The sequence below is a fragment of the Sorex araneus genome, chromosome X (assembly GCF_027595985.1).
Source record: "Sorex araneus isolate mSorAra2 chromosome X, mSorAra2.pri, whole genome shotgun sequence".
Classification (NCBI taxonomy): domain Eukaryota; kingdom Metazoa; phylum Chordata; class Mammalia; order Eulipotyphla; family Soricidae; genus Sorex; species Sorex araneus.
The window spans coordinates 107,109,625-107,249,551 of record NC_073313.1 but is presented as its reverse complement, the minus strand read 5'-3'; the positions used below and the strand labels follow the sequence as shown (position 1 = coordinate 107,249,551).

General features: G+C 39.7%; 1 protein-coding gene across 3 annotated transcripts; it reads left to right on the top strand.

Annotated features, from left to right (window-relative positions):
- Positions 1 to 20,456: 20,456 nt before the first annotated feature.
- ACSL4 (acyl-CoA synthetase long chain family member 4) lies at positions 20,457 to 122,636 on the top strand. 3 transcript variants are annotated; one of them, XM_055121934.1, is made up of 16 exons: positions 20,457 to 20,615; positions 62,038 to 62,090; positions 81,684 to 81,920; positions 82,663 to 82,840; positions 84,469 to 84,578; positions 84,700 to 84,838; positions 90,473 to 90,623; positions 91,128 to 91,251; positions 98,310 to 98,381; positions 102,252 to 102,391; positions 103,555 to 103,727; positions 106,597 to 106,671; positions 111,011 to 111,202; positions 113,665 to 113,779; positions 115,386 to 115,543; positions 119,770 to 122,636. In XM_055121934.1, exons 3-16 carry the CDS (start codon positions 81,693 to 81,695, stop codon positions 119,925 to 119,927), a joined length of 2,013 nt encoding a protein of 670 aa, XP_054977909.1. In that variant the 5' UTR covers positions 20,457 to 20,615; positions 62,038 to 62,090; positions 81,684 to 81,692; the 3' UTR covers positions 119,928 to 122,636. The 3 variants fall into 3 exon arrangements, with proteins under 3 accessions (XP_054977909.1, XP_054977908.1, XP_054977907.1); XM_055121933.1 differs by having other exon boundaries at positions 81,681 to 81,920; XM_055121932.1 differs by having other exon boundaries at positions 81,387 to 81,920.
- The last annotated feature ends 17,291 nt before the right edge of the window (positions 122,637 to 139,927 follow it).

Genomic DNA, 139,927 nt, shown 5'->3' with positions numbered 1-139,927 from the left:
TTTAAAAATTCTTCACCGGGGCCCAAAAGTAGAAATTAAAAATTTTTTTAAAGTTCACATTTTGTTCCTACTTCCTTTACTCTTACCTTCTAATCTTTAACATGGACCAATCTTCTCCAGAGCTGAGGTGACTGGTTCCCTTTCAAAACTAGCACCTCAGCTCAAAGGTTTCAGCTCAAATATCTCAGCTAAGCCTTTCCTAATCACCTTATCTAAAGTACACCTTTACGCAAGCAAGTTCTTCCCTCAAAATAATGTTTTGTGTTGTGTGTAGCACTTACTACTGTCTGAAGTTATCTTTTGTTTGTCTTATACATTAGTGAAGATTTCCCTAGGGACAAGGACTACCTCTCTTTAGTTCAGCCTAGGGTTGTATGCCACACATCCAGTCTGGCTCAGAGTCAGCATAAGATAAGAATTCCTGTTGAATTACAGAATAAGTAAGTGCAAAGAAAAGCTTTTAGTTTTCTGGAAATCCTCACCTTACTTTTTTTTTGGTTTGGGAGCCAAATCCAGCTTATTCCTGGTTCTGCACTCACTCTTGGTGGTGGTGAGGAAACCATGCAGGTTTCTAGGGATTGTACCTGGGTCTGCTATGTGCAAGCCAAGCACTTTATTCCCTGTATGATTGCTCCAGACCAGAAATCCTCACTTTTTAAAATCATTTTTTTCAATTGATTGAGGTTTTGTGATTTCCGATACTGTCAATGATGGTTTCCCATTACATAATTCCAACATCACATCCTTCTTCAGTGTACTCACCTCCCTTCCCTAAGGACTTCAGTGCTCTCTTTCAGTTACCCCAGACTCAGTTCTCCCATTTTGTTACCTTTGGGCATATGTTACTGTCTTCTGTGTTTCTTTAAATTGCACAAATGAGTTTTTCCTTCTGACTGACTGACTTCACTCAGCATTACATCCTCTAATTTCATCTATGCTACAGCAAACTGCATGATTTTGTTCTTTCATAGAGCTGCATAGTACACCATTATGTACCACAAGTATTGGTCCAGTCTCAATCCTTAAGAAATGTTTTTGTTGTTGTAAAATTTGTATTTATTTAGAATACTAAGTAAAAATGATGCTGTACAGTGGAAAGGCTCTTCCCTACCTTGAGGCTGACCCAAGTTTGTTTATCAGTGCTTCAGGGTCCCTGAGCACTTTAAAGTGTGGCCCCAACCCTCATCCTTCCCAATAAAGTAAGAAATGCAGATTGGCGGTTCAATTTCAAAATATGGCATCTTGTAAAATAACTGTTTATATAAATTCTATATTATTTAGGAATGCACTATGTAATGTAGACTTTGGAATACCATAAGATATTAGACTAGCTATAGCACATATAAATGAAAGATTCATTCAAATAGAATGCCTTTTTGAAATAATTTTAAGGGATCACAATGATAGTAAAGTAAATAGGGTACTTGCCTTACATGCGGCCCCCATGGATTGGATCCCTGGCATCCCATATGGTCCCCTAAACACTGTCAGGAATAATATGCAGAGCCAGGAATGACCCCTGAGCATTGCCAAGTGTGTTCCAAAACCAAAAGAATATTTTAATAGCTAAAATTTACATTTGGGGGCAGAATACAAGATTAAAACACCTGCCTTGCTTAAACCTCATTGTTTTATTTGCCTTGTGCTATTTGGGGGGTGGAGCACAGAGCTACATCACACTCAACAGATCTTAGGGACTATTGTATACCTCATTGTTGACATTGTAGCCTCAATAATGGTTCAAATATGAGCACCATGTGTTGCCTTTCAGAGCACTGCCAGCTGTGGCCCTTGAGTACTGATTTGGATGTGGGCCCTGAGCCTCATTGAGTGTATCCTTAACAGACACTAATAATAATTAAAATCATATTAGATTTTTCCCACTTGGGAGAAGCAGTAAAACCCTTAGGGACAGATGAAAAATCCACGGTGAAGCTGTGAGGTTTTAGAACTTAAGGCTTCAAGCAGAGATTTATAAAAAGCATTTATTCTTAAAAAATTTAACAAGCTTGCTCTTCAAGCCTGTTTTCCCTTGAACATGGATCTCACTTGTCTCTGTTTTTATGCTGCCTGTATTCTCTCTTGAACACATTTCCCCTCTTTCTCTCCTCTCATACCTTTCTAAGTAAGTTTCAAGGGGAAAAAATAACCTGCATCACCATTTCACCTCCTTTTGGAATTCTGTTCTGAGAGGTAAAGGCTGTGAGCCCACAATGCCTTGCTGAGCTTAGGACTGATTTGATCCAGGACTGGCATTTCGCTGAACACTGGTGGCTGAGGTGGGACAAGCAGAGAAGTAGGCACGCTATTTTTCCCAAGCTGACCTTCCTTGCTCCACTCTTTACTGAGTCACCAGCAACCAAAGGGCTGCCACTCCAGAGAAGTGCTCCCGCAGTTTATGCGGAAGTATGGAGAAGCACCTGAGGTGGTGCTTTCCAGGAAGAAGTCAGGCACTGCTGTGCTGGAGTTTGCCATCTTCAAGGCTGCAGAGCCACCTGTCTGGAATGAAGTTGGCCTGGTTGACAACCCTTTTGCAGATTTCTAGGTTGGAGGGAGAGCCCCAGGATGCAGTGGGTCCCAGATATCCCGGGCCATAGCAGTGGTCAGTTGGCGGTTTTCAAAAGGTACTGTGAGTGCAACTCATGCACAGGGTGCTGAGCAGCAGTAGCTGGTGGCCAGGATGAAGAAATTCCACCCAGAAATCTCTAGCCCCACAGTCATTTTTGTAAATTTTACCAATAAACTTTTAATAATAAGCAATGGGATAGAGTGATAGGATGGTGGCTAGGGCATTTGCCTTGCTTGTGGCCCACCAGGGTCAATCCTTGGCATCACATATGGTCCCCCAAGCACTGTCAGGAGTAATTCTTGAGTGCAGGGACAGGATTAATACCTGAGCACCTCCAGATTTGGCCCCAAACAAAACAACAACAACAACAACAACAACAACAACAACAAACCGAGAAAGTGAGGAGTTTAATTCAATCGTTTAGCCCAACCTGTCATGTATGAGGTCCTCGATTGGATCCCTGACAGCACATACACACATGAATACACACAGAGTGAAAGAAAGAAGAAAATGTGCCAAGAGAAGTGGGCAAGAATAACACTCCAAAAGTCACTCAACTTAACTTTTATTGTTTTGGGAAGAGATATCCTAATCAGTGCTCAGGGACCCCAGAACCACTCCTGACAGTTCTTGATACAGCAGTGCAGGTCACAAAATATGCTACTGCTTGGGCCCAGTTGTGCTGGGCCCAACCAGTGTCACCCCAGGGTGCTATCGGTGCCATTCTGTGCAGGGACGTGTCATCCCAAGGTGCTAATGGTGCCATTCTGTGCAGGGACTTGAACATGGGTCCTTCACATGTCAAACATGTGAGCCAGCCCTTTGAGTTATCTATCTGGCCCATGAACATTAATTGTAACTGCAGGTAACTTTGCCTCCTTAGTTTTATTTTCTGAGAGATTACATACAATTGTGTCTTCTCTGATGCTTTAGCTCTTGCACTTGAAAATATTGTATAATCTTATGTTTCATTCTTTATATACATACTTATGATAATTATATTGAGGTACCATTGAGACAAAAATCACCATTTTAAGCTGAATGTTTCAGTGGCATTTTATATGTTCATAAACATAATGCAACTACCTAGATCCAATATAGTTCCAGAACTCTCAAGTGAAACCCTCCACCCATGAAGCAGAGACTTCTCACTACTCAGCTCTCAGTATCTATGACTCTGCATTCTGACTCCTTGGCTTTGTTTGTTCTAGACATTTCTATGGCATCAGACAATGTCTGACCTTTTGTGTCTTGCTTTTTACCTAAACATACTGTTTTTCAGATTCCTCGTATTATAGCACATATTATTAACTTATTTATTTAATGGCTAAGTAATACTCCATTTCATGGATACACTACATCTTATTTATTCACCCATATTTTTATGGGCATGTAGGTTATTATCATTTTTGGACTATCGTAAAAAATGTCAGTATGAAATGGCCAAAAGACACATGAAAAAATGCTCCACATCCCTAGTCATCAGGGAGATGCAAATCAAAACAACAATGAGATATCATCTCACACCACAGAGGCTGGCACACATTCAAAAGAACAAAAGCAACCAGTGCTGGCGTGGATGTGGGGGAAAAGGAACACTCTTTCACTGTTGGTGGGAATGCCAACTGGTCCACCCTTTCTGGAAAACAATATGGACAGTCCTTCAAAAACTAGAAATTGAGCTTCCATATGACCCTGCAATACCACTTCTGGGAATATATCCCGAGGATGCAAAAAGGCACTATAGAAATGACATCTGTACCTATACATTCATTGCAGCACTGTTCACAATAGCCAAAATCTGGAAACAACCCGAGTGTCCTAAAACAGATGACTGGTTAAAGAAACTTTGGTACATCTACACAATGGAATACTATGCAGCTGTTAGGAGAGATGAAGTCATGAAATTTGCTGATAAATCGATGAACATGGAGAGTATCATGCCAAGTGAAATGAGTCAGAAAAAGAGGGACAGACATAGAAGGACTGCACTCATTTGTGGAGTATAAAATAACATCACATGAGGTCTGACACCCAAGGACAGTAGATACAAGGGCCAGGGGGATTGCCCTATAGCTGGAAGACTGCTTCATGAGCGGAGGGGAGAAGGCAGATGGAATAGAGAAGGGATCACTAAGAAAATGATGGCTGGAGGAACCAGTTGAGATAGGATATGTGTGCCGAAAATGTATAATGGACCAAACATGATGACCTCTCAGTGTCTGTGTTGCAAGCTATAATGCCCAAAATTAGAGAGAGAGTATGGGGAATATTGTCTGCCATAGTGGCAGGGGGAGGGTGAGAAACGGGGGGTATACTGAGGATATTGGTGGTGGGGAATGTGCACTGGTGGAGGGATGGGTGTTTGATCATTTTGAGATTGTAACCCAAAAATGAAAGCTTGTAACTATCTCACAGTGATTCAATAAAATTTTAAAAATAAAAAAATTAGAATATCAGTATCAATATGGAATTGCATTATTTGTTTGCGTATCCATTTTCTATTATTTTAGGCATATAACACCTAGAAGTAAAAGTTCTAGATTTTACTGTAACTCTATATTTAACTTTTGGAGGATTTGCTGCACTACCTCCCATAGCAGCTGCAGCATTTTGCATTCCTTCTAGCATTGCAGGAACATTCCAATTCTGAAACACTGAAACATTTCTCTGTAATACCAGGTCTTGGCAGGCCTTAAAGTTACAGTTAAGTTACAGTAAAGTTACAGTTAAAGCCTTAAAGTTACAGTTCAAAGAAATAGCAGGAATAAAAGTGACAGATGATATAAGGCCTAGAGAGATAGTACAGTCGGTAAGGCTCCGACTTTTCTTTATGACCTACTCTGGTTTGATCTCCAGTACTGCTTATGGTCCCCTGAGTCCTGCCAGAAACGACACCTGAGTGCAGAGCCAGGAGTAAACCCTGAACACCAGCTGGTGTGGCCCAAAACTCAAAAAATAAAGTGACAGATGAGAAACAAGGAAGTCAGTGTTGATAGGGTAATTTAATACTCTCAATTATACTTACCATCCGGTAAGGAGATGGTTTGCTACTTAGAGTTGACCTTATTAGGAAAGATGGACTACATTCAGGTCATTAACAAATGTGTTGAGAAGTTTGCTCTTTTTTTCTAAACAAACTAGGTAAGGGAAAAGGAATCATCTTTCCCCTCAAATTTCCACTTATGGGGTCAGAGCAGTAGTACAATGGGTAGGGTGTTTGCATTGCACGTGGCCAACCCAGGTTTGATTCCCAGCACCCCACTTGGTCCCTAAAGCACTGCCAATTGTGATTCCTAACTGCAGAACCAGGAGTAACCCCCGAGCATCATTAGCTGTGGCCCCAAAATTTTAAAAAAATCCACTTGCTTTTCTCAGATATTCCCCACATAAATTGAGCAGATAATATTTTTCTGTTTTCTTTAGATGCTCCTGACATTTTTTATCCAAGTAATTTATGGATATCCATACGCAGGATTGTTTTGCTTGTTGTTATAAACCTCTGAGAAATTGATATAAGGTGGACAAATATGGCAAAACAGGAAGTTTTGAGTTGAGAGTCAAGAGACTGTGTTCTAGTTCCTAATTCTTAAATTAGTAGTTTGCTCATTGGATAAATTACTTTGAGCTCTTGGACCCAAGTGTTTGCATTTATAAATGGAGAAATGATTGGTCTCTGGATTATCTTTGAAGTCACTCATAGCTAAAAATTCTATTTGAGATGTTCAAGTGGTCTATCCTTTACATTTTTAAGGCAAATGCATATAATGCATTTTTCTTCATGCACAGAAATTAACAGCATTGCTTCAGTTAAAATTTTTATCAATAAAGTACATTAAATAGCAAAACAGGGGCTGGAGCAATAGCACAGTGGGTAGGATGTTTGCCTTGCATGCGACCGACTTGGGTTTGATTCCCAGCATCCCATATGGTCCCCTGTGCATTGCCAGGTGTGACCCAACAAGAAAAAAAACAGTAAAGGGTCCTGGACACAGACTTTGAAGTTCTGAAATCATGGTCTCTACTTGTGTGTTAGTCAAATGACTCTATGTGTTTGTGGTGTGCATGTGATGATCTGCCCTCTGCCCCAAGGTTTCTTAATCTACATTTTGCAATGTGTGTCATAGATATTTGTTTATCAAACTCTGAAACCAGCTCAGACAGGACAAAGCACCATTTCCTTCTCAGGAGCTCAAACATGTCTGATCTGATGAACTTTTCCAGAGTTTCATTCCATAAATCTGCAACCTCAAATGAGAACATTTTAACTTCCACTTTATTGATGATGCATTTAATTCCCTGTAAAAAGGTACACATGCTTTGAATTTTGAAAACATTCCCCCCCTTTCACTCGGAGGACAAGTTATAATAAATGTAAGGTGATTCTGAATCTCCTGCTTTCTCAGGGCAGGCCCTAGAGAGTTTTAGGTCACACTACTACCACTTGACAACTTTAGTCCCCAATGCTGATTTGAGTATACAAATTTATTTTGTGTGTGTAGGGTGAGGGGCACACCCAGCAGTGCCAGGGCACCAAGCAGTGCTGGATCTCTTGCATGCAAAACATGAACTGTAGCCCTTTGAGCATCATAGGATTCAAGTTATTGTTTTAGTTTTCGGGCCATACCCAGAAATGCTCAGAGACTGTTCTTTGTGTGGTGCTTAAGACTCTGAGCAGCTGAGTGTTTTTACTTTATTTATTTATTTATTTATTTATTATGATTAATGGGTAGGACGTTTGTCTTGCACGTGGTCAACCCGAGTTCGATTCCTCCATCCCTCTCAGAGAGCCCCACAAGCTACCGAGTGTATCCTGCCTGCACGGCAGAGCCTGGCAAGCTACCCATGGTGAATTATATATGCCCAAAACAATAACAAGTCTCACAATGGAGACGTTACTGGTGCCTGCTCGAGCAAATTGATGAACAACAGGACGACAGTGCTACAGTGCTACAATTATTTATTTAATTTTTTCCTTTCCACTTTTTTATTAAAGCATTGGGATTTACAAAGTTATGCCCGGTCAAGCTTTATACATACAATATTGCAGCACCCATCCCACACCAGTTTCAACATCCTTCTACCAATGTCCCCATGTTCCATCTCATATGCCGTCCCCCCCAGTCCCCATCCTGCCCTCTTGACAGGCACCTTTCTAAATTTGGTTGTTAAAGTTTGGGTTTCTTGATTTCAATGTTGTTGACTCTATGATTTGGATCTTTGGCTCTATTGTTCCTTACTTAACACCATCTTTGTAACTGACTCCTTTGACATGGCCCCTGTTGCTTCTCACCTGTCTCTTATCCCTTCCCCTCCACTCTTCTCTTCTCCTCATACTCTGGGGTCAAGATTGATCAGGACATCTCCACTTTAAATCATTGCATTCCCTCATCCAGTTATTCTAAATACCTCCTGTAAGTGAAATCATCCTGGGTTTGACCATCTCTGGCTTACTTTGTTTAACATGATACCTTCCACTTCCATCCATGATACCAGGAATAGCATGATTTCATCACTCCTAATAACTGTGTAGTATTCCATTGTGTATATATACCACATTTTTATGATTCTCTTATCTGTTGTTGGACATCTAGGTTGATTCTAAATCTTAGCTATTGTACTGAGTGCTACAATGAATAATGGTTTTCATATATTCTTCTGAATGAATGTTTTTTTTTTTCTGTACAGGGGATAGATACCCCAAAGTGGAAATTTCCAAAGTGGAAATTCTGGGTCATGTGGAAGTTAAATTCTGAGGTTCCTGAGTATCCTCAATACTGTTTTCCATAGGGGTTGGACCAGACAACATTCCAATAAGCAGTGGATGAGAGTTGCTTTTCCACCACATCCCTGCCAACAGAAATGGCTCCCACTATTTTTTATATGTGTCATCCTCACTGACATAATATCTCATTGTTGTTTTGATTTGGATTTCCTTAATAAAAAGTAATTGTGAACATTTTTCATGTGCCTGTGGGTTATCCTTTGGTTTTCCTCAGAGAAGTATCCATTAATTTCCTCTCCCTATTTTTTGACGGGGTTCTTTGGGTTTTTTTATTGCTGTTGATCTTTGTGAGCACTTTATAGATGCTGGATATCAACCCTTTATCTGAATATGCTGAATGAAAATATTTTCTCCCACTCAGCTGTCTTTTAGTTTAGCCCATGTTTCTTTTGCCATACAGAAACATTTAAGCTTGGCATAATCCCATTTGTTTAGTTTTGATTCTGTAGCCTTTGCCAATGATGTCATATCATTGAAGACTCCTTTGAGGTATTGGAGCATTCTGCCAATATTTGCCTCATTGTACTTTATAGGTTCAGATCTGATCTTAAGGTCTTTGATCCACTATGATTTGACTTTTGTGTAAGGTGTGAGACAATTTCTTGCATTTAGTTACTCAAATCTTCCAACACCGTTTGTTGAAAAAGGCTGTTTTTATTCCATTTCATGTTCTCAGCTCCTTTGTAAAAATTAGCTGAGAATATATGTGGGGTTTATCCTTGTATATTCTATTTTGAACCATTGGTCAGAGAGTCTTCCTTTATTCCAATGCCATGCTGTTTTGATCATAATGGTTGTACAGTAAAGATTCAAATTAGGTAGTGAGATGCCTCCCAGTTTCTTATTTTTCAGTATGGCTTTGGCTGTGTGTGGGTTCTTTTATGGTTCCACACAAACTATGATTGACTGGAGGAACTGAGATTCTATTTGTTTTCAGGGGAGAGTTTCAGGCTACACCTAGTGGTGCTCAGGAGTTATTCTTGACTCTGTGCTCAAAAGCCACCCCTGGTGGTACAGGGGGAGAGGAGGAAGGATATGTGGTTCTAGGAATTGAATAGAAATCAAACACGAGCAAGGCAACCACCTTAGGCCCTATATTATGTCCCTGACTATTATTATTATAGCACAGCAAGTAGGGTGTTTGCCTTGCACGCGCCTGACCCGGGTTTGATTCCTCCATCCCTCTCGGAGAGCCCAGCAAGCTACTGAGAGTATCTCACCTGCAAAGCAGAGCCTGGCAAGCTACCTTTGGTGTATTCGATATGCCAAAAACAGTGACAACAAGTCTCACAATGGAGATGTTGCTGGTGCCTGCTCGAACAAATCGTGAACAATGGGACGAGAGTGCTACAGTGCTACTATTATTATTTTTGCTATTGTCATAATTATTACTATATTTGGGGGTCACACCCCACCAATGCTCAGTGTCTAGCCCTGTGCTCAGCAGTGACCCCTGGTGGTGATCAGGGTATAATATGTGTTGCCAGGGATTGAATGCCCTTGTCAGCATTGCAAGGCAAGTGATTATCCATTCATTGCATTATGTCCCTGGTCCCTAGATTTCAACCTGGCGCTCTGGCATGCTATCTCCAGGGCCATGGTAGTATTCAAGTTTAAGAACAACCTTGGAAGCCTTCTGTCTCATGAAGTTACAGCTGTACAGCTTGTTCATTATCTTGAAATAAGAACCTTCATAATAGCATAGTTATCTCAGACTCTCTAGCTAACAGGGTCTTTGCAGTGGTAATTATTTCCCACTTTAGAAGTTTTCTCTTGGTAAAACCTGGTGTAGATAAGATAAAAGCACAATTGTAGTTAACCTTTAGTGAATTTTATCAGGAAATTGATTTGATCTTCAGATTATCTGAAAACCTGTTGCTGCTTTTTTAAAATAGTCCTTGGCTGCTTCTTTTATGCTAGTTTTTAAGTGTGCATGGCATTGTGTTTTTCTTGTGTTCCTGTGTTCAACGTTTTCAATGTTCAGTTTCTTTCTGTGTTCAGTGCTTCTTGTAGGTGCTTTCTGAACATGCAAAAGACTCCTGCAAAATTCTGGGAAGGGCAATAGCAAGGGAAGAGAACAACTAGCCTGAGGGCCTTATAAGGCTGATGAAATCCTTTGCTCTGGCCTTGGAACGTGATGGAACAGATAAACTGCTACTAGTTGGCTGCCGGTGGCCTGTCTGCCTATATTTCATTCCCCCCCCAAAGGATGTTATAATTACACAAATGGTTCTGGCATAAAAGAGATTCATTGCTCCTGGAGTAGAGTGCGGCGTGGGAAGGAGAGAGGTGCTGTGAAGGTGAAGGAGCTTTATATTTATTAATTTGTATATTTGGTTTGGGGCCATACCCAGTAATTTTAAGGTTTACCTCTGCTCTGTGCTCAGGGATCACTCCTGGTGGGCTAAGAAGCTCGAATGGGGAGCTTGTCATCTAAGTCAGGTTAGCCAAATGCAATGCAAGCACTAAGTATCTTCTGAACTATCTCTCTGGCTCTGAAGGAACCACTTAGATCAGTATATTCTGCTCAGCAAAGCTGTCTCTCCCCAACAACCCCCTCCCCAATGGAATATTAAAATACGTACTCTTGCCAAAAAACAAACACGCAAATTAAAATACTATTTTAGTATTTTATTTTAATTGGCAGGAGGCAGCTTTAGGGCTGCACTCAACTGTGCTTATGGCTTATTCCTGGCTCCGTGCTTATGAATAACTCCCTAAGGGGCTCAGAATATCATATGCAGTGTCAGGGATCAAACTGGGGTTTGCCATACACCAGGCAATTCTTTCTTTCTCTCTCTCTCTCTTTCTTTCTTTCTTTCTTTCTTTCTTTCTTTCTTTCTTTCTTTCTTTCTTTCTTTCTTTCTTTCTTTCTTTCTTTCTTTTCTTTCTATCATACCTTGTGATGCTGAGGGGTTAGTATTGGCTCTACACTCAGGAATTACTCCTGATGGGGCTTGGTGGGCCATTTAGGGTGCTGGGGATTGAACCCTGGTTGGCTACATGCAAGGCAAACACCCTACCCTCTGTACTATGACTCTGGTCCTACACCAGGCAAATCCGTTACCCGCGGGAATATCTTTCCAGTTCGATTTTAGTAGCTGAAAAATACTATCTCTACCCTGAATCAAATACAATTTATTTTGGGTGGGTGACTTATTTCAAGAACCTTTTTAAACTTTAAAATTACGCAGATCACCATATGCGTATGTTTTCTTTTTTGCTGATTTTATTTTGGGGCCACACCTAGCTGTGCTCGGGACTTATCCCATACCCATACTCGGGGATCATTCCTGGAGGAGCTCAGGGGACCATATGTGATGCTGGGGATCAAACCCAGGAAGGCTGCTTATAGGCCCAGCACTCTATCTGCTCCACTACTACTCTGGCCCTTGCATTTGTTCTCTTATTTAAGGTCATTTATCAATAAAACTATTCTCCCTATGATCCCGTTGCTCATCGATTTGTTCAAGCGGGCATCAGTAACGTCTCTCATCATGAGACTTATTGTTACTGTTTTTGGCATATTGAATATCATGGGTAGCTTGCTAGGCTCTGCAGTGGGGGCGCGATATTCTCTGTAGCTTGTCGGCTTCTCCGAGAGGGGCGGAGGAATCGAACACAGGTCAACCGCGTGAAAGGCAAACACCTTTACCGCTGTGCTATTACTCCAATAAAACTATTACTACAGATTATTCCTTTCAAATTATTTTGAAAACCCATTATTTTGAAATGTGTTGTGATGATATAAGTCAATTATCTTATCATTTGATTCAACAAATCTACATCTAGGAATAAGAAACTAACCAAGGCCAAAAAGAGTGCACAGTGGGTAAGGCACTTGCCTTCCACAAAGCTGAGTCTGGTTGGATCCCCAGTACAACTCGAGCACTCCCAGAAGTGATCCCTGACCACAGAACCAGGAGTAAACCCTGAACACAGTCAGATGTGGGTCCCAAGCCCAAAACTAACCAGCCAAACAAAAGCAAACAAACTTGGACTTTCTGCATGTAAAACATTTGTTCTAACCCTTTAACATTCTCCATTGCTCCCTGTGGTAAGAATTGTAAAGATTGCTAATGCTAAATATTTTTAAGTATACGAAGAAATTGGCACTTAAACACTATGAGTAGGGGTGTAAATCAGTTTGACCTATTTATTTCTTTTTTATGTTTTGGGTCCCACACCTGGCAATCCTAATGGGATTACTCCTGGCTCTATGCTTAGGAACTACTCTTGGCGGTGCTCCGGGGACCATATGGGATATTGGAGATTGAATCCATGTTGGCAACGTGCAAGGTAAGCACCCTACCTGCTGTACTCTCTCTCCTGTCCTTGAAAGCATTTTGATAAAACCTTTGCTTACTCTAAAAAAAACTGGTGACCTGTCAGATATTACTTGATTTGGCCCTTTTAAGAAAAATTTTGACAATGTCTTAAAAGACTTTCAATCTACATACATTTTGATCGCGTGCCTTTCTCACTTTTTAATTAGACTTGGAATATTGTGAAAAAATAGGGGGGAAGAAGGAGAGAGAGTGAGAGGGAGAACGTGCCTGCCATAGAGACATAGAGGCAGACTGGGGAAGGGGAAATGGTGGGAGTGAAACTGGGGTCATTGGTGGTGGGAAATGTACACTGGTGGATGGATGGGTGTTGCATCATTGTATGACTGAAACCTGATCATGAACAGTTTTGTAAGGGTCTATCTCATTCTGACTCAATTGAAAAAATTAGGGGGGAAATCTGGACTCTTCAGCCATCAGAATAAGGAACATTATCATGGAACTTACAAAATAATTTAAAGAATGTTTTGCGGATACTTTGATAACTATATGTAAACAGTACATGAAATATTTTTAATATATTACTGAATGGATGAAAGAAAATTGTAGGGGTCCAGATCAATAGTACAGCAGGTAGGGCACTTGCCTTGCACAGAGCTGCCAGGGGTTGATTACTGGCATCCCACATGATCCCTGAGCACTCACTGCCAGGAATAATTCCTGAGTGCATAGCCAGAAGAAACCACTGAGCATTGCCTATGTGCCCCCCTAAAAAAATAAAGTTGTAAGACAATATTATAATATATTCTTAACTGGGAAAAGATGAGTATCTGTGACAATTTAAACACAGCAAACATTTGGAAATAGGTAGATAGATAGATATAGATATATAGATATATTTGGATGTATTACAGATATGGACTGGAGTGATAACACAGTGGGTAGGGCATACCCAGGTTTGATTCTTCCATCCCTCTCGGAGAGCTCGGCAAGCTTCTGAGAGAGTATCCTGCCCGCATGTCAGAGCCTGGTGTATTCACCCGTGGTGTATCCGATATGCCAAAAACAGTAACCAAGTCTCCCAATGGAGATGTTACTGGTGCCTGCTTGAGCAAATCGATGAAAAATGGGATGACAGTGCTACAGTGTTATTTCAGGTATATTTCTACATATATTTATATATATATGACTGTACTCAGTTTGTTATAAAATTATGACTTAAGGTTAGAGCACATGATTTTCATATGATAGGCCTTTAGTCAGTTCTAAGCATTGCAAAACAAAACCCTACCCCAGACAGTTCAGTTGTTATCACCATTGGAGCAAGGCCAGATTTTATTTTATTTTTTGCTTTAAATGCAGCTATTTGAACAAGAGGAACGAACAAGTATTTTTTGGTAAATGAAAATAAGAATGAGATAAAAATTTAAAAAGCGGGCTTGCCATATGAAAATTTGCTTCACAATTCCTTTTAGGGATTTTCTAGTCCATTATTGTACAGCCACAACACAAAAGTTTGGACACCTTCACATAGGGACTGAACTGTACTATGACTCAGTAAAGAGACTAGATAGACACAGGGAGGATCCAGTTTATCACCCAAATCTAGATTGTATTGCTATACCCAAATTTTGCCCAATGGCAACAAAATCAGATTTGTTGTACTCTTTTGTAAACAGAATTGAAATGAGCTCATAAAAAGTTGAAGTTAGTTACCTATTCTAAAAGCTGCTTGTATAGATGGTTATGATTAGATACATACCATAGCTAGAAATGAGTCTCAAAAATCTATGAGCTCACCTTTAAGGTATTTGCTTAATTTTTTCCCTATAGGACAAATAGGTATAATATGGTAAGATGCTCCAAAATGAGCCTTTCTCTTTTAGATGGGTTTATGTGTTCAGATAGACTTGTTTGAAAGAAAGGATACTTAATTCAGCTACATACACCATTTCCTCTGAAATAGCAACCATATCTACCTCACAGTGGTATAGTGAGGGTAAAATGAAACAATGTATAATGTTTGGGACTGCAGCCAGCATAGAGTACTCAATAAACGGTAACCATTATCATTCAATCTTGTTGCTAAAGGATTTTCATTGAAATAATACTATCTTGGCCTGATAAGTGTTCCACCTGAAGGAGACGACTTTACTAGGATATTTTATTTTGAAGAAGGTCCACTTTGAATAAATGTTCAAAGCAGAGTAAATAGGTATAATGATGGGGTTTGTTCATTTCACAGAAGGCATTAGCACAGGGTGTGTTTAGAGGACTGAAGGAATGGGGTTAGCTTGGGGGTCAGACAGTGGTTGAATAGATGAAAGTAAAGGTGGTTATAGATTACTTCTCAAGGAATTTAGCCCTTGACTTTAAAGAAAAAATGCTCAATAAGTAGAACCATGTGGAGAAAGACTCAAGTGTGGTACAATAGGACATGCTTTGGCTGGGGCTCCTATTTTCCTCAACTGTAAAATGAGGGGGTCCAAGTAAGTAATTTAATAGTCACCATTTTCTAAACATCATGAGTCAGGAATTTTATAAGCATGATTTTAATTCTCCCTCAAAAGAGCCTTATGCATGAAGTGCCAATATCATGTCTAGTTTGCAGATGAGGGAGCCAAGGCTCTGAAGAGGTTATGTAACTTGGTCTAGAGTCCCATTGTTTTCCATTCTCCTACCCTGCTGTCTCTTAGCTCTAATAGTCAAAGATTTCAAGAAGAATTTTAAAATGTTGTAGTTATATTACTTATCTTTTTTTTAAAAACTGGGGCCACATGTGGTAGTGCTTAGGGCTTACTCCTGGCTCTGCATTCAGAGATCACTATGATGTGCCGGAGGTTGAACCCAGGTCAGACAGGTGCAAGACAAACGCCATACCTGCTGTACTATCACTCTAGTCTCCATATTTTACTCATCATTTTAAATATGGAAGATTATAGCATCTTCATATCTGTGAAAGGGAAAGGAAAATAAAGAGATTTAAAATGTTAGGCTACTGCTGATCTCTCTTTTCTCCTAACGTTACTGGACTAGAATCACTATAGAAAGTAGACAAAATCCATTAAAGAGAAATTTTTGCATATTTTATGATAGATATAACCTATTTACCTCTGGCTTTAGGGATGATATGAATATTTTGTTCCTTCATTTGCTTTTAACAAGTTCAGCCTATATCTTTATTTTCCATTTATTTTCCCTTTCCCTTCCCTTCCCTTTATTGTTTCTTGAATAACCAATGACTGGGATTTCACACACATTGGATTGCAATGCTTACCTAGGTTGTACATTTTGTGCTCATATACACCTTGCTTACAGTACTGGACAGTATAGGGATTGCTCAGGGCCTCACTTTTTTGGTTGTGATCACAGACACTTGGTTGTGGGCACTGGAAACCAAAGACTTTGGTATTGTACCAAGGACCCCAACAGCAGAGTGGAGAGGATAGTACTTAGACATGTGGGCAATTCTAGAGATCAATCTCAGAACCTTGTCAACTTCCCAGTTGCAAAGCAGAACACTATAGTGGAGCTATTGCTGGACTCAACAGGGACGAACTGTATAAAAATGTATGACATTTAAAATTTTTCCCACTTTAAAATATTGTTAAAGCAATATGTAGATTATTTACATAAAATATAGATATAGAGATAGAGAGATAGAGATATATATGTCACTGCATGCGATGCTCAGTGTTTATTCCTGCCTCTGTACTCAAGACCATTCTTGGTGGGGTTCAGGAGAACATATGTAGTGCCAGGATCAAACTCAGGTCAGACATGTGCAAGGGAAGTGCCCTACCTACTGTACTGTAACTCTAGACCCAGAAGATATTATTTAAAGGGGACAGAAGAGGTAGGAGTTTTATGTTTGAGTTTGCAATTGTTTCTGTTTAAGAAAAATATTATTATAGGATAGGTAACATTTACAGTAGTGTTAACATTTTGGGTTTTGATGTCTGTTACTGTACCTCACCACCTCCATATACAATACCCTCAATTGAATGTTAAATCTAGTCCATCTATTCATTTTTTTCCCAACCCCTGCTTGGTAATCTCAGTTTTGTAATCCATGGCCAAGTGTTTATTTGATACTATCTAGTCCCTTGGTTTGTTTCTATATATGACAAATGAGTTATTTGATCTGATATTTGCCTTTCTCCAATGTAATTAGCTTGACACTCTCAACTTCCAGCCATATTGCAGCAAACTGCAAGATTTAATCTTTCTTTATAGCTGTATAGTATTCCATTGTGTGTGTTTGTGTGTGTACACCATAACTTCTTCATCCACTCATCTATCATTGGATATTAGGGGTTGGTTAGATATCCAGGAAATGTGAAAAACACTATAATAAATATAGGTGTGCATGGGGCCGGAGCGATAGCACAGCGGGAGGGCGTTTGCCTTGCATGCGGCCGACCCGGGCTCGATCCCCGGCATCCCATATGGTCCCCCAAGTACCGCCAGGAGTAATTCCTGAGTGCAAAGCCAGGAGTAACCCCTGAGCATCGCCGGGTGTGACCCAAAAAGAAAAAAAAATTAAAAAAAAATATAGGTGTGCATATACATATTTGAATCAATGTTTTCTGTGTTTGTGGGGAGAGGGTAGATGCTGGCACGTGCAATCACTGAGTCCTAATTTTCATAAAAAGGTGCCCAAGTTTTCAAAAAGTGGTTTGAGTTATTATTATGCTCATAGTGAGATCATCTTTTATCTAGGCTCCTGATTTTACCAGTTGTGTCAGGAGTGCCATTGAAGACAATATTTGACTTGGATACAGTGAAAAAAAATTCTTGTGAGTGACAAAACATAACTTTTCCATGTAAATGTTATCACAAAACCCAGCTGCTTCTAGTTAGACCATAGAAGGAGATTACTGTTTTACAAACCTGTTATGTTTAACACACAAAGACGTGTTACACAGTCAATGAAGAACAGTTGCTTTCTGCCATTCCATAAATAACTAATACCAAGAACAGCCTGGCTATCTATTTCGGCTTCTTGTTACAGGAAAGAAAATGGGTAAGGCCTAAGTATCAGTTCCTACTACAGAGATAGCCTACTAAACTCTGGCTTCAACTGGCTTAATTTTCATGCCTTCAATGCTTTTTATGTTTTTTTTTTAAGGGGAGGTTGGTTGCGTCACACATAGCAGGGCTCAGGAATCAATCCTGGATGTGCTGGGGGGTACCATATATGGTTTTGGGGATTGAACTGTGTAACACAAGCCACATGAAACACAAGCATCTTAACTCCTGTACTCTCTTTGGACCCATTTTTTTCAGAGCTGGGGCTCAAAACCGGTGTCTCACAGCTATAATGCAAGTGTTCCATCACCACACCGCATCTCCAGCCCTTAGGTTGTATTTTTACACTATCAGCAGAACCACACATTTTCCTAACTCCTATTTCTGTTTCTCAATGATTTATAATTGGATTGGGAGTTATGAGTAAGACTTATTACTAAGGTAGCCTGATAGAAATGTTAAGTACTCAGTCTGGCAGACTTGAAAAATGTGGTAGGAGACCCAGGCTGTCTGCTACTTGTTACTTGTATGACTGGACAAGTCAGTTAACTGGCATCTGTTTCTCCATCTGCAGAACAGGGATAATAAACCCCTGTACTCCAGATTCATAAACAATATTTTAAATGTTCTTTCTAAAATGTCAGGCAGCTGGTAGGGGCAATTCGCTCCTGGGTAAGTTGTTCTAGAAAATATCTGATGAGACGAAATGAAAAAAAAAGCCTTGTTTTGATCCCAGAAAAAAAGTGAGAAAAGGAAAAGCTAGATATAGTGTGAATGTACTGGGTTTCCTTTTGGGAGATATAGTTCTTTCCTCTTCGTCTTGGGTGTGGTTGTGTGGAGGAAAAGGAGAGGCAGGGTAGAAGATAGAAGGTAGCTAAAATTGTCAACATTAGTCAAGAGACTAAGTGATAAACATCTTAAAAATGCAAGTAATTTCTGATCAGATAAATACATGAATATTATGCATCAGCATATACACATAAGTGCGTATGTATACATAGTTATGCATACAAATGGAACTGATCGCTTCAGGTTTGTTCCTTTTATCTTAAAGACCAAGGATAGTAAGCTGAGGACTCTGTTCAGAAGAAATTACCCAATTAGGTAGATCTGGGTTAAGCCCTTCTAGTTATTGAAATTGACAGAATTAATGTTCAGTTATAGTGCTCCCCAATAGATTGGTTGATGTGCTACATTAGGTTGTAATGTATTTATGCTTCAATTTCACAACTACATGGAAAGTTAGCTGAGGGCAAGCATGATCATTCCTTCAGTCGTTCACATTAACACTCTTATGGACGACAGTGCTCAGTGCACTGTAGGGATGCAGTGAATTATATAGCTGACAAATGATTACTTATTTCTGGTATTACAACAAGATCTCATAAAGTAAACATGACAATTAAATTTGTTTTTGAAGTCCTAAACTTTCTAGGTCAATCTCAAAAAAGGAAGTTACACGGCCACCATGGCAATATTTATAGACATATTATATGTAAGTGGGTGAACCTGTTGGAAATTATATGAGTAACCCCACTTCAGAGTAGTAACATACACAAGCTTGTACTTCTATACTCTCACGTTGTGTGCCTCCAACCACTGAGAGTGCTGCTTGGGGTACTTATTAAAAATTAAGATTCCTAGGCTTCATTCAGACCCAAACCAAAGCATCTGAGGGGTCCTGACTCCAATATCCATCATTTATCAAGCATTTCAATGGTTTGATATTTACTCAAATTTAAGGAGTCTAGGCTGTAGTAAGGTGGTCATGCACACGTACACACTGTTAACTCTGGTAAGTGCAGGAAACTGGAGAATATCAAGTGAAATGAAGTGTTCGTTACTGGCAGGAAAAGGAAGCTAGTTCTCCATTGTGGATCAGGGAACTGAAGAATGTTGCTACTCTGTATCCTTTGGCGATCTATTTTCCACAATGTATCCTGGCTCATTTGCAATTATGTTCTGTCCACTTTAAACTTCAGAGATAGTGGATTAAACTTTTAGTTTTAGAAACAACCTCCTTGAATTGATTAAAAACAGTATTTGAAGGACTAGCTCCAGACTCCTCAAACTGGTCACAGTGACTTTTCCTTACGAGTTGTGAACTCTCGTTATTGCACCATGAGGGAAAAAAGGGAGGCACGAATGAAAATCCGGGATCTTTGTGGTCTCTCGTAAGCGGGCGGCGGGTGCGGGGATGGTCAAGTGTGAGAGACGAAATTCACAGAAGAAGGTGGCTCGCTCTGCCTCGGAGGATCATGATGCAATGGAGTCGGAGGATGTTAAGATCTCTCCCGAAAGGAAGCGTCATGAGGTCGAAGGATGAGTTATCTGTCAAGGGTGGCCAGAAGACACCCCGGAGGGGTCTCGGGCCATGCGGGGCTGGCAGAGGTGGGGGGCGAGGGTCTGTTCTCCACCTTGCGGAAATCCAATCGGATCAAGACCCTCGGGCCAGACGCCGGCCGGGCGCGCAGCCCGGCGGCAGGGGCTCGGCAACAGTAGTCACCACCTGCGGCTAGCCCTCGGGGAGCGGTTACCCGACTCCCCCGCTCCGTGCCCCCCCCGCCGCCTCCCCCCGCCGCCCCCCTCCCGCCCCGCCGGGAGCCCGGGACCCCGCCTCGTCGGCTGACGTCCGGGCGAGCGGGGGCGGGCGTGTGGGTGGGCCGAGCCGTCGGCTGCCCGCGATTCGGCCGGCTGAGCCACACCACCGCGCGCCCCCGCTCCTCCCGCCCCTCCGGGCGCGTCTTTTCCGGGCTCGCGCCTCCGCGCGCCTCGCCCCGCCTCTGCCCGCCGTCCGGGTGCGCGCGCGCCGCTGCGGCTTTTTCTCCGGCGTCCGCGGCGCGCCCCTCCTCGCCTGGCGCTAGCGGGCACGCGGCCCCGGGCTCGCCGCTCCCCGACTCCCGCCGCCGGCCGGCCGCGAAGACGCAGCGGGCGAGCGCCGCAGGTGAGTCAGCCCTGGCCCCGCGGCTCCCCTCCCGCCGCCCCTGCCGAGCGCGATCGCGGGGTCCCCGCGCCCGAAGCGCCCCTGTCCTGCACCTGAGCCAGTCCTCCCGTTCCCGGAACCGGCTCGCCCGCTTTCGGGGGAGCCCTGGCGGGCCAGCCGCCCGCTTGCCCGGGAGCTGGGGAGATCCCCGAGCCGCCGGGATCTGCTTTCCTCGAGACCCTGGCCGGCCTCTGCCTGCCGCCCGCCGGCTCGCCGGGGCCAGAAGCATCCTCCCGAGCGGGCCACCCGTGCTTTGCGGGGACCCTTGGACAGGCGCACATCAAGTGCTCGCCAGACCTCCAAACGACCTTAGGGCGCCCCTAGACCTCAGCTCCATTTTGTGCTTCGCCGGGCACTCACTATTTTTGAGGACTGCCCTGGAAACATCCACCCTTGGAATTTGAGGGATGCCCTGGCTTCGGATCGCCTCTGAGCTTCCCGATCTTTACGGGTGTTAGCAAACAGCTGGGTTCCTGAAGCAGTCGCCTCTTATTTTTTCCTGTTCTTTCTATCGACATCCCTGCTCGCAGTGGTTGCCTTATATTTAGCATTAGCTTCATGCACTTCCTCTTCCTCTCATTTAAGTGCCCTCCAGTAACAAGCGGGGCTGTCGATAGCACTTAGAAAAATCAGAGAATATGATTCATTACTTAACCCCATCAAGGGGTTACATATTTTACATGAGACGTCATTTCGTCTCCTCACTCCAGCATCTCCTTCTGAGACATGTTTTTCACCCGCTTGAAATGAATGTGCCTTTTTTGGGCTCTTTTCACCTTTAAGAAAAGCAGCCGTTGCTGTAAGAAACCTCAGTGAGATGTAGCATGTGGGCAGAGTGGCGTATAAATGAATCCCTTTGAGAAAAATTCAGCCGCCTGCTTCATTGGCTAGTGGTTTAATCAACGCCTCGGTTTCCTCGTCTACAAAATTGACGGATGTTGGACTTGAGCGCAAATAAGGATCCTGCTAGTGTTTTGATTCTAGAACCTCTAAATTAGGAATGTGTTACCGCATAACGGAGATGAAGTCGGTTATAGCCCTATTTCCTGGCACTTGCTTGTCACTTTAGTTTTTCCTCTATTTTGCCTCTAACAAATCGCTTTTGTTTGTTTTTGTTTGGGGCCACACCCAGCGGGGGGATCTGAGGTGATTAGTAGCTCAGTGCTCTGGGGTCACACCTGGCTCTGGGGACCATGCGGTTCCTGGGATGGAACCCTAAAAACAGGCTTTCACATTAAAAGCGTGAGCGCCAGCCGTTAAGCTCCCTCCTCGGTCCTTTAACCGCACATTTTTCTACCAGGAGTCATATGGCCCCTGGGTTTTCCCAGGATAGTCCAAGGGGGCCAGAGGTGAAAAATCACATCCGGGGATGGGGGCATGGCATGACCATAGGGGGTCGGCAGGGGGGGCACAAAAAGGAAACCCGGTTGGAAGAGGGTCACCTTGGTGAAGAGGCTGAGAAGCACTGCAGACTGTATAATGTAGCTTGTTTAAACTGGTCTGGGTGCATACGGCCATATCGATTCACTTACACTACCATCAATGAGCATATGGATCAAATAGTTGAAGGATGTTTTTTTCATTGTAAGATAGCTTCTCTCTGCAATTGAAGCTGCTAAAGTGTAAGATTTGTAAGATTCCTATTAGACCTGTTAGAATTAACACCCTCTCTGCCATTTAGATGGAGGATGAGACATTACACTGTTAGTATATTTATTGTTCTGAAAAGGCAAGTAATTTGACACCTGCGACTCCACTGAAGGTGTAATGCAACAATTAAAAGCTTAAGTAAATTCAGTGAAAGAAATGAAAATATCAAAATAGTTCAGATTTTATAAAAGCGTAGGAGTTCCTGGGATTTGAACTCAGGGTCTCATATATGTGCACCAGCACTGTATCACTGAGTTAGATATACCTGGCCCTGGATTCTAGTGTTTTAGAATTTGTCTTAAGGGTTGGATAGGTGGACAAAGGCAAGTTTGAATCAAGTGAAAAAAAGATATGAACAAAGATTTAAGGGACTTCAGGTCTAGTTCTAGCTCTAGCTATTCATAAAAGCCAGGGTAAATCACTTTATATTCCTTAGTTTTGGCTTCTGTAAAAGCATTGTGATGGTTGGCACTGTGATTCCACAATTTCTCTGCTTCGCATTATACCATCATATATATACATATATGTGCATGTATTTCATTACGACTATTATAAATCTTTATCTTCAAAAGTTTGCATCTACAATTTCTAGTCTATATATACATAATTCTTAACTCACCCTTTGCAAATGAATTACTGGAAGTCTATTAGTTGGGAGCCATTTTACATTATCTGCTATCTTTAACTTCTGCTCACAACAGTGAAATGTGAGAGTGGACTGTGAAATACCACCATTACACAGTGGTATTTCACTGTGTAATAACATAGGTTTTTATTAAACATTCATGACTTTTAGAAAATTGTTAAGAGAAAGACTTGTAATTGGAATCAGCTAGAATCTTTCTATTAATTTTTGATTTTGGGAGGGGTCACCGTCAGCAGTGGTTATTCGCAGTGGTGTTGGTTTGGTGGGAGGGGGACCGTGCAGTGCTGGGGAGCAAAACTAGGTCTCCTGCATGCAAACTAACTATTCCAGACCTTTGAACCATCTCTTGGGCCCCACTTTTTTGGGTCTTGTTTGGCCATGCATTTTACAGAAACCAGGGTCAAGGATGTGGCCCAGAAGTGGGGCACATGTTTCATATGTGTGAGGTGCCCATTTCAATCCTTAGCACTGAAAAAGAAGGATTTTATTTGTTTTCATTATTTCATGTATTTGTACAATTTAGTTACTTATTCATCGATTGTGTATTTCGCGCTATGCCCTTCGATATGATGCTCAAGAAGACAGTTGAAGTCATGGAATTTGCATATAAATGGATCAACATGGAAAGTATCATTTTATGTGAAATGTGTCAGAAAGAGAGGGAGAGACATAGAAAGATTGCACTCATCTGTGGAATATAAAGTAACAGAATGAGGTTTACTCCATGACTTGAAAGCCGGCCTCAAATGCTGGGGGGAAAGGCAGCTCAGATAGAGAAGGGAACACCAAGTAAAGGGTATTTGGAGGAGCAACTTGGGTTGGGAGATTGAAACTGAATGTAGGTTGTAGATGGAACACAATGGCCACTCAATGCCTCTAGTGCAAATTAAAGCACCTAAAAGGAAAGAGAGAACAAAAGGGAATGCTGTGCCACAGAGGCAGGGTAGGGTAGGGGGGAGAGAGTGGGGGTGGTGAAAGGGATACTGGGATCATTGGTGGTGGAGAATGGGCACTGGTGGAGGGATCATTGTATGAAACACAAGCACGAAAGTTTGTAAATCTGTAACTGTACCCCACAGTGATTCACTAATATTTTTTTTAAAAAAGAAGACAATTACAGGGCCAGAGAGGAGTTATGGGGTAAAGGTACTTGTCTTGCATGCTGCTGACGTGGGTTTAATACTTGGCACTACATATGGTTCCCCCAGTCCCACAGGAATAATCCCTAAGCCAGGAGTAAGCCCTGAGCACATCCAGATTTGACCCAAAACCAAACAAACAGAAAAGATAATCCCTTCGCTAGAATTTCATAGCCTGAGATGGTGGCAGTGAAACTTGGAGAGACAGATGGATTCAGTTTTAATTTCTATTAACTGCAACAGTCAAATTAGGGGTATAAGACTAGAGTGATACTACTGTAGCTAAGACATTCATATCCGACAGCATCTCATATGGTCCCTCTCAGCCCATCAGGAGTGATCCCAGAGGGCAGAGACAAGGAGTAAGCCCTGAGCACAGCAAGCTGTGCCTTCCCTCACAAAAAATACACCCAGACCCAATTAGGGATGTAAACAAAATCCCAGAGTAGAGTGGTAAGACTGACAGGGAAGGAGATGATTGTTTTGTAGCCTATGGGCTCTCTCACCCTCCCTCTCTCCCTTCCTCCTTTGCTCCCTCCCTCTATCCCTTTCTGCCTTTCTTTCTCAACACCTCTTGAGGCAGGTGTTCTAGGATCATTTGGATCTTAAATCCTGGACTCCTGCATGCAAAGTCTGTGCTCTATTCCTTTGAGCTATGTCCTTGCCTGGCCTTTATTAAAGGATTTTTTGGGGAAAGGGCAGCACCCAAATCTGAATAGCTGTGTTTAGGGGTTACACTTGGTGCTTGGGGTTTGATTCTAGGGGATCACTCTGATACGTGGAAATGAACCTGGGTTTGGGGATGGGGATGGGGAAGACACCCAGTAGATTCAGCACTTATTCCTGACTCTGTGCTCAGGGATCATTCCTGCAAAGGGCTTCGGAATTGAGATGGGTTCACCTATGTGCAAGTCAAGGCTCTTTTCTGCTCTACTGTCTCTCTAGTTCAACTACTTTTACATATGGTTACAATGGTGTTAACTGTTTGTGGTACTGTTTTTTCACATGTGCCTGCTGGCATTTCTTTAAAAAATCCCTTTTCTCTAGATTACTGAGGCTTTCATGAACACGTTTTTTCCCCCTACTTCTGTATATGATTTCTTTAAATGATTAATTACTTTAAATTTATGGAAATTTTTGTGTGTTTGGGGGCCACACCCTGCAGCACTTGGGGGTTGTTCTCCATAGTGCATAGGGTATCATGCAGCACTGATAATTGAAACCAGGCCTCCTGCATACAAAGCATGTGTTCAGTACATTGAGCTATCTTTATGGCACCATTTCTTTAACTGTTTCTTTTGATATAGTTAAAGGTTATCATACAGTTTTAAGAATGGGGCTGGAGAGATAGTATAGTGAGTAAGGCAATTTTCCTTGTGCATAGCTGACCTAGATTTGATCCTTGGCACCACTTATGGTCCCAGACCCTTCCAAGCTCTGTTGGATGTGGTACCTCCCGAAACAACAACCAAAGAGAAAATTACATGTGTGTATGTGTGTGTGGGTGGGTGGGTTTGGAAACACCCACTGCTGCTCAGGGCATACTCCTGGCTTTGCTCTCAGGAATACTCCTGGAGGTGCACAGGGGATCAAATGGGGTGCCAGAGATCGAACAGATCGAACCCAAGTCAGCTGTGTGCGAGGCAAGTGCCCTACCCACTGCATTATCACTCTAGCCCCAGAAAAACTTTATTATATCACAACGAGTCTGAAGTAGATACAATGTATTCATTTCAATTTCAGTTATCATCAGTTTTACATGCACTCATTTGCATGAATGTATTAGTTTATGCAGTGTCTATGTTATGTGTGAATTCATGTAAGCACCAACATGATCAAGATACAGAACAGGATTATAGCACTTAGTACAATAGCTAGAATACATCAAGAGCTCAAATGACCAGTGAAAGGTTAATGAACAATGAAGCTGTAGTGTATATGAATATAAAGAGTACTATGCAGCTATGAGAAAAATGATAACTTATAGTTTGCTACAACTTAAATGGAACTGGAGTATATTAAGCAAGTAAGTAAGAGGGAAAAGGAAAAACATTGGATGACCTCACATTTGTAGTATATAAACAAAGCAAAACAATAGACAGTATTGAATGATGACAAACCCTTGGCGTTAGATTATAAAACTGAGATGACCTAGCAGGGTGGGAGGATGTGGGGAATAAAGAGACACTAGAAGTAACATAGGGATCTTGGTGGAGGGCTTAGGGCACTTTGGTCGTGGGGAAGAGCAGTAATAGTCTATCAAAAACATAAATGTTAACATTATTATAAATATGTACCTAAACTACAGTGTTGGTTGAGAAGCCGATACGGAACAGTTTTATTCCAGATCTCATATGCTCTTTTAGAGCCACAGCCTTCTTCCCTGACCCCCGACACCCAATGATCTATTTTTCATGTCCATAATTTTATTGTTTCAAGAATTTGATATAAATGAAGTTGTATGCTATATGTAACTGTTAAGGTCAGCTCTTTTCACTCACTATAATTCGCTGGAAATTCATGTAGGAAATGTATCTAGTATCTATAGTTCATTTACTTTTGCGGGTGGTGGGGCTGGAGCAATAGCACTGCAGGTAGGGCATTTGCCTTGCATGCAGCCGACCCGGGTTCGATTCCCAGTATCCCATATGGTCCCCTGAGCACCGCCAGGAGTAATTCCTGAGTGTATGAGCCAGGAGTAACCCCTGTGCATCGCAGGGTGTGACCCAAAAATAATAAAAAGTCCTGTTACTTTTGGGGGTGGTATTTAGGCCATACCTCATGGTGCTCATGGCTTAGTCCTGGCTCTGCTTTCAGAAACCACTCGGAGAAGTGCTTGGGAGACCCTAAGCAGTGCCAGGAATGGAACCAAGGTTTGCTACATGCAAGGACAAGTGCCTTAATCCTGGTACTATCTCTCTGGTCCAAATAGTTAATTTATTTTCATTGCTGATTTGTATTCTATGCTGTATGTGTCCTACACTTTGTTTAGCCATTCACCCATTGAGGGACATCTGCCTGTTTCAGTTTTTTTTTTAAATTTGTGTTTGGGCCATGTGTAATGGTGCTCGGGGCTTACTTTTGGCTTTGTGCTACTGATGGGGCTGGTGGACCACAAAGGGTGCCATGGATTGAACCCTGGTTGGCTGTGTGCAAGGCAATCACCTTACCCGTTGTACTATTACTGTGGCCTCTGTTTCCATTTTTAATGGTTTTGGTGTAAATATAAACTTCCATTTCTCTGGAATAAATGCCTAAGATAGCAGTTGCTAGTTGTTTGGTAGTTGTAGGTTTAATTTTAGAAACTGCTGTTTTTTTCCAGAGTGGTTTACCAATTTATCCACCAACTAGATACAAGATTGCTTCTTATCCTTGCTGCCATTTGGTATATCACTGTTACACATTTTAGCCATTCTGATAATTGTGCAGTGATATCATAGTTTTAATTTGTATGTGCTTATGGCTAATGACATTGAGCATCTCTTCATGTGATTGTTTCCATGTCTTTATTAACAAACTATATGTTTATCTCATTTGTCCATTTTTCCAGTTGGGTGTGTAGACACATACACACACATACAGTTGTTAATCAGTGACCATTAATTTCTGCCATTTGGATATTTTTTAACCACTGGGTTCTGTGAGTTGTCTATATATTTGACACAACCTTTTTTTTTTTTTAATCAGACACATTGTTCCCAGTTTGTGGCTTGAATCGACATCCCTTTGGAAGGGAGTTGCACAAGACAAAAAATAGTCTTCACTTCTGCTGAGTTCCACTTTACCAGTTTCCCCTTTTTAAAATCCTGACTTTGGTGTCAAATGTCTTAGTCATCTGTGCCATTTAATTATATCCCTTGTTCTTTCTGTAAGCACTGTGAGCATATTGTCTGTCATCGATCCCAGAACCAGCTGTAGTCTGTGAACAAGTGGTGTTGATGGTTAAGATGAGTATGAATGCAGACTCAAGCCTCCTCTTACAATATCAAAATGGCTGCTCATCTTTCCTCTCTTAAATATACTATCTGCCTTACTGCACCATCAAATGAAATACTGAAATGAGGGTTTAAAAAAACAAAATAGTTGCATGATGCACCAAGGAGATTTTTGGTTTCACTTTCTAACTTTAAAATACTTGGACAGTGTTTATTTGTTTGTTTTTGAAATCAGGGTTTCTGAAAGTAAGGTATGAGAGAAAGGCAAGTAATGCATATGACACATTTGTGTTCTCGTTTACTGTATTTTGAAAATCTACTTCTGTATTTTGAGTGGTGGAGTTGCAAATCTTGACCATGTATTTAGTAATCTCTTTTCTACCCACCATTATGAGAACAGTTGAAACAGACTGCTGCATTCGACTGAATAGAGTGCATGATTTCCTTTTATAGTAAGCCACTTAATAGGTCGTCCCACTATATTTTAAAATGTGCATTAGCTTTAAGGTAACTTGCAATTTTTTATTTTGTAAAATTACATGTGCTCATAGTATGAGGGAAACTAACAGAAGAATATTTTATTTTGAGAGTAGTCATTGCTGTGTAGGGCTACTGCTGTTAATATTTGGCTTTTTGATGTCACCATATTTGTTCAAATAAGTATACAAATAGGAGAGTATTTTTATTTGGATGTTGAACTTATTAAGGATGGTGTATTTTTCCTATTTGAGAAAAAGCAGTTATTAGCATAAATATGAATAGGTTCAAGAAAACATTGATAATGACCCAATCCTGCCCATCACGTGTTTTTATAAATAAACTTCAGTTGGAACACAGTTAAATCTATTCATTTTGTTATTGTTTGCCTACATTCAAATTACAATGTCAGTATTGAAACAAATTCAGTGTCCCCAAAGATTATTTACTCTCTGGTTCACTATACAAAAAAGTTTGCCCTAAAGGTAAGGCAACTTTAAAAATGATTGAATCTCAGTGTTAAGGAAAATTGAATAAACTTTACCTTGATTCTTATTACCTGTTGTAATTCCAAAGGAGCCAATTGTACACTGTTTGATAACATTCAGTCAACAACGGACCCTTATATGATGTTGAGCTGTATACAATGCCTAGGTGTGTAGTAGGTTGTACTGTTTAGGATTGTGGAAGTAATCAGATGTTGTACGATAGGAAATGTCCTAACAGTGATACCTGGCTTTATTATCTTCGGAAGTGTATTCATTGTCTTCACAAACACCATTTGTGAGACAGTATGGTCTAGGAGCATTGCTAAAGAACTGGTAGAGGGGCCGGAGCGATAGCACAGTGGGTAGGGCGTTTGCCTTGCACGCGGCCGACCCGGGTTCGATCCCCGGCATCCCATATGGTCCCCCAAGCACTGCCAGGAGTAATTCCTGAGTGCAGAGCCATGAGTAACCCCTGAGCATTGCTGGGTGTGACCCAAAAAGCAAAAAAAATAAATAAAAAAAAATAATAAAGAACTGGTAGAGAGTTAGGAAGGTGGCTGTGCTTTGGGTGGCTTACGTCAATGTGGATGTGTTCATTTCTGAGTTTTTTGACCACATCAACAGTACTCCTGAACTCTTCCTGGCTCTGTGATTAGGAGTGACCCCTGACAATGCTCAGGGGACAGTATGTGGTGCTGGGAATTGAACCAGTATTGATTTGATGCAAGGCAAAAGCTTTAACCCCTGTCCTGTCTCTCTGGCCTCAAAAGGAAGACATAATTTTAGTTAATGAATTGACTTTTGGGGGGATGAGGGGCATACCTGGCAGAACTCAGGCTTTACTCCTGGCTCTGTGTTAGGGATCACCCCTGGAGAGCTTGGAGGACCGAATGGGATGCTGGAAATCTCACCCAGGTTAGCCACATGCAAGACAAATGCCCTACTCACTGTACAATTTCTCTAGCCTCTGAATTAACAGGTTTTTTTTTCTTTAACCATCCCCAGCAGTCCAAGTCACTTAATTACTCTGGCTTTGTGCTCAGTGATCACTCCTGGTGGTGTTCAGGGGGTTGTATGTGATGCTAGAAATGGAGCTGGGGTGAGCCATGTCAAGGCAAGCGCCTTAACTTCTGCACTGTCTCTCTGGCCCATGATATAAATTTACAGGTATGGCAGCTGGTCAGACTCAAAAAGAAACCTAAATAGTCCTGATGACCTTAGACTTTATAATGAGCCTAAGTGGCAAGATGCAGGCATAGCAGAACATTTTCTTCTGTCTCCCAAACTGCAATTTAACTTTTCTTTCTTTTAATTTGTTTTTTATTTTAGTTTTGGTCACACCTAGCAATACTCAGGGGTCACTCCCAGAAGTGTTTGGAAGACCATGCAGTGTGTGGGATGGAACCCAGAGCTCCTGCATGCAAATATGTGTGCAGGGCTCTTGAACTATCTTTGTGACCCTACCATTTGATCTTTAAGTATATAGCAGTGTAAGCTTGTTAAGATAGAGGATTGACTGTGAGCTTTCTTACATAAGTTAGAAATTTCTGCTTTAGTTCTCCTTCTCCTTTTCCTCCTCTTCTTTTTCTTCCTCCTCCTCCTCCTCCTCCTCCCCCTTCCTTCTCCTCCTCCTCCTCTTCCTCCTCCTCCTCTTCTTCTTCTTCTTCTTCTTCTTCTTCTTCTTCTTCTTCTTCTTCTTCTTCTTCTTCTTCTTCTTCTTCTTCTTCTTCTTCTTCTTCTTCTTCTTCTTCTTCTTCTTCTTCTTCTTCTTCTTCCTCCTCCTCCTCCTCTTCCTCCTCCTCCTCCTCCTCCTCCTCCTCCTCCTCCTCTGCCTCCTCCTCTGCCTCCTCTACTTCTTCCTCCTCCTCTTCCTCCTTCCTCCTCCTTCTCAGCAACTGGCAGTACTCAGAGGATACTCCTGGCTCTTTGTTCAGGGATCACTCCTGGTTGTGCTTGGGAAACCATTTGTGGTGCTGAGTATTGAATGGGGTTCTGCCACATGTAAGGCAAGAGCCTTGTCTTCTGTACTATCCTCTGGCACCTGATGCTCAATTCTTTTAAATACCATACAACTGAGTTAGGCAGATGTCTAGACACATGGACACAAATGGATCCCTGTGCCCACTGTCAAGCACAAAAGTTAATTTAAGGTATACTCGACAGATCTCAGCCTGCATTGCTGAAACTTCTGCAAAGCATAAGATAACCATAACAATGTTTAAAAGGCAAATTTTGGGGAAATCATTATTCTATATGTAGTATTAGACGCCTAACTTTCCTAACTCTTCTTGAGTTAAGTGATACTTTTCCTTTGTAGGTATATAATGCACTGTGTTGGGTTCAGGTAGGCCAGTTTGCATTGGATGCTCACCAGCAGAACAGATATTTGTATTACAGATGTTATAAGATGCTTATTATTTCATTGACTTCTTGGGGGGAGGGTCACAACTGGTGGTTCTCAGGGCTTACTCTTGACTCTACTCAGGGAGCACTGTTGGTGGGGCTCTGAGGATCTTATGTGGTACCAGGGATTGAACAAGGGTGGACCATGTGCGTGGCAAGAACCATGTTCGCTGTACACTCTCTCCAGTTTTACCTGATTGTTGTAAATATGTAACTGGGTTTCTTGTGTTATAGCTTGATAAAATGAATTATGGGGAGTCAAAGTTCTTACTGATAATTTACACTTAATATGATGTCTGTGATCAGTTTCAAATGATATGTGTGGAGGGTACATAGCACTGTAGCACTATAGCACTGCCGTCCCGTTGTTCATCGATTTGCTCGAGAGGGCACCAGTAACATCTCTATTGTGAGACTTGTTTTTACTGTTTTTGGCATATCAAATACACCACAGGCAGCTTGCCAGGCTCTCTGACAGGGACGGAGGAATCGGACCGGGTCAGCCTCGTGCAAGGTAAACGTCCTACTCTCTGTGCTATTGCTCCAGTCCGGAGTTTTCATATAAAAAATTAAGAGTTGGAGTGCATGTTTTGCTTGCAAGAATCCTAGGTTTGATCCCTGGCACCTTATGATTCCCTGTTGGGAATGGCCCTCTCAAACACCTTTGGCTATGGTCCCAAAAGCAAAAATAAAAGTAGTAAGGAAGAAAGGAAGGAACTTCACCTAGGGAAACTGAGTGACAGCTACATTAGGTTCTTTATAACAAAATGTTGTTTGTTAAAAGAGTTAATTAAAGCAAGTTATGGCCCTTTAAGTGCAGGCAAGACAATGATAAAGTATTTGTCATAGATATTTTAAAATCCAAGATTTCATCACTTGCAGTAACTTTTCAGTATCTTTTAAGTTTGTTAAAGTTACATATTTTCTAAGAATTCAGTTTAAACTCCCCAGCAGTCAGTAAGAAAAGGTCTTGGCCTGATATTGAAAGTTTGATAAGTGGGTGTACTTTAACTACTGATAACATTTAGATAGAAATGAAATGTTTTTTCATGTGCATATTTTTATGTTTGTTCACCTTAAATTGCCTTTATAATTAATTAGTCCACGGTTTCAAATAGCACCCGATAATAGGGCTTCTGCTGTATAATAACCATGATATATAGAGACCATAAAAATCAATAAAAGTCACCCACTAGAAAAAGTAACTGAAGTTTGTGAGTTGACAATACCCAGAAAAAGAAATTACAGTGACAAGTGACAAATTTTTTAAAAAATGCTAAGACACTTAAATTCATTCTAGTGTTAGGAAAGTGAAAACCTTTTTCCACCAAATTCCCTGACCAAATACACTGGCAAACATAAAATAAAACACCCACTATTAGCAAAGAAATGTGCACTGTCATACTTTTCATGAGTGAAGATTGTATAACTTTTTCATAAAAAATGCCACAATCCTGGGGTTACAGCAGGTAGTGTGCTTACCTTGGATGTGACTGGCCCAGGTTCAATCCCTGGCATCTCATGTGATCTGTCAAGCCTGCTAGGAGTGATTGATCCCTCATTGCAGAGCTAGGAGTAAGCCTTGAGCACAGCTGGGTGTAATCCCCCCCAAACAAACACAAAATATGAAAATCCTATTGTTTAAAAATAGACATGCATTTTGACCCAGTAATTGTTAGAAAACCAAGGAAGAATTTGCACATGTACAAAGATGTTTAAGATTTCACTGCAGTGAAACTGGTTATTACAGTAAAAATGAGCAGCATGCAGTCAATACTGGTTTGATTCCAGGACCACAAAGTTGTTTGAGCATTACCTCGTGCAGTCCTGGAAGTCCCCACCCACTACCAGTGTGATCCAGATAGATAATCACCCACACCACAGGGCCCGAACAGCACTTCTGCCTCACATTAAATTGCCAGACTGGTTGACTGTGATCAGCTGGAGTGGTCTGCTGAGCACTAATTGGAGGCCCCCTGAATAATAATAGCAAAATGATATAAAAAGCCCATTTAAGAAAGAGAGGTAGTACAGTGGGTAAGGTGCTTGCCTTGCATGCAGCCAACCCAGGTTTAAACCCTGGTACCACATATATTCCCTTTCAACATTGCCAGAAGTGATTCCTGAGCATTCCTGAGCTCAGACAGGAATAAGTCCCGAACACCACTGGCTGTGGCCTCAAAGCTAAAACAAGCAGGAAACCCCACAAAATGTAAGCAGCAACCTTAATGTTCATCTGTAAGAGAATGCCTAAAATAATAATATGCCATAATGTGGAATATCGCAGGGATATTCAAGGGGGGAATGCTAAGATACTTCTATAAATTGACAGGAGTTCCAGAGTATGCTATTAAAGGGAGTGGCGGAGGATGGAGTTCTAGAACCATATGCCTTGATTTACTTAACTGAATAACAGACAAAGCTACTCACCATGTATATAGATAATAAAAAGTGAATGATTGCTGTACAGCAGAATAGTTACCTTTGGACAAAAGGGAGTGGTTTTAGAGGAAGATTGTATATGGATACTTTTTACTTTTTTAACCGTTTACAAATCTGTAACTTTTCTTGGTGTTTGGGCCACAGCTGGCTCTGCTCATGAATTATTCCTGGTTCTGCACTCAGGGTTCATTTCTGGTGGGGATCATATGGGATGCTGGGGATCAAATCTGGGACAGGCACATGAAAGGCAAGGACTGTACCTTCCTTACTATTTCATTAGCCCCTCTGTAACATTTTTATTTTAATTTTATTTTTAAAAAATATTTATTTTTGGGACCCTCTGCGCCTAAAGACTTTGATTCCAGAGATGTAACACATTCGGGCATCCAGCGCAGCATCCGATAGCAATGCACTGGGACTGCGAACTGGGCTACAACTCTGTGCTGCCGGGGGTGGATTTTTTCCCCCCCACCCTGTCTTCCTGCACGGAAAGCAGTGGCCTGGCGGCACCCACGTGGCAGGCGCCATCTTCTGTGACTCCAAACCCAGAGGTATTCGGTTTTTACTTTTGGGGCTCCCAGGAACTCATGGGAAGGGGGCGTAACCGGCACGCCCTTGGCCCAGATAAATCCGGAGCCACTGAGCGCGAATCGGACCCTCTGCGCCTAAAGACTTTGATTCCAGAGACTTCTTACAGCAATGCACTGGGACTGTGAGCTGGGCTATGTAATTTCTGGCAGAATTTTCCCTGGACTTTATACAGAAATCCAAAACAGCGCCGACGCTGCCACGTCCCTGCGACTTAACATTTATAATTGTCAGCAATGTGAAACGGTTCCTTTTGAACAGGTCTGACTTGGGGGGGGGAAACTCCAAATAATAACAGTAAGTTTTTGTTGAAATATTGAAGGTTTTTAATGTAGCAGCCACCTCTCTGGACTGTGAACTAAGCAAAAGCCCCACGCTGGCCGACGCGGCGTGGAGTACACCATACTATGAGGCGCGGGAAGGGGGATGAGGGGGAAAAAGGGAAAAAAAGGGAAAAGGAAAAAGGAAAAAAAGAGAGAGAGAGAGTTATGTACTTGTAGCAGTGGGGCTACATATCTCTTCATTTTCAGCATTGAAAAACTAATTATCAAATGTAGTAGGTCTGTCTCTCTTGGTTGGAAACTCCAACAACTATAGTGAGTTTTGTGTTGAATTATGGAATGTAATCAAGGTAAAGAAAAAATGAAGTGAAATTCATTAGTTATACAGTAGGGGGTAGGGGGTGGGGGCGGGGGGTATACTGGGGTTTTTGGTGGTGGAATATGGGCACTGGTGAAGGGATGGGTGTTTGAATATTGTATAACTGACATATAAACCTGAGAACTTTGTAACTTTCCACATGGTGATTTAATAAAAAGTTTAAAAAATATATTTATTTTTAGTTTGGGGGGGAGGGAGGTCACACCTTGCAATTCTTAGGGCTTATTCCTGGCGCTGTGCTCAGGACTTACTCCTGGTGCTACTTGAGGTACCATATGGGATGCCAAGGATTTAACTTGGGTTGGCCAAGTGCAAAGTAAACATTGCTCTGACCCCCTGTAACATTTTTAATACATGTATACTTACTGTTTTGATAGTAATTTCAAGTATTAGCAGTACGAAATATTAATATATTGGAGAGGACTTACAATGTAATTCTTTCATTATACCTTATACAGTAACATTATGTATATGTTTATATATACACACATGTATATGAACTATAAATACAATGCCTTATATTTAGTAAGTCCTCAGGAATATTTTAAAATAACTTGCTCCCTTTGCCAAAGCACTATTTGTATTTTCTAATTTTTCTATGTTGAAAAGCAAGTGTAAAGAAGAATGAAAGCAAGTCTGTAATCCCTTGCCCAGAAAGATCCAACTGTTTGACAGAGCTACTTGTACACACATGTCTGGATGCTTGCATGCACACATATGCATGTCTGTCTACAAAGACAGTTTTCACAAAGACAGGTACATACCAATTTATGTCTACCAATTAAACCTGACCCTATATTGTGAGTGTCTTTCAAGATCTTAACTGAGTAAGCAAAAGAGACATCTTGTAGAAAAATAACAATACTTTGCCGTGTAAATATAGTGTTCTAGTTTAAATAACTGGTTTTTAGGACAAACTAAACATAAAAGTAAGTCATGGTCACCAAGAGTAAATAGCCAAGAAAAAGATTTCATTGTTACACCAGTTCCATTATATTTGGAATTTAACTATGAACTTGTTATTTAATTTGTAGCTATTAAGAATGACAAGGGGTTGGGGCTGGAGCGATAGTACAGCAGGTAGGGCATTTGCCTTGCACATGGCCAGCTCGGGTTCTATTCATTCCCAGCATCACATATGGTCCCCTGAGCACCACCAGGAGTAATTCCTGAGTGCAAAGCCAGGAGTAACCCCTGTGCATCGCCGGGTGTGACCCAAAAAGCAAAAAAAAAGAAAAAAAGAAAAAAGAAAAAAAAGAATGACATGGGTAAGTACAATGTATTAAAATGCCATTCATTAGTAGTCATTTGGGGTGGTTTGTTTTCAATGAAGTTGTGAAAACTGAGCCTAGGACCAGAGACATATTATAGAGGATAAGGCTGACCCTAGTTTGATTACCAGCATTACACATGGTTTCATATGCAATGCTAGGAGTGGTCCCTGAGCACAGAGTAAGGAGTAAGACCTGAGCACTGCAGGGTTTGGCCCAAACCTCTCCACAAAATGAATGCATTATAAACATGTCACCTAAACTATACTAGTTAATTGTTTTAAATCTTAAAAAATTAATACTATAGTGAGTATAATTAACTACTATATGATAAATGTGAAATTTGCTGAGAATGTGCATTTTAAAACTTCTTACCACTAAAAAAGAAACTGTATAAGGTGATGGCTGTCCTTACCACTAAGAAAATGAAAGTATATACAGTGATGGTTGTTAATATTTTTGTGGTCATCATTTTGCAATATATATGTACATCAAAGCATGAAATTATACATCTCCAGTTTTGTCAATTATAACTAAATCCTAGCTATATGATCCTTATAATTAAATGACAGTGAGAAATTAAATAACCACCAATGAAAAACCAACTGACCCTAAAGAGTTATTTGTTTACAGGAAATCCAACTATCAATACCAATTTTTTAGGGTATGAGTCTAATTCTACTCTGAACAACTTTTAGGAATAAAGAATATCTTGGTATCTGGGTCAATGTGAATATTTGTGTATAATATTTTAGTCTATAGTATATAAAATAGAATATTAAAAGAACAGTGTTGGAGGACTAAGTTTGGTTTGGTCAGGTATACGTATAATTTCTGCTCTCATGCCATCTAGAAGAAACATTTGTTAAACCCTTATGCCAACAGATTCAGTTGTTTGGTTTTTATCAGGGGGAGGTTAATCCCCAGTGGTGCTCAGGGCTTACTCCTGGCACTGCTCAGGAATCACTCCTGCCAGTGCTTGGGGGACCATATGCAGTGCTGGAAATTGGACTCAGATAGGCTACATGCAATGTGAGTTGAGTGCGTTAGTCACTGTATTATTTCTCTCAACCAGATTCCATCTTTTAAGTAACAGCTACCCCTGTGGAGCTGGGGGGTGGGCTCATGGGGGCTTGAGTCCGGGGGTCACTCCCAGCAGTGTGTGGCACTGCCAGGAATGACCAACCTCTGGGCATGATGCTGGTCCCAGTGATGTGATGCTCTTTTATGCAGTACGGATCAGGTCTGACAAGATTCAGGGGGTCTCCATGGCTATATCCAGATGTTCTGAGCTGTCCTGTTTCGCCAGGAATTAAACTCAGGGCTTCATACATCCCAGTCATGTGCTTAACCACATTTACGCTATAGGACATAGAAGCAAAAGGGAACTCACATTATGCTATAGATTTTTATACTTTTAAATGAATTTAATAGTGGTGCTTTTTTGTTTTGGGAACTGCATCCCACAGTGCTTCGTGCTTACTCCTGGTTCTGTGCCCAGCACCACTCCTGGTGGTGCTCCCAGGGTTCACATGTGGTGCTGAGGATTGAACAGAATTGATTCTATGAAACAAGGGTCTTAACCCCTATACTATCTCTTTGACTCAATAGAGTATTTTCACAGAAGAAGATTCTTCCTCAAGGCCCAGTGCATTTTGGAGGGAGAATCATGGTGTTTCTGTCTTCTAAGTCTATTCATACTGATCTTTTTGAGTTTAGGAGCTTCACAGCATAGTATCTCTCTCTTTTTCTTGAGCCACACCTAGTGTCGTGCAGGGCTGCCTCCTGACTCTATGATCAGGGATCACTTCTAGAGGGACTTGTGGGACTATTTGTGGTGACAGGGATTGAACCCATGTCAGGCGTTTGCAAGACAAGTACTCTACACTTTATGCTTTCTTTTCAGCCTGAGGATTTCCCTTTCGTAGGTGCTATCAAGTTAGTAGATTTTACAGGAGAGTTAGTATAAAGGTTCCCTATGTTTCAGTTAATTAACACCAGAGCTATGTGAGGTAAAATCATCAAAGAGGTACTGAAAACTGAGTGGCGGATTCTAGTGGTTGTTCTGAAGTGAGTGCAGAGGAAGCATGGTGAAATCCTTAGTTTCTCTCCTGTAGTAATAACAAGTAGAATACCTATTACTGCATGATTTTCTACATGCTATTACTTTTAACATGTGCTTAACATAGATGCAGAGAGAAAGTACAGTGGGCAAGGTGCTTACCTTGCACGTGGCTTTCCCAGGTTTGATGCCCAGAACCCCAGATGGCCCCCGCCAGCACCATTAGGGATGATCCCTGAGAGCAGATCTAGGATTAAGTCCTGAGCAAGTCTGGGTGTGGATCAAAACAGCAAAAACATTTGCTTACAGTAATTTTTAATTTTCCCTATATGAAATAATATTAAAAAGGCAATCATAGGGTATTGAAGGCTCATTCCCTTGGGGGTTCCTGAGTGACGACTTACCAGAGAAAACTTGAAGGCATAAATGCTTACAGCTGCTGCTGCAGAATGTTGCGATCACACTGCTCAGAATGTTGGTCATTTCTGTTCCTACAATGATCTGGAAGCTGAAAACTTCCTCATACAGGAAACGGGAACTCAGTGAATAAGCTAAAATTTCAGCCACAGTTTTGGAAAGAGAAGTCATAACCAGTGCTAATAGCTCATGGGGTAGATTCAAATAGATAGTCTGTTCTGTGTGACCATTGATGATACTAAGCTGATCAGTTGGGAAGTAGTTTCAAGGATTTTAACTTGTCTGAAGCATAGAACTAGACAGAACTAGCCATTGTAATGGTCATAGGTGTGTGTTCCATTTATTTTTCTTAACATTTGTTTATGTTGGGGGGGGAGTGTTTTGGGTCATACCCAGTGGTGCTCAGGGTTTGCTCTTGGCTCTGTGCTCCTGTGCTCAGGAATCACTCTTGGTGGTGCTTGGAAGACCATATGGAGGTGCTGGGCATTGAGTCAGGTCAGTTGTGTGCAAGGCAAGTGCCCTACCTGCTGTACTACATCACCAACACCATGAAGTGTGTGTTTTAGACAGATAGAGCCACAAAGAGAAAAACAGGCAAAGGTCAATCATCTTATATCTGGAAGCACAGAAACCCTCAGTATTTGGTTCAATTGCAAGGACAATCAGGATGGTATGAAGAATTTGGTAAGCTCCTGGGATTACCCACTATACTCAGGCAATTTCGTAAAAGTGTAAATTAGAATTTCTTTGAAGCAAGTCATTTCTGTAAGCCTCGAGATTAGAAAGGGCCAGGTGCATGCTCTGTGTTGCTGAATTACAGCAACCTGTAGGTGGGGAGCTATGTACAGATGCTTATGTCCCCAAATACATTGTTAGCATTAGCATATTCTATCACATATAGTTACATATGGCACACTGCTAACTCAACTGACTGAATTCAGGGATGTTATACAACTTAGTTTTTTGCCCAGAATATTTTGGATCTTTTTACTTAGATTTTACTTTCAACATGAAGTAAAAATAAAGGCCAGGATTTTTATATGGAAGCAATTTTTAAAAAATGCATATTTACATTACGTTTGGGGCTGGAGAGATAGCACAGTAGGTAAGGCACTTGGCTTCCATATAGCCCACCCTGGTTCTAACCCAGACATTACATAGTTTTCCCCAAGCCCCCCCAGAAGTGATCCCTAAGCACTTCCTGGTATGGCTTGAAATCCCCCCCAAGAAAAACCAAAAAATACTTTTAAATATTCTCTTAATCACAAAGAGATTATAGATTATTAAAATGATCTTCAGAGAGAAGCTTTCTTTAGGAAATCATCCCATACAAGAATTGGCCTGTTTACTGGCAGCAGTTCTCAAAGTACTGGTCGAGACAACTGTGAAATGGAAACCTCAGTCTTGAATCTCCATCCTTCTGTTTTGTCCCTTTTTTTTTTTTTTTTTTTTTTTTTTTTTTTGCTTTTTGGGTCACACCTGGCGATGCACAGGGGTTACTCCTGGCTTTGCACTCAGGAATTACCCCTGGCCGTGCTCAGGGGACCATATGGGATGCTGGGATTCGAACCCGGGTCGGCCGCGTGCAAGGCAAACGCCCTACCCGCTGTGCTATCTCTCCAGCCCCTGTTTTGTCCCCTTTTTAAAAAATTTTACAGTGATGGGAATGAAGCCTGGAACCTTCTACATGTGATGAGTGTGTTAAACTACTGTGCTTCATCCCCAACCTTTATTCCTCTTTTGATTTGATTACCGTTTTCCTGTTTTGATTTGATAATTTTTGAGGGGGGCACACTCAGCAATACTTGGGGGTTGTGCCTCGCTTTGTGCTCAGGAAATGGTTCTGGGTGTGGTGGAAAATGTGTGGTAATGGGGACCGAGCCTGGGTTTGTTACATACAAATCATGTATTCCAGCTCAGTGAGCTATCTCACTGAACCTAATTCCTCTTTTGGGGAGAGTCTCCCAAGCAGTATTCAGGAGACCTGGGTACCCCACAGGCAATTGACCAACTAGGAAAATGGAAAAACGCAAGAGTTTGAGCATGTGATGCCTCCTGGGGCCTGTGGTGCTTGGGATACCCAAGCCAAGCCATCACATCACCAGGGCCACACCCAGTGATGCTTGCGGGAACCATGTGGTGTTGTTAATCAAACCTGGGTTGGGCCCATGCCAGGAAGCATCCCTAACCACTGTACTATTTCTGACCTCTTAATCCTGCTTGTATATTTTAAAATTTTTTTTCGGGGAGAAGGGGGTCACACCTAGTACTGTTCAGGGATAGTTCCTGGGTCTGTGCTCACCAGTTGTCTCTGTAGGAACTCAGTATCAGTATATGCAGTACCAGGGATTGAACCACTGTTGGCTAAATGCAAGACGAGCACCTTATACTCTGTACTTTAGCCCTATTATTTTGTTGGTTTTTGAGGTCACAGCAATAATAGGCTTATTCCTGTCTCAGTGCTCAGGGCTCATCCCTGGTAGTGCTAAGGGTACTAGGATTCAAACCAGGTTCAGCCATATGCAAGGCCTTACCCTTTTCCTGGATCTTTTTCTTATTTTGAGATGGAGCACCTCAACCTTACTTGATTCATATTTGAGTTAATTCCAGTGGTACCCAGGGTGCCATGTCGTGCTAAGGATCTAAGTCAGGGCTCCCACAAGCAAAGTGCTCCAGCCATCTGATCTGTCTCTCAGCCCCTTTTGGGACTGAGAGGGTAAAACTGAAGGATGATTCTTAGCTCAGAGTATTAAAGGACAATGTTGTGTTGCTTAGTAGTAGGGACATGTGAGAAATGTGTCATTAGGCAGTTTCATCACTACAAACATCAGAGAGTACTTGCACAAACTAGACGGCACGTCTAGGTTATTTAGCTCCATAATCACTGGTTTATCTCAGTGATACTCTGCATTTCTGCCCTTGTTCTTCGTAACATGAAATTTTGGAGAACAGTGTTTCCCAAGTGGACTATATCCGCCTCACTCAGAATGGGGGGTGTTGGAACCAAGGGATGTGGTAGTCACCTTGCTGCATTTGGGGCACTTTGTCACTTAACATGGATTTCCAGAGGGACACTGATAAATTTTGTTTTTTCTGAAAGATGGAGGCAGTACTCCAAATAAACTTGTGAACCTCTGAAGTAGGGTGATTGGCCAGTGATGGCAATGTTGTCATTTGTTTAATGGGAGTTTTGTTCTTAAAACAGGTTTTAGGCAGGTCATCACTTTCTAAAGACCCCTAACCCCAAAGATTGCAGTTTTTAAACATCTTATGTAGAAAGTGTTTGCTTTAGTTGTCTTTAGATAAGGATAGACACTTGACTTTCTCCCTGTCTTTGACAGAAGAATCACATTGCTTACAAAACAGGAATGAGGAGTTGTATGGAGGAGGAACATTGTATGGAATAAGAAGCTGTGTAAAGGGAGGTGTAACTAAAGGAGGCAGTGAGCACATATGTAGTCCCTCACTAGAGTGGACCTTGAGGTTTGAAGACTAGGAACCTTAGCATCAGTCTGTGCATTAGAGATGTATTTGAAAACACCAATTGTACTCTATGAGGACCTTTAGGCTGAGTCTTTTGAAGCCCAGCACTTTATGCATTTGATTATTTATCTTCCAGTCTCAGTTAAAATCTTCAAGATGGCCTCAGCTGACTTTGTCCAAGGCAGGATTATTGTTATACAACACTTTCAGATGACTTCAATGATTTTAATGAGTTGCATTTGGAAGCAGCAAATTTGGACTGCAAGGGTTTTTTCAATGGAGAATTTATTTCTCTACTTCTACATTATCTCTAGCTACTCTAACAGTAAGATCATTTTGTTTGTCTAGTTTCTTCTAGATGTTGTAACTATTTGTCAGTGAGAGGAGTGATAAGGTATTTGTGTGCAATGGAAGATTAGTTCTTTAATTTGTTGCTTCTGCTGCTGACGTCTGCCTCTGTTAGAAAAAAAACTGAGTGATGTCTCAAAGGTGCCTGGTTACATATTTCAGTTGCGTAAAATTGTACTGTGGCATGATCTTGTAAATTTTTAAAATTTGTGTTGATTTTGGTATTTCTCCAGGACTAGGGTCATGTCCTGCTATTGCCAGACCTTTGAAAAATTTTCCTTGCTTCTATCAGCACTGCCTCATTGCTGCTGAGAGATCAGGAAGTGGCCTAGACTTGGCACCAGCTCCTTTTTTTTTTACTTTCCATGCTTTAAAAGCCCTGGAAACCATAAGACTGGGGCTATTCTCAAGCATTTTTGGGGAGGTGGGTAACACCTGACTTTGCACTCAGGAATCACCCCTGGCAGTGCTTGGGGTACCATATGGTTTGGTGGGGAATTGAACCCGGTTTGGCCTCGTGTAAGGCAAGTACCCTACCCTCTGTACTATCTCTTCAGCCCTTGAATGTATTTTGATAATACCCTTTCTTCCTCTTAGAAAAACACATGTGGCCTGTCAGATACCATAATAGAATCATTAGAACTCAAGATGTACAGCATAAGAGAATTGTTTATCTTCAGAACTGTTTTCCATTGACCCTAGTTTTGCTTTTGAAAAAAATACAGCAGCTGTTTTCCCAATATATGAAAAAGCAGATATCGTGTTGGTCCTCTGGGCTTATTCTTTTTTTTAAATTTTTTATTAGAGAATGACTGTGATGTACAGTTACAAACTTATGAACTTTTGTGTTTGTATTTCACTCATACAGTGATCATTTACCCATCCTCCACTAGTAATTCTTAACTCTGTTCAGGGATCACTCCTGATGGTGCTCAGGGAACTTTGTGTGGTGCTGGCGACTGATCCCTGGTCAGTTGTGTGCAAGGCAAATGTTTTGCCTGTTGTTCTCATTCTCTAGTCCTTAAACCATCATCTTTACTGCTCTTCACATTGGTTACAAGTGCTTCAATAAGGATTTGAAAGATGCTCTGCTTTTGATAAAATAGTCACAGAAATAACTACAAAGGAATGGTTTCAAGTTAAATTATATTGAACGCAGAAGTTAAAAGCGTTAGGGATAACTAGAAGTAAGCATAGTAGTAAATAGCAGTGCTGAAGTGATAGTATTTATGGACTGACCTTTGTCCTGGGATATGGAACTTCACTGTGTGTTCTGCTTGGGAGGTTGTTTGTTTGGGGGCCACACCTGCCGGCATTCAGGGTTTACTCCTGGTTGCTCAGAGGTAATTCTTATCAGTGCCAGGAATTATTCATCCCCCCCCCCGCCCCGAATGTGATGCAAGTGCTCCAGCCTGTCAGCTATTTCTCCTGCCCCACTGGGAGCTTTTTAGTATTCTGATGCTCTCTTGATGTCTAGTTTTGACATTCTTATCTGGGATCCCTTCCTTTGCCCAAAAAGAAAAAGCTTTGTATTAAAACATTTAAAATATTGAAGCTGTGAAACTACCATGTAACAAGAACTTTGTTGGATATGTTCCACAGTGGGACTAACGAGTACCAAATATTATACTTTTTGGAGTCATAACCATAAGGTAGTGTTTACAATTTCTGCTGGCTGGTGTAGGTTGCAGATAAAACTGAGAGTTTCACTTTCTATTTATTTTAGTTCTGTGTTTTTTCCTGAGTCTTTCTCAAAATCTCATTATCATCCTTTGGCTCTGCATACTTTTTTTGTTTCAATATTTGAAGGTTGAAGGGCATTAATTTTTTTTTAAAATTTAAAGGTAGTTAGCTGATCCTTTAGAAGTAATTGATATAATTGGATAATCCCAGAGCACAGCTATGGGATTATAGCTGTGGTCTGGGATTATCCAATTATAACAGTTAGGATTTTTTTTATTTTTTAAAGAATATAATTGTCTAGTTAGGATATTATAGGGTTGAGGGTTGCCTTGCTGGTGACTCTGTTTCTGTTTATTCTCTCTTGGTCTCTTTGTCTGCTGTTACTGTAAAATGTTATTCTTTGATTTATAAGATCCATGAGGACAGGGGATAGTGTAATGCTCCCTGACAAATTTTTGAACAAGCTCATATGTACCAGGGTGTGGGAAGCTGAATTTCAGAAAGTGTACTACAAAGTAAAAAGTTTTTTTTTTAATTTTTTATTATGAATCACCGTGAGGTACAGTTGCAAACTTATGAACTTTCGTGTTTGCATTTCAGTCATACAGTGATCATTTGCCCATTCTCCTCCACCAATGTTCCCAGTATCCCTCCCACCACCCCCACCCCATCCCCCACCACCCCACCATGCCTCTGTGGCAGGGCATTCCATTTTGTTCTCTCTCCTTTTGGGTGTCGTAGTTTGCAATAGAGGTATTGAGTGGCCTTCATGTTTGGTCTATAGTCTACCTCAAAGTTAAAAGTTCTGTATATATTTTGAAGGAAAATAATTTTATTTAGAAAAGTATAAGGGGATAGAAGAGAGAGAGAGTGAGAGAGAGGCAGAGGGAAGCGTACACATCCTAGGAGGTAATGTGGGTTGGCAACAGAATACAAGGATGTCAATACTATCAACCCCTTCCTTACTGAAATGCAAATATGGTGTGGTTAGTCTTCATCAGACATGTTTACAGAGCTCCAGACAATAGTGACTTAACCATTTGTTTCCTGCTTCTGAGACACTGCCCTATAAAGTGACATCACTTTCACATTGGAAAAGAGGCTGTGTTATATAATTGCTTTGACAACTTCCTGTTGTCATGTTAGAAGTGACTAACTCTCAAAGATATTTCACCCCAACGTATTCTTGTTTATGTGTAGGAATCTCTTTTCCACCTTGGTTCTTCTAGATTTCTATGTTGTTACATTAGTGATTTATTAAAAGAAATGTTCGTTCTGAAACTATTTTAGATTTATAGGAAGGTTATAAACATAGTTCAGAAAGACATATATAATGTTTACTTGGTTGTTCCTAATATCATTATTTTAAGTAGCATAACTGGTAGAATATGTTTACTTAAACTGTAGAATTTATTTGAATTTTTCTAGTCCTTTCCTACCAATGTCTTTTAAATTTTCTGTGTCAGGATACAAAATTGTTAGGATATTTATACTATAAAATATGTACAGGAAGACTGAGAGCTCAAAGTGTAATTAATTTCCCTACTTAGAGACAACTATTGATATTTTCAGTGTACATATCCTTTTCTTTATTTCTAGAGAGAATTTAAATCCATTCCTCAAAAAACAATGATTTTCACCAAAAGGTTGTAAAACCTGCATATTTTATAAATTTCATTTTATATTATATTTTTGGGGGGTACGTATAGCTTTAATTTTATGACCATCTCATATCTTCTGTTGTAAAGTAATTATGGCTGTTTCCTCTTATTGGCTGTTTTGTATCTTTTAATCTTTGCTCACTTCATCATGACTTAAGACCAGCTATGATCAACTATCGGATGATCTGTAGAGAGAGATAGCACAGCAGATAGGCCACTTGTTTTGCACATGTACAGGAGATCAAACACGAATTTGATCTCCTGTACTAAGTAGGGCTGCTTGGGCCACATTAGTAGTGACCCCTGAGCACAGATCCAGAATTTAAGCCTGAGCACTGTTGGGTATGGCCCCCCAAACCTGAAAAATGAAGGATGCTTTTCTCCCCATGCTAACCTGAGGAAAACAATGTTCTTGGTACAGGGGAGTGGGGTGGACTTCCATCTAGTGCTCAGACTACCCAGGGCCATCCCCACCAATTCTCAACCTGTTTTCCAGTGGTTCAGTGTAAAGGCCTGAGGATTGGGTGTTGCTAGGGCCCTCTAGTGCCAGGGGTTACTCTACCACTCTGGTGGTGCTTGGGGATCTATCTCTCAGGGATGGTGCTGGAGGTGAACTTGCAAGAAAGACAGATGCCTTAATACCTGTATTATTCTGCGGTCCCTCAAATAGCATTCATATCAGTAACATAATATTTTTAGTTGTAGAAACAATTGAATGCACACACAGGGCTCCATTTGGAATTGCTGAGCATTTGGGGTTATGGAATAACTTTTAGTCTGCCGACAATTTTATGTCGTCAGCCTAATAGTTGAAAAAAATCTTTCCAGGTAAATCTCACCTCTTTCCCCTGAACCTCATCTTAATCCACTGAACATTCCTGGTGTCTCACTTTATTGAGCACATCTATTTAGATGGGGAGCTGACTCTGAAACATTTTGTTTGGCCAGGCAAACATGTTGCCAAACTCACCTTCCAGGTTTCTGTGATAAATTCAACTTCCTTCAAACATTTTCTTGCGTTGATGACGTGTAGAGAGAACTTCAGTGTGTTGCATTTCCCTATCAGCATATTGAAAATAGGCTCCTGAAGGAACATTCCATCCAAGTTCTGTTAGATAGCTAATGACCTGGTGCCGTATGAAAACTAGGAGAACGGGAGGGAATTAGCTAGGAGAACTCGCGCCACCCAGTGGTCTTTTCACAGAGTTGCAGCTCATCTTGTTCCACCGGCTCAAATATTTGGTTTATTCTTTCATGATTTCACCTTCCTTCCTCCGTCCCCACCTATATCAGTGGAACTTACAAGTCCAGGAATATTTCATTTTGCTGTGATATCCTTGTTTAAATATAGGATTTAGACTGTGAGATTTAACTTGTTAAATGTAAACACACTGACCAGTTTTTTAGTTTGTTTGCCTACTAAGTCATGATTCCTACCTAAAATAGGTATAGAGGTTTTACTCACAAAGCCTAGACTGAGGCACATCCTTGGTATGCAGTCAGCCCAATTTGATCTCCTGCGCTGCACAGTTTCCAGAACACCTGGAACTTCCTCTGAGCACCGCAGGGTGTGCCCCCAAACAAAACAAACCAAAAAACACAAGTTTTTACTTATTTATCTTTATTTATTTGGTTTCTGGGCCACAGTTGGCAGTGCTCAAGGGCTGATTGCTGTCTTTGCACTCAGCGATTACTTCTGGCAGGCTCAGGAGTCCATATGTGATGCTGGGGATTGAATCCAGGTCTACTGTGTGTAAAATAAGCGCCCTACCCACTCTACTATAGCTTTAGCCCATTTATCTTTAACTTTAGGCTTCTCAAAGTCTGAGTATAATCATGCTTATTGCATATCTAAAGAGACATAAAAGTTTATGTAGAATGGAAAATTTAACTTAGAAATTTCTTTTTGGTTCTTTTTTTCTTTAGTATGACTCAGTTTTATTTCACTTTTCTTCCCCCAGTGTCCTTACTAACCCACCTCTTTTGGTGCCTGCCTTGTGCTAATTCTGGGCACCTCTTTTACTTAAAAATGGAAATACATCCTTAAGTGGATCGGTTTTATCTTTTTATGTCTTTGACGTACAAGTTTGTGTTTTATAAAATAGAGAATTAAGTTTGAAGTTGTCATTTAAAATTTTAATCCAGATTTTGGAAACTAGCTTATGAATTTTTAGTTGTATATAAACCAAGATTAGTATCATTGGAAATTATTGAAACACTGACAGTATAGAGTTGTGTGCATGTACATATATTGAAAACCACAAGATAGGCACTTTGATTTACTTTGCTGTTGATATACGGGTATGGATTTAATCAGGAGTTAGAACTTGGAAATGTCGTGCCAGTTGTGAAGGCTAGTTTTTGATATATAGCCATACATTTTACCTTATTCTCCATCTCCTTTTTTTCTTTCAACAAAAGATGCAAGCTGGAGAGATAGTACAAGGGTCAAAGCACTTGTCTTGCACAGGGGAGACCTGGGTTCAATCCCGGGTACTGCATATGGACCTCCGAGTAATGTCTGAAGTGATTCCTGACTACAGAGCCAGGAATAAGGCCTGAGCATCATTAGGTATAACAAAAAAATGGATAAAAACAACCCCCCACCCAAATGGGGGGATTGATAATTACACTGAAACAGTAGATGAAAACTAGGGAATATCCTGTGGAAAGCTGGGAAATGCAATCACCTTTGTTATAACCAGTTCCTCCAGGGATCAATTGTGTTTGCTTAGTGCTGGTGCAATGTGTTGCACTAACTACAGCCACAGACAGAGCTCCCCTTGGTCTAAGTCAAAACATTAATTTTCAAGTCAGTATATTATTTTTGCTCAAGTGAATTTGTGTGTGCAGCAGCTGTATTCCTTTAATAATTTTGAGGGTTGTGAACTTGGTGATGCTAAGCCCGTGGAGGTTATTATAGGACACTTCTGTAGCTGTGTGGGCTTCACAGGAAATGAGATTACTTAATGATTCTTTACTGTTGCCTGTAATATTTGGAAATAAAAATTCACAGGAAAAGGAATGATTCAGCCCCTTTTTGCCTCCCACTTCCCTTTGAAGCCAGGCTAGTGCATATTTGGAGTATGATATCGTCATTCATCAGCATATCTGAAGCAAGGTCTTAGATAAGGTAATAGCCTAAATTTCAACAGATGGTCCCATTTCATGATTCACAGGAAGGCACTAAGGGATCACTAAACCATGAAATCCCTTGCCTTCATAGTCCCTTTCATCCTCTGGAGAGAAGGAAGAAGTGTTCCCCACCTCTTGCCTTTGGTTTGTGATCTGTTGCCCTGGGGCCACCTCAGTTTCCCCTAGGAAGCGGCTGATGGTCAGCTGAAAAACATCTGCCTTCAGGGACTGGGGAGTATGAATAAGAGTGGTGCCTAGACAATAATCTTAAAGCGCTATCATTTGGGTATTGGCGTTCCTGTTTTCTTTGATGGGAAGGGCAGCCCATATCCAGTGGTACTCGGGCCACTCCTGGCTCTGTGCTTGGAGGTTGCTCCCTGCGGTGTTTGGGGGAGCATGCCTTGGTGGGAATTGAACTCAAGCTCCTGCATGCAAAGCATGTGCTCAGCCCCTTGGGCTATTTCTCTTGCGCTCTATTTTAAGTGAACTCAGTTCTGAACATGAAAGAAACATTATTTCCATCTGTATGATGTCCCTCATGATTGGTTTTATGATCTGTTCATTTCTAGTTATTGTCAATCTTTGTCAGTGACATTTTGACATAAGGGGACACAAGAATGTGTAACTTTAGAAGACCACTACCATTGCAGTTAGAAGAAAATAAATGGTTTTATTTAAGTCAGAAAAAATTTTCATCTAACTTCATGAACTATATTATACCCACAGAAGAGGTTTATTTTACTTCATCTTTGTGTGTGTGTGTGTGTTTGTGCCACACCGCAAATCAAAAGTTATTCAGGACTTTCTCCTTGCTCTGTGCTCAGGGATCACTCCTGGTGGCCTTGGGGCACCAGATGGAGTGCGGGAGATGGAACCGAGGCTGGCTGTGTGCAAGGCAAGTGCCTTACCTGCTGTGCTATAGCTCTGGCCCCAATTTACTTTATCTTAAAACAGTTGAAGGCAACCTTTGGCTCCCGTTGCATATCACTTTGCCACCTGAGTAGGGCTAACCACCTTTTCATTGTCATCAACACATGCAAGCTCACACGCAATATAACTGTGGAAAGAGTGGTGGTATATTTTATATGTATTAAATTAGGAAGGTAATACAAGTATTGTATACATTATCAAAATATAAGAAAAATACTAAGGATGAAACTAGACATTACTTCCAATTTCTTCAACTCAAAAATTAACATGTTAATGTGTGGCCTGCATATATTTGAGTAAGCTGATAATGTGTTGCTTCATCTAAAACTGATCTCACTCCATGTGTCTTGAATATTTCTCATTTCCTTATATATTATTTGATGACTGCAAATGACTGTAAGGTTATCTTTGCTTTTGCCAGGCATCTAAGCCAGGGTTCTACACGTGTAAGGCTAGCTAGCACTGTCCTGCTGAAGGACATCCTGAATGACTGTATATTTTTGATCATATGAATCTGTCATTGTTTTTACCATCTCTTAATGGACATTTGAAGTTTTTTCTAATCTTTTATATATTAACGATGACTCTTGCATCTTTGTGTGTGTGTGGCTTTGCTTCATGGTGATCTGGGAGTTTATTGCTCTAATCCAGTAATGATGTGGTACTTGGGGCCACTGGTGTTGGGGTGTCCCCAAGGCTATATTCAGTAGGACTCAGAGGGGCAGCAAGTGCTGGGGATTGAACTTGAGGCATAGCCTCATGCAAAGCACACACTTAAGCTTTTTTTGAACTCTCTCCCACCAACTTTCCTACATTTTGTGTGAATCTCTAATTATTTGCTTAGGCTATTCTTTGAAGTAGAAAGTGAAATTATTAAGTCATGAGGCCTCTTGATGCTGAATGCCAAATTGCTTCCTATAAAGCTTGTGCCAATTTACTCTCTGTCATCAGTATATACAATGATTTTTCTATCTTTTTGGCAGGAGTAGTACTTTTTTATTCCTAATTGGCACTACTTTTGATGATGCCCCAGTGCATTGCTGTCTGTCGTGGTAAATAAGAATTATTCCCTGTGGAAATGAAAATGGGGATATAATATTACAAACATTATTCCCTTGTGGAGTTGGTTGCCCTAAATACATTGAAAATAATCAAAACAGATTATATTTTAGCTCTGAGAGTATGTCTTGAGTAATATATAAGAAAGCTTACAACTTAAAGGTTTGGAGGATAGAACCCAGGGTATCCCTGCAAGGTATGCTGTCAACCTCTGAACTACATCCCCAGATATATATCAACTTTAATGTAGGGAAAACTGCTCATTTTTCTCCTAAAATTATTCTTCAATGAGTGCTTCATGTTTTAGTTATACTTCACATTCTACAAATTTGGAGCTTTCCTAGAGTATTTTCTGTATCAAGATCACTTATAGTAGTGCTGGAGAGGTAGTAAGGTCAAGGTGCGTACCTTGCCCACACAACTGGGTTTGATTCCTGGCACTGTATAGGTCCATGAAGCACTGCTAGGAATGATCCATGAACACAGAGCCAGAAGTAAGCCCTGAGCAATGTCAGATGTGACCCAAACACCAAAACCTAAATCCAAACTCCAAAGTACCAAAAATGTCATTTAATGTAATAATTACTTCTTTCAAATATTGTACAGCTCTTTAACTAGTGGGAACCTTGTAAATTCACATGTATCCATGTGAATAAATTAGAAAGGAAAAAATTTAGTAAGTCCAAAGTTTGACATCATGTAGTCTGTTTCTCCAAAATATTTAAAAATCAACATCATTTTTCTTTTGTCAAGAGTTATCAGACAGTATTTTTATCTGTTAAGACCGTACCTCCCAGCCCATCATCATTTCGTAATAGTCAAACTTTATCTTAGGTTGACCTTTACAAGTATGAAATACTGATTTGTACTTTGGAGTATTGGGGGGGCACATGTGGCAGTGCTCAGGGTCTATTCTTGGCTCTCTGTTCATGGGTCATTCCTGGTGGTGCTCAGGTGACCTTATATGCTGCTAGGGATCAAACAGGTCAGATGCTGTATCAGATGTGGGCAAGACAAGCGCCTTAATGCCTCTGCTATTTATTTTTTGTTTGCTTTTGGGTAGACCCAGCTGTGCTCATGACTTACTTCTTGTTCTGCACTCAGGGATCACTACTGGTGATGCTCAGGGGACCATATGGGGTACTGATGATTGAACCTGGGTCAGCCATGTGCAAGGCTAGCACCTTACTTACTGTGCTATCTCTTTAGCCCCCATTTTGTTATTTTTAAATATTCTCACATTCATCTCAAGATAAAGAATAAAACTAATACAAACATAGTAGGAAGAAATAATGGAAGCAAATGAACTGATAAAAATAAAACTAATTCCTAGAGTTGGCAAGAACTGTGTGATTGTGGAGTTTCAAAGTCGGGGGGACTGGGACAAGAGCAATAGTACAGCATAGAGTGTGTGCCTTGCACGCGGCTGACCTGGGTTTGATCCCTGGCATCTCATATGGCTCCCTGAGCCCCGCCAGGAGTGATCCCTGAGTGCAGAGTCAGGAGTAACTCCTGAGCACCACCAGGTGTGATCCAAAAAAAGCAAAGAAAAAAAAACAATAGGGAGTACTAAGCAGGTGTCTTTTGGGTGATTAGGTGCACTGAAACTTTATTGGAAGCAGTAATAATTGGACATATACAGAGGTGTGGCACTAAACCCCTGAAATTCTTTTTTTTAATTAAAAAATACCCTTTCAACTTTGTTTCTGATGTCATTTTAAAAAATATAATTGTGTTTTGGCATATAATATTTGAAAACCAGTCCCACCAACAGTGTCAACTTCCCTACAGTGTTCCTGTACCTTGTGCCACTCTACCCACCCACCTGCCCAAGCTGTCAACTTGATAGGCACACTACAAAATTTCAGCGGTTGCAGCTTAGATCTCAGCTAAATCCCTGAAATTACATAGCATTATAAACTAATGAAAAATCAATAAAAAGAAATTAAAGCCAAAGTTACAAAATTAATTGCAAAAAAGGGAAAAATTTCAATTTTTACTGTATATGGAAGCAGATGAATTGCTTCCCCAATGTTATAGAAGTAGACCCCATTTTTGTTCCTGTGGTCATTTGAAGAGTAGGAAAAGAGTTCTTTTCAGAGCCTTCTTAACTTGATTTTTTTAGGGGGGGAGTGGTTTTGCATCAGAACCAGCTGTGCTCACTACTAGCTCTGTGCTCAGGCGTCACTCGTATCAGTGCTAGGGGATCATATGGGGTGGCAGATACTCAACATGGCTTGGACACATGCAAGGCAAGCACCTTATCTGCTATTCTATCTCTCTGGCACTCACTACTCATTTTCATCATTTCATCATAGTCAAACTTTATCTTAGGTTGACCTTTGCAAATATGAAATACTGATTTGTACTTTGGAGTATTTTTGGGAAGGCACTGACCCCTGTTCTCTGGGGTCAACTGTGATCTTTAAAGACATTCTGCTTTAAAGCATTGCATTCCCTCATCCAGTTCTTCTATAAACCACATATAAGTGATACCATTCCTTAACATTAGGGAAATCCAAATCAAGACAACAAGATATTATCTCACACCAGTGAAAATGCACACATCAAAATAGTTTTCACTATCTGTGTTGGCAGGAATGTGGTGAAAAGGAACTCTCATCCACAGCTGGTAGGAATGTTATCTGGCTCAGCCCCTGTGGAAAACAGTATGAGGAATTCTCAGTAAACTTTGAATTGAGCTGCCATATTTCCCAGCAACTTCACTTTTGGGTATCAATCCCCAGGACACAAGAACATTTTTTTCAAAAGGACACTCTTATTCATTATAGCACCTAGTCCAGTAGCTAAAATATAGAATCAACTCAGGTATCCAAGGACAGATAAATTGATGAAGAAGATGCGATATATATAAACAATGGAATGCTATGTAGCTGCAAGGAATGATGAAATCATGTATGTCTTGCTGCAGCCTGCTCAGAAATAGAAAATATATTAGGGAAGTAAACCAGAAAGACAAATTATGTTTGTGCAGGTCTGGGTATTGTACCTAGAGCTTCATGCATTAGAGACATATTCTTTGGAGACATATATCCCTAGCACCTGGGTGAATGATTGTTTTAAATGTATCCCTTTTTATTATGATGATTTTATAGTATTTTGTAGTATTAATTTGAAATGCTGTATAAGCTTCAGATGAATTTTTTTGGGCTTTTTTTTGTAAGGCGCTATACCCAGTGATGCTTAGGAGTTATTTCTGTCTCAGCACTCAGGAATTATTCCTGGTGTTGCTAGGGGGATCACACAGGATGCTAGGGGGATCATATGAAGGTCACCTGCGTGTAAGGGAAGTGCCCTACCCTCTGTACCATTTCTCCAGCTCCTAAAATTCCTTACCTTAGTAACTGAAAATAATTTCTTACCCTAGAAACAATGCACCGCTCCATGCCCACCACCAATTATTATAATTCTTTTGAAGGAGTTGTTTATTTTGGATCCACACCCAGAGGTATTCAGGACTTATTCTTGGCTATGTGCTCAGGGAACGTTCTTGGTCGTGCTCAAGACCATAAGTCATGACTGGGTACAAAACCTGATTGGCTGCATGCAAGACAAGCTCTTTACCCACTATACTATTTTTCTAGACCTAATTTTTTATAATCTTAAAGTGGGAGAATGACTCAGAAGCTACTCAGGAGACTATTAATACATTTTATTACTTAAAACCTCAAGATTAGTGGTTCGCTAAAGGCACCCGAAGAAAGGGAAAAAAACTACTGGGAAAATATTTATAGTATGTCAAAAGACTGATTTCTTTACTGTGAATCAGTGGGAAAAAATGAACTCATGGAAAAAATGAGTCAAGGACTCAAACAAATTGCTCTTATAATAAGTTTCTATCTAATGAAATATCTTTATATAAGTTCATTGGCTAAGAATGTAAAATACAAAATTAAAGCAGTGTTTACAATACCTGTATTGAATATTTGAGGGAAAATAGGCACTTTAAGATAGTACTGATTGGAAGGTGAGATGGAAAAATGAAAGGGTATATTCCCTTAGAGAAGGCATCAACATTTTTCCTTTTGGAAATAATTTTGGTTTGATTTAGTTTTGGGATCACACTCAGTGGTGCTCAGGTGCTACCCAAGCTCTGTTCTTGAGGTGTGATCCTGGCTGGCAGTGCTCAGGAAACCATGTGCTACTGGCGATTGAAACTCAGACTCCTGGAGGCAAAATGTTTGCTCAGCCTGTTGAGCTCCCTCTCTGACACTGGTTATAAAATTGAATAGGAAACAGTATATTTAGTAACATCATTGAATAAACGATTAATTTAGTAAAAAATTTATTGAAATTTAAGGAGAGGCCAGAGAGATAGTACAGCAGGTAAGACACTTGAGTTGCTTGTGCCTGGCCTAGGTTCAGTTGCCAGCACTTATGGTTCCTGGATGCCACCAGGAGTGATCTTTGAGTGCAAAGCAAGGAGTAAGCCCTGATTACCATCTAGTGTGGCCCCCACAAAAAAGGTAAATAAATAAAAGTCATGGAATAGTGCAGTGGTTTTCTAGCTCCCTCTATGTCTTCTGAGAGTTAAATTCTTTCTTAAAGGACAGTCCTCAAAACTAAGAATTTTGATACAGTAGTATCAGAACCTGAGTGATAGAACAGCGGGTGGGGCATTTGCCTTGCACGCAGTCGACAGGGATTCGATTCCTTCATCCCTCTCGGAGAGCCCAGCAAGCTACTGAGAGTATCCCTCCCGCACGGTGGAGCCTGGCAAGCTACCCCATGGCATATTCAATATGCCAGAAACAGTAACAAGTCTCACAATGGAGACATTACGGGTGCCCACTCGAGCAAATCGATGAACAATGGGACAGTGCTACAGTGCTACAGTACCAGAACCTGATTTTATCCACATTTCATCATTGTTTTGGCTAATTATCTTTTTTCTATTGTAGGATCTAGCCCAGCATCCATAATTTCATTTAGTTTCCAAGTCTCTTTCGTCCCTCCAATCCTTAACATTTCTTCTGTTTTTGGATTTCATAAGGCAGCTTTGAAGGAGACAGATCACTTTATAGAGTCTCTCTCACTGAGGCTTTTCTTTCATGGTTAGAGTGAGATTGTGCCATTTGCACAAGAATATCACAGGAATAATTTTGAGCCCTCTTCAATGTATTAAGGTATTTACTGTATAATTGCTTTATATTTTGTGCATCTCATTCTTGGCAAAAAGTTGGGTGTGATCAATTTTTGCAGGGTGTTCCCAAGTGGTGCTCAGGAGAACCTGGGGTCCCTCTCGGGTATTCTTGGTCAGCTAGGCTGCAGTTCATTGCAGACTCAATGATGTGATCATGTGTGACTTTTAAAAAATTATTTAAAACAATTTTACATTAATTTTTTTAACCATGCAGACACTGATTTACATAGTACTCACAGTTGAGCTTTAGGTTTACAATGTTCCAACGCTAATTCCACCAGCAATGTCACTTCCATCTACTTCTGTCCCCAGATTCCCTCTCAGCCCCTCAGCCTGCCTCCTTGACAGGCACATTTTTAAGCTTGTTTGTTGTAGTTTGGACCTCATGCTTACGGTATTTTTGACTTTGTGGTTTAAATATTTACATATACCACACCTGTGGCATTTTGAGAAATTGTGCTGGAAAGGTAGTAAAGGGGTTAAGGTGTTTGCCTTGCATGCACCCGGTCCTGGTTCAATCTGAGCACCCCATATGAATTATGAACACCTCCAGGAGTGATCTCTCCTATTTTTACTTTTTGTAACAAAAAATTTTCTCTTTGTAACTAACAAATGTTAACACATGCATTATGTTATATGTTATATTATAAAAATACATTTCCCCCCAAAATTTGGGGAAAACTTTTGGGATACAAATTTGATGGTTCTCAGGGGATAGAATTGGGATCAACTGCAGACAAGGCAGATCTTATCCTCTGCATTATCTCTCCAGCTCCTTGTAATCCCTAATTAAATATGAAAAATCGTTTACTCTTGTTGCACATATATAGATTGTGGGACTGAATTTGAGGGCTCAGAACATAGTTTATGAATTTGTTAGCCTTTTTTTTCTTTTTGTGTCACACCCGGCGATGTACATGGGTTACTCCTGGCTCATGCACTTAGGAGTTACCCCTGGCGGTGCTCGGGGGACCATATGGGATGCTGGGAATTGAACCCGGGTCCACCGCGTGCAAGGCAAATGCTCTACCTGATGTGCTATCGCTCCAGTCCCAGTCTTTTTAAATCTTCGGGAAAAAAATTATATATCTTTCTGTTTTAGGCTCATAGATCAGTCATAGTAACATATATGTACATATATATTATTTGAGGAGAGGGCTGCTCCCATTACTGCTTGGAGGACCATGAATTGCTGGTGATAAAACCCAGAGTTCCAGCATGCAAAGCATGGACTCCAGCCCCTCAGCCATTTACCAGCCCACAACATTTTATTTTTATTTTTTGGTATTTGGAATATATACAATGATACTCAGGGGCTAATGCTAGCTCTCTGCTCAGGAATTAGTCCTGGTGATGCCCAGGAGACCATATAGGATGCCAGGGATTGAACCCAGGTCAGCCTTGTACAAAGCAAAAGCCCTACCCTCTGTACTATCTCTCTGGCCCCCAGAGTATTTTTTCCCTTCTCCCTGTAAGAATATATGTGAGTTGGGGCCAAAGAGATGGTTCAAAGGATTGATTCAAAGGCATAGTTCAAAGGATGGTTCAAGTGCTTTGCAATCATGAGTTCCAGATTTAATCCCTGTCACCATATAGTCACTGAAGTACCACTAGGTATGATACCTCAGCACTGAATAGCACATGGTGGCTTAATAACGAAAAAGAAAAAAAAAGGAAAGGAATTGCTATCACTGAGATTCTGAACAGTGTCCTCTAAATTTTGAGGCATTCATGCTAGTTGTCTGGCTTTTTTGAATGAGTTGTTTTCTTATTCTTTTCGTACTCTTTTATTAACATTTATTTATTAATGGAAAAGTTGCAGATACTAAATAAGCACAAGAATATTGGTAGTAAACATGCAAAGTTCACATGAAATTCTGCTATACAGCAGTTACATTATTTGTTCATATTTGTTAATAATCTATGAATAAAAACTCATATAACTTCCATCAAAATGTATAGATTCAACAAATATTTACAAATTAATGCCATTTTTTGCTAATTTTACAATGAAGACCCATTCAGATATGTGCATCTACAATAGAATTTATGTAGTTGTATACCTGTGTCATTTCTTGATTTTAGTATTTTCTAAGCTTTTTTTTTGCTTTTTTGAGTCACACCCAGCGATGCACAGGGGTTACTCCTGGGTCTGCACTCAGGAATTATCCCCTGGCAGTGCTCAGGGGACCATATGGATGCTGGGAATCGAACCCGGATCAGCTTCGTGCAAGGCAAACGCCCTACCCACTGTGGTATTTCTCCAGCTCCAAGTATTTTCTAAGCTTTGAGCTATATTCTGATATGGTAATTTTCATCCATTGCATTTCCCATTATATGTTACATATATGTATAAAACCATATATAAGTGCTTATATATGTATATATAAACAAAACCTGTTAAAAGACCATTGCTTAAGAGACTGTTCTGTAAGGAACTCTCCAGATTTTGCTCTTAGCTTTGACCACTAACTGCTTAGAATTTTTTTAATGTTTTTCTGTCATCACAAATTGCAGAGAACTGTGTTAGTATTTTCAATACCTTTTGGAAACATTTTTTTAAAATTAATTCAGATCAGCTTTTGAAACAGATAACACCAGAGATTCATCATGCTTGAAACAGTATTTCCAAAGATGCTATCACAAAGTTAGTACTGACTTTACTTCTAGAAGAATGTTTTCAAAATATTAGCTAAAAGGCAATTTATTTACTGCTGAAAGGGCAAAAGAGAAACACATAAATGGTTTGTTTTTAAGTCTGCCTGAGAACATGATGGTTGTCTGAACTTGAACAATGCCCCCTTGTATTTGTATTGTGTTTTCTTCTTAATCATGCCTGGTATCTATATGGACACATTTTTGCTCTCTGGTATTTGGTGAGTCAGGCTTTCTTTTTTATACCCCAATTGTAAGATAATAAATGGTTGATGTTATATTTTTCCATGCCACCAGCTGATTGTTTGGTAGAAACTAAACATACAAGCTTCAGTCTCCTAAAATTTGGTTAGCTAAGGATCTTCAACTTCCTTATGTTACAACTTGCATGTCTGTGGAAGTGGAAAGTATGCCTAGAATTTCCACTATGATTTAGCCCAATTCTGTCTCTATTCTGATTTGTAAATAGAAGTGCTTAGTTCATTAGGTGGTAATCTGCTTAGCTCTTTTTTTGTGGTGAATTTGAGTCACACCGAGTTGAGCTCTGGAGCTACTCACAGCTCAGTGTACAGGATTACTCCAGGTGGTGCTTGGCGGGGTGGGGGGGGACCATTAGATGATGAGGATCAAACTCCGGCCTTCTACAAGCAGAGTATGCGTGCACCTAAGTCCTTTGAGCCACCTTACCTGACCCCTTTTTATATTAACGTATTTATTAAATTAATTTTATTCATTTTAAACTAAAATTTCCCCACTTTAAATGGAACCATTTTGTACATTTGCAGCTCCTTCTTCTCCTCCTCCTCCTCTTCCTCTGCCTCCTTAATCACCACACCTGGCCATGCTCAGGGCTTTTTTTTACGCCAGGCTCTGCACGCAAGGGTCCCTCTTGGCAGGACTGAGGAAGGATATTTTGATAGTTTGATGTTGTGGTTGTAATTGTTCTTTGTTTGGGGGCCACACCCATTGCTGCTCAGAGACTACTCCTGACTCCGTGCTCAGTTCACTCCTGGTGATGCTTGGAATCACGTGGTGCTGGGGATCAAAACCAGGCTGGCTGTGTACAAATAAAGTGCTCTGTCTGCTATACTATCTCTTCAGCCTCTTTCTTTAATTGATTTTAATGGAAGGACTCTGAGAGGGCGGATGCTATTATTGTAGGGAGGAGGATAAGGAGAGAGGCAAAAATAGTCTGTTTTTTGTTGTTTTGTAGGAAAAAAACTTACACTAGGTGAGGTTAGAAAATAGGATTTGGTTCTCTTTTGTCTACTGGACAGCTGTTACTTTCCTTTAAAATATAACAGAATCCATTTTATTTTGGTCATAGGCACTGAGAAAAATTATCATTTGATTCAAGAACAGCTGAGGACTGGGGATTTGGCTCACTGATAGAGTATATGAGTCACAGGTCTGAAGTCCTAAATTCAGTTCCCAGCAACATCCTCACCCTGACCCCCACAGCTTTAGAGTTGCCTCGCCCTGCTGCAAGTGGTTTGAGGGTCCTGAGACTGGAAATGAAATAGAAAGTTGAAATTGGGGCTCTGTTGCCAAATTGATTATTCTAATATCACTCTGTATTGCCAAGGATGGAGTGCTGAAGATCGTCTGCTTTTTCCAAATCTATGGAAAAATTTTCCAAATCTATCCAAACTAGTGGATAGTTTGTTGTAGTAGTGGTTGTGGTTATAATTGTTCTTTGTTCTAGGGCCACACTTGATGCTGCTCAGTGGCTATTTCTGCCTTTGTGCTCAGTTTACTCCTGTCGGTGCCAGGGATTGAAGGGAATCAACCACATACAAGTCAAGTGCTTTCCACCTTGGACTAGCTCTTCAGTCCGCTAGTGAAGTTTTATTTTATTTTTGTTTTTGGAGGGTCACACTCAGCAATGCTTAGGGATAACTCCTGTAACTCAGGAGTTACTCCTGGTGGACCATATGAGATGCCAGAGATCAAATCTGGGTCAGTCGTGTGCAAGGCAAATGCCCTACACACTGTATTATCGCTTTGGCTCCAACTAGCGAATAGTTTTATATTATATCTCTTCCTTTTGCTGATTTGATTTTTATAATGATTTTTGTAGACAGTCAATTTTTGTAATTGGTTTTTTGAAGTGATATTTTTGGGGGAAGCGTGGACATTTGTCTTTAGGACTATCATGTCTTTCCCAGGACTGATGTTCTGAGCCTTTGGGACTTTTATTTTAAAGTAAGATGACATTAAGCTATTTTATACTTTGACATTATTCATTCTCATCTCAAATATCTCATATACCTGTCAATGTACATCTGTTAATATAAAATGTTAGCCCTATGGAAGAGCCCTCTATAAGAGAATGTTAAATATCAGGCCTGCTGCTTATAAGTAGTTTTATCCAATTGTTTTCAGACTCATACTGACACTGGCACCTCTTCCTCACAATAGTTTGTGGATATTAACTTGCTATTTAAAAGTATTTCTAGGGCCTGGAGTGTAGTAAAGAAAGTAAGAAACTTGCCTTGCATGCAGCTGACTTGTGTTCAATCCCTGGCGCCCCCTATGGTCCCCAAAGCATTGCCAGGAGTAATCCCTGAGCATCACTGGGTGTGGCCCCATGACCAAAATAAATGAATACATAGGTCATTCTGGTGATATAGTACAGCTGGTAAGTTGCTTGCTTTGTGCCCAGCTGACCTGGCTGGGTTCCATCCTCAGCACCCCATGTGGCCCCTTGAGCACTGCCAGGATTGATCCCTGAGCACGGAGCCAGGAGTAAACCCTGTGCATCATTGGCTGTGGCCTCCAAACGAAAACAAATGGTTCTACTAAATAAAAAGTTATACTCTGTTAATGAGAGATCTGGGAGTGAATATGTCCATTCTTCTAATGGTTCCAAATGAGAAAATTAACTGACTGAGTGAATACCAGCTAGTTAATGCGGTGATTTGTAATATGAATATTTGTATTACAGCTTCCACTGGGATTGTTGGGGGGTGGAGGGTTTGGTATATGAACTGAGGTGTATAGGTAATAATTATGAAGTAGCACTTGAGTTTTTTTAAATGGCTTTTTAAATGTTTCTTTATTCATAAATATTGTTTCTCACTGCAGATTGAAATCATAGAAGACATACTTGTTCTTCTTACGATAAAAGGGAGAAATCTGTAAGTATTCATCCTTTACAAATTAAAAAAAATTATTCGGGCATCATGATGTGCAAATTTAAGTTTTTTTAAATTCAATTTACATAGTTGAGTTTCAGGCATATAATGTTTCAGCACCAATCTCTTCATCAATGTTAATTTCCCTTCATCACTGCCCTAAGGTTTCCTCACTTGCACTGTAACAATCATTTTTATTTAATGGTGAGAAAACCCTGCCAATATTTTTTATGTTTGTATTTAAAAACCAGTATTCTATGCAGAATTTAGGAAGAATGAAGTTATGAATTTTGCTTATAAATGGATGGACACTGAGAGTATCATGCTGTGTGAAATAAGTCAGAAGGAGAAGGATAAGTATAGAATGACTGCATCCATTTCTGGGGTATAAAATATGTGTGGGTATATATATGTATGTGTATATATATGTATATATATATATTCGATATGCCAAATACAGTAACAATATGTCTCATTCCCCTGACCCTGAAAGAGCCTCCAATCATTGAGAAAGACGAGTAAGGAGAGGCTGCTAAAATCTCAGGGCTGGGAGGAATAGAGACATTACTGATATATATATATATATATATATACACATATATACACATATGTATATGTATATATATGAATAATATCAAAAGTCAGAGTAACATGACAATAATAGTTGGAAACTATCATTTTGGATAGGAACTGAGTGTTGAAAGTAGGTAAAGTGATATACCAGATAACCTTCCAGTATCTGTATTGCAAACAAACCATAAGGCCCAAAAGGAGAGGGAGGAAGGAGGGAGGGAGAGAGGGGGAGGGGAAAGAGAGAGAGAGAACAGGCAGGGAGGATATGTGGGAGGGAAACTGGGACCATTGGAGGTGGTGGGAAATGTATACTGATGAAGGGACGGGTGTTGGAACAGTGTATTACTGAAACCCCGTCACGAACAACTTAGTAACAGTGTATGTCACTGTAATTCAATTGAAAATAAATAAATAACAGTGTTTGTAAAAGTAAAACAAAAACTTTTTTACTTGGTGCTGCTTCTAAAATTTAAATAATCTGTCACTTGTTTATAAAAGGGAAAATAATTTAAAAGCCCAATAGAATATTTTTTCTTTGAAGACCATAAAAACTGGAGTCACAGAAGTAAGTTCCATTACTGACTGCACAGCACTGTAGCACTGGCCTCCCGTTGTTCATCAATTTGCTTGATTGGGCGCCAGTAACATCTCTATTATGAGACTTGTTACTGTTTTTGGCATATCAAATATGCCACAGGTAGCTTACCAGGCTCTGCCATGCGGATGGGATACTCAGTAGCTTGCCAGGCTCTCCGAGAGGGATGGAGGGAATAAATCTGGGTCAGCCGCGTGCAAGGCAAATGCCTTACTAACTATGCTATCGCTCCAGTCCTCATTACTGACTACTGAAGTTTATAGGGTATGTTTCTTTGGCGAGCTGTTTTGTCTACTGTGACCTCAGTTTTTTAATCCTTAAAATGGACTTTTTGTATGAAACTTTAAACCTCATGGTTTACAAAGTTGTTGACAATACAGTGGTTTCAGGTATTTAATGTTCCAACACCAGTCCTGCTACCGAAGTGATCTTTCCTCTACCAGTGTCCCCAGTTTCCCACCATCCTCTACCCAAGCCTGCTCTCTTAGTAGGCACAAAATAATTTACTTGATACTGCTTGTTAGAACATATATCTCATAATGGTATTACAAAAGTAATTGTCTGAGGATTTACAGAGCCTTTGGGTGCTAGTTGAGCCTTCTATATTATTATTTTCACTCATTGAACTGAGTGGGCTTCTATGCAATTTATCCATTTAATTTTCTTTGATGCTACTGGTCTGTCAGCTTTGTGAAGTTTGGAGGTGTTGTGGCTCTTCGAACACTTCAGGAGCTTTGGTGCTGGAACAATAAGCTGCCAATGACTCTTAGATCAGTCGTGAAGTTGGACCATTTCTCTGGCTATATCAAGAGCTGGATGTGGGTAGAATGTGGGGCCTTTGACAGGGTGGGGAATTGGTCTGCCCTCATCCTGGGAAAACTCCAGAGATCTGAGCCTGGCAGCAGCTGGGGCTACCTGGAATAATTTCAGCGGCCAGCATCACTCTGAGATCAGTTCTGAAGGTGGTCCTGTAAAATGGACCTTAATACCACGTATCCCATTCTTTATTGGAGTGGAGTTTAACAGTAGTGTATGTGCTGTCCAATAAGTTAAAGCTTATCTATTGCTATTTTTTCATGGTTTTTTTCAATCACCTCTGTTGGTGCTTAGGGGCTACTCTGGGTCTGTGCTCAGGAGTGACCCTTGGCATTGATTAGAGTCATATGCCACCCGGGATGGAACTGGGGTCACTTACATGTAAGGCTAGCTCTTTAAACCCTGTACTACCTCTCTGGCCCTTAAGTGTATTTCTGGTCTTCAAAAATTACTAGTTTTAGCACTATCCTTCATTGGAAAGCCTATTATGGACAATAATATAAAATGTTGAAAAGGAGTGCTTAGAATCATATTTGAGCTTGAAAATTATCTAGTCCAGGTTCCCTGACATTGACTTTTAGCCTAATACTGACTTGTGAAGGTTTGTTGTTTTGTTTGTTTGGGGGCCGCATCCAGTGGTGCTCAGTGCTAAAACCTGGCTCTGCACTCAGGGATCACTCCTGCCATAGACCATATGAGGTGCTGCAAATCAAACAGGGGTTGGCTGCATACAGGGTATGTGCCCTACTCTCTGTTCTGTGTCTCCTAACCAGGGAAAGTTTTATCTGGTTTAACGTGAACTAAGGAAAATAAGGACTATAATAAGATATATAAAATGTTTCTTCTTATAATATATATCATTTGAATTTGGAGGAGTTAAACATGTGCTATGTTAATCTTTTTATCAGCCTTTTTTTCCAATTTTTTGCCTGCTTGTAATCTTTTAAAAATTTTTTAATTTTTTTTCTTTTCAGCACCGTGATTTACACTGGTAGGGTTTTATGAGTGATATATAATGGTAAGGTTTTATGGGCACAATCTTTCCAACACCAAACCCTTCATCCAAGTGCCCACTTCCTCCTGCCCTCATGATCTCTGTTCCCCCTCCGCATCCTACCCACCTTCTGCTTAAGACTCAGTTCTGTGACTAGTTTTTAGGTTATTTTGCCTTAAGGAATCTGTTATTTCCTTATGCGGTCTCTATATCCCCACATATATTTCACATTTTTATCTATCCTTTTACTTTTGGGTAACTTCACTCAGCAAGGAACTGTCCAGTTCCATCAATATAGCAGCAAACTGCATGATTTTGTCTTAAAGCTGAGTAGTATTCCATTCTGTACATATACTACACTGCTCGTCAGCCTGAAAGCTGGTCTGTGGTATCTTAAAATCTGAATCCAATTTTTTCATTTTATAGATGAAGAAACACACCAGACAAGAGGTTATTTAATGTATTTCATTATATCTCAGCAAGCTGCAGAACCGGGACCAAAATCCTGTATACATAAGCTGCCTCTCTAGTATTTCTGGTCTTCTGAGTTGCTTTCATTATAATAGGTTATGAACTGGAAACAGAAGATCTAGTAGTTGTTCACCTTCATTTCTCCTCCTCCCCTCCTCCTTCCCCTTCTCCTTCTCCTCCTTCTCCTCCTCCTCCTTTTCCTTCTTCTCCCTCTCCCTCTCTTCCTTCTCCTTCTCTTCCCACTCCTCCTCCTCCTCCCCTCCCTTCTTACACCTCCCTCCTTTCTTCCTTCTACTTCTTCTCCATGCTCACGGGCTACACCCAGCTTTTCATGCAATGACAAGCATAGAACCTGAAGTTCCCTTTGTAGAGAACAAAGCAAAGACTCCAGACCTTTGCATTATCTCCCCGGCCACAAAGCTAGTTGTTCTTATATGCCAGTTAGTAGTTTTGAATTTCAAGCATAAAGATATCAAAGAGACTTGATAATCATCTAGAGCTAAGTGCTAAAGTCTATTGGGTAGCTTGCGTTTTTTCATGGAATTTTTAATATGACCAAAGATTACCAACAGCAGACCAGAATTAGCTGTCTTTAGAATCCAGCCAGTTATGCCACATGCAAGCCCATCCATGATTTGAACAAGGAATATTTTTTGGGAATACACTGTGGTGACTTTGTGAAGGTACAAGTTAAGCTTGTATAATTAATTTATCCAAAGAAAGTCTGTTCCCTTTATTTCTTGCATGTATGCATGTGCATGTGCACACATGCACAGGCATGCACACACAGAGAAGAGTGATTGAGAGTTACAGTTGCAGTTTATCTACACATGGAAGGGAAAAACCACCAAGGTTAAGAGCAGGGGTTGTCAGAGCATTAGTAGGAATATCTGTCTGGCTAGTTCTATGTACTTTGGAGTGTTTGTGATATGTTAGACTTTATTTTAGTTAGCATAGCTTTGACTTGCCTGCCTTAAAATACTCTTCCAAACAGAAATAATCCCCTACTCTTCCTTGTCTCATTCACCGTAGTGAAGCATTCATAGGCCATATAAACAAGTGAAGAGAGAGAACAGAATGAAAAATATGCCCCATCCCTACCATAGAGACATTAACTTTAGGAGTACTTTTTCATGGTTTTTTGTATTTGGATTCAAGTGTTTAATTTAGACATCTTTTAATTTCTGAAATTATCAGACACATTGGTAATTCTCTGTTAACAATAACATTATATTCTGTGTTTCCTTTGGACTTTAGATTAGCTGCACCCTTTTCTCTACTAATTCTAATACTTGAGAGTTGGCTGAATGTCTGTAGGATTTTAGTTGTCAACAGTCTGAGTTCTTCTATGTTATTTTAAGGTATATTTCATATTGAAGAGCAGAGGTTGGAAGTTGCACATGCAGTGCATATGATCTAGCCCTTTGAGCTGTCTTCCTGATACTCAGCCATACCTGGTAGTGCTTTCAATCTGTATTCTCAGCAAGTTGCTACTGGTGGTGTTAGTTGCATGCAAAGCTAGTGCCTTAACCCCTCTATTATCTCTCTGGCCCAATATCCATTTTTGAAGTAAAGTTTTATTTAGGATACATTAAAAGACAGAGGGAAGAGAGGAGAGAAAAGGGAGAGGGTGAGGGCCCGACCAATAACCATATTTTATTTTATATTGTTTATTTTTATGTTTTTTTGGGGGGGCCACACCTGGCAGTGCCCAATGGATATTACTGGTCTTGCACTCAGTAATTATTCCTGGCAGGGGAGTGCTTAGGAGACCATATGGGATGACTGGGATTGAACCTGAGTCAGGCACGTGCTTGGCAAGTGCCCTACTTCCTGTACTTTCTCCAGCCCAATAACCATATTTTAAAACCATGATACCATTTTATATTATAGTGGGTAACTGGCTCTTTTCTAGTGATTATTTGACTATTTTGTAAAAATAGTTCAAAGGCTACGTTATTGCATAATATCTTATAATATGAAGTACTTGCAAGCAGCATTAGCAAAGAACTCACCTATTAAACTGGTTCCTCTAGCAAATGAAGAGGGTAGGTCATGTAGCAAAAAGGTATGGTTGCAAAATTTGTCCTGTAACACACTGTTCCTGGGAAAGTTCTATGGTTGGATACAATTTTTTTTGCACCTGCACTCATGGTTTTGTCAGTCTTTACTTGTTTTGCTTCACATAATAAATAGATAAGATTACAGAAGATAAATGTGTACCTCAGACAGTCTGTCTCTCACTTGAACAAACACGTTGTAACTATAAGTTAACTTTCAAGTTTAGTTTCATAATCCAATTCTTTCCATTCACATATGGTAAAATAATTGTCCCAAGTATCCAAAAAAACCTCCCAGTACAAGGAATATTTTACACATCTGACTTTACACTATGCCATGATGAATATTTAATTTAGCAGCAATGTTTTATCTAAAGTAGGTTTTTGTCTACAAGAACCTATAGCAGTTCTGAGTAGCAGCTGTAGAATATTGAAATAGTCTTTTGCTTTCCTTCTTCAGCCATGAACCCTTAAATTTTCTTTCAAAACATTTAACTACCAGAAATATTTCCTTCCCCTTTTCATGATGTTTAATAAAGTTGTTCCGGAACATCAAGTTTTGTCAGTAGGGACCACTTGAAACTGGGCATCATCTCAAAATTCTTTCATTGTAATCTTCAGCTTCAGTTATATACAAGAAACCCTTAACTTTAGAAAGCTGTAGACTTAAAAATCGAGTCTGTTGGGACATCTGAAATGAGGAACATACAGATAATGATATTCACAATGTATGCAAAGTGTGTAGGCAACAACATTGCCTCCTAAGACTCATTTGAATACACACAGATAGGATCCCAATTACACTACCCTATGACCCAGAAAAAAGCATTATCTGATGCATGCTTAGGGATGTTCTTAAGGCATTGTGGGAGGGAACTTGTTCTAGTGCTTGAGAGAGCAACATGGCAGCAGAGGTGTTTGCTTTCCTGGGTAAAGCTGGGAAGAGACTGGCAGGATGGAGCCGTCAGGAGTTAACGCTTCTCCAGGTGATGAAGTAAACAGGTTCAGTTAATTTTGTTTGAGACGCACCCAAAGATCAGTCATAGCTGTGAGAAGCTTCTAGTTGAAAATACTGAGGTGCAGGTGCAGTGTGCTATAGGGGATCTGTATAGTATATCCTAGGTTTTTGGTTTTGGTTTACCTTTTTAAAAAGTTTCTAAATGTATTTTTATAATTGCTGTATATTGGATGTAATGTTTGATTGTGCAAACTATATTATTGATTAGATTGGTCTACCAATTGAGACAAGAGGCAGATGGATATATGTTTTACATGATTATTCTATCTCTCAGACTGTGAGCAAAATATGCTGCTAACTAATGCCTGTAAATGCCTTTTATTTTCTTAATATTAACATAAGCTAGAGGACTAATTATATAGTAGTATAGCTTCTGCAAAGTGTGATTTTACTAACAAAATACAACATTTCTCTTTAAACATAGTATTTAAGCTTTCTCATATGTTTAAGAATATTTGTAACTTCTTAAGACTGTGTGAATGAAAATTGGATTGTAAAAGAGGACTCCACCCCTTTGTGAAAATCTTGGTGTCGCAATATCTGTGTAGAAATATGATCTTTTAAAATCCAACATATATTATTATCTGCTTAATCTCTTAAAAACTTTTACCATTTTAAAATTTAATGTTTAGTGCATGTAACTAATCCTTTCAGAAGGCAAGTTGTCAATTTGGTATGTATTTAAATTATGTCTAAATTATGTGTGATACCTGCAAATGGGATTTCTAAAAGTAACACAGTTTATCATTGATTTTTCAAATTGATATATGTTTGCATTTTTATAAGACCTTAAGCCAAAGGCCAATGGTGTTAGTTTCCTGTGAGTTTCAGCTTGGCAGATACATGGATCCTTGCTTTATTCAGTGCATTGTCTGACATTTTTTAAAAAAGGCCTTGATGCACTTCAGTTTTTTAATTTTCTTATTTTGTTCTTAAATTGATGTTTTATCACGTTTATTGGGGAGACATTTGCTTCTTTAATTTGTTTTTGGGCCTTGCAAATAGTATTCCGGGAGCCCAGGACCACTCCTAACGATACTCTGGGCAAGTCAGTTTAATGCTTGGGCACTGGGATACAATGCTGATTGTGGCCCAGAGGTGCCAAGAGCCACCATTGCTACACCTAGAAGTGCTCTGGATCCCACAGGGAAACATCCAGCACTGTTGGTGTGGGATTCGTCTGGTGCCAGAGATCAGACTTGGAGCTTTCTTTGCACACACAAGGCTTGCTTCCCTGATCCCTGAGCTCTCCTATATCTTTTAAATTAAGATTTTACTAAGTATGTCTGTTTACTTTGTATATTGAGCTTAATGTATTACTAATGCTTTTTTTTCACTCAACCTAACTCAGCATTTGAAGTAACTGGAATGAAATACTTATTGTTGAAGTTGATCTTACAATCAAAAGTCCAATTGCAACTAAGTTTTCACAAAAACATCTGAAACTTCCAGATACCTAAAGGACATTATTTTTCCTGTCAAAAATTCCTTAGGCTGTAGGACAGAACAGTGTTCAAGTTTAATGCAGACTTTCGAAATAGACAGTTTCTTACTTACTTGTGCTTTTTAGGTTATACTCGTACAGTTAACCTTCCCTGCTATCTGAAAGCACAGAGTTCCTTGGAAATATTTCCTAAGCAGAAGTGACCTAAATTACACAAAGAAACTCCCCTTAATTTAGATGAAAGCTTTTTGAGTGTTTCTAGGCACCAAAAATAGTCTTCCAGTTACCAAATAACACAAATCCTGAAATAGCACTCACATATAATAGCAGCAGAAATGACAAGAGCAGCACACAGCCTGTATAAAGTCATGCTTGGGGAAGGAGTTGGTGGGGCCACTCTGACTGTTCCTAAGTGCTCACAGCTTCAAGAATGCAAAACACATGCAGAATATTAATTTCACCTTTTGTTGTAAAAGCAAATTCCTCTTTGGTTTTCTTTTGGTTAGCAAAAGTAGGTGTTCATGTAGATCTTTCATAAATATGATATGGCATAACTTCAATGTTCACAGGCAGGGGGAAACCTGTATGACTAGGCATATGATAGTATGCAGGAAAGCATGGACTGAAATATCAGATAGACCTGATTCCAAGTCCCTATTTAGCTGTGTTAGTTGGACAAACTTTTAATCTCATTTAGATTGTGATAGTATCAGTAAAGTGAGGGTCGCACATCCAAAAACATTGCTTGGAGGATTAAATGAAACAGTGAGTTTAAAGGACAGTGCACCTGTTTACAATAGCCAGAATCTGGAAAAAACCCGAATGCCCCAGAACGGATGACTGGTTGAGGAAACTTTGGTACATCTATACAATGGAATACTATGCAGCTGTTAGAAAAAAGGAGGTCAAGAATTTTGTAGTTAAGTGGATGGGCATGAAAAGTTTCATGCTGAGTGAAATGAGTCAGAAAGAGAGGGACAGACATAGAAAGATTGCACTCATCTATGGTATATAGAATAACAGAGTGGGAGACTAACACCCAAGAACTGTAGAAATAAGTACCAGGAGGTTGACTCCATGGCTTCGAGGCTGGCCTCACGTTCCGGGGAAAGGTCAACTCAGAGAAGCGATCACCAACTACATTGTAGTCGAAGGCCATATGGGGGAAGGGAGTTGCGGGCTGAATGAGGGCTAGAGACTGAGCACAGCGGCCACTCAACACCTTTATTGCAAACCACAACAGCTAATTAGAGAGAGAAAACAGAAGGGAATGCCTTGCCACAGTGGCAGGGTGGGGTGGGGGGGAGATGGGATTGGGGAGGGTGGGAGGGACACTGGGTTTACGGGTGGTGGAGAATGGGCGCTGGTGAAGGGATGGGTTCCCGAACTTTGTATGAGGGAAGTATAAGCACAAAAGTGTATAAATCTGTAACTGTACCCTCACGGTGATTCTCTAATTAAAAATAAATAAATTAAAAAAAAAAAAGGACAGTGCACAGCCTTGCCCGTGTGGTAAGTGTTTTGTGAATGGTTATTCATCTCATCCTCATATGTAATGTCAGTTAAAAAAAAAAAACGTTTAAGTATCCCTCGACTGAGGAGGATGCCTCATTCTTTCTAGCTAACATAAAATAATACATCTTATTCAAGGAAGATTTCAAGAAAATGAACCCAGAGGGTCCACAGTATCACTCTTCATACTCGAAATCACAGCACACCTTTGTGAAAGGTATCAGGGCAGGGACACACATGATGTAAGCTGGGTGCGTTTATGACACCATATTTTCCCTCTATGCAGCAGCACATATTTCCAGTTTCACGTTGCTCTTAAGCAACTAAAACAACGCTCAATTTTAATTAGCAGGGATTTTAGAAGGATACTATTTCCTAGAATGTTGGCATCTACAAGGGATTTTTAAAAGAGAACTCAGGTGGTTTCCCTTAGGCCATTGCACTTAAAGTTTCGGAGCAGTTTTGCTTATGTTGTTATTTCAGCCAGAGTAAGTTGATGGAACTGCTAGCCTGTGGAGGAGTGTTGCAGTTGCTAAGAATTCAGTAGCAAACAATGACCGTGGATGGAATTTATGTACTAGTGGACATAGAGACAGTATCATCACAAATAAAGTGTTATGTGCTAAGGAGAAACAGTGATAAAAGGATTGGAAGTATTGGAGTGTAATTTTATAGAGTTGGCTGGAAGGAGAAGGCCTCACCAAAGTGATACTGTGTAAGGGCAAGACTGGGGTGAGAAAATAAGCTCTGTAGGTTATCTTGGAATATCATTCTAGGTATAGAACAACATATAAAGATTTTGAGGCAGGATCATGCTTGATGTATTCCAGAAGCAGCAGGAACAGGTGTTGGTCTGTATCATGAGGGGGAAGTTTCATGGGAAATAACGTCAGAAACCTGAGAATCTCACAGTCAGATAAGTCATTATAAGGATTATTTTTTCTTCTGAGTAATGTGAATTTGAACCTTTTTTTAAAAAATGTGAAGCAAGATAGTGGGGTTTTTTTGGGTGTGGGGGGAAATGGTTGGGCCACACTTGGTTCTGCACTCAGGAGTTACTCCTGGTACTCCAGCCCACAAAGATAATTCTTACTGAACACACATGTCCCCTCTTGCTCTTCTCACACATTTTTCTAAATATGTTTCAAGAGAGAACACAGAAATTTCCGGAATGTAAATAAACAAAGAAAAACAGACAGGCAAGCAAGATACATGTTCAAGAAAGAACATGGCTTGAAGAACAAGCCTGTGTTCTCTTCACAAAATTAGAACCTTTGAAAGTTTTGAGCATTTTAACTGGAACACTCAGGCTGCTGGGTTTGGGACTTACTAGGGTGCAAGCAGGGAGAACAGTTAGCTCTTGCATCTGTCCTCGTTAGAGGTAATAATGTTTCAAACCAAGATGGTTGCTGCAGGGATCACAAAAACCAGTTGAATTAAGTATTTTTTCCATAAAGAGCAATGGGCTGGTAGGATAGTGACAAAAAAAGAGAGTGAAAGTAACTTTAAGGTTTTTGTTCAAGCCCTGAAATTTCTAGAGATGTGTATAGTTGTATTTTTTTCTTTCTTTCTTTTCTGTTTGGTTCTTGGGCCACACCTGGCTGTGCTTAGAGCTTACTTCAGGCTCTGTGCTTAGGGATCACTCCTGACATAGTTCAGGGAACTGTACAGGATGCTAGGGATCGAATCCAGGTCGACAGTGTGCAAGGCAGACACTGTACTCTTGTACTACCTGCTGTACTCTTGTACCGGCCCCCACAGTTACAATTTTATTGCCCAAACTTACCTGTGTGGAAACAGGTACAGATTATTCAGAGAATTGGATTTAACCAGAGTGTAACCAAATAAACCACCTAGTAACTCTGTAAACCAGGTAGCCACAAAGGTTGTGGGATTGATAGGAAAGAGTTGAAAGTATATTCCAGAGACATTATTATTACCTATTAGTTCAATTTGGGTAAGGAGGATTCTCTCCACATTTTTAGGACATGGGTAAACATAACAGTACCCTTGTTTTACATGTGATGCCTCAGATACAGATGGAGCTTTGAAAGGTGGCACCATATAACTTGTTGGAAGTTATACTCAGTGGCTGACACTGATGTTAAAACCCAGCTCTTCTAGTGGTTTGTCCTGACTTTCTTAAACTTTTCCACTCATGCTCCCTTTTCACCTGAGAGATGCATCACAGGGAAGTGCTGCCAGAAACACCTCAAATTCGTTAGTGTGGTTGATTCAGGCCCATTTTGGGGTTTCTCTTTGTTCAAAATAATTTTACTGTTGCCATTTTTTACGTACATTTAGTTATACCATAGCCCATGGTTTAAGAAGGTAGGGTTTAGTTCCTTTACCATCTAGCATAGCAGATTTTCTCTTGTAGTGTGCCTACATTCTACTTACATTGACTGGGAAATAATTCAATTTCCCCTTTGACATAGATTACAAAAGTGAAATGACACTTTACAAAGAGAGCAATAAAAGCATCTGCTATAGCCATTTGCTCATGTTTGATCTGTCTGAGGACTCATTTCCTATCTGTCCCCTTCTGTAAACATACTCACCCTTCACATCTTCAAATGTCCCTTAATATTTGTGGGGTTCTGATGAAGACTTTCTGGGGCATTTTATTTCCTCCCCCTGATAAAACTGGATATAATTACCCCATCACATTTATTTTGTTTTTAGGCTACAACTGGCAGTGCTCAGTTCTTATTCCTAGTTCTATCCAGTCAATCCTGGTACATATATGGTGCCAGGGATTTGGTATCAGAGTTGGCCCCATGGAATGCATGCACCTTAACTACTGTATTATCTCTCCAGCTCACTGTCCTTTATCATATTCTATACTACATATTTGTGAACTGTTCTCTCTGTCCCCATTTTGCATATAAAGTACTGAGGGCTCATTTTTCTCAGCTGTTTAAAAAAATATCACTGTATCACTGTCATACCCTTGCTCATTGATTTGCTTGAGCAGGCACCAGTAACGTCTCCATTGAGATTCTTGTTACTGTTTTTGGCATATCGAATATACCACCTGTAGCTTGCCAGGCTCTGCATTGTGGGCAGGATACTCTCGGTAGCTTGCCGGGCTCTCCAGAGGGATGGAGGAATCGAACCCGGTCATCCGCGTGCAAGGAAGGCAAATTCTCTACCTGCTGTGCTATTGCTCCAGCCCAGATTTAAAAAAAAAAAAACTATAACAGGTTTTATTTGAAAGGTTGTTTTTTTTTTTTTTTTGCATCACACCTGGCGATGCACAGGGGTTACTCCTGGCTCTGCACTCAGGAATTATCCCTGGCGGTTTTTAGGGAACCATATGGGATGCTGGGAATCGAACCTGGGTCAGCCACGTGCAAGACAAATGCTCGACCTCGACCTGCTGTGTTATTGCTCCAGCCCCTATTTAAAAGTTTTGAGGCAGGAGTTGTGGCTGGGGAGGGGGGGACAGAGAGAGAGAATATATGCTCAAGAAAGAACATGGGCTTTTCCAGAGTGGGGACGAAGCCCCAGTACACATCCCAGCAGTAGATATGAAAGTATTAAAGAACACATCTCAAGAGGAAGATGTGGGCAACTCATGTGCTCAGGCACCATGTGTACTTGGCAGCAATGCATTTGCACAGACTCGGGCGGCATGTGTGTGAGCTTCCTTTGTTCAAGTTGGCTTTTATCGGGTTTCTACAAGCTGTCCCACATGGGACTTTCTACCTAGGTAAGAGTCCATTTCTAGGGTGGTTGCCAGGGATAGATTTAGTAGTTGATGGGCTTCTTTGATATTCCCTTTATTGGCCTTTCCTGCTGGAGCTTCTCTTAGAGGGGGTTCCAGCCTTCTTTGGGTCTCTGTTGGCAATGGGTAAAGGCCTTGAACCTGTGTCTACAAGGTGGGCTTTTGTAGCCTTAGAGGTATTTAATTTATTATTTCCCAATAATTCACTGCTGGCCAAATGGGGGAAGGGGTGGCTCACTATCTACCTGCCTGTCTGCTTCATATTCCCCCATAGAGATATCACTGCCTTAAATCTTTAAGGGGAACGTTGGTGAAGGTCCATCTTCTGGATCTTCTACAGAACCAAAGGACTGTAGACGGTACCTGCATAAGGGGTGAAACCTCATGCTACCTTAACTGTAATGAGGCCCAGGTGATTGTTCGTTGGGTTTCAGGATTGTTAGTTTGAAAGTCTGAAAAGAGAGAACATGATGAGCACTGGAGAAATTAAAAACATTTTTTTTGTTCTTGGGAGAACAGATGATTTCCTGCTTTAGAAAACACTTCCTGAGATGTTCAGACAAACATTAAAACAACAAAAACCAAAACAACTTAGCATTATACCTATTCCTATGATTATAAGAACAAAAAGTTTTTTTTTTTGCATCACACCTGGCGATGCACAGGGGTTACTCCTGGCTCGTGCACTCAGGAATCACTCCTGGTGGTGCTCAGGGGACCATATGGGATGCTGGGAATCAAACCCGGCTCAACCGCGTGCAAGGCAAACGCCCTGCCCGCTGTGCTATCACTCTAGCCCCCACAAAAAGTAATTTTTTAACCGTGTTTACTCAGCTTTTTAATAAAGTCCTCTGCATACTTAATAGTTGTTCAGATCTTTTGGGGGAAACAATTGCATTAATGTAATGTAATTATATTTATTGACAGGAATTTATTAATAGCATGAATGTAACTCTGGCAGATCTTTGAAAATGACAGATTTGAAGATGATCACTATCCACTGCCTTGGGAAGAGACAAGTTGGGAACAGGCCAGGGCACTGTTGTCAATAATTGGCTTCTCTGTGGGATGAGAGAGAGGTCAGACATATCTATCAGTGGTTCAGCTGAACTGCCAGTTCCAAGGAGTCTTTTCAGGAGTTCTCGTAGCTTGCAGAGCAGGTTTATTCTTTGATTTCACCTCTACACGTGTTTTCATGTCCACACAAGAGTTCATCCAGAGCCCAAGGGGCCAAAGAGATAGTACAGTGTGTAAAATAATTGCATGCAGTGGACCAGATTCAATCCCTCACACCTTATTTGCCAGGCGTAACCCCTGAGCACACCTACCCTGTAAAAAGGGAAAGAAACAAGAATCCATCCAGGTGACTGACCCCGTGCCCTTCTCACCACCACCAGATAGAATTTGAAAACCTCTAAAGTAAATGATTCTTCTATTTCCTTACCAGAATGCTCTGTGAGCGTTTTCTACTATGTGTGTTGACATGTACTGTGTGTAATAGAGTAAATATAAAACACTTGCTTACCTTCAAAACTGTGTAGAAAGGATAGTATATATAGTAACATGAATGACTAAAATACAAACAACCAAGTTTTATAAGTTTTTTAAAAACTGGATTTGGGGCCACACTCAAGTGCTGCTCAGGGGTTACTGCTGGTTGTTGCTGGCAACCAGGAGTACTCTGGGGGATCCTATGTATTGTGAGTAAATAAACCTGATCCTTCCATTTGGCTCAGACAAATTAACCTAGCTCCCCTCCGTAATGCAGTTTAAATCCAACAAGAGTATGCTCTTCAAGAGCTGTCTTCTATATTTTTTATAGATCATCATCTGACAGTTTTTCAGTTAAGGATAGGTTAGAGCTTTTCAATAACATTTTATCAACGTGGAGACTTCTTTTATTGTCTTCAAGTATCATCCTTGAGGATTTATATGTAGCAATCACTGTATTACTCTATCACTGTCATCCCGTTGCTCATCGATTTGCTCGAGTGGGCACCAGTAATGTCTCCATTGTGAGACTTGTTACTGTTTTGGGCATATTGAATACGCCACAGGTAGTTTGCCAGGCTCTGCTATGCAGGCGAGATACTCTTGGTAGCTTGCTGGGCTCTCCGAGAGGGACGGAGGAATCGAACCTGGATGGGCCGCGTGCAAGGTGAACACCCTCTTCACTGCGCTATTGCTCCAGCCCATGTGTTGCAAGAAGTATTATTTTGTTTGTATTATTTTCCCTTTGGGATCCCTTTATATCAGTAAGAAATTGTTTTTGAAAATATTGGTTTGTAGGTTAAAATCTGTGATTGTCCTTTTATATTTATAAAGGAATATTACAAAATATTTTAAATTCAAGTGTTGCTTGGTTTGGCAGTGTTGAGAACTACTGGTCTGTTCTCTCTGTAGCTACTTACATATTTGCAGATGGTAATGACATAATCTCAAATCAGAATGAATGGTAGATACTTTAAGTGATGTAGAAAATTAGAAAAAGTGAATATTGGGGCCGAAGTAATAGGATAGTGGGTAAGGCACTTGCTTTGCATGTGGCTGACCCAGGTTTAATCCTTGGCATTCCATATGGTCCTCTGAGTTCCTCAGGTGTGATACCTGAATACAGAGCCAGGAGTAACACCTGAGCATCAGCAGGAATGCCTCCTTCTACTCCCCTGCAAAAACCACCAACAAATGAAAAATGTGAATACTATTGTGGATATGAGTAGTTATGAATTGTGTGGAAGAGAGGACTATTATAGAGGGATTTGCATAACAAAACTAGGCAGCTTATGATAGACACTTGATATACTTCTTTTCATTTTTATTAGTGAATCACCATGACGTACAGTTACAAACTTATGAACTTTCATGTTTGCATTTCGTTTACATCACTCCACCAGTGCCCATTCTCCTCCACCAATGTTCCCAGTGTCCCTCCCACCACTCCCACCCCAACACGTGCCACCCCACCCTGCCTTTACATTCCCTTTTGTTATCTCTCCTGTTAGATATTGGATATACTGTATTTTGAAGATGAATATGACCTGATTTATCAGAAAAGCAATTTATATGTCACTGTCATCCCGTTGCTCATCGATCTGTTCGAGCGGGCATCAGTAACATCTCTCATTGAGAGACTTATTGTTACTGTTTTGGGCATATCCAATATGCCACTGGTAGCTTGCCAGGCTCTGCCGTGTGGGCTCGATACTCTCGGTATACTCTCAGTATACTCTCAGTAGCTTGCCGGGCTCTCCGAGAGAGGCGGAGGGATCAAACTCGGGTTGGCCACATGAAAGGCGAACACCTAACTGCTGTGCTATCGCTTTAGGACCTAGTTTCTTAGTTCAGGGTAATCCTTTGTATTTTGTATATCAATTTCAAGAAATTCATGAATCCCCGGGAATTTGGTATGTAGTTCTCATAGGATTCTCAAAAGGGCCCATCACCTCTAAGAAGTTCAAGGCTATTGATCTAGGGTCTAGGATGCATTTTGGGAGTAAAGCACTTGTGCTATATATGAGGTGCTGGGCTTAGTTCCCTGGCCCCTATGCACTATTTATCTATTGTGATCTTAAACCCAGACACGTAGTTTTTACTCACGGTTACACAACTAGTTACTGGCAGTCATGAGGATTGAAACTCAGATGTTTTTCCTTGTAGCCTATTTTCCCACACATAGCTGAAAGACATGAACAAAAGAACAGAATTAAACTACCATTTTTGGTGAAACAAACAGTAGGCTGGGTTCAATTGAGTTAAGTCAAACAGTCAATTTTCATGAGAGATGCACTTCAATTGATTCTGTTGATTCAATTTGAGACATCTCCTCCAAGTGAGACAATACTCTGCAGCTCATCAAAATAGCTTTCTCAGCTAAAGTCAAGCTCCTCAAAAATGGTTATTCAAGAGACTATTGGGGCTGGAGAGATAGCACAGTGGATAGGGCGTTTGCCTTGCATGTGGCCGACCCGGGTTCAAATCCCAGCATCCCATATGGTCCCCTGAGCACAGCCAGGGGTAATTCCTGAGTGCAGAGCCAGGAGTAACCCCTGTGCATTGCCAGGTGTGACCCAAAAAGCAAAAAAAAAAAAAAGAGAGAGAGACTATTGCCTCAGTTATTTTCTTCTTTTTTTTTTTTTTTTTTTTTTGCTTTTTGGGTCACACCCGACAATGCACAGGGGTTTACTCCTGGCTCTGCACTCAGGAATTACCCCTGGCGGTGCTCAGGGGACTATATGGGATACTGGGATTCGAACCCGGGTTGGCCGAGTGCAAGGCAAATGTCCTACCCACTGCGCTATCACTCCAGCCCCCTCAGTTATTTTCAGTCATCACTGGCTTTCTGACCTGTGCTATGCTCCAGTTATCTGCCTAATAAAATCAAAAATAGTTGGCATGATTTGTCAGATAGTGCTCTATAGTAGTCTCATTAGCCAATGTGTATTCTGCATTCCAATCCAGCTAGTGTCATTTTGGGGCGGGGTGCGGGGGGGAGGCATACTGAATGGTGCCCAGGAGCTACTTCTCACTTTATTCTCTGGAGTCCCTCCCTTTGGTACTTGAGGAATCATACAGTACTGGGTATTGAACCAGAAACTCCCACATGCAGCCTATTGAGCTATCTCCTCATCACACTAGTGTCATTTTTATGTCATTTTTTTCTTCTGCCAAAGTCCTTTAAGTCCTATCTCTTTATCTTTGTTCATATGATTCCCCTACCCAGAGCACCTTCCAATATCATGTCCAGGTCCCCAGTATAAACTCCAACATAGACAAATCTCCATAAGACCTTAGTTAGTCTCAGCCATTTTGTATGTCTTTGTTTGTATTACACTTATTTTTTGTGTTGCACATCTTTGTATTTGTTCGTGTATTTCTGTAGGGCTTGCAAATACTTCAGTGGTTAATTTGGAAGGGTAATTCCGGGAAACTCAGGATGGAACTCTGGTCACTCCCATTCCCTGATTCAGGCAAGACAATTCCACTTCAGTTTGGTGGTCATACTTAGTGATACTTAGGGATTACTTACAGCTCTGCACTTGTAGGTCATTCCCAGCAGTGTTCAGGGAACCGTGCGGTGGCAAGGATCAAATCCAGACTTCACCATGTAAGGCATATGTTCTAGCTATTTGAGCTATCTTTCCAGAAGCCCCCACTTTAGTTTCATTTATGGAAAATCTGGAAAAATTTTAATTTGAATAAATGGATTAGCTCTTTTCCTATAAATCTTTGAAAGAAACTGGATCTTGTGTGCTGAATAAATCATAAATTTTCATGCATATTGGCCCTTTAGCTAGTTCTCAGCCCTAAGATATTAAGATATTTTGGACTTGATTACTACTACACTTGGGAAACTGGTGCAGTTTTGAGCACAAACTGAACACACTCTTAGGGAATGATTTTATTATTGTGTTATTTCAGCCTGGCATCTAGGAGACAGTGAATTCCATTGCTTCAGAAATTACCTTAGTGCAATCAGAATGATGTTTATTTTATATATATATATGTAGTAGTAATCTCAAAGATCTGAGTTGGTCGTCGAGAAATAAATCCTAATTAGTGAATTTATTTTCCTTTTGGATCCAAAACATACTCCTATTTAAAATTATTTGTTTGGGGCCTTAAAGGGTTCAAGCATATACTTGGCATGTGGAAGCCTCTGGTTTAATCTCTAGTATTGCCACGAGCAAATTCCAAACACTCCTGCTTTGGAATAAGTGTGATTTACACATACGTATTTAAAAGAGACCTCATTATCGTCATCATCTCCCAGTGGTTAGCTAGACTTAACTGTCATGATGCATTCATGTAGGCCACAAAGTGATGTTACTCAACTGACTTAACTGAATGTTGTACAGAGTGCTAGAATACCTAAAACTCAGAAAAATAAATTGAAGTTTTCGCAATGACGAATTATTTTTAAAAATCATCTTTCAGACCAGTTATTTCAGCTTTCTGTAACAAATCAATTATTTAAACTAATAAGGACCTGAATATTTAAATCAAGTGGTGCTATCAACTTGTTAATACTCTTGTTTTGTTTTGTTTTGTTTCCTGCTCTCTGCCTGGTTCATTATCTTCACCTACAGGTGTACTTTATTGTCGGCTTCCAAAGATTACTAACTTTTATCTGTATCATTAAAATTGAACTGCCTTGGCTATACTGCTACTACTCTTACTGCTGCTTCCATTATTGCCTTCTTCAGCAAAATAAGGCTTTCTGAAGCCAAAGAATAACAAGAAATAAACACCATTTCAGAAGCCTTGCCATTATGAAACTTAAGCTAAATGTACTCACCATTATTTTGCTGCCTGTCCACTTGTTAATAACAATATACAGTGCCCTTATATTTATTCCATGGTATTTTCTTACCAATGCCAAGAAGAAAAACGCTATGGCAAAGAGAATAAAAGCTAAGCCCACTTCAGACAAACCTGGAAGTCCATATCGCTCTGTCACACACTTCGACTCGCTAGCTGTCATAGACATCCCTGGAGCTGACACTCTGGATAAATTATTTGATCATGCTGTTTCCAAGTTTGGGAAGAAGGATAGCCTCGGGACGAGGGAAGTCCTAAGTGAAGAAAATGAAATGCAACCAAATGGAAAGGTTTTTAAGAAGGTAAGAACATCTTTGGGCTTATCTTTTCTAAGGGGAATTACATGTTATCATAACTCAAGTACAGTGCTGTGTACTCAATACAAAATACCCTCTGTGTACTCAGAATGTGCTTATAACTTCTATATATTCATAAACAGATTTTATCCAGTGGCGCGCTGAGGGCTTTCTCCTGGGATCACACCTGGCATTTTTCAGAGGACTGTATGGGATGCTCAGGGTCAAATCTGGGTCAATTGCATGCATGGCAAGCGCCTTATCCACTGTACTATTCTATCTAGCTCTATTTAAATTAAAAAATATTTTTTGTTTGTTTTGGGGATAAACCTGGCAGTGTTCAGGGCTTCTGGCTCTTTTCTCTGGGTAACTCCTATGGGGTTCAGTGTACCATATATGGCACTGGGGATCAGATCCAGGCGGGGCTGCATGCAAGGCAAACTCCTTAACTCGTCTGCTATCTCTCTGGCCTCAAGAGCATTTTTTAGTTATATACTTGGAATAATATGTTCTGAAGAGGTCTTTTTTTCTTCGTTTTGTTTTTGAGGCTCAATTGGTGGTGCTCAAGGGCTACTCTTAGATCCATGCTCAGGGTCACTCCTGGTAGTATTTGGAGACAAAGGATCAAAGAGGGGTCTCTGGCATGCAAAGCATACGCTCACCCCGTTGAGTTCTTTTCCCGGCCCAAAATAGTATTTTGTTTGTTTGAATACATATACTAATATTAAGGAATCTCTTATTTTATCAGCTAATTCTTGGAAACTATAAATGGATGAACTATCTCGAAGTGAACAACAGAGTGAATAATTTTGGTAGTGGACTCACTGCCTTGGGACTAAAACCAAAGAGCACCATTGCCATTTTCTGTGAGACCAGGGCTGAATGGATGATTGCAGCACAGACCTGCTTTAAGTACAACTTTCCTCGTAAGTGCATTATCTTTATCATGTATTATGGGGAGAACTCTTTGTTCATGTGTCAAATTACCGTTAGTTCTTAGTATTCAATTAAGGTGTTCTTTGGGCATTTTTCTCCATAAAATATGTCCATAAAACAGTATGTAATCTTATAGTTCTAAAAGTATAGTAGCTTCTAAGTGCTAGTGTGAAAATTGTTAACAATACATAGAAATCAGAATTTTATTTTTCAACAGGCTGGAGTAATAGCACAGCGGGCAAGGCGTTTGCCTTGTATGTGGCCGACCTGGGTTCGATTCCTCCGCCCCTATTGGAGAGCCCGGCAAGCTACTGAGAGTATCACGCCTGCATGGCAGAGCCTGGCAAGCTACCTGTGGCATATCCGATATGCCCAAAACAGTAACAACAAGTCTCACAATGGAGACGTTACTGGTGCCAGCTCAAGCAAATTGATGAGCAATGGGATGACAGTGATACAGTGATGGATAGTGTATTGTATCTGTAAGATTTGGGATTGAGGGATATGTGTTTAGGAAATGACACACAAAGTAATTGCTAAAAAGATCACTGCTTTGGATAATTCTAGTTTATTTCTTTACTCTTATTTGACTTACTCCATTTTACATGTGACATAGGCATGTGACGGTTTGAACTTGCTATAGATGTGTCAACCAGAAGTAAAATTGGTTGTATTTCTGAATTTTTAGCATATTTTTCATGAAAATTACTTTTATTAATTTTTGTTCTTTTTATTTTAAAGATTAAATTACAAGAATAGTAGTCATACATTAAGCATTTACTTCTTTGATGAATAAAACAGAACATTATCAGTGTAATATGGGAATCAATAGTTTGCATTTCAAACAAACATACTTGGAAAATGATCTTTGAGGTACTAATCATCCAGCAGCTTGTGAAAGAAAAGTTATTTACCTAGTTGCCGTTTGCATGACCAATTTAGTACTGAATTTTCAAGGCTGATCTAAGTTTAGCACATTGAAGCATAAAATCCTTCAATTTTAAAGTATTTGGGCTTTTTACTTTTGTCTGGTAACTCTGTCTAGTATAGATCCTGGCCCTTCCAATTAAGGCTGGGACCTTGAATCCTCTAAAAAAAAGCTTCTTACAGGGAGTGAAAACGCGACTCAACACTGGTCTTATAACTTGAGAACCCACAAATTTGATTCTCAGGGATTTGTCTAATCTATAGCCCTGGGACCAGTAAAAGTATTTGTCACGGTTTGGCCCTAGGTGGTTAGTTAGCACTGACCTGAGTATAGAATTCAGCAAGAATTTAGGGGCTTTAAAATTCTTAACTGACTGATTGTTTTAAACCTGTGGTGGTCCTTCTGTTATTTCTGTTTGGGTTTTTTTCTATTTCGTTCAGGTTTAGAAAGCTAGAAACATCAGAATTTGTAATGAAAATTTGGGTGCTTCTAGAAAGTTTGAGTCAAAGTTGAAGGGTAAAAGAAACTATGAACTCAAACTTATAGAATGTCGTTTTATAAATGATTTATCATTGACTGAGCACTGCCAGGATAAATGATTATCCGTATCATTAAAGATTAACTTAGTTAATTCATGTCAGAAATGTTGCAATTAACTTTTGTATTTCTTTTTTCATTTTAATTATGTAGTTGTGACTTTATATGCCACACTTGGCAGAGATGCTGTAGTTCATGGGCTAAATGAATCTGAAGCTACATACATGATTACTAGTGTTGAACTTCTAGAGACTAAACTTAAGGTAAGTAGGTAATTTCCTTTTAAATTTATGATTGTTTTATCTGACTGGGAAGAAAATGTTTAATAATTGAGTTTTATTTCAGGTCATTATTGAATGACAAGATTTTCTTTCTGTTCCATAGACTGCATTGTCAGATATAAAATCTGTTAAGCACATCATTTATGTGGACAATAAAATTGTCAATAAAGCAGAGTATCCTGAAGGATTTGAGATCCACAGCATGCAATCAGTGGAAGAGTTGGGATCCAAGCCAGAGAACTGTAAGTGAAGTACTGAAAAATATATATACTTATCTACCCAGGAATTAGTACATCAGTTGGTTAGGAAACATGATGTGAGCAAAAACTAAATTTCTTTGATTAAACCATTTAAAGACATTAGAAATGGTTTCAGCATGTATGTGTGATTAAGTTTTTCCTTACGTTTTTCTCAAAACTACCCGTCACAGTCTAGAAGTAACCGATATCATTGAAAGGTACTCAATGACTTGGACATTATGACAGTTGCAGCGAAGCATTTTTTTCCTTCAAATAACTTAATGTAGCCTTTCGATTTAGACCACCTGTAAGGAAAACATTGCATGCATTCTATTCAGTAACTTTCAAGGAAATGCTTAATACTAGTGATCTTTTTGTTGAGGGGGGTGAGAGAGGCACACCCAGTGGGGCCTAGGGCTTTCTCTTGGCTCTATGATTAGGGATTGCTTCTGGTGGAGCTTGGGGGACCATTATGTTGTGTCAGGGTTCGAACAAGGCTCAGCCCACTGGAAGACAAGTGCCCTATCCAATGTACTATTGGTCTGGCCTCTAATGGCTAGCAATCTTTTTTTTTTCTTTTTGGGTCACACCTGGTGATGCACAGGGGTTATTCCTGGCTCTGCACTCAGGAATTACCCCTGGTGGTGCTCAGGGGACCATATGGGATGTTGGGATTCGAACTCGGATCGGCCGCGTGCAAGGCAAACGCCCTACCTGCTGTGCTATCGCTCCAGCCCCCAATCTTTTTTTGAGAGTTACATACCCAGCAATGCTCATGGATTACTCTTGGGTTTATACTCAGGAATTACTCCTGGCAGTACTCAGTCAATCATATGAGATGCCAGGGATTGAACCCAGGTCAGCTGTGTGCAAGACAAATGCCTTACCTGCTGTACAATTGCTCCAGCCCCTCTAATGCTAGTGATCTTAGTTCAAAGGATACTTATCTGTTTGTGGAGAGTAATGCTTGAATTTCTTCTACCAACTTGGTGGTAGTTGGCAGTTCCACCCTATGGAAATACATATTTCTATAAGATGAAAAATATAACTGCTTCTTGTAGCAAAATGTTGGTTGCTCGTAAGAGCATAGGGTTAAGGAACTAAATCACTGTCATCCCGTTGCTCATCGATTTGTTTGAGCGGGCACCAGTAATGTCTCTCACTGTGAGACTTATTGTTACTGTTTTTGGCATATCGAATAAGCCACGGGTTGCTTGCCAGGCTCTGCCGTGCGGGCACGATACTCTCGGTCGCTTGCCAGGCTCTCCGAGAGGGATGGAGGAATCCCTTTAAATGGTATCTTTCTCACTGTTAGTTTGAAGGTCATAATTCTCTACTAGATAAGGAAAGGGTTTGCTTTCAAAAGAGAAAGTGTTGATTAAGTCTCTTGGGCTTTGGAATATTTGACCAAGTCTCAAGACTGATGCATGTTTACAATACTGAGTATGGATTATGACTCTGTACCTTGTGTGGAGAGAAGCTAAAGGACTTAGATTTAGCCTATTTGAAAGCAAAAAAGTGAACCTGCACAATTTCTTGAAAACACAGGACTGCTGGGTCAGAGATGGCAGCAGAGCAGTATCCAGAGTACCAGCATTGTGTTGCTTCCCTAAATTACAGGCAAGAGCTAGGGTAATGGGGGGGGGGAGAATGATGGCACCTGTGCCCACCAATGGGAAAGCCTGAACTTACGGAGCCCAAATCTTTTTGGAAAGGCATTAAGCATGCCTGCCCTTTGACTGCCCAATAAAATCTTCCTTATTGTTCAATATCATAAAAGACCATAGAAAATTGTCTCTCAGCAACTGGTGACTCGCATTATGGAATAAACTTGACTAGGAAGTCCTGCTCACTCTGTTGCTAGTTCTACTGGTTCACCAAATGTTGTTGGCACAAAACTCTGGGTGTATCGGTCATTATAATTTTGTGTGAGCAATAACATAATAGGCAAACATGCTCCACCTAGTTCTACATGTCTCTACAGTAGATAAGACGTAATTTTTGATGCTTCAATTGAGTACAGGTTTCTCCCACTACTCAAAATTGTAATGTTGCTATTTGATATGATTTAGTGGGATATTTAAAGAGTCTGGGAATACCATTACCATTAATTTATATGGAAAAACTTTTGGACATTGCAATAAAATACCCCTCCCCTAACTGAAATAACCTATCAAATCATACCAAATAGAACATTCTACTTCCAAATGGCAGCATACAGGAAACCTGCATGTAGTTGCTACTTTGATAACATTTTATATATATTTATCTCCAAATGAACAGAAAAAGTGCTATATTGTGGACTTAAATGGAGAAGAGTTTAGCCTATCTGCTTCCTTTCATCATCAAAGGAAGGATGTACTTCTTATTTGCTTATTTTATAAACTGTGACAGTAGCTCTCTTCAAAGAGTCATAACATTAGCCTGTTTAAATATAGCTTTCTCTTTTGGGACTTCAATGGTAATCACACTGTTTCATTTTATTTTTTCTTTTAGCTGGTATAGAAGAATAGAATTCATTTTCGTGAACTTATTTTCAAAAACAGTTTATTTTATAGAGGACTTTAGAATACACACCAAAGTTACCACCCCCCATGCTTCTGTCCCCATTATCAACATCTTTCACAAGAATGAGACTTATTTATAGTTGGTGACCCTATGCTGGCACATTATGGACACCCAAAATCCATAGTTGAGATAAGAGTTTTCTCTCGGTGGTGTTCATTATTATCAGTGTGGACAAGTTTATAGTGGCATGCATCTACCATTCAAATATCATGTGTGGTATGAACTGGTTTTAAGAAGTGAACAACCTTATTAAATTTTTAACTTGAATGTCTGTGGAATATTCATTTTGGTACATTCTAAGAAGGAAAGGCGGCTACTTGATTAGGATAAATTTCCTTGAAAGTCTGCTTTTTAAAATGACTTGTTAGGAATAGGGCAATATAACAGTGAGTAGGTCACTTGCCTTCCATGTGACCGACCGGGTTCCATCCCTGGCACCCTGTATGGTACCCTGAGCCTTTCAGGAGTGATCCTTGAGTACAGAGCCAGTAGTAAACCCTGAGCACTACTGGGTGTGTTCCAAAGACAAAAAATTAAATAAAAATAAAACAACATCTTAGTATATTAGCACTGAAATTATCTTAAAGACCAAGTGGAAAGACAACAACAAACAAGGAAACTAAAAGTGAGGGATAGATATGTCTGTTACCTTGTCTGTGGTAATGATGTTTCTGTAGGTACAAGATCATCGAATTGTGTGCACTGCATATATTCCTTAAAAGTTATAGCTCAGTATGACTTTTTTTAAAAATTGAAACGATTTAAATTCTTGTAGGTATACAATATTTCTTGTTAGTAGCATTATTATCAATCCAAACTAGATTTAAAAATTAACAGCAAGAATCACATTTATGTCATGTCCACCATTTAAAATACTGGCATGTACCATGTATGTGTAGATTATGTGGCTATGCATTTAATAAGTGAAGAACAGAAGTTTTACTTTTTTGTTGTTACTAAAATGGAATTCAAGAAAGGTATGTCTTTAACTGCAAGTCTTTTTAGAAGATACTTTCAAGTCACAGCACTTACCGTGTTTCCAATTCCTTTCTATATGTATGAGTATTCTAACTATATTTACTTAAATGTAATTATTTTGGAAATGGGAGTCTTTCCCGCAGTATCAGGATCCTGAGGGCCACTCACAGCAGTATTCCTGGGTCTGATGGTGAGGTTTCCAGGCCCAGCATTATGATGTAATTCACACCTAGCAATTCTGGTTGTTACCAGGGCAACCTGGATAATGCTGGTTGTGGCATGCAGCCATCCATCTGGGGAACAAACTGGGGTTTGAACACAGGACCTCCTGTATGCCAGGCTCCACCCCTTGGAATTATCTGTTTTTCTTATGCTTCTGACCCTCATTTGTTTTCCTTTCCTGTTTTTGGTTTTAGGCCACACCTGGTGGTGCTAGGGGCTTACTCCTGGCTCTGTGCTCAGGGATCACTCCTGACAGGCTTGAGGAACCACATAGTGTAGTGAGGATTGAATCTCGGTAGGACACATGCAAGGCATGCGCCCTACCAACTATATTGTTGCTTTCACCCCTCATTTGGCTTCTTTTTCACAAAAAGTTTTAAAGTCTTTGTTATGTCTTATGTTAGATTTTCAGTAATGTATTTTCACAGGAGTCTGTTTTTAAATTACTAGGGAGAAGGAAGGTCCTCCAAATAGTTTTTTCGAGAAGTATGACTCAATGGCATAGACTGGCAAATGATGACCTACTATCTTTTTCTCAAAATAAACTTGGTTTTGTTTATTTTTTTTTGTATCAGGGCCACACCCGGCAGTGCCTAGTACTTAATCCTGGCTCTGTGCTCAGGGGTCCCTTCTTGGCAGGGCTCAGGAACATATTCAGTGCTGGGAATCGAGCACAGGTTACTGAATGTAAGTCAAGCAGCCTATGCACTGTACTGTTCCTCCAGTTCCTCCGAAAATGGAGTTGGATTATGACATGGGGGTGGAGTGTTAGTATAGCGGGTAGGGCATTTGCCATGCACATGACCAAGTTGGGTTTGTTCCCTGGCTCTCTGTATGGTCCTCTGACTGCACCAGGTGTGATCCTTGAGTGCAGAGCCAGGGGTAAGCTCTGAGCATTGCCAAAACCAAAACCAAAACCAAACAAGACAGTCATAGCTATTTAACAGTTGCCTGTGGCTCCCCAAAGTGTAACAAGAGTTGAGAAGTTGCAGCGGAGACCATATGGCTTCAAAGCTTAAAATAAAATACAAGTAATTTTTTGATGAAAAATATCAAGTTCAATCTGGGGTATGTATGAATGTGATTCATCCCATATGTACTGAATCAGAATATTTAGAACCAAGGGCCAGAGATACTATTTTACTTACGTTCCATGGGTGATTCTTATTTCTACCTATGTGGTTAGGAAACATTATCTGGTCTAGTAGTTTGCAACCTTTTAAATTCTGGATGAGTGGTTGGAAACCACTGATCGAGTACAACTGTCTCATTGTTTTCTTTGGGTTTTGGGCCACACTTGGCAATGCTAAACGGTTCCTCATGGCTCACATTCAGGAATGACTCCTGACAGTGTTTGGGGACCATATGGAATGTTGTGGATCGAACCCATGTTGGCCGCATGTAAGGGAAATGCCCTACCTGCTATGCTATCGCTCTAGCACCCATCTCATTTTTGAGATAATGAAACTGAGGACTGAGTTGCTCACACAGAATACTACTCTCCTCTGATTTTTCCGAAGCATTCAGAATGTTTCAGCAATACTGCACTTACACAATCATTTGTGGAGAGGAAGGAGCAAACAGGAATTTTTAAGAAATGGACAAAATCAAGTTTAAAATTCTCAATGTGAATAAACAAAATTTAATAAGGACTTTTGTGTTTTATTTACAATCAAGGACAGAGATACAGCTCAGCAGTAGAGTTCCTAGCATGTGTGAGACCCCCAGTTCAATTCCCCAACATCACATGCAATTAATTAAAAATGAATAAACAATGTCTTATTTTTTAGCCCAAATCTAAAATCCTTATCTTTGTTTCATACTTTAACTTTTAAACTAAAGGAAAAATGGTCTTTTTTGTCCTTTTAGTGGCTGTTCCTCCTAACAGACCAGTTCCTTCAGATATGGCTATTGTCATGTATACCAGTGGTTCTACGGGTCGACCTAAGGGAGTGATGATGCATCATAGCAATTTAATAGCTGGAATGACAGGCCAATGTGAAAGAATTCCTGGACTGGGGTAAGCAATGAAATTTGTTGCTACATGGAGGTACCTAGAGAGTGTCATGCTGAGTGAAATTAGCCAGAGAGAGAGTGACACAGAATGATCTCTCTCATATGTGGTGTATAAAGAAACATAATGGTGGAATAACGAATACCCAAAGGCAATGGAAACAAGAATATGAAATATGTTATTTAGTAGAAACATGCCACTTGATGAGGCTGTTGTGAGGATCTTCCTTCTCCCTAGTCATTTATAAATGGATCCATGTGAAAAAAAAGTTACTAAAAATCTAAGCAAAGACATAACAGACTTTAAAGATACACCTTTACCTTGGAAATCAGGGCTTGTGTTTGATATCCTCTTACCTCAAATTGATATTAATTTGGTATTATTAATTAGTATCGAATATAAATCGATATTAATATTGGAAACATTAATTTAATTTAATTAAATTCTTAAAGGGGCCTGGCCTAAACCACAATTTAAAATTTCTAAAATGTTTCTCTTATTTTGTTTTAGACCAAAGGACACATATATTGGCTACTTGCCTTTGGCTCATGTTCTTGAGTTAACAGCAGAGATTTCTTGCATTACCTATGGTTGTAGGATTGGATATTCTTCTCCACTTACACTCTCTGACCAGGTAAGAAGCCTTTTCGGTTTATTGGCATGATTATATTATGTAACATTGTCCAGCTGAGAACATATTGCTTAAACACAAGCTATTTTAATTCAGCTAAACATTTTTTTCCTTACTTCAAAAATAACTTCCATGAGTGAGCACTATGTATATGCAATAAATTACCTTGTAGATTTGTTAGGATTTCTTTCGCTGCATATTTTTAAAGTATTTTGAAATGAATAATTTCATCTTGGTTCTCTCTGTTAGATATTTACTTAGAACTAGGATAGAGACTGAATGAACACACTAATACTTTCTGACATGTTACCCATACACTATGCTGAATTTTTTGGAGGCAGTAGTGTGATTGTAGGATTTAGGCACAAATTTGCTGATTTTCTCTAGAACTTTGTTCTACGTAATGTAGTCACTAATCACAATGAAATATAGAGGAATTAAACCTTTAATTAAAAATTGGTAAAGAAAATTTTAGTTTCTTCTTTCCTTTTTTCTTTTTTCTTTTTCTTTTATGGGTTTGGGCCCATACTTGGTACTCAGGTCTTACTCCTGACTCTGAGCTCAGGGATCACTCCTGGCAGTGCTTGGGGTATCAGGGCATATGTGGTGTCAGGGATCAAACCCTGCCTGGCCGCATTCAAGGCAAGCACATTACCCACTATATATCCTCTTTTATAACCATTTTGGATGGATAAATTAAATTATACAAATCCTAAGTATAGTAATTGATTAAACTTAATTTATCCATATATATACACACACGCACACACCTCTGTGATCACTATCTAAGCAAGAAAAAACACACCCTTTATTTATTTATTTATTTTTTTAAAAAATTATTGAATCACTGTGAGATACAGTTACAAATCTTTCATGTTTGAGCTTCGGTCATACAAAGATGAACACCCATCCCTCCACCAGTGCACATTTTCCACCACCAGTGTCCCCAGTATCCCTCCTCTTCCCAACCCTCCCTCTGCATCTATGGCAGACAATTTCCCCCATACTCTCTCTCTACTTTTGGAAATTATGGTTTGCAATACAGATACTGAGAGGCTAGCAAAAAACATAAACTTTATAGCAACCAGAATACTCCCTGTGTCTCATTTTAGTTATTTCTGCCCACTCATATAATTCAAATAAGTTTAAAGCAAAATTTACATTAATACAAGTGCCATATACTTTAATCACTTTGTTCTTTTTTTAAATATATAAGTTTATGCATTGTGTTTGCAGTACTGTTACACTAGGGTTTCATACATAATACTTGACTACCTTTCAGCACTATTTCCTCCTCCCAGTTTAATCTGTCCTTCCACCATTGATGTTGCACCCTCTCTGTCCTATCTCCCAGCCCCCTCAAGCAGGATGTTTCCTACTGAATAGGAAATGGCTTTGACTATGTTAAGGAAAGTTCCTTTAATTTCTATTTTGTTAGAGCTTTTTTAAATCATGAATGGGTACTGGATCTTGTCAGATGCGTTCTCTGTATCTATTGGTATGATCATATGATTTTTTTTATTGATAAGCTGTATTACATTGATTGACTTGTATATGTTAAGTCATTTTTGTATGCTTGGGATGAATCAAACTTAGCCCTGGTGCATAATCTTTTTGATGAGTTTTTGGATTCAGTTTGCTAGCATTTTGATATGAGGACGTTTATGTCTATGTTCATTAGGGGCATTGGCCTGTAATTCTCTTTTGATGTGGTATCTATGTCTGCTTTTGGTATCAAGGTGATGTTTGCATCATAGACACTGTTTAGGAGTGTTTCTCTTTCTTCAGTTTCCTGGAAGTGTCTGAAAAGGATTGGCAGTATATCTTCTTTAACGATTTGAAAGAACTCAATAGTGAATCCATTTGAACCTGGGCTTTTGTTTTGGGGTAGGCTGTTGATTACCATTTTGATTTCTTAAAAAGTGATAGGTCTGTTAGGTGTTCTGTATCTCCTTGATATCTTCAGTTGTTCTGTATCTCCTTGATCATTGAAAAATGACCTTTGCTGTATCTTTCTCAACCTGAAGTCAATATCGTATGGTACTACTAGGACCACCCCAGTGGGGGGAGGTGTTGTTTGCTTGAAGAATTGTCTTCCAACCTTTGACTTTGCATCTGTGTTTGCTCTGACTATTTTGTGTTTCTTGCAAGCAGCAGAATGTTGGGTTCACTTTTCTAATCTGTGCTGGCATTCTTTGTCTTTTAACTGGTGTGTTTATCCCATTGACACTGAGCGAGATTTTTATAGACTTATGTGCCATCTTTCTGCAGGAATTTGGCATGTTTGGTGGGACTTCTCTTAAATTAGACCCTTAAGTTCTTTTGCTGAGAATGTTTTTGAGTCTATGAAGTTCCTGAGGTTTTTTTCTGTGAAATTGTGTATTATTCCTTCAAATCTGAATGAGAATCTGGGTGGATAAATCATTTTTGGTGAGGCATCCATTTCATTAAGTCTTTCTTATTTACTATTTTCTTATTAACCATGTTCTTTGGGCTCGGAGGGTTTTGTTTGGTAAATCTGTTGTTAGTCTTTTTTTTTTCTTTTTGGGTCATACCTGGTGATGCACAGGGGTTACTCCTGGCTCTGCACTCAGGAATTACTCCTGGCAGTGCTCAGGGGACCATGTGGGATGCTGGGAATCGAATCTGGGTTGGCCGAGTGCTAGGCAAACGCCCTACCTGCTGTGCTACTGCTCCAGCCCCTGCTGTGAGTCTTAAGGGTGTTCTTATGTATATAATTTTCTTTGGTAGTATTGCTTTCAGTATTCTATCTCTTTGGTTTTCATCATGCTGATTAGGGTCTGTCTTGGAGTACTTTTATTTGGGTCTCTTTTAGCTGGTGCTCTTTGGGCCTCCTAGATTTGGATGCTTAAGCTTTCCAAGTCTGTGAACTTCTCAAAAGTAATGATGTCTTCATCAAGCTTGCCTTCCTGGCCCTCTGGGAACTCCAGTGATTCTTAGGTTGACCCTCTTGAATTCAATCCAAAATTCTCTTGTCAGTTGTTTGTTTATTTTGAGGCTTTTTGCTGTCTGAAGATTTTCTGAACCCATTTTGAAGCTCACTGATTCTTTCCTTTCTGTGCTGGTGAGGCCTTCCACTGAATTTTTCATTTCACCTACTAGATTTTTAGTTTGTCATTTCCATTTGTAGTTTTCTCACTTTTGCTCTCATATCCTCTTGTGTTTTATTGGTGGTCCATTCCATTATTTCTTTGAGCTCATTATATATCCTCAGCATTTCCTCTGTAGCACTGTAGCCCTGCCAATCCGTTGTTCATCAATTTGCTCAAGCGGGCACCAGTAATGTCTCCATTGTGAGACTTGTTGTTACTGTTTCAGGCATATCGAATATGCCACGGGTAGCTTGCCAGACTCTGCTGTGTGGGCAGGATACCCTCGGTAGCTTACCAGGCTCTCTGAGAAGGACGGAGGAATCAACCTGGGTCAGCCGTGTGCAAGGCAAATGCTCTACCCGCTGCGCTATCGCTCCAGTCCATTTCCTCTGTAAAGTTCTTAAATGTTATATAGCTTGTTATTACTGGTCGAGTCTTCAGGGCTACCATCTTTAATCACTAAATTCAGTGGGGTTCTGCATTGCTTTCTCGTTGTGACTTTTGCAGCTGAAGGTGTTTCTTGTGTGTTCTATGGCTAGGTGACTGGATTAGGGATTCTTTCTATATTCACAGTGCAATATAGAGTGGGACCTCCCAAGCTGTGAGGAAAACACCGATCTTGAGGAACAAACCATGTGTTGATGGAGTGCTATTTCCGATTCTTGGTACTGGGGCTGGAAGGAGACAAGCCTGTTTGGCCAGCTGCCACTTGCTTCCCCCTTTTCTTCCTAAACACTTTGTTTTTAATGGGACACAGCCTCTTTGTGATACATAGTTGTCATGTTTCAGTTAACTATATATATATTTTTTTAATTTTATTTTTTATTGAATCACCATGTGGAAAGTTGCAAAGCTTTCAGGCTTAAGTCTCAGTTATACAATGTTCGAACACCCATCCCTTCACCAGTGCACATATTCCACCACCAAGAATCACAGTATACCTCCCCCCAACCCCCCACCTCCCCAGCCCCCCACCCCGCCTGTGTAGCTGATAAATTTCACTTTACTTTTCTTTACTTTGATTACATTTTAAGCTAAAAATTTGCATTTAAAATCCAGTAGAATGGGATGGAGAGGTAGTAGAGATTAGGCTTAACTTGCATATGACATGTGGCCTCAATCCTCATTTTAATCTCCCACACCACATTATGATCCCTTGAACACCACCAGTAGTCACTCCTATGCACAGAGCCAGAAATAGCCCTTGAGCAGTAATGAGTGTGGGTCCAATACTCCTCAGCCCCAAATAAAACAAAACTTGGTCCAATAGTCTAGAAATAAATCTTTGAACAAAACTGAGACATAGATCATTAAAACATTATTTGGAATCTATGATTGTTACATTTTGATGCATTATAGATAGGATTTCTTATGTGCAGAGGTGTGTTCAGAATGTGAAAAATATTTTGATAAGCTTTGAATATGATTCTCCTCCCCTTGTCCACCCCCACCCCCATACATGTAAAGTTCAGAAGCCAGGCACAGGCAAGACTTGTTTTTACTGTCTTTCTAAAAACAGGTGTCATGGATGTGAGGAAGTGGTGCAGTTTCTGCTTTAAATTTATTTTTGCTTTCTCTTAGGCTGTAGTGCATTATAAGTCTATTTTAAAAAGCTGTTGGAGTATTAACACCTACCTTTTTTTTGCTTGACATATTTAAACTTTTTAATTTATATTGTCTTTTCAGATTCAGTGTATTTTATGTATACACAAACATACACATGCATATATAGGTGTATATATATGTATATGTATATGTATATATTTAACTTACTCAGATAACTTTGGCTTACAAGAATGTAGGTATTTATATGTTTTAAGGGTACAGTGTTATGATACCAAAGTGCCAAATCCCTTCCCCACCCATGTCCATTGTACCCTTATTTTCCACTCCCCGTGCCCCATTTGTTAATCTTAGTTTTGTCATTGTTTTCATTGGCTTTTGTCTACTCCCTTGCTTTGTTTCTTTATATTCCACATATGAGTGGGATTGTGTGATTATTAGTCTTTTCGCCTGAATTATTTATTTTAGCTGACCCTACCAGATGCACTCATGTTGTAGTAAAAGGAAAGATCTTTATTTTTCTCATAGATGAATGGAATCGCATTGTATACACACACAGATGCTTTAGCGAAACCTCATCTGAAACATATAGAGAGCACCTTTGACTTCAAATACCCAAGCACCCATGCTTTAGAGGACACTTCCCATTTGTGTTGTCAATGAATGAGTGTGTGTTTCCATTCACAAATATGCACATGCACCTCTGAGTTATTTTCTTCATTTACTTTAAAGTATTTGATATGCCAAAAATAGTAACAACACATCTCACAATGGGGATGTTACTGGTGCCCGCTTGAGCAAATTGATGAGCAACAGGATGACAGTGACAGTGATACAGTGTTACTTTAAAGAAAAGATTTCTACCAACAGAATCTTTTGGTGCTACAAGCCAGTTCTAGTTTATTAAATGTAATTTTAGGCAGTCTTTTTTGGTTTTTGTCCCTCTTCCTTTTGTTGTGATTGTTGCAGTGACTGGGGGATCATGTGCAATTTGTGGTCATGTATAGTGAAGTTGCATAGTTTGTTGCGCACTGCATCATATTGTGCACTTTGTGGCACTGGGCAGCCCAGTTTAGAGCTGCCAGGCTCACGTTTGGCTTATAGAGCAGTGCTGTGGATGAAACTCTCAGCTCCAGTGTCTGCAAGGCAAGCGCTCCACCACCAAGCTGTGCATGGGTCCCTGAACCTTCCATCCTACCTACTTGTTATTAAGAGATGGTTTTCTTCATGCCTATGTGAGCCAGGGCTAATATGTCATTATCCATAAACTGCATTATAGCAGATTCTAATCCACCTTTCTCAGGGGGAACTTCATAAAATTGCTGATCCCTGCAAATATCTATGTATAAGAAATACATGTATATTTACATACTTATGTACATATCCTCACTTAGTCACTAGAAGTATTTTAGTGTTCTATTAACATGTTATCATACTGGTGTTTTGTTGCATCGTTAATATACATAATGGTGACTTGGGGATGTGACTTTGTTATTAGGCTAAACAAAGAGAGCTAATGTTAGCTTCACTTCACTTTTAGTGTTAAATGGTAAGGAATTTTGCGGTGGAAAGATAGGTCTAGGCTATATTTGATAATATGTTGTTAATAATAATACTTCACTTATCAAACTAGAGCATTGTTATTTATTCTGGATCAGATTATCTTCTACAAAGATGATTAAACTGTGCTGGAAGATATAATCTATTGGGTGTATATAGCACTAAAGCACTTCCAGCTTATGGATTGTGATAGTTTGAGCAGATAACCCACAGAGCAGTAGAATACCAGATTTTATGCATAGATTTTGTGATTATTTTCCTTGCTTGAATCATCACATCATTGAACTAAAGTTGATTTTCCCGATTCTGTTTTTTTGTCATTGGATCACCTTGAGATACAGTTAACAAAGCTTTCAAGTTTCAGTTTCAAACTCTCAGTAATACAATGATTGAACACTCATCCCTACACTAATGCACATTCTCCACCACCAATGTCCCAAATATTCTCCCTTCCCAACCCTCCCCCTGCCTCTATGGCAGACAATTCCTCACATACTCTCTCTCTACTTTTGGGCATTATGGTTTGCAATACAGATACTGAGAAGCTATCACGTTTGGTCCTTTATCTACTATCAACACACATCTCCCATTCTGAACTATCCCTCCAACCATCATTGACTTAGTAATCCCTTCTCTATTCCAGCTGCCTTCTCCCCCAGCTCATGAAGCAGGCCTCCAAGTATGGAGAAATATTCCTGGCCCTTGTGCCTACTGTTCTTGGGTGTCAGTCTCATGTTATTTTTTATTCCACAAATGAGTGCAGTCATTCTATGTTTGTCCCTCTCTTTCTAACTCATTTCTCTGTTTGTTTTCTCTGTAATGTAGTCCAGCAAGATTAAAAAAGGAAGCAAAGGCGACTGCAGTGTATTGAAGCCTACACTTATGGCCGCCGTTCCAGTGAGTATCTAATAGAAATGTCACATTTTGGGCCAGAGAGAGTATAGTGGGTGGGGCATTTGCCTTTGCCTTGCACACGGCCAACCCGGGTTCAATCCCTGGCACCCCATATGGTTCCCCAGCATTGTAAGGAGAGATACCTGAGTGCAGAGCCAAGAATAACTCCTGAGCACTCCAGAGGGCTGAGTGCATGCTTTGCATTTGGGAGTCCTGGATTCAATCAGGGATCTAATCTAGGACCCCACATATGCTAAATGAGCACTTTTCAACTGCTTGTTGAAAATATAGCTATTATGTTCCTTTAAATGTTAAATATTGGAAAAACTGAAATGACAGTCTTCTGCAATTAATAGACATGCTAAGGTTTGCCCATACTAGAGCTTTTAAAATAATGATATGGCCTGGTGATTTTCAAGGACAAGTTACCTAGTTTGAGAAATTGGTTGTAATCAATTAAAACTAGAATGTGGTCTTAATATTATTTTCTTTCTTTTTTAATTTAAAAAATGAGAAACCTTTAGGCCTTCTTTAGAAAAATTGAGGAGCATATCCAACATATGGGGCTGGTTAGTGACGGAATTGAGTATCAAATAGCAAGCCTTGGAATTTCCTCTGGTGACTTAGAAACTGTTTTGAGAAAACTGCCTAAGAAAAGAAATTTAATTGTAGTGATCCAAGATCCTTATATGAAGTATTGTTTATTACCAAAACAAGATGCTAGATTTGATAGCTTTGTAATGATAAATATTTAATAGTACACTTAAAGAAATTTTCTGAAATATCTATCACAGTGTTTTCAAATTGTATAATCAAATTATTCTCTAGTGCTTTAGGCTTCAGAAATCCCACTGAGACTGTATCACTATTGCTGTATTGTAGTCAGACTTCAAGTCTTATCCTACTATCGTTTGTAGAATTACTTTATAAATGGAAAGTCTGAGATTATATATAATGAAATGCTCTGTTAGGTTTTTCTAGGAATTACAGATGAAAGATTCTTTATGATGTTAGTATTCTAATTAAAAATTATTAAAGAACAGAAAGGTTTGAGTAAGTCAGGGTAACGTATGTAGGCTACTCCGGTTAATCAGTGAGCTTACAGACCAAAGGCAAGGCATGTGATTAGCAATAAGATAAAAGGATGCTGATAGGTTGTAATATTGGTAGTAAGTAGCCTTCATGTTTGGTCTATAGTCTACTTTCAGCACACATCTACCATCTCGAGTGAGCCCTCCAAGCATCATTCACTTAGTGGTCCCTTCTCTATCCCAGCTGTCTTTTCCACCAGCACGTGAAGCCATAACACCCAAAAGGAGAGAGAGAGTAAAAGGGAGTTTGCCTGCCACAGAGGCAGCAGTGGGGGATGGGATGGGGGTGGTGGGAGGGATATTGGGAACATTGTTGGTGGAGAATGGGCACTGGTGGAGGGATGGGTGCTCGATCATTGTATGACTGAAACGTAATCATCAAAGTTAGTAAGTCTGTAACTGTATCTCACAGTGATTAATTAAAATAAATAAATAAATAAATAAATCTCAAAGGCCAAAACATAAATAAGTAAAATAAAGAAAAGGGTGCTGATAGTAGTTTTCATTATCCCTCCCGTGTTTTCAGCACTGTGCTAAGTGCTTTAGAGAACACAGGGAAGGGGTAAGGACTGTAGAGTATAGGAAACAATTTCTAAATGTAAATAGCAGTGAGCTGATATGCTCTTCATCCATTCTCCAGTTGCCATTGGTTGTTATTCTTTTTGGGGGGATAGCACACCTGGTGGTACTCAGGCCTTACTCCTGGCTCTGTGCTTAGAGATCACACCTGGTAGGTCTTACAGGAACATATGTGGTGCCGGTGATTGAACCTAGGTCAACTATGTGCAAGGCAAGCCGCCTTAATTGCAGTCTTATCTACCTGTTCCTCTCCTTTGGGGATGCTGTATTCTATGGATGAAATACCAGGGTTTGTTTGTCCTCTGATTTTATAGTGGATTAGGTTAGTTGTTGGTACTCATAAGAGATCAGAAGTCAGGAAGAAAGAATGCTCTGTGTGGTTATAGCTTATGCTCCTTTACTGATGGGTCGCAATTTTTGGAAGCTGTAAGGGGCTCCGTAGATATTTTCCTCATTGGCTATAACCGGTCTTTCCAATGGTTATCTGTTTCCAATGCACTTATCTCTTTTGTACTTTTTTGGCCTAGAGATAATAAATGGTTTTCCATATTGCAAGTCAACTGTTCTTCATCAAGCCCTATTAATTAATTCCCTTAGTTCTTTCTACTAATTTATGAATCAGCTTTTTAAAAAAATCACTGAAGGATCTGGAGAGATAGCACAGAAGTTGGAGCATTTGCCATGCATGCAGCCAACCTACATGTGATTACTGTCAGCCCATATGGTCCCCTGATCCCACCAAGAATGATCCTGGACACAGAGCCAGGAGTAAGCCCTGAGCGCAGCTGGTTGTGGACCCAAAACAAAATAAAATAATTTGAGGATTTTTAATAGAATCTGTTTTCTTTTATTGCTTCCTCAGAAGAAAAGATTGATATAATAATATAATATTTAGTGAAAATTCAAAAATGAATATTTTTAAAGTATTGAGCCAATTGAACATCTTTAATGCTAAGTTGAAATAAAGGATTCTTGTTGAGTTAATAATAAATGCCACCAGCTTGTCATTAGCTGTATTGTATTCCTTATTCATTAAAGTCTTGCTGAGTCTATGATTGGTATCTAGTGTTGAAGGACCATAAAAATGATTCTTACATCTATCTGTCAGAGTCCCATGCTCTTTTTCCCCACTTTATAGGCCATATACCTTTAAAAAGGAATGGCATAAGTTACTAAAGGCCTTTAAGGGAAGAACTGGAATTTTCCTATCACAGATATAGACAGGTATTTCAATTAAACTATTGCAGTTCCTATTTTTTAAACGAAGAAAGGAAAATAGTGGCATGGTTTTTTTTATTGAATCACCGTGAGATAGTTACAAAGCTTTCATTTTGAGTTTCAGTCATACAGTGATCAAACACCCATCCTTCCACCCATCCTTCCCCCCACTTTCCAACCCTCCCCCTGTCTCTATGGCAGACAATTTCCCCCACTCTCTCTCTCTCTACTCTTGGGCATTATGGTTTGCAATATAGATACTGAGAGGTTATCACATTTGGTCCTTTATCTACTTTCAGCACACATCTCTCATACAGAATGATCCCTCTAACCATCATCAACTTAGTGATCCCTTCTGTATTCCAGCTGCCTTCTCCCCCAGCTTATGAGACAAGCTTCCAACTATGGAGCAATATTCCTGGCCCTTTTATCTACTTTCCTTGGGTGTCAGTCTCGTATTATGTTATAATAGTGTAATGTTTGAATACCAGAGTAGACGTCCCTCTCTTCCCCAAGATTTATTGAAATGTGATGTTGTATGCCATGGGTCAGAGTGATAGTGCAATGCATAGGGCGATTCACTTGCATGCAGCTGACCCAGATTTGATCCCAGGCACCACATGTGATACCTGTGTGCAAAGCCAAGAGTAATACTTAAACACAGCCAGGTGTGGTCCAAAAGAAAACAAAAAAAATGATGTTTCATACCTTTGTTGTTTGCTTGATGGAGAGTAAACCTGGGACTCCTGCATATAAAGCATGTACTCTGTCCATTAAACTTATCTCTGTGGCTCCTCTAAGTTTTTTTTTAAAATAATGAACATGTCACTGAAATTACTTGCAAATAAAGTAATATCCATTACACTGTTTATCATACTGTAAGTATTATAAAATAATGTGATATTGCAAGTAAGATTACATGTGAAGTCTGTCTTCGTGTTATTGGAACCCTTTCAGATTATTGAATATTTTGCTTACCTTTTAGGAAATCATGGATAGGATTTATAAGAATGTTATGAGCAAAGTCCAAGAGATGAATTATATTCAGAAAACTCTGTTCAAGATAGGGTATGATTACAAATTGGAACAGATCAAAAAGGGTTATGATGCTCCACTCTGCAACCTGTAAGTATATTTCATAGTTTGGCTTCTTTGTGTTTGTGTGTCTGGAAGATGAATAAGAAAATGACAAGTTGATTTCGTTTGCAGATCAGCAGTATGATTATAAGACTGCTTTTTCTTATTCAGGTATAAGCCTTATTGTTTCTGCAGCAAGCAGAGGAATATGATTGTGCCAATTTCCTAAGTCTCAATTCATTGAGTGAATAATTATAAAATTTGGTATATGAAAGAAAACTGGAGTAGAACTTTTAGTCAAAACAGTTGCATTAAAAAAACAAAAAAAAACAGAAAACAAAACCAAAAAAGTTGTATTTAAAAAATATGCTTCAGAAAGGAAAAAAATAAAAAATAAAAAAATAAAATATTATCATGAAAAACCCCAAAAAATAAAAAATTAAAAAATTAAAAATATGCTTCAAATCTGAAGGCTTTTCAATATTTAGTCTGCACAGGCGTTTGAGAATATAGCAGATAGGGTGCTTGCTTTGCCTTTGGTTGACCCGGGTTCAATCCTTGGCATCCTAGGGATGCCCCATGCACTCCCAGGAGTAATTCCTGAGTGCAGGGCCAGGAATAACTCCTGAGAATCATAAGGTATGCTCCCCCAAAGATTTAGCGTGCACAAAAATTTCTGATTTATTGTATTCATAAATTGACAAGTATATGGACAAATTGTTCGAAATGCAGTGCAAGGGGTGGAGAATGGAAATACTTTTTCAGTGAAGGTGTGGTAAGATGGATGACTAAACATTCCAAAGATAACTAATTTTTTTCATTTTGTAAATACTTTTCATAACAGAGCAGTCACTTATTTGCCATTTTATGAGTTTTTCTGGTGTTATTCAAGGTGTCTCCAGTTAGCACTGTGTTTTGGGTTATACCTGGACGTGCTCAGGGGTTACTCCTGTCTCTGTGCTCTGGAATCACTCCTGGTGGGCTCAGGAGACCATTTGGGATGCCAGGGATCAAACCTGGGTTGGCTACCTACAATGCAAGCACTGTACTATCTCTCTAGCCCCAGTCATTTCATTTGTAACTTTCACATTTATGTTATGGAATAGAAATTCTTGGCCACACTTGTGCACTCTTTCATAGAATTTATAAATTGGTCTTACCAAGAATAATGTATACATATAGTAAGAAAATTTATGTTCCCTTTTATTAAGGGTGTTATTTAAAAAAGTGAAAGCCCTACTAGGCGGCAATGTCCGAATGATGCTGTCTGGTGGAGCGCCACTATCTCCTCAGACTCACCGATTCATGAATGTCTGCTTCTGCTGCCCGATTGGTCAGGGTTATGGATTGACAGAATCATGTGGTGCTGGAACTGTTACTGAAGGTAAACACTTTGACTTTATTTTATAAATTGTATATTTCATTTGGTTTGGGGGGCCACACCCAGCAATGCTAGGAGCTACTTCTGTTTCTAATCTAAGGTTTCTTAGGGTTCACTACAATATTGCTCAGGTGACCATGTGGTAATGGGGATCAGCCTCCATCATGGAAAGCATGTGCTCAGCATTTTGAGCTATTTTTCTGGCTAAATACAAGCATTTATTTTATTTTGACCACACTGAGCAGTGCTTCAGGCTTACTCCTGACTCTCCACTCAAGGATCTCTCCTGGCAGGGCTCAGGGGACTCATGGGGTGCTAGAGATTGAACCCAACTTGACCGTGTGCAAGTCAAGTGCTCTGCCCAGTGTACTATCACCACAGCCCCATTCTCATCTTCAGTTTTTGAGATTTGAGTTATTAGTAAGTATTTTTAATGTCACTTGGAATTCTGTATTAGTTACTACAATAATGCCCATCTGCATTGCAGTTGGGGAACTTTCCAAAATTTAGCATTAGAAGCTTAAGATTATTATGCTCTTTAATTTTTAAGCCCTATAAGTATTTATGTCACACTGTCAGTCCTCAAAATTCTGTCACCCTAGTCCTTTGAAATTCTTTCTCTAAGTTACTACTTTTTTGGAGAATTGTACTTTAAACTTCTTCTCAGACCTATATTTCTGCTTACCTATTTTTTGCTTTCTTTTATGTTATTTCCAACAGTCAGTAGAAGGGTTTTTCAACTTTGACATCATTGAAATTTTGAACGAGTTAATTCTTTGTAGTTTACAGCTCTCCTGAGCATTGTAGGATACTTAGCAGCTAGATAGTAGTAGTAATGGATCTCCCCTTACTCCCCAGTGTGGGAAAGTAAAACTTATTTTCTAAATAGTGCAAAATATACCACAGAGTGGGGAAAATTACCATATTGTAGTGGTTTTCTTTTGGACTATCGTACATTCATTTAAAACTCGGTATTCCAAATCAATGCCAGTATCTCAAATCACCTCTTCATTGTCTGATTGTGTCCATTGTATTCCCATCCTAAAGGGTATTATGCTTGAAGCTATCTTGATGATTTCTTTTTAATATCATTAAAATTCATGTATTCCCTTCATTATTGTATTACTTCTTTCTCTATGTGTCACTTTTGACATTGAACCTTTTATTCTCATTATTCTGAGCTATTTCCAGATGTGTCCGCCCATAGCACAGACAGCTCATTCACCTCAAACACTGAATCATACAGCACATACCTAGTTTTCTAGACATCTTCAATATTTTTATTGAATCACTGTGAATTACAACTTACAAATTCTTCATGATTGAATTTCAGATGCCCAACACTACCACTACCTTCAGCAGTGTCCACTTCTCTCCACCAGTGTCCCTGGTTTCTCTCAGACCCCGAGAGTGCCTCCATGAGAAGCATTTTTTCTTTTTTCCTCTCCCCACTTTAGGTACTGCGGTTTAAAATTCTGTTATTGGTGCTTGTCCCTTTACCTCTTTTCAGCACGTAGACCTGGTCCAGAGTAACCACTTCCCTCTGTCATTGTCTGCACGTTAAATATTGCACCATTGACATATTCATTATTATTTTCTATAACTTCTACATATATACATCAGACCCCTCAATCCAGAAAAGCCAGTCTTGTCTCTCTCATACTTCCACGCTTGCTCTCGTCATTCTCTATGTACTGATTCTTCCTTTGGAATACCTTATTGGGTAATTGATAGTAGCCATCTTCCTTTGAACGTTTCTTCAATTATGTCTTTCCTAACAATTTTATGCTATTTTCAATCATTCTAATCTCTAAAGATCTATTTTGCCTACTGGGAGTGCCATGAAGCTTAGTATTATTAGAAGTTAATTATTCTTACTGGATTCATTTTGTTTTTGTTTGGGGGCCACACCTGGTATTGCTCAGAGCTTACTGCTACCTCTGCAGGGATTACTCCTGAGGGCTCAGGGGACCTTATGTGGTGCCGGGATTTAAACCAAGTTGGGTATGTGCAAAGTAAGGACACCACACACTGTACTATATCTCTGTCCCTATTTAATTATTCTTTAAGCACTGTTCTTAGGTACGTTTTAGTTCCTTGAGGGTACAGTTTCCTTATCATTTAAGTGTTTTTGTCACTCTGTTTAATGTAATTATAATACAAAATAGATTTTCCATAATGACTTGGTTTGAAGTATAAATGAATAGGACAATAATGATTATCACCACCTATTTAATAATAGCAGCTAATACTTTTTAACCACATTGTCCCAAGTAGTGTTGAACCAATTTATGTATCGTTTCATTGAATCTTAATAGCATACACATTTCGGGAGATGGTAACCACTACTGGAGCTACTCAGTGACTTCTCCCAGCCCAGTGCTTGGGTTGTTCCCAACAGTGCTTGGAGAAAGCATGTAGAGTCAGTAATTTAATCTTGATTCCTGCATGAAAAACATGCACTTAAGCCTGTTGAGCTATCTCTCCAGCTCTGTGTACTGTGTTCTGGTATCTCTCCAAACTGAAACCAAAAATAATGTGGCTACTTTTGTTGAAATTTTGTTTTATTTTTGTAATATTAAATATTTCCATGTCCTCAGTCTCATAAAATACTTATATGTTTTTGGTGATAAACGTGCCTTTTCCTCTTTTTTTCCTTTTTAAAAATTGAATCAACTCTGAGATACACAGTTACAAAGTTGTTCATGATTTGGTTTCAGTTATACTATGTTTATCTTGAAATTTTAATATTGACTAATTATCTTGTGATTAGTACTCCTTCTCTCTCCTATCATCAGATAGATTCTGACTCTAATACCAACATTTCTAGTCTGTCATATGTTATCTAATATATTAATATTTTCCTTTATAGTTACTGACTATACTACTGGCCGTGTTGGAGCCCCTCTTATTTGCTGTGAAATTAAACTAAAAGACTGGCAGGAAGGTAAGAATGAATTCAAGTGATTTTAGTTCTATAGACAACCATTTCTTTCAAGTGTTAGGTTGTCTGTGGTAGCAAGTAAGACTTTACTTTTATTTGTTGTCCTATGCTTGTTTTTCCGCCAGATCATCTTAAGGTCCCTAAAAGCAAAAGGAAAATATCTGGAATCTACATGTAGTGGTCCTGAATTTGGGAATACTTGATAGTAAAAGAATAAACCATTCTTAGTAGAGCATTACCTGTGTTTGGAGATAGTGTGTATGAGAGAGAGAGAGTCAGAGACAGAAACAGAGACACAAACAGACAGAGATAGAGACAGAGAGGGGAGGAGAGGGAAGGGAACAGGAGGGGAGGGGAGGGGGAGAGAGAAAGGGCAAAGAATCTTCAGATTTCCGGGGGGTTAGACTAATTACATACATACACATATATGCTTGTGCACACACCAGATTCCTGGATTTTGACCCCAGTAAATGTTTATGATTAAAATTCCACTTTCCATTGCTGCAACTTGAATTACATTGGAGGATATTATGTTACACAAAATATATCAGAGGGATAATAAATATTGAATGATCTTATTCATCTGTGGAATATAAAAGAAAAAGACAATATGGAATGATAACAAACTCTTGGTCTTTGCTAACAAAACTCATTTTTTAAAAAAATATTGAATAACTGTGAGATACAGTTACAAAGCTTTTATGTTTAAGATTCAGCCATAAAATGATCAAACAACCTTCCTCCACCAGTGTACATTTTCCACCACTAATGTCCCCTGTATCCCCCCCCATCCCAGTCCTCCCCCTGCTTCTGTGGCAAACAATTTCCGCAGTACTCTCTCTCTACTTTGGGGCATTATGTTTTGCGAATTTTCCCAGCATCATTCAAGCCTGCCTGCCTGGGGCAGATGCTAGATAATTTGTTTTCTGTTGCTCATTTTGAATATCATGAGAGCTCACGCAGCTGCTTTGCGGCCGCATGCTTCTGGAATCCTAGATTGTAGATAGGTCGGTTCCAGAGACATTTCTCTAGGGCACTAATCCATTTTGGGATTCAATTGGGAGTCTCTGGACCAAGGCTGTTCGTGCACCAAGCCTGGCGGAAGCTTGTGGGCATGACAGCTAGGTCGCAGAGTAGGTGGAGAGCTGAAAAGGGACCGCCAGGTGCCTCTGCTGCCTTACAGCCTGGAGATTTGCAAGTCTTATGCAAGTCCTGGTACTTGCATAACTGGGCCTTGATTGTGGGAGCTCTAAATAAATAATTTTTTTTTTATTTTAGGCATCATTAATTTTTAAAAAGTAATTTAAAAATACTAGTACACTAAAATATTAGTACAATATCACTGTATCACTGTCATCCCGTTGCTCATTGTTTTGCTTGAGCGGGCACCAGTAACATCTCCATTGTGAGACTTGTTACTGTTTTTGGCATAGCTTTCAGGTAACTTGCCAAAAGGAGGGAGAGAGAACAAATTGGAATGCCCTGCCACAGAGGCGGGGTGGGTGGGGGGGATGGGATTTGGGGGTGGAGGGATAGTGGGCTCATTGGTGGTGGAGAATGGACACTGGTGGAGGGATGGGCTCTCAAACATTGTATGAGGGAAACACAAGCACAAAAATGTAAATCTGTAACTGTACCCTCACGGTGACTCACTAATTAAAAAATAAATTAATTCAAAAAAATCATACACTTCTCTCTCCCATGGTAATGAATTTTCCAATTTTTGAATAAAAATAAGATAATAAAGCTACCACAGATCCAGATATATTGTACATCAGTATCAAAATTATTTTAGATGAGTTATTTGATTACCTGTTTGTATGGCCACATCATGTGGTGCTCAGGGCTACTCCCAGCTCGGTGCTTGGAGCACCACTAATGGATTTTTGGCTATACACAGTATGTTAGGGTTATTCCTGGATCTATACTCAGAAATTACGCTTGGTGGGTTCAGGGTACCATATGGGATGTCAGGGATTGAACCCAGGGTCTGCAGGTGCAAGGCAAACACCCTACACACTGTATTGTCTCTACAGCCTTTGGTGGATTATTTATTGAGAAGCCAAATCAGAGAAACAAGGTGTAGACAAAAATATGTTATAGACAATTTTTTTGTTTTGTTTTTATTTTTGTGCTTTTCTGGTACTGTGCCTTAATGTCAGTTTTTGGGTCAGTTTTTCAGAGTGCTTCCAAATTTGGTGGTAACTTTGGAGGTTGCCTTGCTATGAAACTAACATTATACATGAAAAATAACGTTGATATTTTGCAGGTGGTGCTGCTTTGTTGTATTAAAATAGTAAATATTTTTTAATGATAAGAAATGCAAAAATGCTGAATGGAGTGCTGTTTTTAGTCCTTTAGAGACACAAAATTTAATCACCATCTTAGTTTGTGAATTCAGATTCTTGTATATTTTCCTTAAAGTAAGACTTATTGATTTGTTATTTTTTAATATTTCAGGTATCCTTATTATTTTGCTTTTGCTTTTGTGTTTGTGTTTGAGCCTCGCCAGAGGTGCTCAGGGCTTACTCCTGGCTCTGTGTTCAGGGGTCATTCCTGGTGGGCTTAAAGGAGCAGTGTGATGCTGGGGATCAAACCCTTGACAACTGTGTCCAAGACAAACACCTATTGCTTTGGTTCTGTCTTTCTTTTTACTGTGATAACATGGTTTTATAAGTTTTAGCTGTACAACTTTTCAGCTTGATATCTATATAGTGTGAAAATCACAGACTATAACTATGCAAATCTAGTGGTATAGTCTATTATACAACAGCTAGAAGTTAGATGCAGCCTAACTACATTTCATAGTTGGCTAAAATATTAAGCAACACATACCATTACTACCACTGAGAGTCTAGTTTTTCACATACCATCATCCCAATCAATCCCTTCTATTTATTTACCCTCAAATATACTGTTTTTATTGAAGTATAGTTGATACACAACATTAATCTAATTTCAGGTATATGACATAATGGTTTGAAATTTGTATACATAGTGAAATGATCATCGAAATAGGTGTTCACCTTTTTCTCTCTTTTTTTGAGTGGGGAGGGCACACCTCTGATGCCCAGGGTTTAGTCCTGACTCTGTGCTCAGAGATCACTCCTGGTAGGGCTCAGAGGACCTTATGAGGTACTGGGGATATTGAACCCAAGTTGGCTGAATGCAAGGCAAGTGCTCTACTATCTCCCCACCTCCTTTAACACTTTTTTCTTAGCAATTTTCAAAGTTGTAATTGTATCTTATTGATTAAAATCCCCATGCTTCATATTACAGCTCCTTGACTTATTTGATGAAAGTTAAAATTTTTCAGTAATAAACTGGCAATGAGTAAATATTAAAACTATTTTAGAAAGATAAAATATTTTGGTATTTGGTATAAAATATTATTGTAGGGGAGGTTTACTTTGGTTCTTGGTGGTGGAATATGTGCACTGGTGAAGGGATGGGTGTTTGAGCATTGTGTAACTGAGACTTAAGCCTGAAAGCTTTGTAACTTTCCACATGGTGATTTAATAAAAAAAGAAAGAAATTAAGGCATTAAAAATATTATTGTCAATCATTTTTTTGCAATGTTGGCACTTGAATTCAAGGCATTTGCTCTACTGCTGAAGCACATCCTAACCCTGTTAGAGCTTTTCAAGCAATGGCTAGTCACAGGAAAAATTAAGAATATTAGATTTCCTTCCTGCTTACAATGTCTTCCACTGAGTGGGAAACTCTAAATGATTCTTTCTTTTGATAGACACTTAACTACCAATAGGATTCTTTGATTGAGATCTTCTTAGAAATAAATACAAACTATACTGATTGTAGCATATGAATAATTTACAAAACACAGTGTCAATTGCTGTCCTTATTCAGGCAAATTTGATATTCACAGAGTTTTGAACCCTAAGATCTTAACATGTTCTTAGTGCAAATTTTTATGGTTATAGATGTTTGGGGATGACTGATGATTGATGATTATCACTCAGTCTTTCCAAAAATCACCATCACCCATTAGCTTCACATTTACAGGGTTTTTTTTTTGTTTGGGGACCACATTCAGCAGTACCCAAAGCTTATTCCTGACTCTGCATTCAGTGATCACTTCTGGTAGGCTTGGGGGACCATAAGGGGTGCTGGGGATCAAACTTGTGTTGGCCTCATGCAAGGCAAATACGCTACCTGCTGTGCTGTTGTTCCAGCCCTCACATGTACATTTTGAATTAAATACAGATGCCTTTTTCTTATGAAGTAATATGAGATTTACTAAGCATAAAAACATTAGTAATTATTTTGATCTTTCAAAATGAATTAAAACAAATTTTCAGAATAATTTGCTTATGACTTTCAGGTGGCTATACAATTCATGACAAGCCAAATCCCAGAGGTGAAATAGTAATTGGTGGACAGAATATTTCCATGGGCTATTTTAAAAATGAAGAGAAAACAGCAGAGGATTATTCTGTGGATGAAAATGGACAAAGGTGGTTTTGCACTGGTGATATTGGAGAATTCCATCCCGATGGCTGTTTGCAGATTATAGGTCAGTATATTCCTTTTATGTTTTCCTTTTGTTTTTGCAGATCCAGCATATACTAAAGATAATGTTAGTTGAATGACTAACAGGATCCACAATTATGAATTCAGTCTTTGGGAAAGTTAACTGACTTAACCTGAGTTTCTCAATCTGTAAAATGCTAACCTGATAGGATTGATGTTATGATCAGATGTTTAGAGCATAACAGAACCTATATCTTTGTATTAGTTGGTGGTAAAAGTAGTAACAATGTATGTGGGGGAACAGGATAAAATAAACAGACTAGTATTAAAAATAATTGCTCAGACATGTTTTCCTTCAGCTAACATGTGTTTCTGTATAAGCATCTACCATAACATACACATTCTAATTTTTCTTCTCCATTCAAGACTGTGTCTATTACATTTCTCCAGTTGCCATTTGCATTACTAGCCCTGAATCATAGAAAATATAGATTGATAGAAAAAGGTATCAGTCCTTTGCATTAGTCATTGTGAAATTGTCAGTTGCTTTGGTATTGCTCTAGTTGGGGAGATAGTACAAGGACTAAGGTGCTTGCATTGTACACAGCTAACCTAGGGACCTCCAGCAATACCTGTGGTCCCCCAAGTCCCACCAGGACTGATCTCTGACCACAGAGCCAGGAATAAGCCCTAATCACTTCTGGGTGTGGCCCCAAATCAAACAAGCAAAAAGTGATGCCAAGATGCAATTTGCAACTCCGTAGAAGAGAGCTAGAGGATATGCTGAGTCAAGTCAGTCAAGAGAGGGACAGATACAGACTGATCTCTGTCATGGAGGTATAAAGAAGCATAGTAATCAAATAACAAACAGGCAACAGAATCTGAGAGCTGGCCTACAGAACTAAGCTTACTACGGAGGGGAGACAGCAAAGAAGAGGGAGGTTGAATGTGGGAAGCTTTGAAACAGTGGTGAAGAGAAAAAAACAGCAGTGGGGGAGGAGATGTTGGAAAATTGTAACATGAAATGCTCTCATTGTCAGTATTGTAAATCATAATGATTGAAAATAAAAGTAGTGGCACCAGAGGCTGGTGAGATAACTAAATGGGCTGGGTGCATACTTCACATGTGGGACCCACAAGTTCAATCCTGTCACCGCATGGTCCACTGAACCCTGTTGGGTGTGGCATCTCTGAAAAATATACTTAATTTTGTTGGGGATTTTTGGGGGGAGCAAATCTGGCAGTACGCAGAGCCTACTCATGATTCTGTGCTCAGGGATCGCTTCGGATAGGCTTGGGAAACCATATAGGGTGCCAGGGATCTAAACCAGGTCAACCACATTGACCCTACCTATTGTATGATCCCTCCTGCCTCTCTAAAATATTTTACAGTAACTTTGAAAGTGGCCTTTATGCCACTTTTGACAACCACATTTGAAGTCAGTGAGGCAATGATTCTTTTTCCATCAGTCCGGTCCTTTTTTCATCACCACATCTCCAAGGGTACATTTTTTAAATCTATCTCAGGACACACATCTGACCTGAAAATAATGATTTCATGAGGATTGGATGAGAGTGATAGACTTTTATCTAGAAATTTGATATGCTGGGGGAAATTTCCAGGAACCCATAGTTAAATCTTGAACAGTAAACACTCCCTCTATTTTTTAATTCATAATTGCAGTGGCATCTCACGTTGTCTTTGGGCCAGTAGAGTGGTTTTCCGTGTGGGCACTCCTGGCATTGTAAGTGAATCTGATAATTATTCAAATTGTCCAGAGCACTTCATTTAAACTAGATGATATTAAACGGGGAAAGGGGGCTTGGCATTTATTAAATGTGCTCTATATATTCCAGGCATTATTCCTTTCAAAGTATAAGTAAACTTAATCCTGAAGAATGAGTGTTGGAGAATTAACTGGTATTCCCAGGATCACATTGCTAGTAAAGGGCAGAACTATCTTTCAGCTGAAATGTTCCAAATTTCTTGTTTCTTATATCAGTGTCATTGTATCATTTAAGATTGTTGTAATATATTAGAGCTTTGTGCTACATTTTAGCTAGAATTTCTTTTTTGTTTGTTTTGGGTCCATGTTTAACCTGTCTGTGCTTAGCTGCTGTTTCTTTATCTTGCTCAGAAGTGTCCCATAGAATAGCTAGAACTTCTTCAGTGGGGTAATTTTTTTTTAACTAATGTGTCCCTCTTGGAGAGCCCGGCAAGCTACCGAGAGTATCAAGCCTGAGCGGCAGAGCCTGGCAAGCTACCCGTGCATATTGGATATGCCAAAAACAGTAACAATAAGTCTCTCAATGAGGTGCCGCTCAAACAAATCGATTAGCAATGGGATGACAGTGACAGTGACAGTGAACTAATGTGTATAGGCAAGCATTGTAGATAACAAGATCTTAGAAGTAACTTTGTAGATAAATGTTAAGGCAGTGATATTAAGAGAAAATTAGAATTGTGTATACCTGTGGATAATTAATGCATTTCATTAATTACAGATCGGAAGAAAGATCTAGTGAAGCTGCAAGCTGGAGAATATGTGTCTCTTGGAAAAGTAGAAGCAGCACTGAAGAACTGTCCACTTATTGATAACATCTGTGCTTTTGCCAAAAGGTAGCATTTAAATGTTGCATCTGTTCAGCGGGTAGGGCATTTGCCTTGCACGTGGCTGGCCCAGGTTCAATCATCAGCATTCCATATGGTCCCTCAAGCCTGCCAGGAGTGATCACTGAGAAGCGCTGGGTGGGGACCCCCCTAAAAAAGTTGCATTAGTGTTTTTTAAATATTTATAGTGGGAAATGTACACTGGTGAAAGGATGGGTTTTGGAACATTGTATGACGGAAACACAATCATGAACAACTTTGCAATTGTGTAGCTCATAGTGATTCAATTTTTTAAAATTCACATATAAAAATAAGATATATTTTATTATGTGTAGCTAAGCTAACATGTTTACAGTAATGTTGAAATTCATGGTCTTAATGTATAGTTAACGGAGCTTACCATCACCAAAGCACCCAACACATTTGCCCCATGCCATCACTTCTATTCTCACCCTACCACTACCACCACCACCACCACCACCACCACCACCACCACTTAGTAATCTCATTTCTATAATTAGGGCCAAGAGTTTGTCATTCTACAGTACTGTTTGTGCTGTCTCTTCATATACCATAGATGAATGAGATCATCTGGTGTTTGCCCATCTTCCTCTCAATTGCTTTGCTTAGTTCGATGCCTTCTGATTCCATCCAAATTTCAGCAAACTGCAAGATTTTTTCTTTTCTTGGAGCTGTATAATATTCCATTGTTTGTGTATACCACAGTTTCTTTTTCCATTTATCTGTAATTTGGGTTGTTTCCAAACTAAACATACTAAACACCGAGTGAATGTAAGCATGTGTACACCTTTTCAAATTAATTACTTGCGTTCTTGGGATTGATATCAAGACGTGGATTCTTTAGATCATGTGGAAGCTTTTTTATTTTATTTTTAAGTGATGCATAATAGTTTTTATTGAACAAAATTTAATTCGATGTAAGGGGTTAGAAAAGGGTGGAATGTGTGTTTAAGAGAGAACATGAACTTCTCAAGAGTGGGAAAAATGCTGAGATATATGTTCAAGGGAGAACACGGACTTGAAGAGCAAGCCTAATCTCATCTTATAATTTTAAAAAAATCATTTTTTGTTTTCGGGGCCACACCTCATGGTGCTCAGAGTCACTCCTGCTGGGGCTCAGGGTAGCCTCCTTAGGGAAATGTCTATTCATCTTCTCTCCCCATTTTTTGATGGTCTTACTTGTTTTCTTTTGTTGTTGTTGAGTTTTATGACTGCCTTATTTATCTTGGATATTAGCCCTTTATCTGATATATGGTATGTGACTATTATTTTGCTATTCATTACACTGTGTATTTTTTTGGCCAAGATTCCTTTGCCATTTAAAACGTGTTAATGTATTTATGATTTATACACTTAAAATAAAAAATTGTAAAGGAGATCTGTTGACTCTATATGCAAGAGTTTCTGTCAGAGCTCTGTTCTGTTTATATGCCTATCTTTATGCCAATTCTATGAACTTACTTTCTTCTTCATGAGATTACCAAATAAGAGAAATGTATTTTTGGGATAATCTAAATATATTTTGGAATAAGTTAATTGAATACTTATGAATGATTGTTCTCAAATTCACTTGTTTTATTCCTTAATATTTTAGTGACCAATCGTATGTGATCAGTTTTGTGGTTCCTAATCAGAAAAAGCTGACACTTTTGGCACAACAGAAAGGGGTGGAAGGAACTTGGGTTGATATCTGCAATAACCCTGCTATGGAAGCTGAAATACTGAAAGAAATCAGAGAAGCTGCAAATGCCAGTAAGAAATACATTTTCTTTTAAAGTCCATAAATTCATTTAATGATAATGTCTTATGCATTTAGCTCTTGAAGATAATGTGTACGCTAATTTTACTAGTAAAACACAGAGGTAAACACTGCTCGTGAACATATACAATCATGTGTGGCTAAAGACTACTTTGGTTTTTTAAATTATTTTTAATTTATTATTTTTTTATTAATGAATCACCATGAGGGTATAGTTACAGATGACTATTTTGATTAATGATGCACATATGTTGGTTCCAAGAGTTCTTTATATTGGCTATACTCCGTGGCTCTGGAATATGATAGGCTGTACCATGTAGACTTTTGTAGTTGTACTCGAATACTTGACACAGTGATACGATCTTATAATGAGCCATTTCATAGAATGTATCCTTATTGTTAAGCAACACATAATTGTATGGCAAATTTGTATCTTGGAAAAAGATATGTAAATATCACAAAATAGTATAGCTTATCTAATTTTTGAGGGAGAAGTGGGTCTGGACCGTGTTGAGCTGGGAGCCATGCCCACTGCCATTTAGGCCTGTGGTGCAGGCCTGATGAATTAGTGTTTGGGCCTGGTGATATGGTGTTACTCATACCCTGTGGTGCTAGGAGTCAACCTGGCCTTGTGCAGGGGCAACCAGATCCACATCTAGTGGTACTGGTAGGGGAGGCCATGCACACCAGAGATAATAGAACATTCACCTTGAATGCAAAACAGTGTATGATAGCCCTTTGTGCTAGTTCTGTATCACATAATACAACATCCCTGCTCAGTGACCATCTAGGCGGCTGTGTTTGGAATGGCCCCTCTGTGTTCTGACTGTTCATTAATGATTGGCCTGATGTGGTAGGAATCTCATATTTTTAGTATACATATTTAACCTGGGTGGAGATTTTCATCTAGAGAACTCTGGTTCTGGTTCTCAGTTCTGAGAAGCATCTGTTCATCCTTTGCTGTCCTTTAACAATTTTTCCCTTTCTGGTTCTCTCTGTGCTTTTGTTTTTACCTGGGGTGAGTTTTTATTTTGTTGGACACCTTGCTACTCTCCTGTAATTTTATTCTGTTTTCCCTTTGTTTCCTGTCTTGTTTGTTTCAACATTGTTACCTCTCCTGTCTACTGGATTTCCAACGTCTATAATCAAAATTTTAATTTCCAAGAGCTCTTTATTGTCCTCTCAGTTTCCCTTGGAAGAGCATCCAGTGGCTCTATATGGATATAATCATAAAAAAAAATGTCATGTGCTATCAGTCCTCCAAGGCTGTTCAAGGAGAATTCTTTTTAAGTTATTTTACTCATTGTCTATTTCCTCCAAGTTCCATTTTCTTTTTTATGTTGGCCATCACTTCATTATATCTGCTGAGTCTTGCCTCTTCATATTTGGGAATAAGGTGCTACAATCTCATTTGGAAAGATTGTGGGACAATGAATCTGTTGGTATCCATATCATTTCCCAATCAGTTACCACTAGCCCATTTGATTTTTGTCTATAAAATTTGTTGAACGTTCTTCATTCAGTGGTCTCCTTCCACTCATCTCAGTGTATTTTTCTTGTGACTAATACCTTCTTAATTAAAAAAAATAAGCTGTTTGAAATATTTCCAGGGAGAGCTTTATTTCATTGAAAGCAATTAACTTTAACTGTGTGCTCTTCATGTTTAATTGGAAGCTCTTAACCTCATTTTAACCTGATGTTTTCCCACATAAAAATAATGAAAATATTGGACAGGAATAAGGATCAAAGACTGGAGCACTTGCTTTGTGTGCAGGAGCCCCAAAACAGATCCCTGGCACTGCATGGTCCCAGCAGCACTGCTGGGTTTGATCCCAAACCCAGACCAAAACAAAAGGGGAGGTATCTATTCTTTATTGTGTATCACCTATAATCATTATAAAATATTGGATAATACAGAAATTTGTAGAGACTTACAAATTGAATCTTTTTTAATTTGTAGAAAAAGCAAGTAAGGAAGTAGAAAAGTCACTTGATGGTAGTTTTGGATGGTGAGATTATATGCTAGTCTGTAGGCCTAATATCAACAACAGTAACTGTGTTCTAAGTCAGGAGATAAAGAATTGCATTATCCTTTTTATAGCTAAAAGTGCTTAAGTTTATGAATATTCACATAAGGCCCTGCTCCCAAATATGAATGACCAGTTCCCCATTCTTTCCTTCTGATTTGAGATGTGTTTACTCCACATATAATTACGATATTTAGTACAATTACATATGAAATATGTAATAAAAGTTATAAGGGCGGAAAGATAGTACAGTGTGCAGGGCACTTGCTTTGCATGCAGCCGTCCCAGGTTGGATCCGCAGCACTGCCAGGAGTAATCCCTGAGCATAGAGCCAAGAGTAAGCCTAGAGCACCTCTGGATGAGGCCCCCAAAGCAAATATTACAAAAATGAATGTATTCCTAAAAAATTGATTTTTGAGTCAAACACACACACACATATAAACATATGGGGCCGTACCCAGCTGGACTCAGGCCTTAACTCTTGGCTCTGCACTCAGGGATCACTCCTGACAGGCTCAAGGGGACCATGTAGGTCCTGGCTCAGCCTGGCAAGGCAAATATCTGCTGTACTATCTCTCCAGTCTATGTAATCCTCTAATTCCTTCTAGCAACAGCAAAACTGCTTTCAGCAGGCCCTTGACTAACATCATTTTTTAAAATATCATTTTATCACCATGTTGATGAAGACAAAAGAATATCACATGACATGGAATGATATATTATTCAAAATCCCAGCTTTCAGGAACCTACCAGGGGAATTAAATGAAGACACACTATTCTATACTTCTATTAGAGATATATGTGCACACCTATTTTCCTCAATAAGCACTATTATTTCCATCTACTTTTGAAATTATCTATTTAATAGGTTCCATTTTGGCTTAAAACTAGTTTGTAGTTTTAGTTAATACACTGAAATGGAAAACATTGTTTTTCCCAAGAAGAGCATTTTAACAATTAACTGTGGACACTGGGAAGTTCTAAATAACAGTTGGTTATGCACATAATCAGATTTAGGTTAATTATAATCTTAGCATAAAGATAATGGTTTAGAGTAATTTTCTTCAAGATAGTTTTGGTTCTAATGATATAATGTACTTTTATACTAATGTCGGTGGGGTACCAGAATTTTCTTTGATAGAAATCTCTATCCCCACCCCCCTCACCCTTTAAATGCAGTATTTCAAAGTCTTTTAGTCATCGGGCCATTATTCTTAGTAGTTCTCTGAAGGTACTAATGGACTAGACTGTGAATTCATCAATTTGTCACTGCATATTTAACTGTATAAAAGCGATAATGGTTTGAGTCAAGTACTGTCAAGTGGAAAATGGAATAAAAGTCCTGGATTCCCTACGCCTCCATAATGTGCCTCTATTTGGAGTGAGACGTGTGTTTGAGCAAATCATGAGCTGAATGCATAAATTACAAACTTGCCTGTGCCATAAAAGATTGATTTTGTTAACATTTTGTTTGAAATTTATTTGAGATTTATGCAAAAAAGTAGAAAGTAGTCTTGGTTCTGATATTCAGTTAAATCTGTCTAAAAATCATACAGAGTTCATGGTGGGCTCTCATGTTTTGAATGTCAGTATGAGAAACCATACAAATTTATAAGAATGTGTGTTGATAAGAATATCAGTTGTTTTGGCAGGTGATAGGTTTTCCAGAAACTAGAAAAATTGACGTTTGCTGCCACCTGCAGGTTATATTTTATAATGTTTTGAATAAAATGCTCCATGTAGATTTTTGTTATGTTTATTTAACTGCCCCTAATCTTGAGTGCAGGCTGGCAATTAATTTCTTCTGTTTGTGGGAAACTGCATGGTTTTTCAATGCCTCCTACAGCTTACAGTACTAGATATTATTTGGGAGTTCTCAAAATGTAACCTCTAATATGGTCTTTTTGCTTTGAATGAGATCTAAAGATCAAATATAGGAACATTGATACAGGATCATTTTGAGATCCATTTCTTGCCTTGTGTTGCCTATGTAGTTATTGTCAGACCCCTGCATAAATAAGTTGTAACCTATCAACAATGAAGAATGATTACTTTGGGTTATTTGTACTTATCTCTGAATCCATGCTCAGTTCTACAAAAATTAATGTTTTGTTTTTCTCTCTCCTCTTCTTTCAAATTTTCCCCCTTCCCCTCTCTCATCATTTTCTCCCACCTTTCCCTTGTCATTTCAGTGAAGTTGGAGCGGTTTGAAATTCCAATCAAGGTTCGCCTAAGCCCTGAGCCTTGGACCCCTGAAACTGGTTTGGTCACTGATGCTTTCAAACTGAAAAGGAAAGAACTGAAGAACCATTACCTCAAAGACATTGAGCGCATGTATGGGGGCAAATGAAATGCTGCTATCTGATTTACAGTTAGGAAGGAGGAGGCCTGGTGGTTTTTCAGTTCTACATTTTAAAGCATTTGTTGAGCTGCCTGTTAGAATGTAAGGTAAATCATTCTTAAGACAGGGGATTAAAAAAAAAGAAAAATAAACAACCAAAAAGGGACTAGACATTGAGTCCCTTTCACTTAGTTTTGTGTAGTTATAGTGAAACTGAAATCTCTCTTGCCCTTTAGCTGTTATTAATTTTAGGGCAAAATTCTGTTTTTTAAAATTAGCCTAGAGATACTTGTTTTCTTAAACATATTTCACTTTGACCACAATAAACTTGAGTTGGAGTAGAATGTAGTTTGAAGAAATTTGCAGCATCCAATGGCTACTGTCTTCCTAGTTCAAAAGAAGCTTAAATATCAAGCATGGCAAAAAACATGTATTAATACTACCCACAACATGAGTGCTGCAGGATTTTACAATTCTCTTCCAACCCTTTCTCTTGAAGGGAAAATTCAATCATGATACAATATACAAAATCAAGTAATACCTTGGAAACCATTTTAGGATTCATAATTGTTACATATGTTAGAACTAGAATCATCATGCTTCTGTGGATAATTATGGTGCCTGGAATAGAAATGAAGTAACATAAACCCACTCAAATTATCTAGCAATAGATTTCGAGGGAAATTGGGCTGCTATTTTAAAGCTTTGATGTCTAAAGTTTGTGAATGTAATTGTTGAATGACTTGAGAGGGGAAAGTACATTTTTTTCAAACTGCTGAAAACTGCCCTTCTCTGTTTTTTAAAACAAGATTGCCACTAATAGCAAAATAATAGAAGGTTATTTCAATTTTGAGAGAGAGCATTTTTCTCTTCAATAAAGGCTGTCAAATCCTAAGCATGTAAAAGCATGATTTTTGTGCAGCACTAAACCTAGGAAGGGGATTTAGCTTCTGAATTTATCTTTGACAACAGGGATGGATTTTAGAATATTTTTCTGTTAAATTGCACTTGTAATTTATGGCTGTTGCTCATGTTATTCTGAAGCAGTAGTTTATATTTCAGAAAGCCTTTAATTTTGCTTTAATTTTAGCAATGCGGGTAATAATGGATGAGTTTCCAATACCTTGTTTGAATCTATGAGTAATTTAACTGGATGAGTTTTGCTAAGTTGAAGGGAAAAAAACACTGTTACTACTTTTTTCCTGCTAGTGAAGAGTATAGAAACTGGAAATAATAGGTGTGGAGAAGGGAAGTTACTCAAGGGACTAATTAATTGTGCAGTAACCTGGTGTGTGGGCTTCTTTTTCAAACTTTTAATTAAAATCTGGGACTACATGTCCCTGATAGTATTCACACTTGAACCATAGTTACTGTAAAAAGCAAAAAATATCTTAATACTGTTATTCTTCGCACTTTTTTCTTAATCATTTTATATATACATATATAATATGTTGCTTACATTTATATATGTTGCTTATTACATTGCTTTGTACAGATGTGGGCCACCACTGCAACAAAATGAATTCTTTTTGCTCTAAAATATTTATAGAGGAAATATTTAAATGTTATGTATATGGTGATAAAAGAAAAATCATCTGGTATTATTAGAATCAAGAATGAAGGTTTTTGTAAAGTTTTCTGTTCAGTGTTCACATTGTAAACTGTGTGGTAAGTTCTTGCTGAAGTTACATGTATGTATTCTCATTCTTCCCAACTTGCCTTTGAAGAGTGAAAAACCTTATTACCAAGTAGACTACTATTCAGTTTCTACTGTTTCTGGCCCACTCTTGATCTTCTAAGAATGCTTTCCATAGAATTTTTCAATATGTGGTTTCTCCGCCCCCAATTTGAAATGGTGATTTTATGTGAGTACATGCATAGGCAGATATATTTGCACCCCCACACACCCATCTCCCAAAAGCTAGAACACTGCCAACTAAGCTGTTGTATAGGTCCTTTCGACACATGTACTTACAACACTTAAGGTTGGGTGCTGCTAATTCTTCGTGAAAATCCAAATATTGTTAAGGGACCAGGGAGATGCCACTTACCCCCACCCTCGAATTTTCATCTAAAACTATACATGTTTATGTACACAGATATTTCCATACTCATAGTGACTTTTCAAGCATTTGAGCCTAAAGATTTTGATCTTACATTTTTATACCTGTTTAAATCGTTCATTGTTATAATTATGTCAACCATCAAATAAAATTGTGCTTTAAGATTTTGCTATAATTATGTACATTTCTAAGTTGAATGCTTGTGATTTTTGCTTTAATTACATGAAAGTATCTTACAGCTTCGATATTTGTATTCATTATTTTTTTTCCTAGAGTGACAGTAAAATTACAACTTTTCAGAAATGAACTAGAGGTGAATGATTCAAAAAGTCAGATGCTGAAATTAATGTTTCTTTGATCATAGGAACTGATTAGTAATTTCTTGCCTATATTTTCCTGATAGGAAGCCTTAGGGGGAAAGTTTTTATGAGGTAGCAAGATGAGAACAGAATAAAGATTTGTGGTATTTGGAATTTAGGAATATTTTAATTTTTCAAATGTAGTTACATATTAAACGGTAGTCACATTTTTCTTCCTGTTAAAATGCATGATTATAGAATTGTCCGAAACTTTTTGTGTTTATTCTTGATGAAAAGTTCTGTTCTTGTTTTTAAGTTTGCACTTGAATCTAAATAAACCCACTTATGTTAGCAAATCAGTTTGTGCTTTGTTGTGCATCATAATCAACCAGTTAGTCAAACAGAATTTCAAGGTAATAGACTGATGGAGGGATATTGAGACTTCAGTGGTAGGTGTGCAATGTAACATTGTACCCATAAATCATAACAACATTTATACTCATAAACCAATATTACCACAATAAAACTAAAAGCTCAAGGGCTAATTTCTTAGCTTAAGAAATTTCACTAAGTAGTTAGCCTTTATTTTAGAATACCCATTCATGAGTTAAGGATTGGTACCCAAAGCTGCTACTTTGATGCAGTTATTGGAATAGAATACTGGGGAACAGAATATTGTCATGTTTTGTGGATGGTTAGTAGGCATTACTAAAGAAACTTATCACTGCACTAATTAAAATTAGGGGAAACTTTATTATCCGTTTTCCTATACCCCTGTACTCTCCACTTTTCCTTTTTCAAACTTCTGTCGACAAGCACTGAGCATTACTGGGTGCAGTCTTGGGGGGGGGGCCCAAAAAGAGAACTGGAGCTGGGGAGATCATACAGGGATTAGACTTAAGTCCTATTTTTGGCTCCTCAGGGCCTCCCAAGCATTGTTGCGTATAGCCCTAGAGACCCCTGACTAGGGGTGGCCCTGGTCATCTCTGTCATTGTAAGTCTTGAGCATCTTCTTTTAAAAATTTTATTAGTGTCTCACCGTGAGGTACAGTTACAAACTTATGAACTTTCATGTTTGCAGTTTGTTTACATCCCTCCACCAGTGCCCATTCTCCTCCACCCATGTTCCCAGTATCCCTCCCACCAGCCCCACCCCAACCCCCACCACCCCACCCTGTTCTATTTTTGGCTCCTCAGGGCCTCCCAAGCATTGTTGAGTATAGCCCTAGAGATCCCTGACTAGGGGTGGCCCTGGTCATCTCTGTCATTGTAAGTTTTGAGCATCTTTTTTAAAATTTTTTATTAGTGTCTCACCGTGAGGTACAGTTACAAACTTATGAACTTTCATGTTTGCAGTTTGTTTACATCCCTACACCAGTGCCCATTCTCCTCCACCCATGTTCCTAGTATCCCTCCCACCAGCCCCACCCCAACCCCCACCACCCCACCCTGCCTCTGCAGCAGGGCATTCCCTTTTGTTTTCTCCCCTGTTGGATGGTGTAGTTTGTAATAGAGGTACTGAGTGGCCATCATGTTCGGTCTATAGTCTACTTTTGGCACGCAGCTTTCAACCCAAGTGGGTCCTCCCAACATTGTCTACTAGGTGTTTCCTTCTCTATCTCAGGTGCCTTTCCCCCAGCATGTGAGGCCAGTTTCCAAGCTGTGGGGCTTGTATGTTCATTGCAGCACTCTTTACAATAGCCAAAATCTTGAAGAAAATGGAGTGCCCCAAAACAGATGACTGGTTAACTTTGGTACATCTACACAATGGAATACTATGCAGGTGTTATAAAAGATGAAGTCATGAAATTTGCATATAAGTGGATCAACATGGAAAGTATCATGTTGAGTGAAATGAGTCAGAAAGAAAGAGACAGATGTAGAAAGATCGCACTCATCTGTGGAACATAAAGTAGCAGAATGGGAGACTAACACCCAAGAGCATTGCATCTTTGGGTCCTGCTACTCACTGTCTGCTTTGTTAATCAAGTATCACTGGAAGGAAACCCATGTCCACTGAGGACCACTTGGTAATATGTGCAACCTCCAATAATATTGAACTTTAAAAGGACTAATTTAAAAAGGAACATACAGTCTCTGTGGTGTGAGGTGGTATCTCATGGTTGTTTTGATCTGCATCTCTCTGATGATTAGTGATGCAGAGCACTTTTTCATGTGCCTTTTGGCCATTCGTATTTCTTCCTTGGTAAAGTTTCTGTTCATTTCTTCGCCCCATGTTTTGATGGGGTTGGATGTTTTCTTCTTGTAGAGTTCAACCAGTGCTTTATATACCATTGATATCAAACCCTTATCTGATGGGTATTGTGTAAATATCCTTTCCCATTCTGTGGATAGTCTTTGGATTCTGGTCACTGTATCTCTTGCGGTGCAGAAGCTTTTTAGTTTAATGTAGTCCCATTTGTTGATCTCTGTTTTTACTAGATTGCTTAGTTCCGTGTCACCTTTGAAGATACCTTTATCTTCAATATCGTGGAGGGTTTTGCCGACCTTGTCTTCAATGTACCTTATGGTTTGTGGTCTAATGTTGAGGTCTTTAATCCATTTTGATCTGACTTTTGTGCATGGTGTCAGGTCAAGGTCTAAACCCATTTTTTTGCATGTGGTTGTCCAGTTGTGCCAGCACCATTTGTTAAAGAGGCTTTCCTTGCTCCACTTCACATCTCTTGCTCCCTTATCAAAGATTAGATGATCATACATTTGGGGTTGTGTGTATGGATATTCCACCCTGTTCCATTGGTCTACGGCTCTGCCTTTGTTCCAGTACCATGCTGTTTTAATTGTTACTGCTTTGTAGTAAAGATTGAGGTTTGGGAGGGTGATGCCTCCCATCATCTTTTTCCCAAGAATTGTTTTAGCTATCCTTGGACGTTTGTTATTCCATATGAATTTTAGGATTGCTTGATCCATTTCTTTGAAGAATGTCATGGGTATACTTGTAGGGATCGCATTGAATCTGTATAATGCTTTAGGGAGTATTGCCATTTTGACAACATTGATTCTCCCTATCCACGAGCAGGGTATATGTTTCCATTTCCTCATGTCCTCTTTGATTTCATGGAGTAGCGTTTTGTAGTTTTCTTTGTAAAGGTCTTTTACTTCCTTGGTTAAGCTGATTCCAAGGTACTTGATTTTCTGGGGCACGATTGTGAATGGGATTGCTTAAAAGGGACCCTTCTACACTGCTGGTGGGAATGCCGGCTAGTTCAGCCCTTTTGGAAAACAGTATGGACGACTCTCAGAAAACTAGAGGTTGAGCTCCCATTGGACCCAGCAATACCACTGCTGGGAATATATCCCAGAGAGGCAAAAAAGTACAATCGAAACAACATCTGCACATGTATGTTCATCGCAGCACTGTTTACAATAGCCAGAATCTGGAAAAAACCCGAATGCCCCAAAACGGATGACTGGTTGAGGAAACTTTGGTACATCTATACAATGGAATACTATGCAGCTGTTAGAAAAAAGGAAGTCAAGAATTTTGTAGTTAAGTGGATGGGCATGAAAAGTTTCATACTGAGTGAAATGAGTCAGAAAGAGAGAGACAGACATAGAAAGACTGCACTCATCTATGGTATATAGAATATCAGAGTGGGAGACTAATACCCAAGAACCGTAGAAATAAGTACCAGGAGGTTGACCCCATGGCTTCGCGGCTGGCCTCACGTTCCGGGGAAAGGGCAACTCAGAGAAGCGATCACCAACTACATTGTAGTTGAAGGCCATGTGGGGGAAGGGAGCTGCGGGCTGAATGAGGGCTAGAGACTGAGCACAGTGGCCACTCAACACCTTTATTGCAAACCACAACAGCTAATTAGAGAGAGAGAACAGAAGGGAATGCCCTGCCACAGTGGCAGGGTGGGGTGGGGGGGAGATGGGAGTGGGGAGGGTGGGAGGGACGCCGGGTTTACGGGTGGTGGAGAATGGGCACTGGTGAAGGGATGGGTTCCCGAACTTTGTATGAGGGAAGTATAAGCACAAAAGTGTATAAATCTGTAACTGTACCCTCATGGTGATTCTCTAATTAAAAATAAATAAATTAAAAAAAAATAAAAAGGAACATACAATTTTCTTATTGTTGCTGTTTGGTTTTGGTCCATATCTAGCAGTACTTGAACTTTACTCCTGTCCCAGGGACCCCTGCTGGCAGAACCCCTGCTCAGGGGACCATATGTATATGAATGCAGCGCCAGGAATCAAACCTGGGTAAGCTGCATGCAAAGCAAGTGCCTTGCCCCAAGTGTAGATTTTGAGATATGACATCTAAGGTTCATCACCTTCTTCCCACTATTACCACTGCAGTTGAGACCTTCACTCCCTTTCATCTAGAAATTCTGTCATAGCACACTCAGATTCTTGTCCCTAGGCAGTCAAGAATGAAAACAGAGGACCTGAGACTATTTGAGGAAAGGATGGAAATAGGTAAGCTGGGGAATGAGGTATATTTAAGAAGGGAGCCCAGGAAAAAAAGAAACTTCTCTCTCTTTAAAAAAAAATTGAGGCTATACTTAGCAATGCTCAGGGGTTACTCCTGGCTCTGCATTCAGGAATTACTCAGTACTTATGGGACAATATGATATGCTAGGACTCAACCCCCGGGTCAGCTGCTTGCAAGGTAAATGCCCTACCCACTGTACAATTGCTCTGGCTCAAAACTTTTTTATATTGTCTTTTCTTTTTTTTTTTTTGGTTTTTGGGTCACACCCGGCGATGCACAGGTGTTACTCCTGGCTCTTCACTCAGGAATTACTCCTGGCAGTGCTCATGGGACCATATGGGATGCTGGGATTAGAACCCGGGTCAGCCGTGTGCAAGGCAAACACCCTACCCACTGTGCTATCGCTCCAGCCCCCTATATTGTCTTTTCTAAGGAGATGAGTGAGCTATCTGCATTGGACTTGAGAGAAAGGTACTGGGAGAAGACCAGGATCTTTGAAAGGTTTACTTTTTGTATCTTAGGAGTGTATCCTGGGCTCTTCTTGGACCATTCTTAGGAATTTTTCTTCTGGGACCATTTTTTTATCTATTTCTTTTTCTTATATTTTTTAGGTCACACCCAGCTGTGTTCAGGGCTTACTTTTGGCTCTGGGTTCAGGGACACTGCTGGTGGGTTTGGGGGACCATATGGAGCATATGGAGGGATCGAAACTCTTAGCCACATGTAAGGAAAGTGCCTTACCAGCTGTACTATATCTCTGACCCGTGGGGCAGTTCTTTCTAATCTCACCCTGTCTTCCCCCACTTGTCCCTATGTAGCTGTATCATTAGTATGTCGAACTACCTATCTTTTGACAAGAATTACCATCACTTTCCAGTTTCTCAGTCTTTACATAAGACTGCTACACTAACCTTTATAAAATACAACCTTGTTGGCGGGGTTCTTACTCAAATAACAATGTCAGCTTGGTATCAAGTCCCTGAGTCAAGATCTCTCTCTGTCTCTGTCTGTGTCCGTCTATCTGTGTGTCTGTCTGTATCTCCTGGTTTTGGGGCCACACTCAGTGCTGCTCAGGACTTACTCCTGGCCCTATACTTAAGGATCACTCCTGGCAGGCCTTGAAGGACCATATGCTTCATGCAAGGAAAGCACCCAAACCTCTGTACTGTTTAGCCCCGCAATAGATCTCTTTTTATCTCTTAGTTGATCTCTTCAGCAATAAACTTCCACTATCATTTCCACGTTCTCCAGAATGCCAGATGTGTTCCGCTTCATGGTCCTCCACTCCTCTCAGAAATTACACAGAAAGGTTTAAACAACAAAAACCCAAACAAACTAATAGCAGTGCCCAAAGTCAGCCTTTATCACTTCCCAGTAGGGGCCTTCCTGGTAGAGCTTTAAATTTCTTTTAACGTCCCTTCTTAGCACTTCTTTAGGATTAAACTACAAACTAATCTACAGAATGGACAGTCTTCACAGGTTATCAAGGAGAAAGCTTTTAGTTATCTGTTGACTTCCTTACTCTTAAATTTTGTTTGCTTTAGCAGATTAGCTATCAAGTTTCTTTGACACTAGAAAGCCTGAGAGGAAAGAATGCGATTGCAAACCATATGGAGTTAGCTATTTCTAGGAAGATCCCTCTAAATGTGTCAAGAATGAAAAGTGAACTAGTGTTGTTAGCACTTGGTAGCAATAAACATCAACTTTTCCTAAATCAACTTTTCCCTTAGAATTATAAAAAATAAAAACAGTCAAAAGCCTCATCTGTTCTGCTTTGTGAAATAAAGCAAAGACATGATTTCCAACAGATGTTATGTAAATAAGCAAACCAAATGAATTAAATATGATAAAAAGAAAACTTTTAGGTTTTAAGACCAAACTAGAAGAGAAGGAAAGTCAGGTGAAAGGGGTCAACTGGATGGAGAAGAATGAAATTGGACTTTGAAAATGGTGAACTTAGTGTCGTAGATACACATGTTGATGTTTGATAAAGCACACATAAGTCATAATCTTCTAATGAAAGGTCATTTCAATAAGAATTACTAACAGGAGAAAATGGAACAAGTGACTCCTAAGGTAAAGAAAGGGAAAAGCAGAGAGAATGAGTTGACATCCATCCTGCGTGCATCTTCTTTTAATTAATGGCAGATTGATGTTTCTGTGAGTAGTAATTTGATTTTTCTTTTATTTTTAATTTTTTAGTAGTGAATCACTGTGACTCACCAAGTTTGTAAGTCTGTTACAGACTTAAAAACTTTAGTGCTTGCATTTCAGTCATACAATGATCGAGTGCCCATCCCTCCACCAGTGCCCATTTTCCACCACCAATGTTCCCAGCATCCCTCCCACCACTCATACCCCGTCTCCTCCACCCCACCCTGCCTCAGTGGCAGGGCATTCCCTTGTGCTCTCTCTCTACTTTTAGCTGTTGTGGTTTGCAGTAGAGGTATTAAGTGGCCATCATGTTTGGTCTATAGTCTACTTTCAGCCTGCATTCTCCCATCCTGAGTGGGCCCTCTTAGCACCCTTTACTTGGTGGTCCCTTCTCTATCTGAGCTGTGTTTTCCCTCAGCACGTGAGGCCGACTTCTAAGCTGTGCAGTAATCCTCCTGGTACTTATCTCTACTAATCTTGAGTGTTAGTCTCCCATTCTGTTACTTTATATTCCACAAATGAATGCAATCTTTCTATATCTGTCCCTCTTTTTCTGACTCATTTCACTTAATATGATACTTTACATGTTGATTCACCTATATGCAAATTCCATGACTTCATCTTTTCTAATAGCTGCATAGTATTCCACTGTGTCTGCATGTGTCCTTCTGAAGCAAATTTAAAAATATTTTAGGCCACAACTGGTAGTGCTCAGGGTTTCATCCTGGCTCTGCATTAAGGTATCACTTCTCAGAGGGCTTGGGGAACCAAATGGTGTGCTGATGATTGAATATAGGTGGGCCGTGTGCAAGGCAAGTGTCCAACCCTTTAAATATCTATAGTTATATCTGTGTGTTTGTGTATATATGTATATGTATATGTATATATACACATATGTATGTGTGTGTATGTATATATATATATATATATATATATATATATATATATATATATATAGCCACACTCAGCAGTGTTCAGGAATTACTTCTGGCTCTGTACTCAAGGTTCACTCCCGGGCCATATCAGGGGACCAAATGGGATTGCAGAGATTAAACCCAAATTGGCCATGTGCAAGGCAAGTGCCTATCCATTGTGCTGTCTTTCAAGCCCCTCTACTAATTTACTGCTAACTTACAACTTACCTGCAGCAGTAATCTGATAATCATTCTTTCGAAGTCAGGGATTGATTCTTGTGCCCAGCTCTTTGCTAACCCAAAAAGTTATTAAAGGCTCAAAAGTAAATATGTGTGTAATACACACAGATACTGCAATTAAGTCTAAATGTATTTTCCTCTCTATGGCTAACAATTCTATTTTTAACATTCCTTAGAGTGAACCACTCTAATGCCTATGCTCAATGAATAGCCTGCATCAACATGGAAAAGCTGAAATGTAGGTTTCCAAGAGTGGGGATAGGACAGGCCCAGAGAGAGAACAGGAAGTCCTGAGCAAAATAGATAAATACTGTGACTGAAGGCTAAAACTTCTTTTTCTGGATGCAGAGTTTATTGAGGTTTATTGAAAGTGTTTATTTAAATTACCTACTCAAAAATTACCAGTTGAATGTTTCATGGAGTATATAATAGCATGCAATTTTAAAAACTTTTATCTCATTCTAAATTATAATGCCTTGTCATGCCAATATTTTTCAAATTTTATGAATAACAATAAAATAATAAAGTACTTAACTCAGTGTCCAAAGAAAATGATCCTAAAATACCCTTTTTCCTTTGAATTTTTTAGGGCACTCTTCATAATAGAGTTGTTTCAAGCATACAATATTACAACACCAATTCCACTATATAGTTCCCTTCCCTCTACCAATGTCCCCAAACTCCTTCCCATACCCCAAACTGCCCCTTTAGTAAGCATATAACAAATGTATTTCATATTACTTTCTTCAGCAAAACTTACAGGGATGGCAAATGGAATTATCAAAAAATAAATCAATAAAACTTGATCTGTATTTATTGATTGCGATACGATTTTAACTTATGTAAATAAACAAATTCAAATTATCTAAAACTATATAAAAACTATATAATATAGGGACTGGAGCAATAGCACAGTGGGTAGGGCATTTGCCTTGCATGCGGCCGACCTGGGTTTGATTCCAAGCATGCCATATGGTCATTCCGAGCACCCCCAGGAGTAATTCCTGAGTACATGAGCCAGGAGTAACCCCTGTGCATCGCTGTGTATGACCCAAAAAAGAAAAAAAACCTATATAATATATTATATATATATATATATATAATGTGGCTAAGGCTCCGGAGGTCTTAGGCCGCATTATATATATATATATATATATATATATATATATATACATATATATATATATAATTATATATAATGAGGTCTTTGGCCACATATATGGAATTACTCTCCTAGGGGTGCTCGGAATACCATACAGCCACAGCCATGCTCAAGGCCCCTCTCCACACGTTTGGACAAGCCTCATGCATGAAGGTACTGGCAGAGGAACCCAGGTGTGTGGGACCTGGGGCTGAGACCTCCAAGCCTGCTTAGATCGGGACTGGGCCTCGATTTCCCATTTTCCAGTAGCTAGGCGGTCACACCCGGGGACTGCCCCCAAGCTGTGTAATCCCACTAATGGCCAGCATCCAAGGACTTAAAACCAAGCTCCTGGAACATTTTATAGCCTATTTCTCCCTCTGGGAGAACCTGGCAAGCTACCGAGAGTTTCCTGCCCAAATGGGATAGCCTTGCAAACTACCTATGGTGTATTCATATGCCAAAACCAGTAACAATGCTGGGTCTCATTCCCCTGACCATGAAAGAGCCTCCCTCATTGGGAAGGACGAGTAAAGAGCGGCTTCTAAAATCTCGTTGCTAACACGAATGGAGACGTTACTGAGACCGCTTGAGAAATTCGACCATCAACGGGATGATGATGATGATGGTAATATATATAATATATATGATATGCTATATAGTATGCTATATTCTCATTTACATAACTAAGTTTTTCAGCTCTGGAATCTATAATATAAGGCATTACATTTTATTATGTACTTGGATCTTATTGTGATAATTATGTCTTCCCTCTCATAAATAAATCTTTTTCTCATTTGTCATTTCTCATTTTGAGTCTTCTACTTTCTTGTGCATTGCTGATTACCTGTGCCATCATTTCTTTGACCTCATTAAGCATCCTCATCATTATCTGAAGATTTACTGAGCTGACTCGTGTTGTTTGTGCTTTTGGTGATATTGGTTTTGTTCACTGAATTTAGTGGACTTTGTGTTTTATCCTTTGGTTTTCTAGTGCTCTTACTATACTAGGGGTGAGTCTTTGTAGTTAGGCATCCTGAAATATTCTGAAAGATTAGGCTGGGGGTTTCTCTCTTCATTCTCTGCCCATATTCATCTAATGATAGGAAATATAACTGAGAAGCATGTGCTTTGCTGAGATCTGTTGGTCTTAGAATCTATGTGGCTGACCCATTAATATGGCACAAGTTGGTTGAGAAGGTTTCTGAGACATAGCCAGAAGGGTAAGTAAGGATCTGCTTTCCACTTTGGAGTGGGCCACATGATGTTAGCCAAAGGCAGGTTTTACGTGGGATGTGAAGCAGCAAACAGAAGTTCTAAAATACCTTTTGTTTTGCATGTGGCCAACCTGGGTTTGATGACTGGCACCACATATGCCTACCCCCAGATTAAGACCTGAATGGTCCTTGTGCATATCTGGGTATAGCCTAAGCAACTTCCTAAACAATATAGAAAAACATTTGAGGGAGCAATACAGAGATGAGTTAAAAATCATCACATAATTTCTTAACCATATCTGCATTTCATCAGAAGTTATTAGTCTTTCTCAGGAGAACCAAGAAAAGGAAAGAATATGGGATCTTCTATTTTATTTCAGCAGGAGTCACAGACCAGTTCAACAGATAGTCCATTGAACTCTTTGCTTTTAACTTTTTGCCTTCTGTGTCTGATACAACCAGTGTGTCTCAAAGGAATCTTATGTGGTTGGGAGTATCTTGGTTGGCTTTTAATTTTTCTTTTTCTTTTTGTTTTTTGGATCAACCCGGTGATGCACAGGGGTCACTACTGGCTCTGCACTCAGGAATTACTCCTGGCGGTACTAAGGGGACCATATGGGATGCTGGGAATCGAACCGGGGTCAGCCATGTGTGAAGCAAACGCCCTACCCGTTGTGCTACTGCTCCAGCCCCGGCCTTTAATTTTTCTGAGAGAAGAAAAGTAATCACAATTTTTTGGTCTCCCCTGTGGTGCTCATGAGCTACCACTGTTACACCTGATGCTGTTTGAGGGACCATACAGTGTTGGGGATCAAACACAGTGCCTCATGCACACAAGATAGGCACTCTTTATTTTGAGCCATCTTCCTAGCCCGGCTACATTTTTAGGATTCAGATTTGCTCAATAAGTACTCAAGGGACCTAGGGGTCACCTCCAGTTATACTTGACCCTGTTGTATACTCTGAATAGTTCAATGCTCAGACTTGGTCCAGGTGCTGGGGTTCACCAGGGCTATCTCTGAAAATGCTCAGTGGACCATGAGGTACCTGAAAAAAGAAACCGAACTCATGGTCTCTGAAGGCCAGGCATGGACTCTAGCCCTTAGAAGGATCTTCCCAGCACTCAGAGAAGAAAAAACAAATTGTCCCAGAGCTGTAGGGCTTCATACCCCTGGAGTATGACTTCTTTTTCTCGAAACTTTGGGATTTTTTTTGGAGGGAGGCATACACCGTGACGTCCAGGGGTTACTCCTGGCTCTGCACTGAGGAATTTCGCTGTCAGTGCTCAGGGCACCATATGGGATGCAAGGAATAGAACCCAGGTTGGCCACATGCAAGGCAAATGCCCTACACACTTACTATAATCCTGGTCCCAACTTTGGAGTTTTCCGTCAAATATTCATAGATGGGTTAGGCACTGGAGTTTTCTAGAGAACAAACCCATTTATGTCTAAGACTCTGAGGCTAGGAAGATAGTACATTGGTAGGGTGTTTGGCATGCAGCCAACCCAACTTCAATACCCAGCACCACATATGGTATTCCAAGTCCCACCAGGAGTGATCCCTGAGCACTGCTGGGCACATCCCCCCACACACATATAAAATATTATGATCCATGGACTTCACTTATTCAAAGAAAAAGCAAACACTAAGTTAAAAAGAGATATATGCCTGCGTGTCCACTGCAGCATTACTTATAATTGCCAAGATATGGCAACAATCTAGGGGTTCATTGATGAATGACTGAACAATGGTGGTTATATGCAATAGAATCCTACTCAGTCATAAAAAGAATGAAATGTCTCCATTTTCAACAAAACGGATGAATCTCAATGACATTTTGTTAGGTGAAATAATTTAGAAAAAGACACATTATATTCTCATTTATATGAGAAATATAAAAAAAGAGGTTCATAGATATGAAGAACAAATTGGTGCTTGCCAGGAGTAGGGAGCAGGTAGAGGGAGACAAAATAGATAAAGGGTTGGAGCGAGTCAAAAGATGCAAACTTTTAGTAATAAGCTATGGGATGTAATAATCAGCAGTATATATCGTGTTGCATGGTGAAAAGTTGCTAAGGAAGTAAATCTTTTTGCTATTGTTTTTGACCCACACTCAGTACTCAGGGCTTACTACTGGCTCTGTGCTGTGCTCAGAGATGACTCCTGTTGGTGCTCAGGGAACAAAATGTGGTGCCAGAGATCAAATTGGGATTGGCCACTTGGAAGTGCCTTAACCCCAGGGCTAACTCTCTAGCCCAGGAAAAATATATTAACAGTTCTTATCATAAGTAAAGAAAAGTAACTGTATATGGTGACAGATGCTAACTAAATTTATGATAATTTAACAAAACATCCTAATGCAAGTCATCATATGGTACACTTGAAACTAATAAAATCCTCATGATATTTCAAAAGATTATAAGAAACCATTTTGTGAACGAATATGTGACCAAGTATAAATCTTTTTTTTCTTTTTTTTTCCAAGTATAAATCTTGAAAAATGAACAAAATTGGAATAGCCTCAATTTGTTAGAGGTTTGCAGAAAGACAGTTATACCTATAATTGAATATGGTCATGGCGGGTTCCAAGCATAATTGAGAGAGCAACCAAGAGAAAGGCTCAGAACTGTTCATGTTTTAAAGCAGTGAGAAAGAATCAGGCCCCATCATGCGCCTCTTCAACATAATGGCGAATGAATAAAGGAGCAATAAAGCATTATTACCCCCAAACCAAGTCAAAATTAATGTAGACAGAGAAGTAACTGAATCGAGAAAGCAAGAAGTGGTTAACAAGAGGCAACAGGGGCAGGGGATTAGGCCTTGGATACACGGGTGGTGAAAGGGTGTGAGTTTACCATATATCTGAAGCATAGAGGCAACAAAACTGAAAGCATGAGATCAAAATGAAAATAAAAAAACTTGAATATGTCCCTGACAAGGAGGCAGATTGATGGATGGGAGGGATCTGCAGATATTGGTGGAGAAAAGTGGACACCAGGGATGGAATAGGTGGTGGAACATTGTAGTCCTGAAATTCAGCTGTGAATAATTTTGTAAACCATAGCACCTATAGCACTGTCGCACCGTCATCCTGTTGTTCATCGATTTGCTAAAGCAGACACCAGTATTGTCTCCATTGTGAGGCTTTTTGTTTCTGTTTTGGCATGTTGCATACTCCACGGGTAGCTTGCCAGGCTCTTCCATGCGGGCTGGATACTCTCGGTAGCTTGCCAGACTCTCCAAGAAGAACAGGGAAATCGAACTCAAGTTGGCCGCATGCAAGGCAAATGCCCTACCCACTTTGCTATTGCTTCAGTCACCAAAATTTTAAAAAATTAAAAAAAACTGAAATACAAAACAGAACAGGTAATAGCTGATATAACTGGTCTTAATTTTTCTCTTAGCATTTAATTTCAAGTCAGTTTCTGCCTACCCACTGTAGGAATCTAGTGGCACATGGTCTGGGTTATGATTCCAATAGTTTCTAAAAGTCTGGGTTATGATCATAACCCATGGTCTGGGTTATGATTCCAATAGTTTCTAAAAGAAACTTTTCTAAAAGTTTCTAAAAATCACCTTCCAGCTGAGAAGCTCTCACTGAAATTGTTGGCACCTCTGAAGCAAAGGGTGCTGTCCCATTCCTTATGATTTAGGGATAAGTGGAGTTGAACTCCATTGGTGTATTTGCCTAAATGCTGTAGCTATTGCTTTTCACTTGGGAGAAAGTGGCCAAATGGTTCTACCCAAACCTCTCAAGTATCTCATTATCAAAGATGTCTGCTTTGAATTCTCTAAGGTTAAGAGTAGTGCACTCCTAATTGTATAAGAAAAACACCTCCAATACTATCCAAAAATGCGGAGAAGAAATGAACAGAAGTTTCCTCAAAAAAGAAATACAAATAGCCAAAAGGCACATGAAAAAATGCTCCACATCGCTAGTTATCAGGGAGATGCAAATCAAAACAACAATGAGATATCATCTCACACCACAGAGACTGGCACACATTCAAAAGAACAAAAGCAACCAGGGCTGGCGTGGATCTGGGGAAAAAGGGACGCTCCTTCACTGTTGGTGGGAATGCCGACTGGTCCAGCCTTTCTATAAAACAATATGAACAGTCCTTCAAAAACTAGAAATTGAGCTTCCATTTGACCCCGCAATACCACTTCTGGGAATATATCCCAAGGATGCAAAAAAGCACAGTAGAAATGACATCTGTACCTATATATTCATTGCAGCACTGTTCACAATAGCCAAAAATCTGGAAACAACCCGAGTGCCCGAAAACAGATGACTGGTTAAAGAAACTTTGGTACATCTACACAATAGAATACTATGCAGCAGTTAGAAAGGATGAAGTCATGAACTTTGCATATAAGTGGATAAACATGGAAAGTACCATGCTAAGTGAAATGAGTGAGAAAGAGTGGGACAGACATAGAGGGACTGCACTCATTTGTGGAGTATAAAATAACATCACATGAGGCTGACACCCAAGGACAGTAGATACAAGGGCCAGGGGGATTGCCCCATAGCTGGAAGACTGCTTCATGAGTGGAGGGGAGAAGGAAGATGGAATAGAGAAGGGATCACTAAGAAAATGATGGCTGGAGGAACCAGTTGGGATGGGAGGTGCATGCCGAAAGTAGATAATGGACGAAATATGATGACCTCTCAGTGTCTTTGTTGCAAGCTATAATGTCCAAAAGTAGAGAGAGAGTATGGGGAATATTGTCTGCCATAGAGGCAGGGGGAGGGTGGGAAAAGGGGGGTATACCGGGGATATTGGTGGTGGGGAATGTGCACTGGTGGAGGGATGGGTGTTTGATCATTGTGAGATTGTAACTCAAATATGAAAACTTGTAACTATCTAACGGTGATTCAATAACATTTTAAAAATATTTAAAAAAAGAGTAGTGCTCTCCTGAGTCCCTAGGTGCTTATGATGAAATAGCCACAGACGACAATAATGAACCTTCAATATGTTCAAGGCAATATGTTCAGTTTATTGTTCTCAATCTTTGCCACAAAATCTTACTGTCACTGTCACTGTCATCCCGTTTCTCATTGATTTGCTAAACATTTATTTATTTTTATTTTTTAGAGAGGCCATATGCAGGTGCGTGAGGGGCAAAGCCACTTGGTACTCCAAGTAGTAGTAAGTGCATTTATTTCCCCCATTTTTTCAGAAGAGGAAAGTGGAACACAGAGTCGATCAGTTACTCGTTCCGAGGTAACATAGTTGGTAGATGACCAAGTCAGAATTGAAAAGCAAGTTTGTCTGAGCCTGGAGTTACTACCTTTAAACACTGGGTTCTACTAATTGCCTGTAATAGAGAGTTTACAGTATCGTGTTGGAATGGTGTGGGTCTTCCATACGCTTAGAATATGTGTTTCAATGTGTTCCATAAGAGCAAGAAGCAAGTCTCACCCGTATCTCGTATCCGGAGACAAGTGTTTGCGCTGAAAAACATTCTGGAGAGAAACGAAAACCATATTTCCACTAGATGGCGCTGTGGGAGTCCAAGAGAGCAATGCCCACAGGAGTCCTTTTCCCACTCCTTTCCCACAGAATACTCCAAATAGCCACATTGTTTTCTTTTCCTTGCCAGAGAAGACTGTGTGGGAGAAACATTCTTGGGACGGTGTTTAAACATGAGCTGACCCAAATTTGACAATTTAATTTATAAGTTTATGCTTCGGCCCAAAAGGAAAGTTGACCTTACTTCACCCTTCTAGATTCATGGATTTCTTTCAATGATCTCAAAGTGATTTTCAGGTTTTGGTCACCCCCCCTAAAGCTGAAAATAAAATCTGAATTGCCCAAAGCATTGAATTAGGCTTAGCAGTGCATTGGAAAAATTTCCTGATGTGGATTCTGGTGACTTGGGTTCTGATAGTTCTACCATTAACTAATGGAAGAATTCAGGAAAGTTCCTCTGGTGAAAAACTAGAGCATTACACAAACTTTCTTTTTTTTTGAGGTTTTATTTTATTTTATTTTATTTTTTCTAATAGTTTATTTTTAATTAGTGAATCAACGTGAGGGTACAGTTACAGATTTATACATGTTTGTGCTCATGTTTCCCCCAAAGTTTGATAACCCATCCCTTCACCAGTGCCCATTCTCCACCACCAGTAAACCCAACATCCCTCCCACCCTCCCCAGTCCTGTCTCCCCCCACCCCACACTGCCACTATGGCAGGGTATTCCCTTTCGTTCTCTCTCTCTGATTAGGTGTTGTGGTCTGCAATAAAGGTGTTGAGTGGCCATTGTGTTCAGTCTCTAGTCTATATTCGGCCCGCATCACCCTTCCCCCACATGACCTCCGACCACATTTTACTTGGTGTTCCCTTATCTGAGTTGCCCAGAATGAGAGACCAGCCTCCAAGCCATGGACACAGCCTCCTGGTACTTATTTCTACTATTCTTGGGTGTTAGTCTCCTATTCTATTATTCTATATTCCACAGATGAGCGCAATCTTTCTATGTCTGTCTCTCTCTTTCTGACAAATTTCACTTAGCATGATACTTTCCATGTTGATCCACTTATATGCAAACGTCATGACCTCATTTTTTCTAACAGCTGCATAGGATTCCATTGTATAGATGTACCAAAGTTTCTTCAACTAGTCATCTGTTCTAGGGCACTCGGGTTTTTTCCAGATTCTGGCTATTGTAAACAGTGCTGCGATGAACATATAAGTGCAGATGCCATTTCGACTATACTTTTTGGCTTTTCTGGGATATATTCCCAGCAGTGGTGGTATTGCTGGGTCAAATGGGAGCTCAACCTCTAGTTTTTTGAGAATCGTCCATATTGTTTTCCAAAAGGGCTGAACTAGTCGGCATTCCCACCAGCAGGAACATTACACAAACTTTCAAACACTCCAGCTGTTTTTCCCTTTAATAGCTTCTGTGCAGGGATCTTTATGTATCAACATTATAGTTTAGCGTTAGTAAATATATTGAACTCAGGATTAAATCTCAGTTTGGTTACTGTGTGACTTTAGACAAGTTACTGAACTTCTCAGGGCTTCCTCATCTTCTGTACATAATCTTGCTCCGACCCTTGTGTTATAACCGGGCCACTGGGAAAGCCCTGGCAGCTCTCTCTCGCCGCCTGCATTCGGTGGTCTCGGGCTGCTCCCCACCCCAGATTGCAGACGCCACCAACAGACGCATGAACGAGGGAACAGGGCTGCCAGGCTGGTTGATGATCCAATCTCACTAAGCCCCTCATTCCAGTCTCCTCCTATACCCTTTGCAAGTCTCTCTGCACTCAGACTCGCAGCCTTGGTCTCTCTCTAGTCTCTATCCAACTCCCCGCTTTGGGAGTAACCACCACACCCCCACCCAGTAGCACAATCAACATATGAATGCCCTTCTTCCGCTCAAGGGCAAAATACCACTTAGTAGTGTTTCTCCTCTCCTCAGTCCAATAAATTAATTAACTAACATCTTAATTAACATCTTAATTCTACTTCTTAATATTAGTTAGTTTGTATGGACACAAT

What these genes read in the sequence shown, in the direction of transcription:
- ACSL4 (XM_055121932.1), top strand. Translation starts at nt 81,570, where the DNA reads ATGAAACTTAAGCTAAATGTACTCACCATTATTTTGCTGCCTGTCCAC. An exon ending in CACTTATGGCCGCCGTTCCA is followed by an intron (nt 98,382 to 102,251) that starts GTGAGTATCTAA and finishes CTTACCTTTTAG; the next exon opens with GAAATCATGGATAGGATTTA. An exon ending in TGGCTGTTTGCAGATTATAG is followed by an intron (nt 111,203 to 113,664) that starts GTCAGTATATTC and finishes CATTAATTACAG; the next exon opens with ATCGGAAGAAAGATCTAGTG.